Source organism: Nelumbo nucifera, chromosome 4, assembly GCF_055504915.1.
Source record: "Nelumbo nucifera cultivar China Antique chromosome 4, China Antique-T2T, whole genome shotgun sequence".
Classification (NCBI taxonomy): domain Eukaryota; kingdom Viridiplantae; phylum Streptophyta; class Magnoliopsida; order Proteales; family Nelumbonaceae; genus Nelumbo; species Nelumbo nucifera.
The window spans coordinates 59,146,687-59,290,865 of record NC_142652.1 but is presented as its reverse complement, the minus strand read 5'-3'; the positions used below and the strand labels follow the sequence as shown (position 1 = coordinate 59,290,865).

The 144,179-nt window shown below is 40.2% G+C and overlaps 1 protein-coding gene across 11 annotated transcripts; it reads right to left on the bottom strand.

The window, feature by feature from the left end:
* Window positions 1-41,618: 41,618 nt before the first annotated feature.
* On the bottom strand, window positions 41,619-111,597 carry LOC104613375 (uncharacterized). 11 transcript variants are annotated; one of them, XM_010281155.3, is made up of 10 exons: window positions 110,304-111,509; window positions 105,150-105,410; window positions 84,127-84,249; window positions 84,002-84,069; window positions 83,834-83,926; window positions 55,538-55,627; window positions 55,267-55,367; window positions 54,126-54,172; window positions 53,942-54,018; window positions 43,972-44,454 (listed from the first exon to the last, which is right to left on the bottom strand). In XM_010281155.3, the coding sequence occupies exons 1-10, from the start codon at window positions 110,749-110,751 to the stop codon at window positions 44,185-44,187; spliced, it is 1,578 nt and encodes a 525-aa protein (XP_010279457.1). In that variant the 5' UTR covers window positions 110,752-111,509; the 3' UTR covers window positions 43,972-44,184. The 11 variants fall into 11 exon arrangements, with proteins under 11 accessions (XP_088759441.1, XP_010279457.1, XP_010279459.1 ...); XM_010281157.3 differs by having other exon boundaries at window positions 84,002-84,054; window positions 110,304-111,502; XM_088903314.1 differs by having other exon boundaries at window positions 84,002-84,054; window positions 105,150-105,374; window positions 110,304-111,412.
* Between the last annotated feature and the right edge of the window lie 32,582 nt (window positions 111,598-144,179).

Sequence of the window (144,179 nt, the reverse complement as noted above, 5' to 3'; positions counted from 1 at the left end):
ACAAAGGGTAATGATCGGGAATGCACTCTCTCTGATGGAAACCAAACTGCCGGCAGTTGATTTCAATCGTTGGAATTTTGTTTTTGCAAAATTAATATATTTACATATATATGTACGGTTTCAAAATGTTTGCAAATGGTTTTAATTCCCGGGATCCATGTGAGAGGAGAGTGCGGCACTGTTCCTTGCAGCCGAGGGAGAGGTCCTCTCTTGTCGGGCAGTGCTTGATCATTAAGGGCTGAGAGGTTAAGTGTAAGACCATTTAGGACAATACCTGATGGGCTAATCTTGCACCTGCCCACAGTCCCTGGGTTTTTATAAGATGGCTTGGCCCAGGGACCACTTAATGTAAGTGTTGGGCCCATAGGGTTCATACGATGGACTCAAGGGGTTCATTGAGATTTTCAGTGAATTTGGCTGGGCCTTGTATTAAAGGCTGGGCCGAACCCATGTGGCTGGTGTGTAGATCAATGCTTGGGTCCCACGCCATACAAAGAAGCCCAACTGGGCAGCAGATTGGAAACTAATTAAACACTGAATACTTAATGGGCCAAAAGCCCATTTCGAAGTGGGCTGATATGATCACCCATCAATGGGGCGAATTTGAGATTGAAGTTAGCAAAAAGGATTGGGCTCTTAGCCTTATCCACTCTTAGAGACCAAATTCAAATCAGATTTGAATCTGGTAACCTCCTGATAAGATCAGGAGTAAGCTAACTCTATCTGGGAAAGGGATTAAGATTATCCCCTATCCAAATACTGATTTGGATTGGGATAACTCCTAATTAGGAGATTTCTTAATCAAGAAAAAAAGAGAGGAGATTTTCAAATGAACCAAGAGAAGGAAATCGGATTTCGATCCAAGAGGTTCTGGTAAGCAAGAAAGGTTCCTGCGAATTGAGATTAGATCTCATTCTCTCCAGAAAAAGAAAACAGTTCAGCCTTTTCATTTCTGGAAATCTCCTCCTGCCGCCGCCATCTGCATTGTTGCAAGATTTGATCTTTGCAGAAAAGAAAGTCAAGAAACCAGTTCTTGACATCAGTCTTGCAAGAAAGACTGAAAGAATTCAGTGTTTAGTACATCCAGGGGATTCTTGTGAAGGATCCAGTGTGTAGGACGCACCCTGCTGGTTCTGTTCCATCCACAGCTGTGTCATCTTCAGCAGGGACAGATCTTGGAGCATTCTTTGGGCGTGAACACCAACTTTGGGAGATACTGCTTCTCCGGATCAGGTATAATCCTCCCATTTATCTTTTGGTACAGATCTGGTTTGATTAGGTTTCAAGTAGATCCTTGAATATTGTATTCTAAATTCAGGGAATATGATTCCCAGTTGGGAGAAGGTAGGAAATTTTTTGAAATTCGCCCCACCCATTCCGCAACCTTTATGGCGTCCATTAGATGGATCCTACCATTCTTTCAGTGGTATCAGAGCCACAGGTTCGAATCTTGAACCAAAAGAAAATCAGATCTGACCCTGTGCAGATGGATAGAAGGTGTTCTTTCAAGATTGCGCAGGTTGTCTTCTTTTTTTTCAAGAAACTGTTTCTTGTTAAGGGCGATTGATCTGAAATTAATTTCTATTAAATCCAAAATTTATTTGGAATTGTTCTTTATTTATTTTGATTTAATGGACTGTTCAAACCTGGAGATCGCAGTGCAGTTTTAGCGCAGATGGTCTGCGCACCCTTTTTCTTTTCTATTTATTTATTTCATTCAATTCGGTCTGTAAATAATTTTTTTTTATTTTTAGACTGAATGTATAGGATTTGATCAAGAATGTAATTAATAGAAATAGGATTTCTGTTATTTTTCTTGATTAAAGAAGATGGAAGAAGATGGCGGCGCTGGAGATTTGCAGATGGAGAAATCGTTTTCTGCGATTTGCAGTTTATGAAACTGCAACCCTTGTGATTAACCTCTGTTTTGCAGGTGGTGCGAACAGTCCATAATTGTTTTGTGTTTGCTAGAAATCAAAACTATTAATTTCAGATCATTCAATAATTAATTCTTGAATTGAAAATCAGTTTTGGACCATTTCGGACTAGATTGGACCAAAACTGTTTGGACCAAATCTGGGTTTCGAAAGGGGCTGTTCTCAGTCCAATTGTCTCACACTTTTGTTCCAAATCTGATGTTCAATTACAGGGATTAATTCGGCCCACCTGTAAAGCCCAGTTTTAAAGGGTTAAAACTGCAAAAGCCCATTATTGTGAGATAAGCTGTATGGGCCGAACTGCTATCTGCGATTCAGCCCATACACCTAGTGGACATTAATCGTTAATGACTTGGTTTTTAAATGGGCCGTTGAATGGGCTTTACAGCAATTAATTGATTGGATCAATTCCTCCTTTACATGTGATGTTTGGATGTTTGATGTGCTGCGACCATGGGCCATAAGTACTTGGCCCATGATGACTCGTTAGTGGCTCTTGCGCACACCATGGCTGAATGCACATCATTGCCATGGTGTCCCTGAAGGTCATTGGATGACCCCCTCTTTGCCTGGTGGGCCCCACAACCCTGAAAAGGGATGCGTACGGAACCCCTAGCCGATTAAGGCCCACCAGAAATCTGACTTTATGAAAGTCAGTGGGAGCCACTTTGGTTTGACCTAAATTAGAACTAGGCCGTGATTTTGTTCCCTCCAGCAAATATGAATGCAAGTGATAGGGAAATCCATATGATGGACTCTCTAAAGGCCTTCCGTCATTAGCACAATGATGGGTCCATCAGTAATGAGGAAACGCACCATAAAATTGGGCTATCCATTTGCTGTTGGATCTGTTAGAGTGTTTCATAAGATGATAGGGGCGTCATAGACCGATGTGGGAGGGGCTTCACCAGAAAATGGGAACTCTCTCACGGTACCTTGGCGTAACCTGAATATGATGGGTGTGCACTCACTGACAGAAGGGTTTACCTGAAAACGGCTCTGAACCTTGTCTGACAGAGGCCAAAGGGAAACTCATTTGATGAGTGGATATGATCCGTCACAGAAAGGTGGTGGGGTTATGCAGCTGAAACAGTTGGCGATTTGCACAGATAGAAGACGTTTGCACAGATAGAAGATCTACATTCTGCGATTTGTAAAAAATAAATCTACAAGTTGTGACTAACCTCCTTCTTGCAAGTTTGCAGCCACACAAACAGCCCACTGTTATGTTTAATTTCTGATTATTGATTGTCATTTATCGGTCATAATTAATTTCAGATCATCTTCTTGAATTGAATCTTGAATTGGACACCAAAGCCTAGACACATTCGACTCAGATTGAACCAAACCGGTTGGACCAAATCTATGGCTCAATAGGGACTGTTCATAACCCTAAAATTTTATAATGGGCCTAGGGTTTGATGGCTGATTGCAAGATGCAATTCGGCCCAACTTGTAAAACCCAGTATTGTTAAGTTAAAACTACATCAGCCCTGATTCGGCTATATGGGTTGAACTGCTTTTTGCAATTCAGCCAATGTTTCCTAGTTAATGTTATAGGATAATGTTATGGGCTCTAATGAGCTGATACTGATTTAACCTAACAATTTTAGGGTTTTATAGATGATCAAAATTGATTGGATCAATTGTGATTTCATGCATGTGATGAATGATGTGTGATGTGCTACGTACATGGGTCATAAGCACTTGGCCCATGTTAATTCGATAGTGGCTCTTTCGCACACTATGACTGAATGCACATCATTGCCCTGGTGTCCTTAAGATCTTTGGATGATCTCCCTTCTTGATGGGCCCCACTTCAGCTTCCTCCCCAAGAGGAACCATGCAGAACCCTAGCCGTTTAGGGCCCATGTGAATCTAACTTTAAGAAAGTTAGTGGGAGCCACTATGGTTTGACCAAAATAAAACTAGGGAGAATTATTTGTTCCCTCCAACAAAATATAAGTGCATGTGATAGGGAGATTCAAATGATGAACTCTCTAAATGCCTTCTTTCATTAGCATGAAAATGGGTCATTTAGTAATGAGGAGATGCACCATAAAATTGGGTTATCCATTTGCTGTTGGATCTGTTGGATTGTTTCATAAGATGATAGGGGCATCATAGACCGATGTGGGAGGGGCCTATCCTAAAATGGAAGACTCTTTCACGGTACCTTGGCGTTCACGAATATAATGGGTAAGCACTTATTGGATAGAAAGGTTTAACCTAAAATGGCAATGAACCTTGTTTGACAGAGGCCAAAGGGAAAGCTCATAAGATGAGTAGATATGATCCTCCACAAAACGTGGTGGGGTTATGCAGCTGAAACAGTTGGCTCCATGCACTGTATGTGATTTCCCACATTTCTAGAGACATACTTCGTAGTCTCCGTCACTAAGATAGGAGGGAAATCTTAGAGATGAATAAATGAAAATGGAACATACATTAAAAGCCATATCTATGTAATAACATAAATCAATTTAGGTTGTGGACTAATAATCTGTGCCTTTCATAAAAAATGGCAAACAGACAATTCGCTAAGTTATTGGATGACAAAAAACTTAAGGGCCCAAATTATGCTCACTGGTTGCGTAACCTTATGTTGGTGTTAACATCCAAGAAATTGGACAATGTTGCTAAGAACCCTGCTCTGGATTGTCCGGGTGATAGGACTTCTGAGGCACGTAGGAGAGAGTATCAAGAATGAGAAGATAAGAATTCTCTTGCCCGGTGCTACATCATAGCCTCTCTTTGACGAATTCAGGGACTACTTAAAGGAAAATGGGATAATATCACAACTGGCTCCTTTTGCTACACCAGAGTTAAATGGTGTGTCAGAGAGGAGGAATTGGACTTTATTGGATATGGTCCGATCACTTCTCGTCCACTCGGAATTACCTACATCCTTTAGGGGATACACATTAGAGACTGCAATATACGTGCTTAACCAGGTTCCAATCAAATCCATTCCGAAGACTCCCTATGAGCTCTGGACCGGTAAGAAACCAAGTGTGAGACACTTGAAGATTTGGGGTTGTCCAGCACATGTTAAGAGAATAAGTGCTAACAAATTGGAATCTAAGACCAGTCGTTGCCTATGTGTAGACTACCCCAAAAGCCTTATAGGTTATTTATTCTATGATCCAAATGACCAAAATGTGTTTTGCAGTCGATATGCCCATTTCTTGGAAGAAGACTATATCCTGAACAATCATCATCAAGAAGTTGTTTTTGATGTGGAGAGCCTAGGGGTAGTGGGAGATGTCCCACAGGCTCTAGATAATAACCAATCTAGGAGATCTACTCGGGTATCCAGACCTCCAGTTCATTACGGCTATGACCAAAAAGTTACTTGGTGGAAGCCATGATCAGTGAGGAGGATCCTCTGACTTATATAGAAGTTATGTTGGACATAGATTCTTTGAAGTGGGTAAATGCCATGAGAGATGAGATGGACTCAATGGAGGCCAATGAAGTCTGGACTCTAGTAGATCCGCCCCCTAAGGTAAAAGCAATTAGTTGAAAATGGATCTATAAGAGAAAGAAGGGCCTTAATGGTAAGGTTGAGACCTACAAGGCTCATCTTGTGGCGAAATGGTACACTCAGAAAGAGAGAATCGACTATGTGGGAACCTTTTCGCCCGTGGCCATGCTTAAATCTATTAGGATCCTACTAACTGTAGCAGCAAACCATTGAAGGGATGAGAGATCCATCATATGGATAGTTGAACCCTGCAGGAAGGTAGGGCGAAATTTCAAAAATTTTTCTCTCCCATGTGGGAATCATATTCCTTGTTTTAGAAAACTGCATTTCCAAGGATCAGTCTTGAACCCTAAACCGAACCAGATCTGAAACCAAAAGGTAGGAGAGGGATACACCTAATACAGAGTAGTAACTCCCAATGAAGGTGTTCATGCCCAAGGAGAACACCAAATACTGCTCCCACTAAAGATGACGCAGCGTAGGGTGGAGCAGAATCAGCAGGTGGTTCATCCCAAGAACCAAACTCTTCAGCAAGAATTCGATGGAGGGTGAGTGAGCATGACTTCAGATCAGTTTTTCACCAAAAACTGATATCAAGAACACTTCTTGATCACTCCTACTGGTGGAGAATGAACTGGCAATGGCGGCAGCAATAGAGGGAGGCAAGAGCAGAAGAAGGTGTCAGTCTCATTGGAGCTGTCTTCTCTCTTGAATCTGAGATCTTGTTGGGTGAAGTAGGGTTCACCCTCCTCCTCTATTTATAGCCTTAAAGAGAGTAGCTTCTAATCTCATTAGGAGTTTCCTAATCCAAATCTGTATTTGGATCTGGACTCTCTTTAAGAGATAAGGATAAACCCTTATCTTATCTGCGGATTAAGATCAGCCCTCCTAATCTAATTAGGAGTTTCCTAATCCAAATCATTATTTGGATCTGGACTCTCTGAGTGGATAGGGATAACTCTCTATCCTATCTGTTGATCCAAATTCTAGAACCGCCCCTCTTTAATTAATCTAATTAAACCAATTCGATTTGGGATTTAGGCCCATTAAGTCCATGTGCTCATTCAACCTCCAAACTGCTGCCCAGTTGGGTATCCTTGTATGGCGTGGGACCCAAACATTGATCTACACATCAGCCACATGGGTTCAGCCCAACCTCTGTTACAAGGCTTGGCCTAATTCACTATAGAAAACAGCTTGATCCCATTACCATGGGCTCTTAATGGGCCCAACACTTACACTAAGTGGTCCCGAGGCCAAGCCACCTTATAAAAACCCAAGGATTGTGGGCAGATGCAAGATTAGCCCATCAGGTATTACTCTCAATGGTCTTACACTTAACCTCTCAGCACATAATGATCAAACACTGCCCGACAAGAGAGGACCTCTCCCTCGGCTGCAAGGAACAATGTTGCACTCTCTACTCACATGGAGAGTGCATCCCTGATCATTACCGGGGATGTGTGTGTGTGTATATCTCTATATAAATGTATTTTGCAAAACAAATTTCAACAATTGAAATCAACTGCTGGCAATTTTGGTTTCCATCAGAGAGAGTGCATCCCCGATCATTACCTTTCTCTGACAAAAGGGTTAATCCTGTCACTATGATCACCCACTCAGATGAATTCTCGGACTGTCCCAACATACCCAGGTTTTGACCCCCTCTAAAGATCTCACTGATTGGCATATCAAAGGCAGCTCAATCCGATACCTAGTGCAGTATCATAATCGAGTCTATGGGTCAAGTCTAACATTCCAGTTTTGCCCATCAATCTCTAAGATCTAGGGCACTGCTGGAGTTCTGGTCCGTTTCATGGTTTCAAGAAAACCCACACTGCATGTACCTCAGGTCTCACCCTGGCAGCTGAGATAAGCCACCCCAACCAACTTGGTGGCACATCAGTGTTAGCCTTGGCAGGATAAATCTCCCCAGATCTATCCAACGGCAATGAAGATTCTAAACTAACACGAGTCTCATATGTGTCCAGTTTAAGGGTATTACACAGAAACACACCATAATAACATGAATCAAATATGTACTTTATTCATTTACAATAAATGTCATAATGTACATCATTCTGATTGGAGTTAAGGGCATACACTGTCTAACAGCTCCCACTTGCACTTAGGTCCAATCAGGTATAAGCCGGAGTCCCATACTTTCCACGTGTTTCTCAAACACTTTCCGTGTCAATGGCTTAGTTAATGGGTTTGATACATTCTCCGTTGATGCTACCTTCTGAATCAGGACTTCTCCTCTTCCAACTATCTCCCGCAGTACATGGTACTTCTTCTCGATGTGCTTTGGCTTTGTGTGGGCTCGTGGCTCCTTACCCTGAGCGATATCTCCAGTGTTGTCGAACAGCAATGGAATGGGTGATGTGCTGGATGGAACTACTCCCAATTCATGAATGAACTTCTTTATCCATACGGCTTCTTTGGCAGCTTCACTTGCGGCAATGTATTCGGCTTCGGTTGTGGAATCCGCCGTGGACCTCTGTTTGCTGCTTTTCCAGCAAACAACACATGATCCCATCGTGAAAACATACCCAGATGTAGACTTTCTATCATCTGAATCTGACTAGAAGTCGGCATCAGTATACCCCTGGATTGGTAGTGAGCTACTATCGAAACCAGACAAAACTCTTTTGTCCTTCGAAGGTACTTAAGTATGTTTTTCACAGCAGTCCAATGCTCCTACCCTGGGTTGGCCTGGAATCTGCTTACCACACTCATTGCCTGAGCAATGTCAGGATGAGTGCACAACATGGCATACATGATGCTCCCTACGACTGAGGCATAGGGAACGTCTTTCATGCCCTCAATCTCCTCGGGTGTCTTGGGAGACATGGCCTTGGAGAGAGTGACTCCATGCCTGAAAGGAACATTTCCTTTCTTGGAGTTCTCCATGTTGTATCTCTTGACTATCTTGTCAATGTAAGCATATTGGGATAATCCTATTATCCTCTTTGATCTATCTCTATAGAGTCGAAGACCCAGTATATAGAAGGCTTCTCCAAGATCTTTCATGGAGAATTGTTGTGAAAGCCACACTTTCACCGTAGTCAACATTCCTACATCATTCCCAATGAGTAGAATATCGTCTACATACAGAACCAGAAATGTAATCTTATCACCACTGGATTTCCTGTAAACACAGGGCTCATCCGGGTTCTGCTCAAAGTCAAACCTTTTGATAGTAGAGTCAAGCTGGATGTTCCAACTCCTAGAAGCTTGCTTAAGTCCATATATGGATCTATTCAATTTACATACCATGTGTTCCTGACCCGCAGCTATGAAACCTTGCGGTTGCTGCATGTAGATATCTTCACTAAGATCTCCATTCAGGAATGCAGTTTTGACATCCATTTGCCAAATCTTATAATCATGGTATGCTCCTACAACTAGCAGGATCCTAATGGATTTAAGCATGGCTACTGACAAAAATGTTTCCTCATAATCGATGCCCTCTTTCTAAGTATACCCTTTCGCCACCAAACGAGCCTTGTAGGTCTCAACCTTACCATCGGGGCCCTTCTTCCTCTTATAGATCCATTTGCAACCAATTGCTTTTACCCCACGGGGCGGATCTCCTAGAGTCCAGACTCCATTGGTCTCCATTAAGTCCATCTCAGCTTTCATGGCATTTATCCACTTCAAGGAATCTACGTCCAACATAGCTTTCGTATAAGATAAGTCACGGGATCCTCCTCACTAGTTGTAGCTTCCACCAGGTAACTATCCTGGTCATAGCTGAGACGAACCGAAGGCCTAGAAACCTGGGTAGATCTTTTTGGTTGGTCATTACCTGGAACTTGTGGGACACCTCCCACTGACCCTGAGCTCTCCTCATCAAGAACAACTTCCTGACGATGATTGTTCAGGATGTAATCATCCTCCAAGAAATGGGCATTTTGACTAAAGAATACCTTCTGTTCTCCTGGGTCATAGAATAGGTAACCCACAGAGCCCTTGGGGTAGCCTACAAATAGGCAACGGTTGGTTTTGGATTCCAATTTGTCCGCACTCATTCTTTTAACATGTGTCAGACAACCCCTAATCTTCAAATGTCTCACACTTGGTTTCTTTCCGGTCCAAAGCTCATAGGGAGTCTTCAGAACTGATTTGGTTGGAACCCGATTCAGCACGTATATCGCAGTTTCCAATGCGAAGCCCCAAAAGCATGTGGGCAACTCTGAGTGCACGATAAGTGACCGGACCATATCCAATAAGGTTCTATTCCTCCTCTTTGAAACACCGTTTGGCTGTGGTGTAGCAGGAGGAGCTAACTGTGATCCTATCCCGTTGACCTTCAAGTAGTCCCTGAATTCGTTAGAGAGATACTTGCCACCTCGATCCGATCGAAGGGTCTTAATTTCTCTCCCTAACTGTTTCTTGACTTCTTGTCTGAACTCTTTGAACTTTTCAAATGATTCAGACTTGTGTCTCAATTGGTACACGTAACCATACCGAGAATAATCATCGGTGAATGTAATAAAATACACATGCTGGTTACGAGTCCTAACACTCATGAGACCACATACATCAGTATGTATAAGGTCAAGCGTGCCTGTACATCTTTCAGGCTTACCGTTAAATGGTTGTTTCGTCATCTTACCCTGAAGGCAAAGTTCACAGGTGGGAAGATCTTTTACAGTTAGAAAATCCAAAGGACCATCCTTTACCAACCTTGTGATACGATCTATATTGATATGGCTAAGTCGGTAATGCCACAGACACGTGGAAATAACTGTATTACGGATTTTTTTCTTGGGGATATCAACCAACGTAGTTTCGGGTATGTTAGTTTCCAGAGAAGGATGGAGAACATAGAGACCATTCTCAAGTTCTCCGTATGCGATGAATTTGTCATTTCTTTTAACAGTAATCGTATTACCAAAATGAATAGAATATCCATCCGCACACAATTTTGAAACAGAAATCAAATTTCTTCTCAAATTCTGAACATAAAGACAATCTTTTAGTACAATAGATCATTCTCTGAAAAATAACTCTACAGTTCCTATAGTTGTAGCTGCAACACTTGCAAAAGTCCCCAAGTAAAGAGTTACTTCTCTATCACTCAGTCTTCTACTTATCCTGAACCCCTGTAGTGAGTTACACGCATGAGTTGATGCCCCGAAGTCAATATACCAGGAAGCAAAAGTTACCAACAAATTGGTTTCTATGACACAGGATTCGAAATTACCTTGTTTCTTGGATTCCAGGTATTGAGGATAGTTCCTCTTCCATTGGCCAGTCTGCTTGCAGAAGTGATAAGCATCTGATGCTCTGTCCTTCTTCTGCTTCTTGGACTTGGCAGCCTTCCTCTTCTTCTTGCCCGATTTTCCTAGTTCAACAAGCATAGCAATGGGCTCATCCTTCTTAATCAGTTCCTCGGCCCTCTACAACATATTGCTGAGTTCCTGGATGCTGACATTCAGCTTGTTCATATTATAGTTCATGATGAACTGATTGAAGGAAGGAGGCAGAGAATTCAGAATGGCGTCTACCTTCGTGACATGGTCAAGCCCGGATCCAAGAGCCTCAAGTTCATTAATGTAACCCATCATCCGAAGACAATGGTCATGAACCTGCTGGTTCTTGGACATCTGTGCGGTCATGAACTGTTTCAGGACCTTCTAATGAGTAGAATGATTCTGCTCCTCATACATTGTCTTCAGACTATCCAATATGTCATTCGACAATTCGATCTGATCGAATTGCCTCTGTATTGGATTATCCAAGGAGGCTATGATGTAGCAGCGGGCTAGGAAATTCTTTTCTTCCCATTCCTGGTAGTCCATCCTTCGGGCCTCAGAAGCCCTATCACCCGGACGCTCCGGGACAGGATTCTTTGCTACTTTGTCCAATTTTTTAGACGTTAAGACCAGCATAAGATTACGGTACGAGTCAACATAGTTTGGGCCCTTTAGTTTGTTGTTGTTCAACAGTTTAGCGACTTGTCCGTTTGCCATTTTTGATAAAAAACAAACATTAGTCCACAACGTAATTTGATTCATGTTATCCACATAGATATGGCTTCTAATCTATGTTCCATTTCCATTTATTCATCTCCAAGATTTCCCTCCCATCTCGGTGATGGAGAGTGCAATTATGTCTCTGGAAATGTGAGAAATCACATAGGGTGCATGGAGCCAACTGTTTTAGCTGCATAACCCCACCACCTTTCTGTGAAGGATCATATCCTTTCATCATTTGAGCTTTCCCTTTGGCCTCTGTCAGACAAGCTTCATTGCCAATTTAGGTTAAACCTTTCTGTCCAATAAGTGCTCACCCATCATATTCGTGAACGCCAAGGTACCGTGAGAGAGTTTTCCATTTTAGATAGGCCCCTCCCACATCGGTCTATGATGCCCCTATTATCTTATGAAACATTCCAACAGATCTAGCAGCAAATGGATAGCCCAATTTTCTGGTGCGTTTCCTCATTACTGAATGACCCATCTTCATGCTAATGATGGAAGGCCTTTAGGGAGTTCATCATATGAATCTCCCTATCACATGCACCCATATTTCAAGAGGGAACAAAAGTTACGCCCTAGTTTAATTTACGTCAAACCAAAGTGGCTCCCACTGACTTTCATAAAGCCAGATTTCGGTGGGCCTTAAACGGTTAGGGTTCCGCACGGTTCCTCTTTAGGGGAGGTGTGGGGCCCACCATGAAGGGAGGATCATCTAATGATCTTAAGGACACCATGGCAATGATGTGTATTCAGCCATGGTGTGTGCAAGAGCCACTATCGTATCAGCATGGGCCAAGTACTTATGGCCCATGAACGTTACACATCACACATCCATGCATCACATGCAGGGATAGAATTGATCCAATCAATTAATATCTATAAAGCCCATCATCAAAGCCCATAATAATCCATAATATTACTGATTAACATTATCTAGGTATATGGGTTGAATAGCAAAAAGCAGTTTGGCCCATATAGCTTTTATGCAGTAAGTGGGCTTAAGTAGTTTTAACACTTTAAAACTGGGCTTTACAGGTATGGTCCGAATTAGGTCTTGCAATTAAATATCAATCTCTTGACCCAAGAGTGGGAAATTAGGGCTGAGAACAGCCCCCATTGAACCACGGATTCGGTCCAACCAGTTTGGTCCAATCTGGTTCGAATGGGTCTAGGGTTTGATTTTTAATCCAATAATTAATTCAAGAAATTGATCTGAAATTAAATTACTGATTAAAGATAATCAAGAATCAGTACTAGGGCTGTTTGCACATCTGCTACTTGCAAAACAGATGTTAGATTTCAGTTTGCAGTTTCACAAACTATAAATCGCAGATAGTGAATTCTCAATCTGTGAAATCTCCTCCCTCTGCGCAATCAGCTTCGATCTTGAATAAAATAAAATAGAAAAACCCTAATGTTCTATTAATATTACATCAGATCGAATTCCTATACATACAGTAATTAAAAAAATTAATTACAGACCAAAAGTTAAAGAACTACAAAATCGCAGATTTGTTGCGCCAATAAAGACTTCGATCTCCAACGTACGAACAACCCATAAATCAAGAAAAATATAAAAAAATATTCTAAATATATTTCAGATTCATAAAGATTTAATTTCAGATCAACAGCCCTTAATCTGGGAACCAATTTCCTAGAAAATCATTTATCTGCGCAAATCGGGTAGAACTCCTTCTACCCATTTGCGTAGGTTCAGATCTGATCAATTTTTGGTTCAAGACTTGAATCTGGCTCTGATACCACTGAAGGGATGAGAGATTCATCATATGGATAGCTGAACCCAATAGGAAGGTAGGGCGAATTTTCAAAAATTTCTTTCTCCCATGTGGGAATCATATTCCCTGTTTTAGAAAACTGCATTTTCAAGGATCAGTCTTGAACCGTAAACCGAACCAGATCTGAAACCAAAAGGTAGGAGAGGGACATACCTAATACAGAGTAGTAGTAACTCCCAATGAAGGTGTTCACGCCCAAGGAGAACGCCAAAGACTGCTCCCACTGAAGATGACACAGCGTAGGGTGGAGCAGAATCAGTAGGTGGTTCTTTCCAAGAACCAAACTCTTCAACAAGAATTCGATGGAGGGTGAATGAGCACGACTTCAGATTAGTTTTTCACCAAAAACTGATATCAAGAACACTTCTTTATCACTCCTACTGGTCGAGAATGAACTGGCAATGACGGCAACAATAGAGGGAGGCAAGAGTAGAAGAAGGCGTCAGACTCATTGGAGCTGTCTTCTCTCTTGAATATGACATCTTGTTGAGTGAAGTAGGGTTCACCCTCCTCCTCTATTTATAGCCTTAAAGAGAGTAGATCCTAATCTCATTAGGAGTTTCCTAATCCAAATATGTATTTGGATCTGGACTCTCTTTAAGAGAAAAGGATAAACCCTTATCTTATCTGCAGATTAAGATCAGCCCTCCTAATCTAATTAGGAGTTTCCTAATCCAAATCATTATTTGGATCTAGACTCTCTGAGTGGATGGGGATAATTCCCTATCCTATCTACTGATCCAAATCCTAGATCCGCCCCCTTATTTAACTAGTCAAACTAGACCAGTTCGAAATGGGCTTTAGGCCCATGAAGTCTAAGTGCTCAAACTGCTTCCAAACTACTGCCCAGTTGGGTTTCTTTGTATGGCGTGGAACCCAAACATTGATCTACACATCAGCCACATGGGTTCAGCCCAGCCTCTGTTTCAAGGCCTAGCCGAATTCACTAAAAAGACAGTGAACCCCCTAAAGCCCATCACATGAACTCCTAATGGGCCCAACACTTACACTAAGTGGTCCCTGGGCCAAGTCACCTTATAAAAACCCAGGGACTGTGGGCAGATGCAAGATTAGCCCATCAGGTATTACCCTCAATGGTCTTACACTTAACCTCTCAGCCCATAATGATTAAACACTGCCCGACAAGAGAGGACCTCTCTCTCGGCTGCAAGGAACAGTGTTGCACTCTCTACTCACATGGATCTTGGGAATTAAAACCTTTTGCAAACATTTTGAAACTGTAATATATATATATATATATATGTATGTATATCTCTATATAAATATATTTTTCAAAACAAATTTCAACGATTGAAATCAATTGCCGGCAGTTTTAGTTTCCATCAGAGAAAGTGCATCCCTGATCATTACCTTTGTCCGACAAAGGGGCTGATCCTATCACTATGATCACCCACTCAGATGAATTCTCGGACTGTCCCAACATACCCAGGTTTTGACCACCTCTAAGGATCTCACTGATTGGTATATCAAAGGCAGCCCAATCCGACACCTAGTGTAGTATCATAATCGAGTCTAGGGGTCAGGTGCAACATTCCAGTTTTGCCCATCAGTCTCTAAGGTCCAGGGAAATACTGGAATTCTGGTCCGTTTCAGGATTTCAAGAAAACCCACACTGCATGTACCTCAGGTCTCACCCTGGCAGTAGAGGCAAGTCACCCCAATCAACTTGGCGCCACATCAGTGTCAGCCTTGGCAAGATAAATCTCCCTAGATCTATCCAACGGCTGTGAAGATTCTAAACTAATACGAGTTTCATATGTGTCCATAATAACATTAATCAAATATGTACTTTATTCATTTACAATAAATGCCATAATGTACATCATTCTGATTGGAGCTAAGGGCGTACACTGTCTAACAACCATGACTACGAGATTTGACAAATGGATGTCAAAACCGCATTCCTGAATGGAGATCTTACTGAAGATTTCTATATGCAGCAACTGCAAAGTTTCATTACTGTAGGTCAGGAACACATGGTATGTAAACTTAATCGATCTGTATATGGACTTAAGCAAGCTTCTAGGAGCTGGAACATCCAGTTTAATTCTACCGTCAAATAGTTTGAGTTTGAGCAGAATCCGGATGAACCCTGTGTTTATAGGAATACCAGTAGGGATAAGGTTATGTTCCTAGTTCTGTATGTACACAACATTCTACTCCTTGGAAATGATGTAGGAATGTTGACTATGGTGAAAATATGTCTTTCACAGCAATTCTCCATGAAAGATCTTGGTGAAGCCTCTTATATCTTGCAACTTTGACTCTATAGAGATAGATCGAAGAGGATAATAGGATTATCCCAGTCTACTTACATTGACAAAATAGCCAAGAGATACAGTATGGAGAACTTCAAGAAAGGAAATGTTCTTTTCAGGCATGGAGTCACTCTCTCCAAGGGAATGTCTCCTAAGTCACCTAAGGAGATTGAGGCCATGAAGGAAGTTCCCTATGCCTCAGCTATAGGGAGCATCATGTATGCCATGCTGTGCACTCGTCCTGACATTGCTCAGGCAGTGAGTGTGGTAAGTAGACACCAATCTAACCCAGGGCAGGAGCACTGGACCGCTGTGAAAAATATACCGAAATACCTTCGAAGGATAAAAGAGTTTTGTTTGGTATTCGATGGTAGTTCACTACAGATCCAAGGGTATACTGATGCCAATTTCTAGTCAGACCTAGATGATAGAAAGTCCACATCTGGTTATATATTCACAATGGAATTAAGTGCAGTTAACTGGAAAAGCAATAAACAGGGGTCTACTACAGATTCCACAATTGAGGCCGAGTACATTGCTACAAGTGAAGCTACCAAGGAAGCCGTATGGATGAAGAAGTTCATTCAGGAATTAAGAGTAGTTCCATCCAGTACATCACCCATTCCACTATTGTGTGACAACATCGGAGCCATTGCTCAGGCTAAAGAGCCATGAGTCCACTCGAAACCAAAGCACATTGAGAGGAAGTACCATGTACTGTGGGAGATAGTTGGAAAAGGGGACGTCCTAATTCAAAAGGTAGCATCAGTGGAAAATGAAGCAGACCCATTGACTAAGCCACTGACACAAAAAGTGTTTGAGAAACATGTGGAAATTATGAGACTCCAGCTTGTAACCGATTGGTCCTAAGTGCAAGTGGAAGCTGTTAGATAGTGTATGCCCTTAGCTCCAATTAGATTGTTGTACATTATGTCATTTATTGTAAATGAATAAAGTGCATAATTGATTCATGTGATTTGGTGTGTTTCTGTATAATACCCTTAAACTGGACACTTATGAGACTCGTGTTAGTTTAGAATCTTCACAGCCGTTGGATAGATCTAGGGAGATTTATCCTGCCAAGATTGACACCAATGTGCCACCAAGTTGGTTGGGGTGGCTTCTCTCACCTACCAGGGTGAAACCTGAGGCACATGTAGTGTTGGTTTTCTTAAAACCCTGAACCGGACCAAATTCCAGTATTATCCTGGACCTTGGAGATAGATGGGCAAAACTAGAATGTTACACCTGACCCCTAGACTCGATTATGGTACTGCACTAGGTGTCGGATTGAGCTGTCTTTGATATGCCAATCAGTGAGATCCTTAGAAGGGGTCAAAACCTGGGTAAGTTGGGATAGTCCAAGAATTCATTTGAGTGGGTGATCATAGTGACAGGATCAGCCCCTTTGTCGGACAAAGTGAATGATCGGGGAACGCATTCTCTCTGATGGAAACCTAAATTGTCGGTAGTGGATTTCAAATGTGTCTGAAATTTGTTTTGCAAAATATATTTTTATATAGATATACATACATACATACATACATATATATATATATATATATATTATGGTTTCAAATTGTTTGTACAATGTTTTAATTCCCAAGATCCATGTGAGTAGAGAGTGTAGCATTGTACCTTGTAGCCGAGGGAGAGGTCCTCTCTTGTCGGGCAGTGTTGGATCATTATGAGCTGAGAGGTTAAGTGTAAGACCATTAAGGGTTATACCTGATGGGCTGATCTTGCATCTGACCATAGTCCTTGGGTCTTCATAAGATGGCTGGACCCAAGGACCATTTAGTGTAAATGTTGGGCTCATTAAGAGCCCATGGTGATGGACTCAGGGGTTCACTGTGTCCTATAGTGAATTCGGCCAAGCCTTGTAACTATGGCTAAGCTGAACCCATGTGGTTGATGTGTAGATCAATGATAGGCTCCCCACCATACAAAGAGAGCCAAGCTAGCCAACATTAAAAGGAAGTGAGCCTGAAAGCTTAATGGGCCTAAAACCCATTTCGAACTAGGTTAATTGGATTAATTAATTAGGGGCGAATCTGGGTATGGATCAGCAGATGAGGATAAGAGGATAACTCTTATCCACTTAAAGAGTCTAGATCCAAATTGTGATTTGGATTAGGAAACTTCTAATTTGATTAAGAGTAGTTGATCTTAATCTATAGATAAGATAAGGGATTATCCTTATCACTTAAAGAGTTCAGATCCAAATAAAGATTTGGATCAAGAAAACTCATAATTAGATTAGGAGATCATCTCTTTAAGGGTTATACATAAAGAGCAGGGCAAACCTGAAAAGGGTTACAGAGTTTGACTGTTTCTACCTCTAGTTCTTTCTCACTGCTTTTTCCGCCCTATCCTATTTGATCTCCTTCTCTTGGAAGTGATCAAGATTTGATCTTGATATAGTTTCTTGCTAGAAGAAGCAATTCTAAAGCTGTGTTCACTACCCCTTTCGATTCTTGCTGAAGAATTAAAGGTTCTTGACGAATAACCACTTGTTGATCCTGCCTCATCCTAAGCTGTGTCATCTTTAGTGGAGGGAGGATTTGGTATTCTCTTTAGGTGTGAACATCTGCGTTGGGAGGAGCTTTTTGCATGGATTCCGTATCAGGTATACCTCTTCCTAATCTTGGTTTTAGATTTGGTCTAGTTTGGTTACAAGAACGAACATTGAAAATGCAGTTTTTTAAATTGGGAATACGATTCCCGAATGGGAGTGTAAAAAAATTTGAAATTTCACCCAGCCACCCTACATGATTCGGCCATCCATATGATGGATCTCCCATCCCTTCATGAAGTTGTTTATCTATCACAATATATGACTCCCTAGAGTCTTCTGATATTGATGACATGTGGTTCTCTAAGTCTTCTATCTTAACCCTTTTAGAACTAGTATCCATGGTCCTAAAGAAACTCCTCTGATTCAAAAAGGTGCTTGGCAACTTTATGTATTTTTTATTTGTTTTTTGCTCTTTTTAGTGATGAATTAATGTCACATTTGCTTTTTTTGCTCTTTTGTTTTTTATTAAATTATCTGAACAACTGAAGGGAATGAGAAATCAGCTACGAGCTATGGGGTGGGAGGTTTTCTTTAAGGCAACTAAGGTGGGATGATGTAAAATGCAACAATTATATAAAAACCACCTAATGTCAACAAAACGTTGAGAAAAAAAATGGTAAAACTGGTATGCCCCTAGTTTAAAACACACACCAATAGATTAACTACTAGGCGGAGTAAAACTCGGGTAGATAAAAATGTAATGCATGGAGTCGGGAATGGATGGACCACCTATGAAGAGGATAGGATGCTATGAGTGGCTATCTAATAATCAAAGAGTCCTAGGGAAATGATGGAAATGTTCAAGTTAAAGAGTTGAGTGTGATGGATGTTGATTTATTACACTCCCATTGCAGTAAAATGGGAATGAGTTAATTAGGGATGGTAAGCAGAAGCAGTTTAGGAAAGTGGCTCAGGATTGCATTATGGTTAGAAAAGCCGCTAATGCCTCTATAGCCAATTAGGCTAAAGGAATGCAAAATGCAGTACGATGCAAACACAGTGGACCTCTACCATGAAAATATAAATAATTTTAAAACACATCGAAATTGAGGAAAAACTCGATTCATGTTGGAAAAAAAATTGTATCAAACCAATTATTTGGACTTCTATATCACTCCTTTTTATTTTCATATGCATTTGTGCTATTTTTATTGTCCTTATACCCAAACAAAATTTTAAGTTTTCCTGCCATTTTTATTCCAAATTTTCTTTTTTTTTACTCTAACATGCTTTATTTTGATTATTTATCCACACAAAATGCTCAACAAACGTGTCCTATCCTAAATCTAAGGTGGCTTCTTTATTCCATTCTAGACTCAAATTTGAGTTTTATGTGAAAATTCATGGGTTAACACGGTTTGTTTCCAGACACAAGGCTCCAACAAGGTAGCCAACCTTCAAACTTCCACCTGCTAGACAAGTGGGCTTCTTTGGTTGGTGGCTGATTTATGGGTTGTCGGTGCAATCCAAATGGTGTAGCACCTACTGGCCCCCCTCCTAATAGGAATTAGGATGCTAAAATCTAATGCAAATTGTGTGTGCAAATAGTGGGTGAGATCAAGCATGCAAAGAGTAAAGCAAAGAAAATAATAGATGAATAACATCATCATATGCAAATGTAAATAGCATAATTAACAAAACTAAACATCAAGTAAAATAGCACACTCACTAAAATCAAGTTACACAATAGAGATATTCACATACATTGAACTTTCAATCTAGGAGAGTATACTTATTTGGAATATGAAATTATTAAAGTCAAACCCCATTTTTATTTCCCTATCCTAAACATTAACATTTGTTCATTATTTTAACTCGATTTTTCACTTTCTTTCTTTTTTGTTTATTTCTATTATCCATTTTTTGTCCTTTTTTATCTTGAATCTTGGACACATTTGAGCTTAAGACATTCTTTATTCAACTTTCAATAAGGCCTAAATTGTTTACTCTAAGTGAGCTTTCAAGGCTTCTTCTTGCTTTGCAAGATTACTTTTCTTGAATGATTTTAAATCCTCTCCCCATTTTCAGCATTTGATCATATTTATCCTCAAAGAATAATGTTGTAAATTCTCTCAAACATCTCCACAATAAGATGACCAATGATTTAATCAAATTCAAGAGATCCAAACCTACCCAAGAATCTAGAAACACACTCTAATTTCAGCATTCCATGTCAATAAACCTCAATAGAACAGTGCTGAAATCTCTTCTATTGTCTCCATGATAAACAAGCTCAAGAATCATGTGTTTCAAAGAAGGCACTCACCAAAACTGAATTAGTCTATGTATTTCTTTGATTGCTTATTAATAAGGAAAAGAGGAATTAAACTTTTACCCCAAGCTGATTTATTCCACCTCACAATGCATGATGCCCAATTTATCTGCATTTTATTCATGATTACCATAGGAACATCTAATTACACTACTCATACCATCCTAAACTAGAACCCAAAGCTCTCATCCTAACCCCAACTTGCATATTTTATTTGAGTTTAAAGAGTGAAATTTTAGACTTCTCCATTATGTGACATATTTCCCATTAGCCTAAGTATCAACGTGACTCTTTTATTTCAGCCCAACACCCAACCCCTTTAATTGCATGTATTATTCAACACTCTTGAATCAACATGTGTAGTTTATTCGATTATAAAAACCGATCCCCAATAGTTTATTTCCTTCAAGCATTGATTCCAGCATATATATAAGAGTTCACATTTCAGCATAGATAATTTCCCAAGATAAGATTTTCATGAATATTAGCATCTCAACACTAGCATTTAATCAAGGAACCATCATGCTTGTCATAAATATCAACCTTTCAACACTCATCAAAAAACATGTCATTGCAGCATTTAAAATAAGTCCTTAGATCAACACATCCATTACAAAGGATTTCAAAAAAATACATAAAACCTCTTGTTTCAGTATCTAAAATCATGCACCACTCAAATATTAGAGGCAAAGAGAACTAAAACCTAGAAATTTCAACATAGAACATGCTTCTAAATCAAACACTCCTTACTCGTTTGAATCCAAGAGACCCCAAGACCCAAAAAAAAAAATCGGCAATGGGGATGCTTTTAACATCAACATGCTTCACACACTTGGAACAGAAAGAACAAAAAAATCTAGAAATTTCAGCAATGGGTATATCCTTTCAAAACCATCACTTTTCACACTCTTGAAACAACAAGAACCTAAAACCCAGAAATTTCAACAATGAGAATGCTTTCAAAACCTCACTTTTCATACTCTTGAAACAACAAGAACCTAAAACCTAAAAATTTCAACAATGAGAATGCTTTCAAAATCATCATTTTAAAACCCAAAAATTTTAGCAGTGAAAATGCTTTCAAAAACATAATTTTTTTGCATACTTGAAACAACAAGAACCTAAAACCCAGAAATTTCAGCAATGAGAATGCCTTTAAAAATATCATTTTTTGCACACTTGAAACAACAAGAACCTAAAACCCAGAAATTTCAGCCATGAAAATGCTTTCAAAAACATCATTTTTTGCACACTTGAAACAACAAGAACCTAAAACCCAGAAATTTCAGCAATGAGAATGCCTTCAAAAATATCATTTTTTGCACACTTGAAACAACAAGAACCTAAAACCCAGAAATTTCAGCCATGAAAATGCTTTCAAAAACATCATTTTTTGCACACTTGAAATAACAAGAACCTAAAACCCAGAGATTTTAGCAATGTAATGATTTTAAAAACATGCATTCCTTATACATTTGCATCAAAGAAAATCCCAAACCAAGAAATTTCAGCAATGTGCACACTTTTAAAGCAAGCACTCTTCAAACATTTGGACGAAAAAAAACCCAAAGCCCAGAAATTTCAGCAATGTTATGATCTTATAAACATGCATTCCTCACACATTTGCATCAAAGAAAACCCCAAACCCAAAAATTTCAGCAATGTTATGACTTCAAAAACATGCATTCCTCACACACTTGGATCAAAGAAGACCCAAAACCCAAAAATTTCAACAATAAACATGATTCCAAAGACTTGCATTGATCTTGAAACATAACCCATTTCAGCTTGACATTCACATGTGAGCATCCAAGGAACACAAATTTTAAACTTTGATAGTGTGGCACGCTTCCAAAGGCAATGTCACATTCAAGTTCTATCCAAATTCATTCACAAAACAATTCTAAACTAGGATTCAATACTATTGTCAATCCATGAGGTTCAAGAGAGAGAAACAAAATGATCAAGAGAGTGGTGCTTACTTCTTTGGAAGTCCCAAACATTAGCCATGAGCATTAAGAAAAGAAATCCAAGCTTGCCCAAGTAAAAACCATGTTTCTCATGTGAAGTGATTCATTGGGGAACCCATTGAATTTAAGTGTGCATATGCTTTCAAGACTTGCCAAACAATTGCATGTTAATTCATCACATAAATGAATTGTGAGAGAAAATACATATGTAGAATTCAATTTCCATTCCCTTGTTTTAATATTCATCCCCCACAAACTTACCCTCATCTTCACACTCATTTCCTCTCTTCCACACTTGAATTAAATTAGGGGATAGGGATAGGGAACATGCAAATTTTTTAACAGTCCTATACACTTCCTCACATTCAACTTGAATTTTGTCGCTCAACAAAACATGTAATTCCACTACCCAAACATGAATAACACAAGAGCATGCAAGAAACTTATTCCCTAAGGAAAATTTCCTAATTCAAGAGAGTAGCATGAATACACAAAGCAAAATTCTTAATCCAAAGTCATGTAAATCAAAGCTTGAGAAAAAAAGAAGCAATCCATTCAATTGATGCAAGTAGGTTGATTATGCAAGAAAAAAGAAAGAAAGAAATCTATATATCAAAAATGGGACAACAGAGTTACACTTATTATCAACAGAATAACACAAAAAGCAATTGCATTCAATAATCTAAACAAGTGGCAAGAAGAACGGGATTATTTCCAATAAAAGAGGAAAAACCCATTGGGCACCCCATGTAGGCCCCACCTATGGTCCAAGAACTCCCCAACAGTGTTGCCAGTTTGTGAGTGTCAGAAAATGAAAATGTCTCACTTGGGCTGAAATGGAGTCGCCACCCATAAGTTATGGAAATGGAGATGATGGGACCTCCGAGAATGGCATAAACATCATTCTTATCAAATAGTGACTCCAGTAGCCCGAGGCACCAGCTAAACCAATTCGGATAAGACTTGGATGGGAGAGGGAAGGGGTTAGACACACCTCTCCTGGGTCCAATAGGTAGAGCCCACATAGGATACCAACAAGCATACAGATAAAAAACAAACCAACGCGAGGAAGTTAGGTCTATTTTTATTTTTACTCATCATTTTTTTACTATACTTTATTTATTTATTCATTTTTATTGTTGTATTATTATTTTTTGGATTTGATTTTATCACCTATTTATTGTCATTACCTTATGGAACACCATTAATTAATTGTTTTATTGGAATTGCTATTTATTTATCCACTTTTGTTATGTTTATATATATTCCCACTGCCTTCCATCATTGCTATTATTCACTTATTTATTTCCTTTTTTTAGTTTAATATTTTCTATTTGTTTTCCTAATTACTATATCTTATATTTTTATTTTTTTAATTTAATTTAATTTAATTTTTTTATTTTTCTTATTGCTTTTCATTTTTTACCTTTCTCTTACTAGTTATATATCTTTTTTTACTTCATTATTTTACTCTCCCCTTTTATTTCACTTTTTTTTATCATTTAAACATGGTCGGGTCTACTGAACTGGCCATCTCATTTCATCTCTGCTTCCCGACTGGTCTTTGTTATGATTCTCTCTATTGGCTTTCCCTCAATTTTTATTTTTGCTCTTTTCTTTCTATTTTGATTTCTTATATTTGGTTATGAGGACTGAGACTGTCTTCTTCAATTCGGATGACAAAGATAACTAACAAATCACAGTATCAAAAAGCTAACTCAAGTAGGCAATTCAATTTCAATACATTCATTCAACTGAGATCGAAACATCAACAAAATCAAACACTTAGACTAAACACTGAGTTACAAAGCATAGCACATTTCATCTTCAGATTGACCTTCAAATGAAGAAAACACATCAAGCTATTGGAACAAAACAATTGAAAGGGAGAAGGACAATAGCATACATGACTTACCAACTATAATATTCAAACATGATTCAGTTTTCAATGATCAAGAAAATGGTTATTCAATGAATTCAAAGCTACGCTATAAGCAATGTCTTCAAACGAAAGTTCATAGCTAAATGAAACATAGAGAATATCAGTCCTCTGTCTGAGCAAACCAAATAGGTGTTTCCCAGACATGGGTGGTGATGCGGCACAATCCGGGCACTCCTATCTGGCTGCTGACTGGCTCCTTGTTGGCAACGGACGGCACCTGAGAAGATGGAAAGGAAGGATTCCCAGGGATTTTACCTAGTGGGAATACTCCGATGCTTAAGTTAGAATGCAAGAAAGAAGGAAAAGAAGAGTCGGTAGCTAAGAGTGTAGGTTGCGCTTTATCACTATACTTGAGAGATTAGAGGTCTCAAGAAGAAGTTTCTCTTCTGCCCTGAGGGCTTTTATAGGGGCGTTCTTGTCAGATCGGGCATAACCGCCACTAGGCCCCTGCCATAGCCGTTACCTGCCAGGGCTGCGTAGGTGGCCGTTGTGACGTACTCCTCACCCGAGTGAGTGACATGTCTCCAAAGTGACAGGCACGCCTCCGCCTGCTGAGAGACGTGGGTGCAGACTGTCGAAAGGACAAGAACTACGCCGTCAGTAAGGGATGTGGCGCTGTCTGATCGGTATGGCCTGTCAGATAGAAGCTTCCTGAGGAATGCTCGTGCGGCCCATTCGCGAGCTACTTTAAAACGAGCTCGGAATACTTCAAGAGTACCCTTAGTAGAATTGGTCCTCGGGATGACTTGTCTGCTTGGGAGCTCGGGCGAGCTGGTTTTCTTAGCTCGCGAGCTAAAGTTGCCTCGGAATATCCCTTTAGAGGTAGGTCGAGGAACCCGGAGCTCGCATTGTGGCAAACTCTTCCCTGTGCGTGCTACAATGTAGTGAGCTGCCTTATGGGCCCGTTACTTGGTTGCACTGGGCCACAATGCTGAGCTGTCACTTATGTTGTGTCAGTGTCCACGTGTAGCTGTTTCGTACATCGGGCCAAATCATCCTCCATCAATTGTCCCCCACTCCTTGAGCTGAGAGCGTTGCCTTAGCGCGAGGAGTTCATGAAGCGTGATGGACTGATTTGATCGAAATTCAAACTTGATTGGCTACTCACATTAAATGCATTCACGGGAATCAAGAGATTTTCTGACTTTTCTGACTTTTCTGACTTTTCAGATTCTGAAAACGTGCTAAAGTGGCTCTTAACTCCGGACGTCGTGCAGCTGCCATAACCTTAATCATGGAAGACGTGCCGCCAATCACCTTCGGTTTTCAGAAGGCATGCGGTCAGGGCGCCTGCAAGCCGTTGGATCTGCTTTGATCCGGGCCGTCGATTCAGAGATGTGGGAGCTATAAATAGGAGGGCCTTCTGGGCCACGTTTCCCTTCACGCCATCTTGTTGTTTTCGGATCCTGAGGTCGCGCACCTGTCAAGTCTACTCGAATTCCTCAACTTATTTCATCCTATCCCCTTTCGGTGAGTCTTACTTACTGTCAATCATGTCGGGATACCCGTACCATGTTCGTCACCAGGGCAGTGACCAGGATGATGATGCTCCCTCGAGCTTGGGGGGAGCTTGGGAGCAGGTTTCGGGGGCCAGGGAGGTCTCCGGCGAAGGAGCTTCCACTTCACAGGAAAGGGAGCCCGATACTTTCGGCCCTTCCTCCATGACAGAGGGGGGAGACTTAGGTCTCTGATTAGCTATTTCCACCTTCCTAGGGACCTCCTCTACTGCATCCCCGCTAGTAACTTTCCGTGGGAGCACGGTCCCAACGATATAGTCATTTACCAAGAACAGCTCGAGGCTGGCCTGCGTCTTCCCCTGCACCCCTTGATAATGGAGGTGCTAAACCATTTCAATGTCACTATTGACCAACTCCATCCCAATGCCATCCGGAACTTGGTTGGGACGATATCCTTGTGTTGGGAATACTGTCTTCCCTTGAGTCTGGACATCTTTTCCGCTATCCTCTGTATAAAGAATGCCACGCCTAGGGCTCCACCGGAGAGGCGTCTGTACTACTTCTCTCCCCGTTGTGGCTACAAGCTCTTGCATGAGCTCCTGAAGAAAATCCCCGCCTGGAAGCGGGATTATTTTTTGGTCCGCAACCCCGAAGGGTGGCCCTTCCCTACTTCTTGGAGGGGCGCCATCTAGGACTCCGGGGTCGAGCTGGACCCTGAAACTCAGAAAACGATGCTGTCCTGGGCATCAGTAGGCTTCCTCTGTTCGGACTACTTGGCCGAGGAGAAGCTCATGCAGGCCGGCCTGAGCCCGGGTAGGTTGTCCTTTTAGGTCGCGTGGTTTTTGTCATGACATTGTGTTCATATGCATATATATCTCATTCTTACCGAACTAATACTGTGATTTCTTCTTGGTAGCCATCATGTCTGGTATCGACTCGCGCTGCCTTCTTTCAAGCAACCAGAGGCGCAGGGTGAAGAGGTCGCACCCCGACCGGACTCCCACCTCGGGGGGTACTGAGTTCGGATCTGCCGAGCCGACTTTATCCTCCCCTCCGCCTGAATTCCCGCAACCTCCATCCGAGGGAGCTAGTGGGGCTGGTCTCGAAGAGGGCGAGCTCCCACAACAGGGGGTGACTCCCCGTAACCTTCTCTAGCCATCCCCTTACCCTCCGTTCCCAATGGGGAACTGGGAAGGGGTGAACGACTACGTCGTGGCTCGACGGAGGAGCCGGAAGGCGATTTGCAACGATGAGGTTGCCTATTGGGGGAATATGGAGCCCGGGGACCTCGCCGCGTTTGCCTCCTCTCATTGCATGGTGGTAAGTGATTCTTTCCTTTCTACTCTCATTTTGCTTCCTTTTGCTATCCTCTGATCCTCTTTTTGTTGGCAGGTGAATACTGCCATCCATGCTATGGCTCTTCAGACTCGCATCCACCGCGTCGACGCCATCGACCAGCGGGCTACAAATCAGAAGCTCCAGGGCGAGCTCGACTGGATTCGGGGCGAGCTCCATCACCGCAAGGGGAGTGAATCTCAGGAGTTGCTCGTCCGCGACCAGGAGGCTCAAATTGCCCGACTATCTGAAGAGAGCATGCGTTACAGGGAGGAGTCATCGAGGGTGGCAGCGGAGAGGGAACTCCTTTGGCAGTAGGTGCGGGACTTGGAGTCCACTCTTCTAGATCGGACTCAAAATTTTGACCAGATGGTGGAGACCGAACGGGAGAAGGCGGTCTGGGATTTCAAGGACTCCCAAAAATATCACAACCTCCAGGTGGAATATGGCTCGAGTTCATACCGCTCTGGGTTTAAGCTCTACCAGTGGTTGGTTTGGAAGAAGTTCTCCGGGTTCAACCTCGATGGCATCACTATGAAGGGCCTGTCTCTCGAGACGGCGGACCAAGCGGAGGAAGAGGAGCCTAACTCTCCGAAGGACGAGGATGAGAAGGCGGATCCCTGAGGCGGTGTTTTCCCTGGACTTCTGGTGGCTCCCGGGTGCCATAAACTCGGTCTTTCAAAGATCTTTGGTTGGGCAGTTGTGCCCTGTGATTGTCAAACTTTCCCGAGGTGCTTAGCTCGGTTATTGCCTTGTCATTTTTCTCTTTCTTTTTTTTTTTGAAATGGTAATGAAAGTTCTCCCTTTTTCGTCCAAGTATGATGTGCTCTCTTTATCTTTGCTAAGGCGATCTCAACACCCAAGATATTAGAGCTACATACCCAAAGTAGGACCTCTCGATAATCGTTGTCTCGGACTGTCCCTTAAATCATTTAAGGCATCTCTATGGCGCACGGCGAAGTGGTTACCACGTGTGCCCGAACTATACACTCGTCGATTATTCTTTAGTTCAATCATCGTACTAGAATGAGCTATGCTTGGCGGGGTTTAGGCCCGAGCTGCTCATGCTTTTCATACTTTACCCCCATCGTTGAAATGGCTAAGTCTGTCTTGATGTCGAGGTGTGGGTTAGCTCGGTGCCTTAGCCCGTAAGCCGGGGGGTGACTTGTGGTCTGCCCTTGAAGTTCACCCATGTCATGGAGACGACTGGTGAAGGGATGAGAGATCCATCCCATGGACGCCCAAAGATTGCGGAATAAGGGGGCGAATTTCAAAAATTTTTCTCTCCCTTCAACTGGGAATCGCAGTCCCTATTTAGAAAATCATATTTTCAAGGATCATTCTTGAACCATAAACTGAACCAGATCTGAACCAAAAGGAGTAGGAGAGGATTGTACCTGATCCGGAGAAATAGTATCTCCCAACGAAGGTGTTCACACCCAAAGAAGGATCCAAAGACTACTCCCACTGAAGATGGCGCAGTGCAGGATGGAGCAGAATCAGCAGTGTTCATCTCCAAGAACTCTGTCCTTCGCAAGAATCAGCAGGATGGTACGTGAGCACAACTTCCTTTCAATCCTTTCTCAAAGGACTGATGTCAAGATCCAATCTTGACTTCTCCCACAACTGGAGATCGAACTAGCAAACAGGGCGATAAAACAGGGAGGCGGCAAGAGAGTATTCGCAGGGTACAGAATTCTCTCCTCTTGATTTCAACACTGAAGAAAATCTGATGTGTGTCTCTAAAGGCTGCCACCCCCTCCTTCTTTTGTTAACCTAAAAAGATCAGCTTAGGAGCTGCTTATCCAAATCATATTTGGATCAGCCTTCTCTTCAGGTGATAAGGATAAACCCTTATCTTTTCTGCAAATTAGATTAGCTTTCTCCTAATCTCATTAAGAGGTTTCTATATCTGAATCACATTCAGATCTGGACTCTCTGAGTGGATAGGGTCAAGACCCTATCCTACCTGCTAATCCATCTCAGAATTCGCCCCATTATTAACTAAGAAAATAGCCCAGTTTGAAATGGGCTTTAGGCCCATTAAGCTTATGTACTCACTAAACCTTCCTAACTGCTGCCCAGTTGGGCTTCCTTGTATGGCGTGGGACCCAAGCATTGATCTACACATCAGCCACATGGGTTCGGCCCAGCCTTTATTACAAGGCCTGGCCGAATACATTGTTATGGACAGTGCACCCCCTGAAAAACCCATCAAATGGGCTTTATGGGCCCAACACTTACCCTAAGTGGTCCCTGGGCCAAGCCACCTTGTAACACCCAGGGACTGTGGGTAGATGCAAGATTAGCCCATCAGGTATTATCCTCAATGGTCTTACACTTAACGTCTCAGCCTATAATGATCATACACTGCCCAACAAGAGAGGACCTCTCCCTCGGCTGCAAGGAACAGTGTTGCATTCTCTACTTATATGGATCCCGAGAATTAAAACATTTTTGCAAACATTTGAGAAACCATAATATATATACTTTTATATCTCATATAAAATATACTTTGCAAAACAAATCTCAACGGTTGAAATCGGCTACCGGCAGTCTTGGTTTCCATCAGTGAGAGTGCATCCCCGATCATTACCTTTGTCCGACAAAGGGGCTGATCTTGTCACTATGATCACCCACTCAGATGAATTCTCAGACAGTCCCAACATACCCAGGTTTTGACCCCCGCTAAGGACCTCACTGATTGGTACATCAAAGACAGTCCAATCCGACACCTAGTGTAGTATCATAATCGAGTCTAGGGGTCGGGTGTAACTTTCCAGTTTTGCCCATCAATCTCCAAGGTCCAGGGCAATACTGAAAATCTGGTCCAGTTCATAGATTCAATTAATCCTACACTGTATGTGCCTAGGGTCTCACCCTGGCAGCTGAGACAGGCCACCCCAACCGACTTGGTGGCACCACAGTGTCAGCTTTGTCAGGATAGGTCTCCCCAGACCGACCCACTGGCTGTGAACATTCTAAACTAACACGAGTCTCATTAAGTGTCCAGTTTAAGGGTATTGCACAGAAACATACCAAGGGAACATGAATCAAATATGCACTTTTATACATTTACAATAAACTCATAAAGTACATCATTCTGATTGAAGCTAAGGGCATACAAAACTGTCTAACAACTAAGTCTTATTGCACCGAGGTCATGTTAGCTCGACATTTTGGCACTTAGGCTCTGGAAGTGACTTATAGCCCACTCTTGGAGTTCGCCCATGCCATAGAGGCGACTGGGTCCTATTGTGCCACGGTCATGTTAGCTTGGCACTTTGGCCCTTAGGCTCTGGGAGTGACTCATAGCCTACCCAGTTGTCACAGATAATATCACCTTAAGTTGACAATGTTCCATGCCCGAGGTACCTGTTTCCCTTCGAGAGTCTCGAGCTCGTACGTTCCCTCCCTGAGCACTCGTTTCACTCAGTAAGGTCCTTCCCAGTTGGGCCTAAGCTTGCCAGCGCCGGGCTCAGGTACCATAACTTTACGAAGGACCAAGTCACCGACGCAGAGGTTCCGCTTCTTGACCCTAGCGTTATAGTACCGAGCTACTCTCTGCTGGTAAACTGCGGTCCTGATGTACGCGAGGTCCCTTACTTCGTCGAGTAGATCGAGGTTGGTACGCAGCTCATCTTCGTTCGTCTGGTCATTGTATGCTTCCAGTTGCAACGTAGGTACTTCGATCTCTACGGGGATAACTGCTTTGGTGTCGTAGGTGAGGTTGAAGGGAGTTTCTCCCGTGGCGGTCTTTTCCGTGGTTCGGTAAGCCCATAGAACACTGGGTAGCTCGTCTGCCCACAACCCTTTAGCTCGGTCCAACCGTGCCTTCAGTCCGCGGAGGATGGCTCTGTTTGTGACCTCTGGCTGACCGTTTGCTTGAGGGTGTGCAACTGAAGTAAAATTCTGTCGGATTCCCATGTCTTGGCACCAGTTCTGGAATTTGATGTCCTCGAACTGCTTGCTGTTGTCAAAGGTTAGTACCCGAGGTAATCAGAAGCGGCACACATTGTTCTTCCAAAAGAAGTTTTGGATGTTCCGAGCTGTGATCGTTACAAGGGGTTTGGCTTCTACCCACTTGGTGAAGTAATCCACTGCTACCACTAAGAATTTCCTCTGACCTGCTGCTGGCGGGAACGGTCCAAGTATGTCGATGCCCCATTGTGCGAAAGGCCACGGGCTGGTGAGATACTTGAGGTTGGCAGCAGGTTGGTGGTGAATATTGGTGTGCTTCTGGCATTTGTCACATTTTCTAATGAGCTCAATGGCATCTGCCTTCATTGTTGGCCAATAATACTCCTGTCGAAGTGCCTTTTGGGCAAGGGCCCTGCCCCCCAAGTGTCTGCCGCACAGTCCCTCATGAGTTTCGCGGAGTACAAGCTCGGCTTCGGTAGGTCGCAAGCAACACAGGTAGGGGAGCATGTAGGATTTCCGGTATAGCCGTTCATCTATAATGACGTATTTGGCTGCCTGGCGCTGCACCCTTTTGGCTGCATTGCGATCTGCAGGGAGGGTCCCATGTACCAAGAAGCTCGCAAGTGGGTCAATCCAGCTCGGCTCTGCTTGAACGACGGGAGCAACCTCCTTTGCCCCCCCGAGAATGCTAGGCCGAGGCAGGTCCTCTATGTACACGGTTCTCATTGTGATGTCGCTGGTGCTGGCCAATCTAGATAGGGCGTCGGCCTTAGCGTTCTCCGACCTAGGGATTTGCCTGATGAAGTGTGACTAGAAGTCGAGCAGGGCCTCTCTGACTTTGGCTAAGTAGGCGACCATGGTTGGCTCACGAGCTTCGTACTCGCCAGTGACCTGGTTGACCACGAGCTGGGAGTCGGTGCAGATAACGATGTGCTTGGCTTTTACTTCTCTGGCTAAAGCTAGTCCAGCTATCAATGCCTCGTATTCCGCTTCATTGTTAGATGCCGCAAACTCAAAGTGTAGCACGTACTCCAATTTCGTGCCACTTGGGCCGTGCAAAACTATTCCGGCTCCGCTGCCCTGTTGGTTCAAGGAGCGATCTACGTGAAAGATCCAGGGCTCCTCATCCCAGCTCGCACTTGGCCTAACTAGGAGAGATGCCACACTGGCATCTCATGCTCAACCGAACTGAACCGGCCTAGGAGCTTCGGGCTCACCCGAACTGGGGAGCTCGTGCTCAACCGGCCTGGGAACTTCGGAGCTGAATGTGTACTCGGCGAAGAAATTTGCTAAGGCTTGGGCCTTAATGGTAGTCCGCGGCTTGTACTGGAGGTCGTACTCGCTGAGCTCAACGGTCCACTTCGTCAACCGACTAGAGACCTCAGGCTTAAGTAAGACTTGCCTCAGAGGTTTGTCGGTGAGGATGGTGACAGTGTGAGCCTGGAAGTACAGGCGGAGCTTTCAAGCTGCAATTACCAGTGCGTATGCTAGCTTTTCTATCTCCAGGTATCCTGTCTCTGCTCCCTGCAATACTTTATTAACATAATAGATGGGTCGTTGGACCCGATCTACTTTCTTTATTAGTACCAAACTGACCACTTCGTCGCTCACCGAGAGTTACAGTTCTAAAACATCGCCCTCCTCGGGCCGAGTTAAGATCGGCACACTAGCGAGGTATTTCTTGAGCTCGTCAAACGCGAGCTGGCAGTCTTGGGTCCATTCGAACCCTTTGCTCTTAATTGCCTTAAAGAACGTCAGACAGCGGTCTGCCGACTTGGACATGAAGCGGCTCAGGGCGGCTATGCGGCCATTCAACCTCTGAACCTCCTTCAACTTCCGAGGTGGTCTCATATCTAAGATGGCCTTAATCTTATCCGGGTTGGCCTCAATGCCGCGCCGGTTAATGATGTACCCTAGGAATTTACCCGAGGTAACACCGAAGACACACTTGTTTGGATTCAACTTCATATTAAACTTACGCAAAATTTCAAAGACAGAATGCAAATCTTGAATTAATTCATGTGAAAATTGGGTTTTGACGACCGTGTCGTCTACATAACATTCTACTTTTCTGCCAATTAATGGCTCAAACAATTTATTTACAAGCCTCTGAAAGGTCACCCCTACGTTTTTCAACCCGAAGGGCATAACCTTGTAACAGTATAGACCGAACTCTGTGATGAAGGCGGTCTTTTCTTCGTCTGTCGGGTCCATCTTAATTTGGTTATAGCCCAAATAGGCATCTAAGAAACTCAGCAATTCGTGCCCTGAGGTCGCGTCCACCAAGCAGTCAATTCTGGGGAGCGGGAAGCAGTCTTTTGGGCAGGCTTGGTTTAGGTCGGTGTAGTCGACGCACATGCGCCACTTGCCATTAGCCTTCTTCACCAGAATGGGGTTGGCTACCCAGCTCGGGTAATGGACTTCTCTTATGAGGTCAGCTGCGAGGAGCTTCACGACCTCCTCGTCGACCGCTTTTCACCGCTCCGGGGCTAGGTTGTGTTTCTTCTGTCTAACGGGCCTAACTACAGGATCAGTATTGAGCTTGTGAGTTATGAGGTCAAGGTCTATATCAGGGCATTTCTGCCGCGAACCATGCAAAAATATCTAAATTTTGAAGTAAGAAACTTACCAGTTCGGATCGTAGGGGTTCCTAGACGGAAGCGCCAATCTGAAGCATCCGAGCTAGGTCTTCTACTGAAGTCGGAACAGCGACTGTTTCTTCTGTGGGTGTAGCTCGTTCCTCGCCTTGCTCCGTAGGCCGCTCCAGTTCGAGGTCGTCGGCCACCTTGGTCTTTCCCTTTAGGGCGGCGACATAGCACTTGCGGAACTCGAGCTGGTCGCCCCGTGCTACCCCCACACCGAAGTCTATAGGGAACTTCATTGCCAAATGATAAGTGGAGACCACCGCCCGTAGAACATGGGTGATCGGCCGACATATTATGGCATTGTATGGGGAGGGAGTCGCGATCACTAGGAAGTTGTGGTTGAGTCTGACTACGCAGGGCCATGTGCCGACTTCCATAGGTACTGTCACTTTCCCAAGGGGTTTGACTTCTTCTCCGCTGAAGCCCACCAAAGGAGTGTTCGCAGGCCTCAAGTCACTTCCCTACAACTGAAGCTGGTCGAACGCGGCTTTGAAGAGAATATCTGCTAAGCTACCTGAATCAACGAGGATGCGCCTGACCTCGAAGTCGTTGATCCTTAGCTTTATCACCAGCGCATCGTCGTGGGGGTAGTGGACCCCTCGCACATCGTCCTCCGTGAAGAAAATTGGTTCTTTTGTCTTCGGCCGCTTCGGAGGATTTTGCTCTTCCTAGGCAGCTTCACGAACTGACGTCCGAGCAGCTGCTAAAGTACAACCTGCGACGATCGAACCTCCCACTATCATGCGGATGGTGCCCCGAACCGGCCTCTCTTCTGGAGGCTGCCTCTGTGACTATTCGGCCGGCCTGCTGTTGGACTCGGGAGCCTCCTTACCGTGCTCCCCTTGCTGACCTACCTTATTATTATTATTATTATTATTATTATTTTGTACAAAGTTCCTTAAATATCCACGACAGATGAGCTCCTCTATCTCGTCGCGGAGGATTTTACAATTCTCGGAACTATGACCATGATCTCTGTGAAAACTACAATACAGGTTCTTATTTCTCTCATTAGGATTCCCCCTCAGGCGGGGTGGCCACTTCACGTACGGGGCATCCTTGATTTCCATTAAGATTTCGGCCCGCTTTGCATTCAGTGGGATGTAATCAGTTCGGTTTGCTACAGGAGCTCGGAACGGCTAACCGGCTTTGCCCCCCGAGCTACGTCCTTTTTTCGGCTGTCTCCTTGGCTAGAAGGTTCCCCGTCTCTTTTTCTTTTATTGGATGCGCTCTCGCCCTTCTAGTTGATCTCTTCTTCCGTGGCTATGAACCTATCTGCAAGCTTGAGGAATTCAGTTATGGTCGCCGGCTGGTTGACAACCATGTGCCACTTGAATTCTTTGTGCGTCACGCCCTTCTTGCTGCTGCGAGACGCACTACAGGATCTAGGCGCGGTATTTGCATGCATGCATCATTGAACTGCTTGATATAGGCCCAGATGGACTCTCCCTCTCTCTAGACTATGTTGAGAAGGCTTTCCTCAGTTCATGGGCACCGCTTGCTGGTGACGAAATGGGACGTGAAGGCTTGCGCGAATTGCGCCCAACTTCTTATCGACCCGGGTGCCAGGTTTCGGTACCATGTGTGGGCTACTCCTCTGAAAGTGGTGGAGAAGGCCACGCACATGCAAGACTCACTGGCTTTCTCCAGGTGCATCTGTGACTGGAAGGCGTCTATATGGTCATTTGGATCGAACGACCCGTCATACTTATCGAGAGGGGGGAGCTTGAAGTCTTAGGCATTGGAACTGCCAGGAGCTCAGGAGACATGGGGGATGAAACTGAAAGGTGGGGAGCCTTAGCTTCTCCCGAGCTTACCTCTTCTCTACCTCCGAGCTCGGGCAGGTTGTGGGTGGCAGATCGCGAGCTCGGCGACGGCATCTCTGCTTCTTGGCGGGCTCCACACTCATGCTGTTCACCTCCGTGCTGTCAGGAATGGTTTGTGTAGGGAGTAGCTCGGGCCGCTGGTGACGGCTGTGGACAGAGGGATCCTGCTTGGAGTCTGCAGGCAGGATCTCAAACCGGTTCTCCAGGAGCGGGGTTTCGAACTTCAACTGCCGAGGTGATGTAGACCTGGCGAGCTGGGGTCCTCCCGACCTGACCGCCCGCAGTGAGACCAGGGTGGCCAGTCTTTCTTGTCTGCTGCAGGAGGAGGCCTAGCTCTTAGGAGAATTTTGGGAGGCTTCTCCTTGGCGAGAAGGGCGTTCATCCTGGCGGCGAGACCTAGCACGCTGCGAGGCTGGGTGCCGAGGAGGGAGTTGCGGCTGCTGAAGATGAGGTTGAGGCAGCTGAGGGAATTGCTACTGGTAGTGGTACTAGGAGACGTGGTGCAGCACTTGTTGCTGGTAAAGCTGGTGTTGCTGGAGCTGCTACACTTGTGCTTGCATGGCCCACATGCACTGCATCAAATCGTCGAGCTGGTTTTGGCTGGTCGCCAGAGGGATGACAGTCGGTTCAGCGAAGGTCGTTTCAATAGAGGGAGGAAGGGGAACACCCACAGGCGCCATTGCTCGCGGCATGTTCAGGCTGGGGACTCCGTCCACCGAGAGGGGAATGGTGAACTGCCCAATGCAGACTGTGGGAACCTAGGGTTGTTCCCTTGCGTTATCCATCTCCATGCTACATCCGGCATTGCTTGAGGAAGCCATGAGTGCTGAGTTTTCAAAGAAGAAAGAACTGTGAAGGTTTAGAGGAAGGCTTTTAGAAGCGTTTCCCACAGACGGCGCCAAATGATGCAGCACGATCCGGGCACTCCTAGCTGGCTGCTGACTGGCTCCTTGTTGGCAACAGACGACACTTGAGAAGATGGAAAGGAAGGATTCCCGAGGATTTTACCCGGTGGGAATACTCCGATGCTTAAGTTAGAACGCAAGAAAGAAGGAAAAGAAGAGTCGGTAGCTAAGAGTGTAGGTCGCGTTTTATCACTATACTTGAGAGATTAGAGGTCTCAAGAAGAAGTTTCTCTTCTGCCCTGAGGGCTTTTATAGGGGCGTTCTTGTCAGATCGGGCATAACCGCCACTAGGCCCCTACCACAACCGTGAAGGGATGAGAGATCCATCTTATGGACGCCCAAAGATTGCGGAATAAGGGGCGAATTTCAAAAAAATTTATCTCTCCCTTCAACTGGGAATCGTATTCCCTATTTAGAAAATCATATTTTCAATGATCAATCTTGAACCATAAACTGAACCAGATCTGAACCAAAAGGAGTGGGAGAGGATTATACCTGATACGGAGAAATACTATCTCCCAATGGAGGTGTTCACGCCCAAGGAAGGATCCAAAATATGCTCCCACTGAAGATGGCGCAGTGCAGGATGGAGCAGAATCAGCAACGTTCTTCAAAAGAACTTGACCCTTCACAAGAATCAACTGGACGGCTTGTGAGTACAGCTCCAATCAATCTTTTCCCAAAAGATTGAGATCAAGATCAAATCTTGATTGCTCCCAAGAACTGGAGATCGAACTGAAGGAATGGCAATGGCAGGAAGGTGGCGGCATAAGAGAATTCGCAGTACGCAGAAAATCTCTCAATCTCTCTTTCTTTAAAGAGAAGAATGCTATTGATTATGTTGTGTTCTTCAAGGCTGCCGCCCCCTTCCCCTTTTATAATCTTAAAGGGATCAGCTCCTAATCAGATTAGGAGTTGCTAATCCAAATCATATTTGGGTTAGAAGTCCCTTAGTGATAAGGGATAATCCTTATCTTATCTGCAGATCAGATCAGCTATCTCCTGATCTAATTAGGAGGTTTCCAGATCTAAATCTCATTTAGATCTTGGACTCTCTGAGTGGATAGGGTCTAAGCCCAATCCTTTTAGCTGACCCACTTCAGAATTCGCCCCCTTTAAATGACTGATCAAATCAGTCCAGTTCGAAATGGGCTTAAGGCCCATTTAAGGTTATGTACTCAAAAACCTTCCAAATTGCTGCCCAGTTGGGCTTCCTTGTACGGCGTGGGACCCAAGCATTGATCTACACATCAGCCACATGGGTTCAGCCCAGCCTTTGTTACAAGGCCTGGCCAAATGCACTGCTGAAGACAGTGTACCCCCTGAAACCCATCAAATGGGCTCTATGGGCCCAACACTTACACTAAGTGGTCCCTGGGCCAAGCCACCTTGTAACACCCAAGGACTGTGGGCAGATGCAAGATTAGCCCATCAGGTGTTATCCTCAATGGTCTTACACTTAACCTCTCAGCCCATAATGATCATACACTGCCCGACAAGAGAGGACCTCTCCCTCGGCTGCAAGGAACAGTGTTGCACTCTCCACTTATATGGATCCCGGGAATTAAAACCTTTTACAAACATTTTAGAAACCATAATATATATATTTTTATATCCTATATAAAATATATTTGCAAAACAAATCTCAACGGTTGAAATCGGCTGCCGGCAGTCTTCGTTTCCATCAGTGAGAGTGCATCCCTGATCATTACCTTTGTCCGACAAAGGGGCTGATCCTGTCACTATGATCACCCACTCAGATGAATTCTCGGACTGTCCCAACATACCCAGGTTTTGACCCCCGCTAAGGATCTCACTGATTGGTACATCAAAGATAGCCCAATCCGACACCTAGTGCAGTATCATAATCGAGTCTAGGGGTCGGGTGTAACTTTCCAGTTTTGCCCATTAATCTCCAAGGTCCAGGGCAATACTGGAAATCTGGTCCAGTTCATAGATTCAATTAATCCTACACTATATGTGCCTAGGGTCTTACCCTGGCAGCTGAGACAGGCCACCACAACCGACTTGGTGGCACCACAGTGTTAGCTTTGTCAGGATAGGTCTCCCCAGACCAACCCACTGGCTGTGAACATTCTAAACTAACACGAGTCTCATTAAGTGTCCAGTTTAAAGGTATTACACAGAAACATACCAAGGGAACATGAATCAAATATGTATCTTTATTCATTTACAAGAAACTCATAAAGTACATCATTCTGATTGAAGCTAAGGGCATACAAAACTGTCTAACAAACCGTTACCTGCCAGGGCTGCGCAGGTGGCAGTTGTGACGTACTCCTCGCCCGGGTGAGTGACACATCTCCAAAGTGACAGGCATGCCTCCGCCTACTGAGAGACGTGGGTGCAGACTGTCGAAAGGACAGGGACTGCGCCGTCAGTAAGGGACGTGGCGCAGTCTGATCGATACGACTTGTTGGATAGAAGCTTCTTGAGGAATGCTCGTACGGCCCATTTGCGAGCTACTTTGCAGCGAGTTCGGAATACTTCAAGAGTACCCTTAGTAGAATTGGTCCTCGGGATGACTTGTTTGCTTGGGAGCTCGGGTTGTGGCCCAGTGCAACCAAGTAACGGGCCCATAAGGTAGCTCGCTACATCGTAGCACGCAAAAGGAGGAGTTCACCACAACGCGAGCTCCGGGTTCCCCGAGCTACCTCTTAGCTCGCGAGCTAAAGTAGCCTCGGAATATCCCTTTAGAGGTAGCTCGGGAAACCCGAAACTCGCGTTGTGGCGAACTCCTCCTTTTGTGTGCTACGATGTAGCGAGCTACCTTATGGGCCCGTTACTTTGTTGCACTGGGCCACAATGCTGAGCTATCGCTTATACTGAGTCAATGTCCACGTGTCGCCGTTTCGTAAATCGGGCCAAATCGTCCTCCATCAGGTGGGTTTCAGGAGTGAATCGCATTCGAGTCCTGGTTAGATTTTGGCTTGCATTCGATCAATGGAACGGGAGAACTTCAATCGATTTCACTGTTGCGAACTATTGCTGCTATTGCTACTATTGCGAATTCAGTTCGACTGGCGAAATAAAAAGAACATGAGATTGCTATATGATCAAGGGGAAGCCTGAGTACTAAGGGCAACCTTTGTGGGCGACAGTAGTTTGAGTAACTCCACGAGACAGTAGAAAATCATCAACGAAAGAGAGATGATCGAATGCACTTCACCACTAGGAGCTCTCTTCCATGGCCCGGAAAAAAAGAGCAGAGTGCAGTCTAGTAACATCATTGAAGAAGAACACGAGGGGGAGGAGAATGAAGAAGCAACGAAAGAAAGAAAATATGTCGATAATGGATGAGGGGGGTTCAGTTCGGCCGCCTCAAGTGTCAAGAGGAAGAAGAAGATGAAACAGCGTCTCCTCCTAGTTTCAGCGAACGCCTTCTCGTCTCAAATCAAAGTTGGGGACGATGAACAGTAGACTTTCCTTGGGGGAACGATGGGGATGGAGAGAGAGATCAGGGAAGGGACAACTATCGAAATGGACAGAGGTGGAGGGGATTGTCGTCACCGTTGTTCACGTGTTGCAAGGTTGAGAAAGGTGAACAGTGAGGATTTCCAATTCCGCCCCTTAGGTTAAACTGTTAAACGTGTACGTGCTAAGATTTGATTGGCAGTTTCTGAACGGTTATGACTTGTAACTAGGTACTGTGTGTTTAGAAAAGAGGGATAAAAAACGTCCAAGAAAGGGGAATTTGCTCTCCTTATAGTTTAAAGTGAGGCTTGTTTTTATAAAGGAACTGGGGTATTTTGGTAATTTTAGAAAACTTTAGGGGTATTTTTATAATTTTGGGAAAATTGGGTCAAATCGGGTCTGAGGGGGTTAAACTAGGATTTCTGATGGATGGATGGATGAGATTTTGGGTCAAAGTATTAAAGGCCGAGATGGGTCTGGTCGTTGAAAAGGGTTTTGCGCATGTGAACTAATGAGATTGACCGTGATGGAATCTTCTCAAACGGATGGGCAAATGAAGGTATTTTTAACTAAAATTTTACAAGGGAGGGGTTTTTAGTCATTCTGGATTTATTGATGGGATTAGATTAACCCAATTGGACTCAGATTGGGAAATTTTGGATGGGTGTGATTCAATTAAGGCCTGAGGCCCAAGCCCGAGGCCAAGCCCAATTTTTCCAACCCAATCCTAGCCTGCCTTATAATTTGATGCATTCGGGTTAGGCTCGGGCTCTAGCTCGAGTTGGTCAATAAACCCACTCTAAAATTATACATATACAAATGTATTTATGGAAATATGTATATATATATTTATATATGTATGTAAATATGTATGCAAAATATCTATACAAATGTTATATATACAAATATGTATATATGTATATATGTAAATATGTATGTAACATTTACATATATAAGCATACGTATAAATGTATATAATTGGGCTAGGCTCCGGCCAGGTTCAGGCTACCTAAGGGTTAGGGCCGAGCCTGGCCCAAAAAATAAAAATGCCTGACTTTTTGGTTCCGAGCCCAGCCTGAGGACCGAAAATTCAAGCCCAGCCCTTGTAAAATTCTGGGTTGGGCTGGTTTGGGCTCGAGCTGGGCCCACCCAAATTGTACCCCTAATGCCTATGTAACAGCATTGGTTCCAAACAAAAAATAAGCACCGTTTTCTGTACTTACAACTAACTCCACATCCTAGCACAGTTTTGATGAGAAAACAATGCAATGTTCCCAACACCGATGCCAAATACCTTCTAAACCTATCAGGTCCGAGTAAGTGAACCCCATCCATCCATTTATCATAAGATTTTCTTATTATTTCTCTTTTGTTTTCTGCCGAACCAAAAACAGGCTAAAGAGTGAATAGATCTGTAAAGGACTTCTTGATTGGGTTTTATATGAACAGATTAACCGCAATTGGGCGATTAATACTCGACAAGCAACCACCCTTATTTTCTTTCAAGTGCAAGCATTGTACAAGAGAGGAAGGAAATTGGTAGGGATACAGTCTTGATAGTTCTAACAGAGACACGTTGAAGTCCAAACAGTTTTTTTTTTTTCTTTTTTTTTCTGGTGATCCGGCTCCACTTTGATTTACAAGGAAAAACACAGAAGAATAGAATACAGGTCATTTGATTCCATAGGACAGAAAAACAGAAGACAGAGACAAAAAATATAATAAGAACCCGTTTCAACAAAATTCATCTTGGGGTCCCAAAAGCTTTGGCTAATGAAGAAATAAATAAAAAGAATGACTCCAAAAGGTGCAATATCACAGACAACAATTAAAAAAAAAAAAAAAAACAGAGAGTGAAATGGACAAGTCATACTCAAGGTTAAACCAGACCTATGAAGGAATTCGAAGGAACAGGAGAATATCATGAGCAAGCCTAATCGTTTCAAAGAATCTGGAGGAAGGGCTTGTATTGGACGATCAACGCTCAAGGTTGCACCCACGTACAAAGCTACAAAATGGTCACAACATGAGAATTATGGATGATATGGAGTACCAGCTAAAAAACTATTGACAAGAAGAATTATCACAAAAACATCCTCCCAATCAAAATCCCATAATTGGCTAATTCTAATATAAGGTCTAAAAATTAAAAAATAAAAAAAAAAGAGAAGAAATTGAACCCACATGAACCCAATTTAAAACAAGGTTCAAAATATGAAAAAAATAGACAATCTTAATACAAATTGATTGTGTATTAAGAGTTTTGTTCAATTGAAACTCTTATATTTTCTTATTTTTTATTTGATAATTCACACGAGGATGGCAGATTCCTTGGCCAAACAAGGGGTTCATACAATACATCATTTCGGGGCCTCATTGTTTAAAGGATAAACATATGGGTGGCTGTAAGGCTGTCAATTGGATTGGATTTGGTCCAATCCAATGTGAGTACGTTACAAATGGACAAGGTCCAATCCAATCTAATGAATATTTTGGACCAGTCCAATTCAATGTCTGTACCATCCAATCTGTTCAAACCCAGTCCACTGATACCTATATTCTTATCTTTTATCAATGAACCACATATTGGCTTAATCCAACCCAATCCAATATAAATTTATTACAGACAAAACCAAGTCCAATCCAATCTAATAAATATTTTGAATTGGATTGGTCCAATCCAAAATACCTTGTTGGTTCATCCAATCCATCCAAATTGATTTTGGACTGGACAGGGTCCAGTCCATAACTGGTCCATTAATACCCTTAGGTGGCTGGGTATCCAGTCCTTGATCAGACTACAATAGTAATAATTAACTCGATTATTAATAAAAAATCTCTTTCCTCATAAAAAACTTGTTAGGGTATATGATATAACCTTATTATCGTTTAAAACCATTGAAATCATTTATCTGGATAAATCTAATATAGAAAATGGGCGTAATTAAGTCTAGTTGAATCTAGTTTTGGGTGGCTTGAGCTTGACCTCGACTAAAACACTCAGCTTGAAACTCAATTCGAGCTTGGCCGAGTTTTGAGTTTCATATTTGAACTCAACTAGAGTTGATAGTTGCAACCAATGGCAGGGCCAGGATTTTTTTTTTTTTTTTTGCGGGGGCCAAGTTAAACAAGAAAATGAGGTAGGAAATAGAAGAAATAGGGTTAAAAATGGCCTGAGAAGGCTTGGGTCTATTACATATTGCAACCTACTCGAGCTCAACTTGGATCGAGCTAATTATAAAAAAGGTTAATATTGAAAATCATAAATAAATTAATATAAAAAAAATATATATATTTATATATTATAACTAAAATAGTTTATTAGAAGCTCAATTAAGCTTGCAAAATACTCAAGCCGGGTATTTCGAAGCTCAAACTTGACGCTACTAATACTTGACTCGAGTCAAGCTCCACTTCACTCGATAATCTCCAAGTTGATTTTGAATATTTAATTAGCGAGCCTGAGTAGCTCGTTGGCGTTAAACAAGTCACAAAATTTCCGAAAAGATCCCTAACTTTTATCTACCGGAAGGGACATTTTAATTATGTATAGAGATATAGTTTGACTAATTTTCCTTCTCGATGGATAAACAACTTACCCGAGTAGAGTAAAACTTTCCTGGGCAAATCGGGTAAATTTCCAAAAAAATAATAATAAACTTACCAAAGATGGTTTTATTTCCATGGGTCCTACACTTAGTTAAAAAACATGAAAAAAAATTTAATCAATTTTTCCATTATTCGAACGATGATCTAGGAGTGAATTTCAGTTTCTAGTTAATTCAATCAACTCTTGGTCTCGGGTACACTAGCTGACATCGTTAAAATCAACTTAAAAAGCATGGCTCCAGGCCGCACCATTTAGGACCTAAAAAACATTACGGTTTCAAAATCAAAACCAGGATATTCAAACCTGGTGGGATAAGTATAAGCGCTTGAACCAGTTACAGAAAAAATATAGCGGACGAGGTTTGATTCTGTCTCTATACTTCTGCATCAAAACTTACCAATCTCATATAGCATTCAGATGTGTACACCAGTTAATGGGTACCATCAATAGAGAGAACCCACACAAAAATAGAGTATAATCAATTAATTTTACGGTTTCACCTGCTTCGTCTGGATGGTGAAAAGTAAAACACACCATGTATATGCATTCAAGGATAAGATCCACAAATGAGAAAATAAATACAAAATTAGAAGCTCGAATAAAACATTTCAATTGTATTTAAAATTCAACGCCCTCAGATTAAAATTTAAATATTATGCTTCCGTTGAATTGGAAAAGCAACAAGCTCCTCTCTCTCTCTCTCTCTCTCTCTCTATGCACAAGGAATTATCAAAAACCTTAACCAAAATATCTTAACTATGTGAAAATAATCAATCTGTTGGGTGGCGGAAGGAAGAAATCAAGGATTGCGTTCAGGATCAAGATCCAGCAAAGGTGGTGGAGAAAACTGAGATGGCCCACCAGTGTTGCTTTCAAAATCAAATGGCTCTCCAGTTGCGAAAGAAGTAGAATTAGGGGCCACATAACCACCAACCAAAACCGAGGCTCCTTGTTCTGGGCCATGCTGCTCATTTGCTCCCATCACCCTTTTCTCTGCGTTGCCATGGTCTATTAGGACTGGCATATCTCCAGCATATAATGTTCTCTTTCCGTTTTTACCACGAACCACCTTGGAAAAAGAGAGAACTCAATGAGCATGACAACATAGGAGCAATAGCCATGGGAGAGAGCTCTTTTGGGGGGGCGGGGGGGGGGGGGGGTTGAGGATCCACCAAGGAGATTCTTTTCTAACCAACATGACTGAATTGGTGGAGGTCAACTCTCTTATCAAAGTATATTTTGAGATCATCAACCATTGTACTCCAAAATTCACATGATAAATTAAATTAGGCAGACACTTCTAATCTCTCAAATAGACAAAGTATTAACCAACCGAGGGGTGACTCGTTGGTAATGCTAGCTGGTTTGCTCCAGCATTGATGTGGAATCAATTCCCACAACCACCGATTTGGGGAAAGGGGGGGCGGGGGTTATTAGTGGTGTGTGGCACCAAGTACCAAATTAAAAAAAAAAAAAAAAGACGGAGTATTTTGTGATGGCCATCACTCACTCCCATTCCCAAACTTCAGTTCATGATGGCCTCTAATCTCTCCTTCCTTCTATTTTTTCCCACATAACTTGCTTCGACCTCTCTCTATCTCTCTCTCTCTCTGTAAAAGCTTTGTACCTGGATACATTCTGCTGTACAAAAAGTTAAACATCGAAGTTTTTAAAAGCATGCAATACTCAGCCATGGATGATACTTCTAAGATCGAAGACAAATTAAACTAATGTCGAATACAGGTTGAGGAATCCCTAAAGTCAAACGCTTAGAGTTGTGTGGAGATACGAGTCATGTGAGATTCAGATTGACTCTGATGGAAGGCTAGAGCAGAGGATGAAATCTCTCAATGCAAGCTTGATTGGAAGGCTCGTTGGAATGAATATGGAGGAGGTGGTCGCCTGCCTGAGCCTTCCTCAGATAGGGTAAGGACAGAGTTTTGGGTTCCAGAAGGTTGAATGGGGGATTGTTCTTGTTTATGTTCCATGGCAGGAAGGAAGCATAGTGGGTTTTGGAGTCTGAAGCTAAGTTTGAGTTGAGTAGGGGCTGTGACTTATGATTGAGCTGGTGGTTTCCAGTGGCAGGTCTTCTACGAGAAGGCAAAAGGAGGAGGGCGATATGGATTGGTGTTCCTGGAACCCCCCCTGCATGCGTGGAGTGATGCCTGTGGTAAATCCTTGATTGTTGATGAAAGGAACAGAAGCTGGGAGAAGATCAATGTTGTGAGAATTTTGATGGAGGTCAATGAGGTTTCTGCCATCCCAGTGTTTAGTTCTGATTTTCTCTGGTGAGAAATATGACCTAAGAATTTTTGTTGAGGGAGAGGAAATACCTTTTTCAGAGCGTATGCCGAAAGGGAAGAAGGGACTTTGAGAAGTCTGAAACAGGGCTGGAGCTGCAGGATGCTTTCTCTGTTGAAGAGGGGAAGTTGAAGAGTCACTCAAATGAGGAAGATGATGGAAGAGAAGGTACAAGGGGCATAATGGTAATTTCGGGTGGACAGGGAAATTAATAGAGAGGCACGTGGTTGGAGCAGGCAAGGATAATACAAATAGGTGCAGGTTGGAGGGTGGGAGTGAAAGAGCAGATTTTGAGGGGAGATACAAAAGGCCACAGGGCTCGTTTAAGACATAGGATGCTGAGTGGGGACCAGACAACTCCTGAGGTCGAGACTTAAAAGGTTTCAAAGCAGTGTGTAGGCGCAACAAAATAAAGGTAAGGAAAGGCTATGGTGCCAAGGCTCTGTAGCTCATGAGGAAAAAGAGAAAGCGGGATGCACACAGGCTTCGATCAAGAAAGGCGGAGGACTGGGTTTGGATCATTGCGAACTACGACAGCTTGGGAAAAAGAAACTGTAAGCCTGAGAAACAAAGAGAGTTGAACTGATGAGAAAGAGCTTCGTCATCTTCCATGCGGTGAAACTATTTTAGTTCAAGGGAGGAAGATGTTGGGAAATCAGAGGAACAAGCAAAGATCGTCCAGTCTACAGGTAGGTCTATCTGTTTTGGCTCTTTTGTTGTGGAAATTCTTGTTGATTCGCCCCAAAGGGAGTGTTTGGTGTTGCCTGACAAGGATTCTGCTAGGGTTAAGGGAGAAAGGAGGAAAGGAAGCTGGGGAAGAGAAACAAGAGGAAGGAGTAACAGGGGATGAAGCTTCTTAGAAGAGGTGCAGAGGTGGGGATTTGAAGGAGGGGAAGCCAGGAGGTTGGGAACAAGCAGTTAGCCTGAGGAAGAGAACATAAGAGACGACAATGGTAGGCCAGAAGTTCAAGAAGAGCGTTTACTCTTAGATGTCCCAGTTGGGAGACTTGGAATTGACTTAGGCCAAAGAAGGAAATGAGATCAGGGAGATGGATCCTTCTGCATCAGAGTTGTTGAAGAAAGCAAGAGAACCGAGCAAGTTCCAGCTTATCCACATGTCAAAAGTTTTTTAACGTTTGAAAGATGGTCTGGTTGGTGCTGGTTCTACCAACAAGTTCAAAAAAGTTTACAAGAAATAAAAAGATAAGAGATAAAGCTCTGAAGATGAAAGATGACGAGATTAGGGGAACCAAGTGCCAAGATTCTCAAGGGTTTCAATTGCAACAGTCGCTGACTACTGAAGAAGAATTGGAGTCAAGGCCAGAGGTTAAGGATAAGGAGGAAAGGGGTAATCAGGATAGCGAAGAAAAGGGTTCAATTACAACTTCATCGGTCAAGGCAGGTGAGAAGGGGGATGGGGGGGGTGGAGTGGAGATTGATATTTTGGTTGATAGGGATGTTGAAATGGGCAAGAGTTTGGGGCTGTTTTTTTGGGGAGGAAGGAGCTAGCTAGGAAGGCTTTCGAAGCTTTTGAAAAGCAAGAGGGAAGAAAGCTCAAAGAGGACCACAGATGGGCAAGAGTTTAGGGCTGTTTTTTTGGGGAGGAAGGAGCTAGCTAGAAAGGCTTTCGAAGCTTTTGAAACTGCTGTTGTTTGCGGCTGTACTTCTTTCCAGTAAAAGCATCCACAACATTACTCCCCTCCTGGACTAAGAGCTTGTCCTCGAGCTCGAATTCAGGATAGGTGTCCTGAAACACAGTCAAAGGAATCCAGGTAGCTTCAGCCAATGGTAAGCTGGCCCATTCCACCAGAACTTCAACAACACCTCGATTAATTCTGGAACGAACAATAGACTGAGGTTGGGGAATGATTTTGCCCTCCTTCAAAGGTGGTAAGGAGGGAACACTGGTAGGAGGAACACCCTTAAACTGCTTGAGCAAGGAAATGTGGAAAACATCATGAATCCTACTGTGCTCTGGAAGTTCCAACTTATATGCAACCTCACCAATTCGCTGCAAAACCTTGAAAGGCCCATAAAACTTAGGAGCTAATTTATGAACAGCCCTGTGACTCAAAGAGCACTGACGATAAGGCTGAAGTTTCAACCAAACAAACTGCTCAGGTTCAAACGACAATTCCCGATGATGCTGGTCATAGGCTTGCTTCATGCAGAGTTGTGCCTGTTGTAAACGAAGAGAAATTTCAGCCAAAAGAGCATCTCGCTCTTGTAAGGAACGATCAATCTCCTCCAAATGAGTAGAACCAGGTTCATAGGACAACAAACGAGGAGGTTCACGGCCATAGACAACTCGGAAGGGTGTCATTCCTAAAGAAGAATGATAGGCAGTGTTATAACAATACTCGGCCCAAGGAAGCCAATCAACCCACTGTCTTGGTTGATCCCCAACAAAGCAACGGAGATACATCTCAATCGTTCGATTCACCACTTCAGTTTGACCATCTGATTGAGGATGATAAGCGGAAGAAAAGGCTAAGGTGGTACCATTTAACCGAAACAATTCCCTCCAAAAGGTACTAGTAAAACCAGGTCCCTGTCGCTGACAATAGATTCCGGTAACCCGTGTAAACGAAAAATGTGAGTGAAAAATACATGGGCGACAGAAGTAGCGCTGTACGGATGAGAAAGAGGGTTGAAATGAGCGTACTTAGAGAAGCGACCCACCACTACATAAAGAACTGATTTTCCCCCAACCTTGGGCAATCCTTCTATGAAATCCATGGAAATATCAGCCCATATCTGCGTTGGAATCGAAAGGGGCTGAAGAAGACCAGTTGGATGCAGATTTTCCTATTTGTGTTGTTGACAAATAGAGCAGTTTTGTATAAAGTCCCTAATAGAGGCCTTCATACCTTTCCAATGGAAATCAGCTTGGACGCGATACAGTGTTTTCTGAATACCTTCATGGGTGGAGTTATGAATACTGGAGATGATGGAGGGAATCAAAGAGGAATCAGCCGGGAGATATATCCGACCCTTATACATCACAAGCCCATCTGTAAAAGCCCAATTGGAGTCTACAGCTCTAGACTGAATTTTCTGAACAAGAGCCGTCCACTCTGTTGATTGTGGCATCTCTTTCTTGATGTCATCCAATAAGGTGACTCGAGGACGTGAAATCCCACAAAGGAGCATAGTGTCCTCTTCGCGCCTAGACAATGCATCTGCTACACGATTTAAAGATCCCGCCTTGTAATCCACCCGGAAATCAAACCCAAGCAGCTTGCTAACCCAATGTTGTTGGGGAGAAGTAACAAGTCTTAACTCCAACAAGTACTTGAGGCTATAGTGATCAGTTTTGACAACAAATGATCTTCCCCACAAGTATGGTCTCCAATGTTGGACTGCTCTAGCTAACCCAATCAATTCGCGTTCATAGGCTGGCAATTTCAAATGTCGATCAGCTAGTTTACGGTTGAAGAAAGCAATCAGGTGCCCTTGTTGCTGTAAAACGGCGCCAATCCCCATTCCAGATGCATCACATTCAACTGTAAACTCAAGATCAAAGTTCGGTAATTGCAGAACTGGAGTGGTGGAGAGGGCATTCTTTAAATTTTCAAAAGCCATGTCAGCTGCATTGTCCCAATGAAGGGCATTCTTCCTCAGCAGGTTGGTTAATGGGGCAGCCATCACGCCATAATTTTGTACAAATTTGCGGTAATATCTTGTGAAACCGAGGAACCCACGCAGAGCCTTGGCGGATTAGCGTGGGCCATTCCTTGATCGCTTGAATTTTGGAATTGTCCACTGTTACACCCTTGTCGTTAATGACATGACCCAAGTAAAGGACCTGGTGCTCTCCAAAGGAGCACTTGGATTGTTTAAGGAAGAGCTTGTGTTGGCGCAGTAGCTCAGAAACAATCCTCAGATGATGCACATGTTCTATCCATGTTTTACTGTAAACCAAAATGTCGTCAAAGAATATAAAACAAATTTGCGAAGGTGGGACTGAAATACCTTATTAAGGACTGAAATGTGGATGGGGCGTTTGTGAGACCGAACGGCATAACTAAAAACTCAAAGTGACCATGATGAGTTCGGAAGACAGTCTTTTTAACATCTTCGGAAGCCATTCGAACCTGAAATACTGGGCACCATGAAGTTCATCCAACAACTCGTCCACAATGGGAATAGGAAATTTATCCTTGACAGTCCGGTTATTAAGCTCCCTGAGTCAACACAAAATCTCCAAGTACCATCTTGCTTTGCCACCAACAGGACCGGGGAAGAAAAAGGGGAACGGCTAAGGCGGATGATCCCTTGCTCCAACATTTCAGCACATTGCCTTTCTATCTCATCTTTCTGCAGGTGTGGGTAGCGATATGGCCTTACTACTACTGGTTCTGAACCCGTCATCAGAGTGATCCGGTGATCGCAAGCTCGGGAACGAAGAAGTCCCTTGGGTTCTTGGAATACATCTGAAAAATCAGCGAGGAGCCTTTCCATGGTTGCTGCGTGTGTCATTTCATCTTGGAGCACATGAACCTGTGGGTATTTTGCCTTCACCACTTTACCCTGCCAAGTGACTTGCTTTCCGTTCAAGTGGAAGGTCATCGTTAGGGCGTTGAAATCCCATAGGATTGGGCCTAGAGTGCTCAGCCATTTCACCCCAAGAACTACATCAAATCCATCCAAGGATAGCACAAACAAATCAGCAAAGAAGGATTCAGAATTGACCTGTATTTGGACTCCCTTACAAATGCCCAGGCTGTGTACTCTTTCACCGTTTGCTACGGCTACCTGCAGTCTCGGTTTGATTTCCATTGGCAGTTCCAACTAGAGAGCAGCTTGTTCACTTACAAAATTGTGTGTGCTTCCTGAATCAACAAGGATCAATATTAGTTTCCCTGCTACCCGCGCTTGCAATTGCATAGTTTGAGAGGTTTTTATTCCAGTAATTGCGTGGAGAGAAATCTCGGGTTCCAATGAAGAGGGTTCATCCTCATCTTCCTCCTGTTCATCCACCAGGAGGCAGAAAAGTCTCTTGCACTTGTGCCCTACTGAGTAAAGTTCATCACAATTAAAACACTGTCCCCTCGCCCTGTGTTCCGCCATCTCAGCCCTGGACAAGCGCTTAATAGGGGGTGCAACAACGCTGCTTCCCACACTGAATGCCGATCTGGAATTGCTGCCCGTCTGTGGTTTCTGTTCTTGGTTGGCTGCTGAAGATGGAGCCGTTTCGAGTGGTTTCGGGGCTGCCCATGTTGTTTGAGGCCGCCCTATACTGATACTTCCGCGGTTGAGTTGCAATTTTCGTTCAAAAGCTCGAGCCAAATTCATAGCAGTAACCAGATTGGGGAGATTTTGCATCTCCACATCCACCCTCAAAGTTTCCACTAATCCCGCGAAGTTGCTCTTGCAAGGAGGGTCTGAAATTGGCATTGATACTCAGCCACAGTTCCAGTCTGTTTGAGGTTGATTAGTTCGCCTAATGGATTGCTTGTTAATGGGGGCCCAAATCTAAGAAGGCAGTAGGACTTGAATTGGGTCCAACTGAGCCCGGGTTCCTCCTGCTCCAATTTATAAAACCAGAGCTGTGCCTCCTCTGTCATGTGGAATGCGGCTAATCCTACCTTGTCCCTGTCCTCTGTCCGTTGGTTGCTGAAAAGCTGTTCACATCTATACAACCATCCCAAAGGATCTCCAGCTCCATTATAGGAAGGAAATTCCAGCCTACTATATTTGGGAACAATCGCGGTTCCCTGGGCAACGACCTGTTGCTCTCCAGAAGATTCTGCCAGGTCTGGTCAGCGGCCGTCTGTGGTTGCAACCCCTTCTGAACTCTTTTCCCTGCTGGAAAAATGCAACTCCATCAAGCACCTCAATTCTCGGACGTCGTCCTTGATCTTGCGCACCTCCTTGCTGTTTTCCACGAGTTTGTGCTCCAAATCATGAACCCTAGTTTTCAATTGCTCAAAGTCACCCATGACACCTTGCTCTGATACCAAATTGTTAAGGGCCCGTGAATAGGATCTCGTCACAGGTCAGTTAACGGGAAAAACTTCTTGATTTTCCTTGTTTCACCCTTTTCTCGAGGAACCTATCTTTGGAGCCTTAATGGTGATTTGTTAAAGAGATCACCAACTCTCCTCTACTCTTTCTTGACTGAAAATATCGATAATCTTATTGAATATCATCTGCTCCTTTAAATAGGAATTACAAGAAGGTAAGAGTCCTTCTTTAGGAAACTACCTAACAAACATTTATCTTTAAATAGGAAATAATAATGCTACTGCCTAATTAATAGAAAAGTATTTAAAATGGAAATCTTAAAATTTAGCTAAGAGATAAGATAGGAATACTGAATTTAACGCCCATTACTGCTGCTGTTTGCGGCTGTACTTCTTTCCAATAAAAGCATCCACAACAACTTAAAGTAATTTTAGTAATTTTAGTAGGATTAAGAAAGTGCTATTAGAATTGTTTAGGCATTAGATTCCTTATTCAAGTGTCCTTGTTGGGTACTTATGATTCAATTAGGAGTTGTTTTGGGTCAATTTCCTAGACAAAATTGGAGTTCAAAAGCGGATATCTGAATTATTAAGTTCGAGTTTATAAATAGAGTCATTGTAATTGGACATCAAGGAGAGTGATTTGATGAAATGAAGATCAGTTTAGTGAATTCTGGTTCTTGCTAGAAAATTTTCCTTTTTTCCCTCTCATATGTTTTCTTCTAGGTGATCTATTTCGTTGCTGTTTACCCTAACAGCAAGCATTCTACTTGCTTCTCCAATCATATTATTCATCTCTAATCATCCACAGCCCTCATTCATTCCCACAAAGCCCACCACCAGATCCTAATTTGGTGTGGACCCCTACCTGTCCCACATCGGTTTGGTGTCAGAGCCATATCAAGAGGTCTGAACACCGAATCTAGAGGTATTAGAACCATATCTGGAAGTATCAAAGCCAAACCCCAAGATATTCGATCCATATCAAGAAGCATTAGAGACATATCTACATTATGGATGAATCGAAGCTAATATTGAAAAGCAACAGAGCAAATCTTGAAGGTGAGTTGGGAAGATATCCTACTTTGTGCACAACTTTGCAATGACTACTGTTGTGAAATACAAGCTAACTTGTGAGATATAGGAATAGAGTTGCAAAAGGCAACTTACCTTTGTAAATCACCAAAACTCCATAACTATGAAGTTATGACACAAGATAAAGAGAAAGAAGGACAACCAGATGTAGAGCCATCTATGGTTCACATTATAATACCTCATTCCATGCCTGTCAAGGAAATCCCTAAAGATGTGTTCCAAGTGCTTGGTAAACAACTTTAACCAAAACATAATGATGGGCTGACAGCTGGTTTCTTTAAACAACTTTAACCAAAACATTGATATGGTGATTCCCAAAGATGAAAAGATTATCTTTTATGATGTTTGTGTTCATCACCCACACCCTTGTGGCTCCTAGTACCAAGCCTGTAGCACACCATTTGAAGCAACTATTGATCCTCTGCCACTTCAAAACTTGAGGAAGAGTTTCCTTTTTTTTAATTTTTTGGAACCAAGAGAGAATGATGCAGATGCAGAAGCAAGGAAAGAATTAATGGAAAAACAAACCAATTCTCCAATTACTTTTGAGTAATAGGATAATGGTACTCTCTTAGATTTTTTTTCCAAGTTATTGGCGTCTTAATAACTGTTTATGAGAATTTTATTGTTGTTTCGAAATTAGTATTTATAGTAACTCTTTGGGCTTACTATTTTTAGTTCTTGTAATTACTATCTTTAGTAAGCTTGCAGTTTACTATTTTTAGTAATTTCTGATGTCTTTAAATTAAAGTGGTTTTAGTGGGATTAAGAAAGTGCTATTACATTTGTTTAGGAGTTGGAGTCCTTATGGGTTACTTGTGATTCAATTAGGAGTTATTTTGGGTCAATTTCTTAGTACAAATTGGAGTTTGAAAGGGGACATCCGAGTTAGTAAGTTGAGTCTATAAATAGAGTCGTTGTAATTGGAATTCAAGGAGTGAATTGATGAAATAAAGATTGGTTTAGTGAATTCCAGTTGTTGCTAGAAATTTTTCTTTACCCACAGCTCTCATTCATCCCCACAAAGCTCACCACCAGATCCTAATTTTGTAGGATCCCTACCTGTCCTACATCAACCTCATCCTCGCCCTGAATTTGAGTATTCCTGTGTGTGTCTAACAAAATTAAGCTTGTGAACTCGAAAGAGTAACCATACAAGTTTAAAGTCACTTTACTATGACTGCCACTTACATATTTTCCTGAGCTCTCCTCTTTGTAAATTATAAAAAGATCACCAGCTTGGAGTCTATGCATTTTTACAAACTCTCCTGAGGATGAAAAAGAGACAAGGTTAAACCAGTCAAGCACCAAAAACAAGTCTTAAGAAAATCAAGTTAGAAAATGGAACACGAAGTGTGTTTGAATTTCTACATGCCTGTATTCTCCATAACATACATCCTACTTCTGTTGTTTGGCCAAAACCTGGAAAGAAACATAAGAGATATAATTCAAAATTTTTCAAGAAAAAAATGGTATGATTCATAAAAATATAGGAATTTAAATGAAAATAAAGTTCTTCTAAAACTATACCATGTCCTTAGGATTTCAGAATTGACAACAGCTTAGTTCAATGTTATATATCATGGAAGACAAAAACCTTGTATCTAGAATAACTTTGTCCCATTTCCCTGGGTTGGAGATTGTATGCCCCCCCCCAAACCTTTTTGATAAATGTATGGGGTTTTTCCCTCTTGATATTCCCTGACAACTTAAGCTGAGCATAGGGTCACACAATTTTCATATTGCCATATGAGTTTGAAATAGTATTTACATTTGTATGCTCAGAATTACATCAAATTGACATTTCAATGCATACGTATTTAGCTCTCAAATTCTAAAGATGCAAACCACAACAATCCTTGCTTTCCTAACTAAATAAATGGATTATCAAGTATGGTGAGCAAATATATTGCTAGCAAGGTTCTACACTTGTTCCATTACAACGTTTTCCATGCAATAGAACCTTTAACAATAGCCCACTATCTAAGGGTTGCCAGGAAGGGAGTAAAAAGACACAATATGCATTGGGGAACTTCCATTCTAGGACAAAGATTGTACTTGTACCATTCGTTGCTTCCCAATTCCTTATTTTGGTACTTTTTGTCTTCTTTTCTTGTTTTCAATCTCCTTAGTGATCATGGCGCTGTCCTATTTATTCCCATTTATGCAATTTTGATCTAGTTATTGATCAAATAAAAAGAAAATGGTCCCTGTTTTCACAGTGGGCATCAAATCTTAAATTTAAATACACTTCAAAACAAACATTTAGAACATTAAAGATACCCATACTTTATCATCATCATCATCCAAGCTTATCCCAACTATATTGGGTTTGCTACATGAATTCTGTTTCACCGTTCCATTTTGTTTAATGCCACATCCATTGTTGAATTATTAGCGCTTAAATCATTTCTTACCACTTCGGCCCATGTCCGTGTCTACCCCTTCCCCTTCTAGCCCCTTCAACTTTCAAGATACCCATACTTGAAAGCATATATTTATAACCTTTAACATACCTATACTTGAAATGCCATTTGACTGAATAAATCATATCTTCCATTTGAAGAATCAATCCATCCTTCACAGCTAGGGGAGGAAGATTTGCCTCTGCATCCTTCTGCAAAAGGAAATCCAAGAGGAAATTTCATTGAGGAAACACTGGGATTTCTAAAACACATGACAACTCAAGCCTCTCTTCGTTGTTCAGACATGTACTACAAAAACCAAGGTTTCCCCTTTCAAAACAATAAAAGAATAAGATTCCATGTAAATGGATGGGTATCATACTTTTGGAAGAACAATCCTTCCCAAGCTACCAACATCTGTATTCCGCAACTCTTTCTGCACAAGTACTCTCAACCCTCTTCCTTCAATTTCCTGAATGGATCACAATCTTAATTAAAATCAGACTGGTGATCAAATATCAAATAAAGAGGGAAATGAGCTCAATGCATTGCTGGAAAACATACTTCCAATCCAATTTCCACATCATAACCTGTTCTTTGCATAATTGAAAAGTTGAAAGAAAGTAAAAGGAGAAAAAAGGGAGCAGAAAGTCTAGATTTCTAATCTGCAGTAATCATAATTTCTTTAAAGCTGGTACTCAGTTGTCAAGGCACCTAGGCAATTCAAAGTAACATTAGAGTGCCTAGGCATCACCTAGGCAATTAAATTACAAAAGAAAAAACCAAAAACCAAAACAAAAATTTATATTAGTAGTTCCCTAACATTACATACAGATTAGCATACCTTTAAATTTAAAAAATAGCAATACTCTTTACTAATAATATTAATTTGCTTCTTAAAACATACCAAATCATTGTATCCTAAAACACAATAGCATTTTAAATCAATTAATTTCAATTCAAAAACTATACTATATTGTAAGTATTTAGTAGAGCAATTGCATGCTAAAAAATTATTAGCAACAAAAGAACATTATAACTTCATACTAATAAAAACTTAAGAAGAGAGAGAGAGAGAGAGAGAGAGAGAGAGAGAGAGAGAGGCACTGAGCAAAGGGCACCTAGTTGTCTAGGCAATACCTTCACAACTATATCGGAACTAGGTAATTAATCCAAGGCTAGAAGAGCCAATCATCAAATAACCCCTGGATTTTCCATAAAGCATAGTTTGTCTGTTTGGATAAATCATCTTCAAGTATATATGAGCAAGCCTAGGAGTTGGATGGTTTTGGGTTTGTTTGGACTAAAATAATACCAAAATTTCCAGTCTGGGTCAAATCAGATGAAGTTATGGTAACCGTGAACAATGTTCTCTTTGCTTTTATGCTATGAATGATTGAAAAGGATTATAACCAATATATAAAGACCCAAAAACGTACTAGGCCAATTACTTATTGGATAATATCCCTATTCTATTATCATGAGCAACAGAGAAAGAACTAAGCATAAGATATGATATCAATACAGTAAATGGGACAATCATGTCTGTGTTTGTCTCTCTTTTCTTTGTTTTCTTTTTTGAGGGTAGGCCTTGGCATAATGTTTGAGTTGCTCCATTGTGACCTGGGTGACCCAGGTTCAAATCTTGGAAACAGCCTTTCTGTATGCGCAGGGGTAAGGCTGCATACATCTGTCCCTCCCCATACCCCGCATTGGCAGGAGCCTTGTGCACTGGGCTGCCCTTTTAGACTGTTTTTTTTTTGGATAAGAAATGAGTCAATTTATTAAATTTTTATTAAAATAATTATATATATATATATTTGTCTTGGACTTTTGGATCCCAAGAAGGGGAGAGATAATATCCCCATTTCTTCTATCTATTTTCATCCCTGTATCATGGCATCCTAGGCTCAAATATTAAGTGTCAAAGAAGGAAATTTTACAATATTAGGATTTCTAGTCCTTAGAGAATATCAAGTACAATACTTCAACAGATGGTTGGGATCAGTAACCTTTCAGGAATCATGTTCATAATTGATCAATGAATATGACACTGAACAAAGTGGAATGATAGAATAGGATCCATGTATCCAACTAGGGGCAAACATTTATATCCTAGCTCAGCCTAACCTGGCATGTATTATATATTATATATTATATATACATATAAATGTGTTATTTTTTAACTTTTATATTATAATATGAGGCATAAAATATATTATATATAATAGCTTATAATAGTTCATATTATATAAAGTAAAACATGAATTTTTTAGATATATTATATGTTATGTGTTTTATGTATATGTCAAGGTTCAAAATATCGATACTGCCCAAACTGGTCGAGACCCCGAAACACCCCCTGTAGGGGTGAAGGGTGATTGTTTGGGTGTCCCTCTCTTAGCCTGTGATGGGTTTTGAATTTGTGGAGAGGTAGCTCTCATTTTTTTCCCTGGTTGTTTGGTCTGAGATCCAATTGGCCTTGGGTTGTGCCATGTTTTATGGATCTCTCACAAAGCTTCTGATTTGGTGATCTGTGTATTAATGTGTTGGGTGTTCAAGGAGCCTTTCTTTTCACTCAGAACATTATTCAATCAGCCGTGTAGTCTGTGAGATCGACTGTTTGTTTTTTTTTATTTCCTTTTTTGTCCTGATGGTGTTTGAAGTTGTTCTTCATTGCTGTTTCTACTTTTTTGAAAGGGCTTCTTGTGGTCCGTCTGTTAGAAATGTGATATACCTTCAGTGCTGGTGTGGTATTTCTCTTGAAGCTGTCAACAGTGGAACAACACTGCTTTTCTTCTTTCTTGGTTCTGTTATTTGGTATAACTGGGTGATATTTGTGGTGATTGTTTCTTGGCTTGTTTTAGGCTATGGATACTGAAGATTCAGCAGTTTCAGAGGCGTCTGAAAATCAAAACATGATCAGTCCAGGTGCTGAAAGTTGGGGCCTACCTGATTCTATTACTGTCCTTGATGGACTGAATTATATGGAGTGGTCAAAGAGTGTTAAACTGTATGTAGGCTTCAAGAGGAAGGCATGAGTATTTATCTAGTGATGTCACTCAACCATGAGATACTTTTGGCCAACACATTTGATTGATGAAGTAATTGATTAACAACAAGATGATATAGGCCATGTTGAGGATGGAAAAGTGGCTAAAACTACTGAAGTTAATGCTTTAGAAGAAGAAAATTTGGCAGGGGACATTGAGGGTGAAGCTCTAATGATACGACACTCTAGGTTGCATCTCAAGAACCACTACCTAGGGACTGGTTGAGAAGGAATATCTTTATAACATGTAATACAGCTGGTGGGAAGTTGTGTAGCCTGATTATTGACAGCAGTAGTGAGAATCTTGTTTCTCAAGAGATAGTGGATAAACTGCAGTTCAAGACTGCTCAACACCTGTCATATTGCATTTTGTGGTTCAACAAAGGAAATGGGGTTAGAGTTTCTTTTTGTAGAGAAAATGGATGACCAGCTTGTGGTTCCCACTTGTTCATATGTTTTTACTTTCTTATAGTGCAGTTAGAATACTGTTAGAATTATTTTTTCTACTGTTTCTAGTGACAGGGGCATTCCTGTCATTGTACCACTTATTGTTGTAGACCTAATTTTAAATATCACTTGGGGTGGCAGACTAAGCTGACCGAACCCCTCTTTCTCTTCTACTCTCTGGTCCCCACTTGTTCATATGTTTTTACTTTCTTATAGTGCAGTTAGAATACTGTTAGAATTATTTTTTCTACTGTTTCTAGTGACAGGGGCATTCCTGTCATTGTACCACTTATTGTTGTAGACCTAATTTTAAATATCACTTGGGGCGGCAGACTAAGCTGACCGAACCCCTCTTTCTCTTCTATTCTCTCTTCCCCCTCTCCTCTTCTCTTCTCTTCTCTTCTCTTCTCTTCATCTCTGTTTTCCTTTTGTTTACTAAACAGGTCTGAACCTCCTTGGTTTCAGACAACTTGGTATCAGAGCAGGCCTAAACCAGGTTTGGGATCTCATGTAGGTGTTGTCCAGCCGACTACATGAGAGTAGTTCTAGGGCTGGAAGTTTCAGCTTGATTCGCCTGGTTCTTGGAGGTCATTGGAGATTGAAGAAGGTGCCCAAGGTTCAAATTACTTGGCGAGCTGTCCGGTGACCAGGAAGAACCAGATAAAACATGTTGGTTTCTGATTTAGAGCTTAAATCAGAGATTGAGAGTAGTGCCCAGTAATTTCGGGGTTGTTTTTTCATATTTTTTTGGACTGTCAAGTGTCTGAAATTTCTCTGTAATCAATACAGTTGTTCGGCTGTTCTCTTGGACTGTTTTAGCCCAGTAGTTTCTGGGTTGTTTTCATATTTTTTGGACTGTCAAGTGTCTGAAATTTCTCTGGAATCAGTACAACTGTTCGGCTGTTCTCTTGGACTGTTTTAGGGCTTCTTTTCAGACTTTCTTCGGCTGTATTATTTTTGACAGTGTTGGTCTCCTCTACTGCCCACCTTGTGTTCGTAAAAAGGCCTCTTAAGTATTTTTATTTACTTTGGATGCTGTTTGGACAGTACTTGGAATTTCTGTTTGGAAAAAGAGTTTGGACAGTGCTGTACTGTCCATTCAATGATTATTCTTTGTCCGTTTCAGCAAGAAAATGGCCGGAAATGAGAACAAACAAAATGGAGGACTTGTAGGAGCTGGAAATTCTATTGACAACAGTTCATTTCAGATTACTAGTCAAGTTTGATGGAACAAACTATTTGGAATGGGACCAATCAGCCATGATGGCCATTAGAGGGAGGGGAATAGACGATCAAGGCAACAATCAGCCTTGAACCCTAATAGATTTCAGATTAGGAAATGTAGAAGAAAAGTAAGAGGAAGAAAGAAAAGAGAGGAGAAGAACTGGAGAACACAAAGGTTTGAAAGAAATGACAGATTCTGATAGATCTGCCGCCGCCACTCTCTTAATATTTATAGGTTATGTTCAGTACATAGGGGAAAGGACAGATCTGCCCTCAGTACTTACATGACAAATAAAGCAAATAAAAAAAACTGAAATAAATAACAACTGAAATAACAAACTGACCACCAACTGACGCTACCATGACTGAAACAAATAATTACACATTCTGTCCTACGAACACAGTGGGAACCACAGTTGTGGGGCCCGCATCAGTGTTCTCTACACTCCCCCTCAAGTTGGGAATAGATATTTATCATTACCAACTTGGATAGGTTTGCCTCTAACTTCTTCCTTGGTACAGCCTTGGTGAGGATATCTGCGAGCTGCATGTTGGATGTGATATACGGGAGACACACTTCTTGTGAGGAGACCCTCTCTCGCACAAAATGTCGATCAACTTCAATATGCTTAGTTCGGTCATGCTGCACCGAATTGTGGGCTATATTAATAGCCGCCTGATTATCACAATACAGCATCAAGGGCTTCTCATAATCAATACCCAACTCTTCAAGTAGTGATCTCAGCCATAGGATTTCAGCCACTCCGTTAGCCATTGACCTGTATTCAGCTTCAGCACTAGAGCGGGAAACAACACCCTGCTTCTTACTCCTCCAAGAGACAAGATTACCTCCCACAAGGGCACAATATCCAGTGGTAGACCTCCTGTCATCAGCACTCCCAGCCCAATCGGCATCTGTATAGACCTCCACCCTCATGTGAATATTGTTCTTGAACAGTATACCTCTACCCGGGCATCTCTTCAAGTATGCTAATATTCTCTCTGCCGCAAGAAGATGAGTAGTTCTAGGGGAATGCATGTACTGGCTGACAACACTAACTGCATAACTGATATCTGGCTGAGTGAGGCAAAGATATAGGAGCTTCCCCACTAATCGCTGGAACATAACTTTGTCTTCAAGAGGCTCCCCACTCTCTGCATTAATCTTGTGGTTCTGTTCAATGGGTGTATCCACAAGCTTGACACCTAACTTTCCAGTTTCCGCCAACAGATCTAGAACATATTTCCTCTGAGAGACAAAGATCTCCTGTTTAGATCTAGCAACCTCAATACCCAAAAAATACCGTAGTGCACCAAGATCTTTCACCTCAAACTCTTGATGAAGGAGCTGTTTGAGGGACTCAATCTCATGGTTATCATTTCCTATCACCACAATATCATCAACATATAATGCAAATAGTGTCAGAGAGGACTCCACCCTCTTGATGAACAGTGTATGATATGACTAGGCTTGTACATAACCGAACTTCCCAAGGGCTAGTCTGAATCTATCAAACCAAGCTCTAGGTGACTGCTTCAAACCATACAATGCCTTATTGAGCCGGCAAACTTTCTTACCTGTCTTTGTATCATAGAATCCAGGAGGCAACCGCATGTAAACCTCTTCCTGTAGGTCTCCGTTCAAAAAAGCATTTTTAACGTCCATTTGGTACAAAGGCCAAGTGTGGCTTGCTGCAAGAGATAATAGAACTCGGATGGTGGTCATCTTGGCTACTGGGGCAAAGGTCTCCAAGTAGTCTATACCATAAGTCTGGGTGAACCCCTTTGCAACCAGTCGAGCTTCGTACCTTTCAATGGAGCCATCAGCATTATGCTTCACAGTAAATACCCATCTACATCCAACTGGTTTCTTTCCTTTGGGTAGATCAACTAGCGCCAAAGTATTATTTTTCAACAAGGCATTCATTTCAACTTGCATTGCATCTTTCCACTCTGGAACTGATAAGGCTTCTTGCACTGTTCTTGGAATAGGGACATTGGCAATAGAAGTGAGATAGGACCGGTAAGAGGGAGATAGGCGATCATAGGATAAAAACTAGGAAATGCAGTGAGCTGTAGATGTGGTGCAATGTTGTTTCCCTTTACGGACGGCAATAGAGAGATCAAGGTCATCCGTAGGAGGGGAAGTGGCAACAGTGGAAGGTGTCTCAGTGGCATCTGGGACTGTAATACCTGGATCTGGAGCTGGCCTAGACTGCCGATGACTGGGATCAACCTGCCTGCATCGCTTGTGATAGACTCTCAACTCCTGATCCCTCTGACCACCCTCACCATTACAGCCTTCATCACCCAATGGAATAGGCAAAGGAACAGCCCCACTCCCACTGCGCTCCCCCTGAGGAAAGAGACCCAAATCCCCACTCTCACTGCTCTCCCCCTGAGGAGAAACCCTAGGATAATAGGGTATCTCCTCAAAGAAGGTGACATCCATGGAGACAAACTTCTTCCCTGAAACAGGTTCGTAGCAGCAATAACCCTTTTGAGTTTGTGCATAACCGAGGAAAATGCATTTGGAGGCCTTAGATTCAAACTTGGAATGATGGGGCCTGAGAAGCTGAACAAAACAGGTACAACCAAAGGTTTTAAGGGGAACGGTAAACAACTCCTCGTCTGGGTAGAGAAGGGAAAAAGGGGTTCTCATATCAAGAACTTGGGAAGGAACCCGATTAATGAGATCTACGGTCGTGAGGATAGCATCACCCCAGAAGCGAATAGGTACATTGGAGGTAAACATAATGCTTCTAGCCACCTCCAAGATGTGCCTATTCTTCCTTTCGGCAACCCCATTCTGCTGTGGTGTATGAGGGCAAGTGCTCTGGTGAATAACTCCATGATTAAGGAGGTAAGAGGTCAATGGCTTAACAAAGTATTCCTTTGCATTATCAGATCTAAGAACTTTGATTTTGGCCCCAAACTGGGTGAGAATCATCTGATGAAAGTTTTGTGTCAGAGCGGGAACCTCATCTTGAGAACGCATAAGATAGACCCAAGAAAAACGGGTATAGTCATCAATAAACAACAAAAAATATATGTACCCACCCAAAGAAGGGATGTGATATGGCCCCCAAACATCAGTATGCATAATATCAAAAGAATAACTACACCTTTTATTACTCAAAGAATAAGATGTTCTACAATGTTTGGCAAACTCACAACTCTCCCATCTCAACTTGGACAACTCAACAGACTCAAATAAAGCAGGAAACAGACTCTTCAAGGACCGGAAAGATAAATGACCTAATCAATTATGCAAAAGCATAACCGGACTTACAAACTGAGAAACAAATGACTTCTTATCCACTAGCTCTTCCCAACGAGAACTCTCTCCGAGCAGATAAATCCCATTCGTCTCACGGCCAGTCCCAATCACCTTCCTCGTCTCCAAGTCCTGTAAAACACATCGGTCAGGGAAAAAGGTTACTGAACAGTTCATATGTTTGGTAATACGACTGACTGAAAGTAGGTTAGTATCAAGCTTAGGAACATGCAAGACATATGATAAAGAGATAGTATCCGATAACTTGATGTCACCCTTGCCAGAAATGGGAACAAGAGAGCCATCAGCAATGGATACTCTATCTCTACCGGAGGACAAGTGATAAGTAGTGAACAACGATGGCAAACTAGTCATATGGTTGGATGCACCTGAATCTATTACCCAACAGTGTTCAGTATTACCTGGAGTTGAAGCATGGTAGGTTGAGGCTCGAGTGCCTGAATGTGCAAATGCAGATGTGGCAGGGGCTGATGGTGATTGAGATGGCGAGCTAAACTCCCAACTTCCTTTTCCAACTGTATTAGGGCAACCCGAACCGCGGCTAAGGTCTCTAGGGGTGTGCCTTTTGTGCCTGACGAGGATGTTGAATCAGTATTCATAGCCACATGAGCATTACCCTTCTTATTTCTCAGTTTTGCTGGGACCAAATGATGATGCAGCTTCCAACAAGTATCTTTTGTGTGCTTGGGTTTCTTGCAATGTTCACATACAAGGTCCCGTTTATCTTCCTTCTTCCTATCCCTTTCTAGATCACCCCCTGACATAAGTTTAACAGCTACTAGGGCTGAGGAAAGGGGTTGAGGTTGCATCATGACTTTCCTCCTGGTCTCTTCACTATGCACCAAGGAGTATGCTTAAGAGAGGGTCACACTATCTCTGGTCAGTATCTGTTGCCTCACAATGTCATATTCTGAATTCAGGCCAACCAGAAATTCAAACTCCCTATTTGTCTCGACTTGCTTTTTGTGAGTCTATGCATCTTTGGGACTCTCCCACTCAAGAGTCTCTAGATGATCAATCTCATGCCACAGGGATTTCAAGGTAGAGAAGTAGACAGAAACCGGTTTCTCTCCTTGTTTAAGACTATTCACTTCACACTTCAGTTCATAGGCTCTGGCAACATTAAGGGGTTGGGAATAGGTTTCTTTCATAACATCCCATATCTCCTTGGCTGTCTTTGCCCACAAGTAATTCCGGCTGATATGTGGCTGCATAGAATTACACAGCCATGCCATAACCAAGTAGTTCTCTTGTACCCACTTGGTATACATTGGGTCCTCCTTGGAAGGTTCTTTCACATCTCCCCAAGGGTAGCCTAGTTTTCCCCTTCCCCCAATAGCCATCATGGCTGATTGGGCCCATTCCAAGTAGTTTGACCCGTCAAATGTCACAGTTGTAATCTGAAACCCAGTTTCAGATATACTACCATAGTTGTTGTTCCCAAAACTACCTTCTCCCTGATTTTAAAACTCCATCTTTGGTCAAGAATCAGTAGTTACGAACTGTTAGGATCACTTCAACAGAAAACAGCACTTGGACAGTCGATCACAATCAGAAATCAGTATGAAATCAATGCAGGTCTGATCTGAAACCAATCTGTAATCACAGTATATGCATGAAACTAGTGCAGGTCTGATCTGAAACCAATCGGCAATCACAGTACCAAGCAGTCCATACAAGTTTTTCACCCCCTAAAAGTGCTCGAAACCAAAAAATAGGTCTGAAACCAGCTTAGAGAGCAATCTGAGATGCTGGAACAGAATTAGGGTTTCAATCGTAGATCTAAAATAAGTGCTCAGCCGCACTTTCCAAGCAGTCCGTACAGTTAGGTCTTGTCGTAGGGTCAATGTGAAACCCTAAAACTGATCACCTCTGAGAGAAAACCCTAAAACAAGCACTTTCCAAGAAGATAAAAGAGTTCAGCCCAACAGTTAGGTTTGCCGCAAGGTTAATGTCAAACCCTAGAATAGAGAGAAAACCCTAAAACAGTTCGGCCGCTCCTTCTAGATAGGTCCAACCTATCTTGACTGATAGCAATCTCTAAAAACAAATAAGACTTACCCAGAGAATGTTGTTCGCTACCTTCCAAGGTTGCCTGAACCCTAGCCTTCTCTGATTCTTCCTGATTACCAACACTCTGCAAGCCGTGGCAAGTCTTCAACAGCTGCTAAACTCTTCTGGTAACCTCCAAGAATCAGCCAACGAACACTTCTTCATAAACTTCCAGCCCTAGATAGTTCTCATGTGGTCGGTTGGACTAGACTCACATGAGAAACCCTAGATAGGCTCTGATACCAAGTAGATGGTCAAGGCAACAATCAGCCTTGAACCCTAATAGATTTCAGATTAGGAAAAGTAGAAGAAAAGAGGAATAAAGAAAAGAGAGGAGAAGAACTGGAGAACACAAAGGTTTGAAAGAAAGGACAGATTCTGATAGATCTGCTGCCGCCACTCTCTTAGTATTTATAGGTTATGTTTAGTACATAGGGGAAAGGACAGATCTGCCCTCAGTACTTACATGACAAATAAAGCAAATAAAAAAAACTGAAATAACAAACTGACCACAACTGACACTACCATGACTGAAACAAATAATTACACATACTGTCCTACGAACACAGTGGGGACCACAGTTGTGGGGCCCACATCAGTGGTCTCTACAAGGGGAAAGCTAGGGTATGTGATAGAAGACACAAAGAAACCAGCACAGGAGGACCCTTCCCTTGCTAAATGGGTTCAAGAAAATTATTTGGTTATGACTTGGTTATTCAACTCCATGCAGCCTCATATCAGTAGAAACTATCTTTGGGCCAAGACAGTTAAGGAGATTTGGGACAATATGAAAGAAACCTATTCTCAGCCCCTTAATGTTGCTAGAGACTATGAACTGGAAATTGAGGTGAATAATGTTAAACAGGGAGAATCAAAGATAGGAGTTGAGGTGAACTGGAAATCTAGGAAACAAAGTGGAGGTCTGGGACAATCAAATGACGGGTGTGAAAATGTAGGAGTTGCGGATGGGCAGCCAAACCAGCAGGTGTCTTCGGAGGTACTTTAATTTTATAGGATAAAGATGTTAGAGTATCTGATCAGATGGTGGGTTAGTATCTCCATTGTCCTTTGCAGAAATATAATATAAAGGATTTAGTAATAGGGAGGTTCTTCAATGAACCAAATGGGTTATCTATAGTGATGGATTAGCGGAATGGCGGTGGAGGAAATTTTAGGCTGGCGGGGAGGTGGAGAAAAGATCTGAGCATTGAAACGAAGAGATTCATCTTCGAGCAGGGACAAACAAGGGATAAAGAGTACCTAAGACAGGGAAGGTAGCAAGGCTACGATCCTTTTACCAAAGGGAGCCTGTTTCTGGCTGAAAGGCTTCGTAGATGGAACAGTTAACTCAATCAAGGCAGAAGGGTGGAAAAATTCTTTCGGCTACTCTGGAAAAAGATACGAAGCGGTTCTGAAGAGGAACGAGAGAGGCTGGTTTTTCACAGTTTCAGAACACTTTGGCATTAATAAAAAGCAGATGATTTGCGTGCCTGAAGGTCTGAGGAAACAAGGGTGGGCCTCCTTTGCTGGCAGTCTTCAATCTTTCCTCTTGAAAGTTGAGAGTGAGGCAGCAGAAGAATCACCGAAGGGAAGTAACTCCTCCTCCCAGTGGTTACCTAATACCAACCTGGACCAGACCCCTGTCTGTCAAGAAGTAACGGTAGCAAGCTCAACCGTACGTCGGAGATTAACAGTTGAAGAAGGGAGGAAAAATTGGGAGCACAGAATGGTTCTAACGGTTGAAAGGGAAGTAAAGGACTGGACAAAAATCCTAGATGCAGCGCCACAAAAGTTAAAGTTGGAAGGTGATGCTATACTATTGCCTTTCTCTGAGAAGAAAGCTATCCTGAAAGTTGATGTTCAGAAGGGGAGCTTCAACACGATACAGATTGATGGCAGATTGGTACAGATACAAAAATGGGTCCCAATCTGTAATGAAATCGAACCAGAAGAAAGTAGCTTTCGGATTAAGTTGCTAGGACTTCCTTTTCACCTCCGGAACGAAACAACTTTTGAAAAAATAGCAAAAACCTTGGGTGGAGTAGTGTTGGATATAAACCAGAGGAGCTTGCGAGCAGTGGAACTTAGAGTTGCAGGATTGAAACCAGAACAAGTGCCCTGTTCGATTGAGATATGCTCGGATGGTGCCTGGTACAAAGTTTGGATTGCCTCAGAAGCTGAGGCATCGCTTTGGGGAAGACGAACAGCTGAAAAGGGAGATGCTGAGGTGGCCGGTTGGACATGGCTTTCAGGGGCTGAAGAAGAAGACTGGTACAATGAAAACAGAAGGGGAACAGTTGCAAGAGGTTAACCAGTCCCAAAGCACTCCATTTAAAGCAATTAATTCAATTTTTTTTGAACTAAAGACTTTTGCCTATAGTCGACAATCCTACGCTGATGTGGCAAGAAGGGGTTTGGGTTCGGATGGTAATAACCAGGGCGCACACTCTGAGCCGGTTCGAAGATTGGGTGAGCCGGATAGCATAAACACTCTTAGAGGCCCACGTGACACTTTAAGTTGTCACGTGGGTCGAGAAAGAGGGAGATGATAGATGAAAAATCCCATCTACTGGGTGTTGAAACAAAAGGAAAAATGCCAAACTGAAAAATCCCACCTTCCAAAACTGCACTAGCCAAACTGAAACAAAAGGAAAAACGCCGAACAGAGAGAAACTCGATCTCTGTGTTGGGTCCCTCGACTGGGTGTTGAGGAACAGGAAAGTACGGCAGCAGATCGCCCTAATCCGCGCTATCTGAGGGATAAGAAAGAAGAGAGGGATGTATAAGACCAAGGGTGGATAAGCTGTGGTTCAGACAGTGACTTTGAGGAGGAGAGTTCAGACGACATCTCAAGTTTTGGAAGCTTGGAAGATGAAGGATCTCAAGAGGACTATAACAGGGAGTCCCTAAACTTGGACCGCCTATTCCATGGAGTTTTGCTGGGAGAACAAGAAGGGAACGAGGAGACAGAGATGCACAATACAGAGGCCGGAAACAGAGAGACTCACAATCAAAGAGGTGGGGGACAATTATGGTGCCCAGAACTGGAAAAGCCTCTCTCAAGCGCTAGTGCTGTACGGAAAACCGAGGTGTTAGCTTACGTTAACCCAGAACTGAGCAAGAATACATCACAGAATGGTAAACAATTGGGTAAGGGGAGCAGTCATTGTGAAAACAGAACGACGTAGAATATTTCCCTCCAAAACGAGAAGACAGAAAACTCCAATTTTGACACACAGGGCTTGACAACCATCTGTCCGCCTACAATCCCAATTCCCTTTGCCCAGCTGAACCCAGGTAACCCTGCTAACCCTGTTCATTTAGCTTTTTCTACTGATGTGGCTTCTGTTTCTCTTGCTCCAGATTCCATTCCCAGTCCAGTCTCAGAAACCCATGCGGAGGCCACACTGAGCCCTCAAGGAAAGAAGGGGGGAGAGGTGAGGATGGAGGGAACTTTAAAGGAAGAAAGAATATGGGGAATCATTGAGAGCATAATGGGTGAAATCGAGAAAAATGAGCTACAAAGGAGAGTTACAAATGGGTCTGAGCTGGTGTGCAATGAGGAGGTTAGAATGGAGGAGAGGACCAGTTATGGAAAGAACAGAAATGAAAAAGGAAAGGAGACTAGGAAGGATGATTTGATAGATGAATTTGTTGGAAAGCTGGGGTGTAAGCTGAAGAATCTAAATGATCTAAAAGTTTCCCTAATAAAAAGAAAGGAGGAGAGCAAGATTAAGAAAAGAAAATTGAGTGAAGTGGAGAGGTTAAAGAGAGATATCGAGGGGGATAATAAGTTTGGGGTGAGAGGGGATAGAAGGAAAGGATTCAAATAGATATCTGGTGGTTTTTTAGGGTTAAATTTTAAAGTTGAGATGAGAATTCTAAGCTGGAATGTGAGGGGATTGGGTAATGCAAGGAAGAGAGCAACTATCAAAGAAGTAATTAGGAAGTTCAATCCGGATGTGGTGTTAATCTAGGAGTCCAAGAGAATGGACTTTGATAGTAGATAAGCAAGAAGTGTCTGGAGTTCTAAAGGGATAAAGTGGGTGGCTACTCCATCTTGGGGAGCCTCGGGTGGGATCATAACATTGTGGAAGGAAGATGTGGTGGTAGGTTTCGAAGAACTGATAGGGGATCATTCAATTTCTATGAAATTTAGGCAGGTGGAAGATGGTTTTGAATGGGTACTAACAAATGTATATGGCCCCAATGACTATATGAAGAGGAAGAAGTTATGGGAAGAACTGAATGATATTAGGGGCCTATGGGAAGGACCTTGGTGTGGGTGGGTGGGTGGGTGTGTGTGTGGGGGGGGGGGGACTTTAATGTAGTAAGAGTCACGGAGGAAACCAACAATCCTAGACAGAGAGTGACAACCAGCATGAAAAATTTCAATCAATTTCTGGATACTTTTGAGCTTAAGGAATTCCCGATCCAAAGCAATATCTACACTTGGTCCAACCTTCAATCTAACCCAATCTGCTCTAAGTTAGATAGATTCTTGTTCTCAACAGATTGGGAGGAGCACTGGGGGAACCTAAATTCTAGAACACTCCCTAGACTCACTTCAGACCATTGGCCTATAGTGTTGTGTAAGGAGGACTTAAGAGGAGGTGGACCTGCTCCCTTTAGGTTTGAGAATATGTGGTTGATCCATCCGGGATTCATAGAGAAGATCAAAGAATGGTGGGAACAACACAATCCGTCAGTTGAATGGGAGGGGATGAGATTCCACAAAAAGATTCAATTCCTAAAATCTGAAATAAAGGAGTGGAACCGTCTGGAATTTGGAAGAGTGGATGAAAGAAAGAAGATTTTAATGGAGCAAAATGAGGAACTGGACTTGAAGGAGGAAAGGGGTTCTTTTGGAGAAGAAGACAGAGAATTGAGATGGAGGGCTAGAAAGCAGTTGGAAGATCTCTTATTGCAAGAAGAGATAAGTTGGAGACAAAAGTCTAGATGTAAATGGTTAAAGGAGGGAGACAGAAACACTAGATTTTTTTCACCTTGTGGCAAACACTAGAAGAAGGAAGAATATCATTTCTAAGCTAGAAGTTGATGGAGCTATTCTTTCCCAACCAGCAGAAATAGCAGAGGTTTTTGCAACCCATTTTAAATCAATTTTTGGAAGGCCTCAAAATGAGAGGATTTGGGTGGAGGGGCTGGAATGGCCAACTCTTAGTTTAGAAACCAGAGTGAGGTTAGAGAAAAACTTTGATTTAGAGGAGATAATGGAAGCAGTATTTTCAATGGACAGAACGAAAGCTCCAGGCCCAGATGGACTTACAATGGCATTTTATCAGGATTGTTGGGATATTGTGAAGAAGGACCTAGTGTTGGTTTTTGAGGAGTTCCACAGGAGAGGAATCATTAATCCGGGTTTAAACTCCACATTCATTGCATTGGTCCCTAAGAAGAAAGAGGCATCACATCCAAGGGATTTTAGGCCGATTAGTTTGGTAAATAGTTTGTACAAGATAATTGCAAAAGTCTTGTCTTTAAGAATTAAGAAAGTTCTTCCAGCCATTATCACACCCAATCAATGAGCTTTTGTGAAGGGAAGGCAGATCATTGATCAAATTTTGATTGCAAATGAGACCTTAGAGAATTTTAGGAAATCCAAGAAAAAGGGAGTGGTTTGCAAACTAGACTTAGAGAAGGCTTATGACCTAGTTGACTAGTCCTTCTTGGTGGAGGTAATGAAAAGTTTTGGTTTTGGAGACAGATGGTGTAGATGGATCTGGGGTTGTATCAGGAGTTGCCATTACTCGATATTGGTAAATAGAACTGCGGTGGATTTCTTTCCGGCCATGAGAGGAATAAGACAAGGTGATTCACTCTCCCCCTTTCTCTTTACTCTAATTGCAGATGTCCTGGGGAGACTGATACATAGAGTTGATTCTAGAGACTTAATAAAAGGTTGGAGAGTTGGAAGGGAGGAAGTACCACTTACACACTTGCAGTTTGCAGATGACACAATCCTATTTTGTGAGGGTGGGGATAAGAGGGATCAGAAACCTAAAACTGACAATACAACTCTTTGAGCAAATGTCTAATCTTAAAGTGAACTTCGATAAGAGTTGTGTGGTGGGAGTGAATTTGGAGGAAAGGGAAGTAAGTGATTGTGCAGGTGTGTTAGGGTGCGCTATCTCGGAGTGGCCTATCACTTATTTGGGCCTCCCCCTAGGAGATAACCCCAAGATTGAAAGCTTCTGTAACCCGGTAGTAGAGAGATTTGAGAAAATGCTTGCTTCTTGGAGGAAAAATTACCTTTCTCTTGGGGGGAGAATCACCTTGATTAGGTCTACCCTTTCCAACCTTCCTATTTACTTCATATCAGTGTTTAAGATTCCTATAAAGGTCTCCGACAGGAAAGAAAAATTAATGAGGGATTTTTTATGGGAACCAGGAGTGGAGAAGAAAGACCATAGGGTGAGGTGGGAAGTGGTAAATAGGAGCAGGAAGATAGGGGGGCTTGGGATTGGGAATACCAAGAAAAGGAACATGGCATTATTGGAGAAATGGTTGTGGAGATTCCCATTGGAAATGGACAAAATGTGGACGAAGATTGTGGCTAGCATACATGGGTTGGATGAGAATGACTGGGATCCTGGAATTTTGGCAAGGACTACTGCCGCATCCCCGTGGAAAGCCATTCATGATCTGCTTCCAGTTTTCTCCCCTTGGATCAGGTACGATTTGAACTCCGGTAATCAAATAAAATTCTTGGAGCAAATTTGGGTTGGGGACCTACCCTTGAAAGACCAATTTCCATCATTGTTTGCTTTGTCAGATTTGAAAAATGAACCCATTTCCTCATTCTTGGTTCCTTCTTGTTAGTGTAGGGGTATTTCTATCTTTATACTTATGTTGAGGTTGCTGATCTGTAATATTATATTAGAACTAGTGTCCCTCACTTAAATAAGGGCACATGTGTCTTTTCCATTCTGTTAATAATATAAAAACATGTTTGGCCGAATGGGGGAGTGATTTTTTACCCTAATTAAAACCAGACTTTTCTTCTCTCTTTTTCTCCTCTTTTCTCTCTCTCTTTCTTCCCTCTTTCTTCCTCTTTCTTCTTGACTGTTATCAGACTAACAAAACTCAAAGGCAGGCCGAATTCTAACATGGTATCAAAGCAAACTAAGCAACTCGGATCTGCATAGATTTCTGTTCTCTGCGCACTCAATCTAGGGTTTTCCCTTCATCTCTCTGCCATCGATTGGAGATAAGGGAAAGGGCTGAAAAGGAGTGGTCGCCCTCTTCCCTTGGAGGTTTCTATGTCTCCAGTTGTGTCTTGTGTGGTCGGTTGCTGTGGTTTCTAAGAAGCCCTCCCCTAATCGATGAAGAGAAGAGGGCTGATTCGTGTGGTGCAGTAGGTGTCTTGTGTGGACTGATTTTCTTTTCATGTGGTTTGTCTTTCAAGTGATGAGGTAAGAGATTTATGTGCATATTTTCTGTTATGAGTCAAATAGGAATTATGCTTCAGATCGTATGATGGAATTTCATACTGTAGTGTGCTAGGGTTTATGCTGTTTTTTGTGTGATTCGAAGGAGTGGTGCTCATATAGTGGTGAGATTTCAGGTAGTCGTAGGGTAGGGTTTGTGGTGTAAATAATGCAGTCTTCAGCAATAACAAGTGCTGAAAGCAGTGTGATCAGTGTGCTCAAACAGTGTGCAGTGTGCCGAATTCAGTGATAACAGAATTCAGCAATGGGAGATAACAATGATAGAAAATCTAATGTGATGATACCTACTGACTACCTGAATGTTCAAATGACCTCCATTAAGCTGAATGGAGAGAATTATGTACCTTGGGCTAAATCTGTAGAAGTTTTTCTGAAGGCAAAGAAGAAGGTGAAACACACAAGGGAGGAGAAACCCTCCACTGATTCTCATGAGTATGAAGACTGGGAACAAGAGGATGCACAAATTATCACATGGCTATGGAATAGTATGGAACCCAAGATTAGTGTAAATTTCATGTTCCTTGACACTGCCAAAGTTGTGTGGGACCATGCTAAGAAGTTGTATTCTGGTCAAGACAATACACCAGAGTATATCAGTTGTATCAGGAATACTTTAATCTGCAACAGGGCAATCAGAGTCTTGAAGAGTACTATGCTAGTATGAGAAACATCCGTAATGAGTTGAATGTTTATCACCCCCTCACTTCTGATGTCAAAATTCAGCAACAACAGAGAGAACAGCTTGACGTAACTCGATTTTTGGTTGGGCTGAAGTCTGAGTATGAACCGGTACGGGCTCAGATACTAGGAGGGTCAGCTCTCCCTTCTTTAGAAGAGGAGTTTGCTCGACTTCGGAGGACTTCTATTGGATCTACTGAGAACTCAAATGTCTCAGATAGATCAGCCTTTGCAGTGTCAAGGGGTCGTAGTGTTAGAGGTGGAGCTCGGGGAGCTCAGTCTGGCCGTGGTGGTAGCAGTGGTCCGGTATATGGCCGGAGTGGTGGTGGTAGACCTACATATAACCATGGTAGTGGTCGTACTAGAGGTAGAGATTCAGGAGGAGCCCGTGGTAGAGGACGTGGCTCAGGTCCGAGGAGGTGTACTCATTGTGGTATGGATGGACATACCATTAATTATTGCTATGAGTTGCATGGTCCACCCTCAAGCTGGGCCAATCATGCCATGACTAGTGACACCAATTCCAGTTCCAGACAGGAGAATCATTCAGCTGATCAGATGCCTCTTACATCCACAGATGGTTCCGGGAAGGAGATGGTGAGTGTTCCACGTGATGAGTATGAGAGGTTTGTCCAATCCACATCTCAGCAGAACAAGGCTACCTTTGCACACTCAGGTATGGCTTGTTTGGCATCCACACCCAATCCTTGGATTATTGACTCTGGAGGCTCCGATCACATGACTGGAACTCCAGGTGTATATTTTTTTATGAATAAACTCCAGGTGTATTTTCTTCCCTCTCTCATTGCTCAACATCACAATTTGTTACCCTTGCTAATGGTTCCACATCCTCCATTTGTGGTGTTGGTAATGTTGACCTGGACCCTGTATCCCTATCCTCAGTTTTGTATGTCCCTAAATTTCCGTTTAACCTTACGTCTGTTAGTAAGTTGACCAAGTCACTTAATTGTTCCCTTACCTTTTACCCTTCTATGTGTGTTTTTCAGGATCTCAAGGCGGGGATGAAGATTGGTGGAGGGCATGAAGCTGGTGGATTGTATTATCTTGACGGTGGTGGAAGAACATCAACAGCTCTCCAGTCATCTCTCTCTCCTCTCTAGTGGCATTGTCGATTTGGTCATCCTTCACTGAAAGTTTTGAAATCTCTGGTTCCTTCGTTGAGTCAACTTTCTGTTTTAGATTGTAAGTCATGTCAGTTTGGGAAACACCATCGTGTTCACTTTAGTTCTAGAGTTGATAACCGTGTGTTCCTTTTTCTTTGATTCACTCGGATGTTTGGGATCCTTATAAAGTGATGTCATACAATGGATATAGATATTTTGTCATTTTTGTTGATGATTTTTCAAGAATGACGTGGCTCTATTTAATGAAAGAAAGAACTGAATTGTTTACCATCTTCCATAAATTTTATGCTGAAATTCGCAATCAATTTGGTGTTCACATTAAAATTTTTCGTTCTGATAATGGCCGTGAATACTTATCATCATCATTTCAAGAATACTTGGACCAACATGGCATTATACATCAGACCTCATGTACCTACACCCCACAACAAAATGGGGTGGCTGAGAGAAAGAATCGTCATCTCTTGGAAACAGCCCGATCCATCATGCATCACATGAATGTTCCCCAACCCTTTTGGAGTGATGCGGTGTTTACTTCTTGTTTCTTGATTAATCGGATGCCTACGTCTATCCTTGAAGGTCATTCCCCATTTACTACCTTGTTTCCCACCTTGTCTCCGTTTCCTCTTTCTCCCCGGGTATTTGGGTGTGTCTAATTCGTCCATAATCTGGGCCCTGGGAACGACAAGTTAGATGCACGATCCCTTGAGTGCATCTTCCTTGGCTATTCTCGAACCCAGAAAAGTGTTACCATCCTAGTTCTCAACGTTCCTTTGTGTGTGCTGATGTTACCTTCTTTGAGTCTACTCCGTTTTTCTTGGGGTCCGGTGATACTTCTTCCTCCTCATCACCTCCCCCTCTTCCACTTCAAGTTGCTGATTTTGTTCCCATTGTTCCAGCTGTGACCAAGTCCTTGCCTCTAGTGCCACCTCCTGTTGAACGCCCACTTATCCGTCAAGTGTATACACATCGCCCACGTGTACCGGCTGCTACTCCTCTGGCTCCATCACCGTCGAAAGATCCGGCAGTTGTCTCCACACCAGCCCCGAACCCAGTATCTGATCTTGATCTTCCCATTGCCTTGCGGAAAGGTAAACGCACTTGCACCCTTCATTCTATTTCTAATCATGTTTCACTCACTCAACTTTCCGCTTCCCATCGCCAATTTATTTCTTTGTTATCCTTAGTTGTTGTTCCTAAGGATGTCCAGGAAGCCCTTACCTCTCCAGGGTGGTGCCATGCAATGGAAGAAGAGTTCTCAGCTCTACTTCATAATCATACTTGGGAACTCACCGCTCTTCCTCCTGGGAAGCAGGCTGTCGGTTGTAAGTGGGTTTATATTGTTAAGTATTTGCTTGATGGTAGTGTTGAGGCCCAACTGCTGTTTACTTCCCAATAGGTGTATTCTTTGCAAAGCTGATGGGAAAACGGGTTATCGTATTATGGTTACTTGTCCAGTTACCAAGACTGTTTGGGAGTGGGTGTTTTCCCTTTTTGGGTATACTTGGAATCCCCCCGTGAGTGTGCAATGCTTGTTCTCTCCATCTTTCTTTAGTTGGCCTAAGAGAAGGGTGGAGATTATGTGGAGAAGCATTAGGGCTGCAGTGTGCTGGTCAATATGGGAAGAAAGTAATTCACAAATTTTTTCAGATAAGGAAAGAACCACAGAAAACCTAACAGATTTGATACTTTCAAGGGTTATTCATTGGCTGAAATTAATGGAGATATTCTCTGAATTCTCTATGGCAGACATGCTGAGAAAGTGGAAAGAGGTTGCTACTGCTGTTATGTATAGAAGGAACTGTAGCCCCACTTGGACCCCCCCCCTCCTGCCGGATTCATAAAACTGAATTTTGATGGATGTAGCTTAAAGAATCCAGGGCCCTCTGGGATAGGGGGCGTTTTCAGGAATGAGGAGGGATATATTACTGCCTTGTTCTCTGGGCCAATTGGAGAGGGTGACTCTCTTAGATCCAAAATTCTAGCAGTTCTTGAAGGAATCCAAAGAGCAAGAGAATTAAGCATTAGATGCTTAGTGATTGAGGGGGACTCGAAGGTGGTGATTAGGTGGCTGAAAGGAGATATCAGCGGCTTGTGGAGCTACAGCAATGAGAAGAAAAAATTTAATTGGCTGTGTAAGGACTTAGAGGTGCAATACAGCTAGGTGAAGAGAAGTGCTAACTCAATGGCTGATGGGTTAGCTAAGCAAGGGGTGGCTAAGGATTCTTTGTTTTGGGCACATTTTTAGTATTTTGTTGCCATCTTGATGTTGGGGAGTTAAGATAGTTTACCTCCCCATTTTCTGTAATTAATTTTCACAAGTATTATTCATTAATAAAGATTTCTGTTATCGATCAAAAAAAAATGTTAAATAGGGAGAGAAATCTGTGTCAGTCTATTTCTCCACCTTGAAATCATTGTGGTATGAGACTGATCATCTTGAGACTATTGAGTGGGAGAGCCAAAAGGATGCTGCCACATACAGAAAATTAGTTGAGAAAATAGTGTTTGAATTCCTGGTTGGGCTAAACTCTGACTATGACATTGTAAGACAGCAGCAGCCTCTCACTAGAGATAGTGTCTCTTTATCTCAAGCCTACTCTCTGGTACATAGTGAGGAAAGTAGAAGGAAAGTTATGTTACAAATTTCATCTATGGAATCAGCTTTAGCAGCTATAAAACCGAAGACTGGAGGTGATAAGGACAGGGATGTCAAGAATGATGGAAAGAGGGATGTGTTTTGTGACTACTGTAAGAAGCCAAAACATACTAAGAACACTTGTTGGAAGCTTTATCCTCAACTAATTCCAAAAAGACTTAAAAACAATAAGGGAAATGCTAATACAACTATAACCACAGGAGCTTCATCCACAGTTGTAACCACAAGAGCTCCATCCACTCCCAACACTAGATCTAGTCTCTTGATGCATTGGCTGTTGTTAGGGCTACTTTATCTCAGTTGGAGAGTGAAGTTGGCTTCTCTGGACAATCACATTCTACTCCCACTTCTGCTTTTGCTCAATCAGGTACAAGGGCCACTGCCCACCATGCCTCTACCCCAGGTAACACTAGCCATTTTTGGATTATCGATTCAGGTGCATCTGATCATATGACCAGTTTATCTTCATTATTTCACACCTATTGCTTGTCTTCTGGCAGAGACAAAGTGTCTATTGCTGATGGCTCTCTTGTCCCGATTTCAGGCAAGGGAGACATCAATGTCTCTAATGCTATTTCCTTATCCTCAGTTCTGCATGTTCCTAAACTAAGTACTAATCTGCTTTTTGTCAGTAGTATCATTAAACGCTAGAACTGTTCAGTGACCTTTTTCCCTGATCATTGTGTTTTCCAGGATCTAGCTACAAGGAAGGTGATCAGGACTGGCCGTGAGACGAATGGGATCTACTTGCTTGAACATCCACCTGGGAAGAGTAAAAAAGATGGAAAGTCTTTCGTGTCACAGTCTGTAAGTCAGATTATGCTTTGGCATAATCGATTGGGTCATCTATCTTTTGGGTCTTTAAGGAGTCTTTTTCCTAATTTGTTTGAGTCAATCCAAGTGTCCAGTTTGAAGTGTGAGAGTTGTGAGTTGGCAAAGCATTGTAGATCAACTTATTCACAAAGTAATAAAAGAAGTTCTTTTCCTTTTGAAATTGTGCATACTGATGTTTAGGGGCCCTATCATATTCTTGTTATGGGTGGGTACAAATACTTTCTATTGTTTGTTGATGACCACTCTCAGTTTTCATGGGTTTACCTCATGTGCTCTCGAGATGAGGTTCCCACTTTGACCGGCATTTTTCATCAAATGATCTTGACTCGTATTGGGGTTAAAATAAAAAATCTCAATATCTGATAATGCCAAAGAATATTTTGCAAAACTCTTATCTTCTTATCTCCTTAAACATGGAGTGATTCATCAGAGCACTTGTCCTCATACACCTCAGCAGAATGGTGTAGCTGAGAGGAAAAATAGGCACATCCTTGAAGTTGCAAGAAGCATTATGTTGAATACTAATGTTCCTATTCGTTTCTAGGAGGTGCCATTCTTATTGTCGTTTATCTCGTTAACAAGATTCCTTCACGAGTCTTGGACATGAAAGCTCCTTTTAACTTGTTATATCCTGATAAGGAGTAATTTTCTGTTCTTCCCAAAACCTTTGGTTGCACTTGTTTTGTCCAAATCCTTGGGACTGCTCGTTCAAAATTTGATCCTAAGGCAACCAAATGTATTTTCCTAGGGTATGCACAAAATCAAAAGGGGTATTGTTGTTATGACCCTATCTCGAGAACCAGATTTGTATCTACGGATGTCACCTTCTTCGAAGATGTCCCCTATTACCCTAGGGTTTCACCTCAAGGGGAGAGTGGCGAGCAGGTTGTGTTTGCTCAAGATGTTCTTTTGCCTATTCCTGCAAGTGAAGGGGAGTTGTCAAAAGTGTGAAGATTTGAGGGTGTTCCATAAAAGATGGTGGCGGCAAGTTGGTTCTAGTAATGATCAGTCCAGGTCAGTTCCTATCTCTTCTACGGCACCAAATTCAAGTATTGCCTCCTCCTTACCCACTCCTACTATTGATGACATACCCTCTTCCACTACTGTGCCTCAGCCATCCTCATATGACCTTGACCTCTCAATTGCAGTACGTAAGGGAAAGCGTCAGTGTACCTCATCCTTTGCCCATTGTATCTCTCATTTCCTTTCTTATAATCACATTTCATCATCATATAAGTCCTTTTTAGCCTCCATTGCTTCCATTCCCATTCCTAGAACAGTACAAGAGGCCCTTGTTGTCTCTGAGTGGAAGGAAGCAATGAAGGTTGAGATGGATGCCCTTGTAAAGAATGATACTTAGGGACTAGTTGATCAACCAAGAGAGAAGAAGCCTATTGGGTGTAGGTGGATTTTTTTTTTTTTTTTGATCAATAACAACAGGTTTCATTAAATATGAATAAACTTACAAAGAAGAGGAGCTAAGGTATCTTAACTCCCCAAAAGTTGGGTAGGCACCCAAGCTGAAAATAAAAAACAATTACAACTAAGCCAAGAACCCAGAAACCCTATTCACCCCTTGCCTAGCCAATCCATCAGCAAAGGAGTTTGCATTTCTCTTTACCCAAGTACACTGAACTTCCATATCAGCCATTTGAATTTTCTCTTTTCATTATTGTAGCTCCAAAGCTTAGAATTGTCTTCTTTTAGCCAGTTCCCTACAACCACAGAATCTCCCTCTATAATCAGCTTCTTGACATTTAGGTCTTTAGCCCTTTGTACCCCTTCCAAAGCTGCTAACACCTCAACCCTCAAAGAAGAAGCCTATTGGGTGTACGTGGATATTCACAATGAAGTATAATGCTGATGGTACAATTGAAAGGTATAAAGCTAGACTGGTGGCTAAGGGATACACTCAAACTTATGGTATTGAAAGGTCTCTTGCTGCTAACTTCTCTTGGCCTCTGTTTCAGATGGATGTTAAGAATGCATTTCTAAATGGTGACTTGCAGGAGGAGGTGTATATGGAGTTACCTCCTGGTTTTTATAATGCAGAGACTGGTAAGAAAGTTTGTAAGTTGAAGAAAGCTTTGTATGGTCTAAAACAATCTCCAAGGTCATGGTTTGATAGATCCAGACTTGCTTTGGAAAGATTTGGCTATGTTCAAGCCAAATCTTACACTGTTCATTAAGAAGAAAGAATCTACTCTGACTCTCTTAGTTGTGTATGTGGATGACATTGCTATGACAGGAAGTGATATTTATGAGATTAACTCTTTTAAGCAACTACTTAATCAAGAATTTGAAATAAAGGCCATGGTTGAGTTAAGGTATTTCCTTGGGATTGAAGTGGCAAGGTCCAAGCATGGCATTTTTGTTTCCCAGAGGAAGTATGTTCTTGATCTCTTGGAAGAGACAAGAAAATTGGGAGCTAAGCTTGCTGATACTCCCATTGAGAAAAATCATAAGATTAATGAAGAGGATGGAGAGCCTCTAGAAGATAAAGGTATGTATCAACGGCTTGTAGGGAGACTTCTCTACCTATGTCTGACTCGCCCCGACATTTCTTATGCTGTCAGTGTTGTTAGTCAGTACATGCACTCTCCCAAGACCTCACACCTCCTTGTTGTTGAGAGAATTTTAGCCTACTTGAAGAGGTGTCCAGGCCGAGGTATACTTTTTAAAAATAATGGCCATATGAAGACTAAAGTATACACTGATGCAAATTGGGCATGTTGTATTGATGATAGGAGATCTACTTCAGGGTATTGTGCTTTTGTTAGAGGAAATTTAGTTTCATGGAGGAGCAGGAAACAAAATGTTGTTGCTCGGTCTAATGCTGAAGCTGAACGTAGGTCTATGGCTAATAGTGTTGCTGAAATATTATGGCTGAAGTCTCTCCTTACAGAATTGGGAATAGAGTTTGAAAGACCCTTGATGTTGTATTGTGATAACCAGGCGGCCATTAACATTGCTCACAACCCAATACAGCATGATAGAACCAAACACATTGAAGTTGATAGGCATTTCATCCGAGAGAAAGTTGCCTCTCAAGAAGTGTGCCTTCCTTATGTTGCCACTAATATGCAGCTTGTCGATGTCTTCACCAAGGCAGTCAACAAAATCAAGCTTGAGTCAGATTTAAGCAAGTTGGGAATGATCAATATATTTTCCAAACTTGAGGGGGAGTGTAGAGAAAATGGTTGACCAGCTTGTGGTCCCCACTTGTTCATATGTTTTTCCTTTGTTTATAGTGTCGTTAGAATACTATTAGAATTCTTTTTTCTATTGTTTCTAGTGACGGGGGCATTCCTATCATTGTACCACTTATTGTTGTAGACCTAATTTTAAATATCACTTGGGGCGGCAGACTAAGCTAACCGAACCCCTCTTTCTCTTCTATTCTCTTCATCTTTGTTTTCCTTTTGTTTACTAAACAAGTCTGAACCTCCTTGGTTTCAAACAACTCTTTTAAATGCTTAGTTAATTTCTCTATTGGTAATACATTTGAAGAATCGGTGTGGTGTGATGTTGTCCCAATAAATGCATGCCATATTTTTTTGAGACGCCCAAGGCAATATGACTGCAAGACTATTCATTATGGAGACAAGAATAGATACAACTTTGTATAAGACAATAAAAAATAACTCTTAAACCAATGCAACTTAATTCATTCTAGGGGTTTGTGTAAATATTTTAGTTGGCTTCTCCAACAACCTATTAAGTCTTATAAAAGAGAAGGGGATTGTTACTGTAGGGGTCTCTTGGTTCTTTCTCTGTTGTTTGAGTTGTACCTATGCCCCAACAAGGGATTTCAAGTATTGGGAGTATGGGTTTTGAGGAGACGACCCATTTTGGCACTTTTCAATCCCTCTATCACTGCATGTCCACATGAGAGGCCAGCTTGATGCTATTGTTACTGTAGCAGAATTGTTGCAAGAGGAGTTCTACTTCAGGTTTAGGCCTGAAATCCCTAAAAATCCAACTTGTTTTGTTGTTTTCAGCTTGGTATTTTTGTGCTTATTACTATACAATTGAAGTGTTATAACTTGTTTTTCTGTCCACATCACTTCGAGTCATTCTGCCATCGGTAGATTTCTCTCTTACAAATCTGGTAACGTTGAAATTTCCTACCATAGCTAGAATCCATGCAATGCCATCTTCAACATATGTGAGAACAGAAATGAAATAATCCTCCCTGTTCACTTCGATTCTGGAGAAGTGATCTTCATCCCAAATTATTAATAAACATCATGAAGCCCCTGAAGATGCTAACCAAACCCATTTTTTGCTTCTAACTTCCCAAATGGCTCTAATCAGCCTAAATCCACCTTCTCTTTCTTAGTCTCCTGAAGTACAACTATTTGTGGGTTTTCTCTAATTAGAGTTTCTTTCACTAAACTTCTCTTAAGAGAGCCTCCTAGTTCCTCACATTCCAAGATAATATCTTCATTGGGAACTGTTGTTAAAATTCCCCACATTTCACTATGATTGTTCCAAGTATAAACAATGAAAAAGAATTCAATCTGTCTGCCCAGAAAAGTGCTCATACCATATAATCCAATGCAATCTCAGGAGAAATGAAGAATACAAGAGAGGAAGAGAGAAAAAAGAAATAAGTTTGAGAGAACCATAGTGGGCCTGATAGCACCCACTCTAATATAATATATATACGTATTTATGAGTAGAAAGTCAACATATTTATGAGTGGAAAAATAAGAAAGGAAAGTAACATACAAAACACAAGGGTTGAGCCCTTGTTTTGGTCGAGGAAGAAGAAGTCCTATTGACTGTTCTTGTGTGTCAATTGGATAAAATATTCAAGTTATTTTTTACTTACCATTTCAGGTTTTAAAGTCCTAAAGAGTTCAAGACTATGTCACTGACTTGTGTCTTGATTGAACCCAAACAAATAAGAAAATAACAAAAAGAAACTAGTATATAAGAATAACAATATTAATACTATAAACCCACAATATGAATAATTTGGTCTACCAGTATTTATTGTACTACTATTAATAACATAAAATAAAAATGTAAAATATTGTGTGGTGTCTTACATATAAAGGCATTTGGGCGAGGCGACCCTCCAAGAACGCCTTATCGCCAAGGTGCCACCTAGGTGTCGCCTTGACAACTATGGGGATGACTAGTTGTAGTTTATATTGTGACAAGGATTACTAGAGTTGAGTTGAACTGAATAGTAGTTTATATCGGGCTCTTGCTTGCATGCCTATACCTTTATATTTTCATATTTTTATATAGTGCTTGAACTTTTCTTTTTATTTCCTTTTGAGGATTTTGGATGATCTTAGATTTCTTTTTTCTTTTTCTCTCTAAGCATGATGACCTTATACTTAATTTTCTGTTCTTTTATAATCAACAATCCCAAAAAAACAAGGATGGTAAATTATGATTGTGAGATCACTCGTTCATCTTAAACACGTGATAAGTTGGTGATGCAACAGTTGTCAATCATGGGAAAACTCCTTGGGCTGCAAGTATGTTCCATCACCTAATTATTTATTTTTTTTACCACAAAGAAGTAACTATTTACTTTATCTAACTTATTATTTTCCCTCTCAGTGATGAACATTGTAATTCAAACTATACAAAAGAATCTGATAGAGTGGATGGTTATGATAATCTCATTTAAAAATATATGAAAAAGGGAATATCACATAAAAGTCTATATTTAGCCATTTCTACCATTATGACACAATATAGGCCTTATCTCTTCCATTTTCAGGAAAAGGTAAAAGTATGAAGAACTTCTCTCTTCATACCCAAAAACACTTGAAATAAAATAGGAAATGAACAAACCTTGCCATCCTCAGGTTCATGCATAGGCTGAGGATCTGTGCTAGAAGTAGGTGATGCCCCTACAATAGGAGTTCCTTCCAATCCACTATGTACCTGCAAGGCAGGGACTTGATTTCTATATGAAGGTTCCAAATTAGCATTTTTATTTCCTTCTGTATCTTCACTCACAATCAAGCTGTTGGAGCAACTCAGATGAACCACCTTCCGTTTATGAGTAGGCACTGCAGTACCAACAGCTAAATGATTTTTAATAGATGGAGCCTGAGAAGCTTGAAAAATGTTCATTTCCTGACCTTTAACTGGCTCATGCATAACAGGTGCAGCAGACAGGGAGTAATTAAAGGGTGGGCCCCGTACTTCTGTAGCAAAAAGACTTGGGAACATAGCTTGAATAGGCATGAAAGTAGGTTGGAACACTGCAAAATTACATAGTAACATAAGAAAAAGTGTGAGGCATTCAATAAAAAGTAGTGGGTAGAGTAAGTCCTTCAAAACTACATACAGCGACATGGATTCATACAAAGCACTGACATAAGGTATTTTATATGTCAAGTAGTGTTTTACTTCATTATGAGACATTTACAAGTTACAACACCACATGAATACACAACACAAAAAGAAAGTACTTATTCAGAATAAAATGATTCAGATGAAAGACAACGCTTCACTCTGGATATGGAATTTCTGCCCAGTGCTGGTGGACTCCAGATGCAAAAATCGGAATCTGACACATTTCTAGGTGTCTGACTTGGAAAGACTGATACATACAGATCGTGGACATGAAAATTATATTTTAATATATAATAAATTAGATTTATTTATATGTTTTTCTTGTGCATACAAGTGAGATTTTTTCTTATATATTTTAATTAATAGATTACTTTTTTTGATTAATTAATAGATTACTTTATTAACTTCTACTTGTTTGGGCTTGTAGGAATACTTAACATGCTTCTGTTATTATTAGAGGGGCATTTTTCTAGATTTCAAATTTTAAACACACAAGTATAAATAAACATGAATGGGCCGACCCTTTGGGCATCTCACCCTATTTTTATCATCTCTTCTCTTCTTTCTTCTTTCTCTCTTGTTTTCCTCTTCCAACCTTTCAATCTAATAACCCATTGTACAAAATTGTACAATCCTAATATGGTATCAGAGCCATAATAGGATCAAGGGCATGGTTGTTCTTTTCAAGGAGAACAACAGCTTCAAAGAAGGTATCGTTTCCAATAAAGGGTCCACAGAGGTATTGGTTGCTGGTGTAGGGGTTTATACCCCTCAATCAAGGATGACAGATGACTTAGGGCTTTTTTTAATATGACCAGTAGACCAATCTGTGAAGTTTTGTATTTTTCCTATATTTTTTTCTGCTGAAAATAGTAAAAATTCAGATTTGGGTTTTCTAATCGAGGAGATCAGAAGGAAGCTTGTATCAGTTTGGGATCAATAGGTTTGTTCCAAGACATATTTGTTGCTTGTTCAAAACTAGCATCATGATTTTTGGAGCAGTATTGAATTTCTAGTGAATATTTTTCTAATATATATTTTACTGCCAATACTGGTTCTTCTCTGGTTAGGGCTGGTTTCTGTATTTCTGGTCCCAATTGTTATTTGGAGCCATTTCCTTGGTCTACTACTACTACTTCAACTTGAAGGCAATCTCTCTCTTCTCTTGGATAGCACTCCAACCTTCAGATTACTACTACTATATTAGATGGGGCCAATTTTTGAATGGTCTCAACCCAAGTAGGTTTATATTGGAGGTAAAGGCAAACTAGGCAACTTGACTGGAAAAACGAAGAGGCCAACTGATGATGATCCATCATTGGATCTCTGGGAATAGGAGAATATGATAATTATGTCCTGGTTTTGAAACTCAATGACCCCCCAAACTAAGGCCCACTACCTACAAAAACAAGTCATAAACATAACTTCAAGAAAAACAAAGAAACTAAGGCCCATTCAGCCCATTATCTCTACAATATATAAAAGAATTTAGAAGATACAGGAACAAAGCCATCATAGGAAAAGGATACAGTTGAGGAGATAGACAATGAAGGTAGGAAGACTGATATGGAAAGTGATTTTGGATGACACTCATGCAATTGAAGGGACAACTGATGTGGAAAAGGTGGTGACGATTCAAATAGAAAATTCCCAACACTCAAAAATAGGCTTGAGCTGCAAGTATTAACAAGCAAATAAACAAGATAAAATAGAAGACAAAACAAGAATTAATTCTACTATAATTGCTGGCTACAGCAGAAACAGAAATTAAAAAAAAAATTATTTATTTAATTCGATGGAATAGAGTGCCTTTTACAAGATCTGTCAACACCCTTTTATAGAGACAAAGTAACACTTCCAACTCCTATTTGGATTCTAACTTCCAACTCCTACTTAAGACTCCAGGACTCTAATTCGATGGAATAGAGTGCCTTTTACAAGATCTGTCAACACCCTTTTATAGAGACAAAGTAACACTTCCAACTCCTATTTGGATTCTAACTTCCAATTCCTACTTAAGACTCCAGGACTCTAATTCCTATTTGTATTCAAACCTCATACAAAAAGTACAAACTTCCTTTTCAAACTAGGACAAACTATAACTCCCTAATGCCACTAAACAAAAGGAACCCAAAATTACAAAAAATAGCAAGTTATCTTTTACTATAAATAGTAATAGGCGAAAATTATTATTAATGCTAGTCAACTTGTTGCCTAGGACTTTGACTTTGTCTTGCAGAACACAAAATCCAGCCAACTCAAAGTCTTTAGTTTGGGCACTTTCACATGTTGGACTAAGCTGAATTTCTACAGTATCGAAGTACTGTAAATGTACTTTAATGCCACCAAATTTCATCCAAATTAAACAACATTTGGCTGGTGAAAAAGTCACCTATTTTCCAGTTGGTGACACATTCTACAGGTCTACTCTTTGACCCCATCTTCCATTTCTTCCTTTCCTTCCATATTTGCATCAGACATAGAAGTAAAATTTAGTAAATCTTTGGGGTTCCATATTCTAGGAGGGGAGGATTTTGCTAAGAAAATGTGTAAAGATTTGGAAGAAAAATATCCAATGCCTTTGGAAAAAGGAAATTCTAGTTTGGGTTCCAAAGAGAATGTTAACTCAAGGTCAGATTTTGATCCCAAAAGGCTAAGCCCGTTTAAAGGAGATGGAGTTGGTTGTAGAGGAGATGAAGAGATGGTGCCAAATCAATTTTTTGAGAGAAATGTGGTCTTGCAATTGGAAAGAATCAATGAAGATCAAAGGGCACTGACGAATACCAAAAGTTTTTGCAAGGCTAAAAGGGGGTCTGTTTGGAGTTGGGCCTACTACTAAGAGGGTGAAGAAATCGAAGAAAGTCTACAGGAGAAGTAAAGAAGTCCCTAAATAAGTAGTGGAAGATTTTGATCATTTATGTATTTCATTTTAGGATGTTGTCCATGTTTTGTTTAATTAAGTGGGAGTTGGGGATGGTTTTTGGAGGTGAAGTTTGTTTATTTCTTCTCTCATGTGACTGTCAGTCAAATTTCTTTGTAGTCCCTTTTTTCTTTTATTAATCTTTTTTATTATAGAAAAAAACAAACAAGTGCCATCAGTACATTAGTTTACATGCAAGGCCAAATACAAAGTCCCAAAGTCCATGGTTCAACTTGTCGCCTACAGCCCACATGCAAAGTTCACTCATGCAGGCCATTGGTTTCATGGATAATTGCCAACTTGTAGGGAGAGAATATTATATGGAGTATTTCATGGATAATTGCCAACTTGGCTCAACTTGTAGGGAGAGAATATTATATGGAGTATTTCATGGATAATTGCCATTCGTTTTCTTGTCTTACAAGATAAGATTTCCCTTAAAATTCCTTACCACAGTATAAAGTAATATGATCTTTGTTGACCCTATGTGTTTTGATGATAACACACTGATTAAAGTACTAATATTTGTAAAAAACAAGTTTGTAATTGTATCAAGTATTTTCTCAATCGAACCTAAAAGACTTGATGAAAAGCTAATGATTTGAGACAGAGGAACAACTATATGAAACAGTGTTTTAAAATGCGGAGAAGTGACGCAAAGCGTTCCACTACTCAGAAGCGTGAAGCTAGTTCAGAACGTGGGAGGCATAAGCCTCCCAAGCACAGGGAGGCGTAAGCCTCAAGTATGTATTTTTTTTATAATTATAGTGGGTATATTAATAAAAAAAGATATTTTAAGCATAAAAACGTATATAACACTAAAATGACTTAATTTCAATCAATATTTGAGTTCTAAATCTCAAGTTTTCAACTCCAACTAACAATATAACATAGTGAAAATGTGAAATACAATTCTTGATTCAAATATGCAACATAGATCACAAAAAAACAAAACTCTAAGGACTGAAACTCAATCAAAAGACTCTAAATCATCTTCTTCTAGAATAACAAAGGCATCATCATCTGCTTCAAGAGTTGCATCCACATCATATGGTTCATTTCTCCTTATTTCATCATCTTCATCCTCATCAATCAAATTTAGTTCAACACTCTTGCTTTTCCTTGTCCCTACAAACGAAATCCAATTGCCATTATCACCTTACTCAATAATCCACAACTAGAAAATTAATTGGACCACTAGAAGAATAGAATCAATATACACTAATTACTACTTTGAGATTCAGTAGCTTGAGCCTTTTGATTTCTATGATCAAATGTCTTGTTGCCACCATCACTTGAGCCCCTCTTTCTTCCACTTGATCCTTCTTTGTTGGTAGGGACTATTGGCTCTACTAAATTTGTATCTGCATCTTCAACCACCTCAACTGCGGCAATTTCAAGGCCCAAAGAGTCATTAACCACCCAAGAAGGATTAGTTGGAAGAACTGGATCCTCGATTTCAATAATCCATTCATCATCCTCCTCCACATGTTGGTAGGGACTATTGGCTCTACTAAATTTGTATCTGCATCTTCAACCACCTCAACTGCGGCAATTTCAAGGCCCAAAGAGTCATTAACCACCCAAGAAGGATTAGTTGGAAGAACTGGATCCTCGATTTCAATAATCCATTCATCATCCTCCTCCACATGTTGTGTCAAAATGGGATCAATACTTGCACTTGCCCTCCTTTTCATGTTTCTTTCCCTCAACTTCATATTATACATCACAAAAACTAAAGCATTTAACCTTTGTTGCTCCAATTTGTTTCTCTTTTTTGTGTGTATCTAGTACAAAGACAAAATATATATTATTAAAAAACATTGACAAAACACAACTATTACATAAAAACCTAAAAAAGAAAATAAGAAAATAAACAATAACCTGCTCAAAGGTGCTCCAGTTTCTTTCACAACTGGAAGCACTACATGTAAGACTCAAAACTCGAATAGCAAATTTTGTTAACTTTGGTATTTGGGTTCCAAACTGTGTCCACCAATCAGCTACAAAAATATCATTTAACAAGACATTAGTAAATCTTTAAAATATCCAAAATAAAGAATTATTCATAGTTGCATACTAATTATCAAATAAATATACCACTTACCAGGAGATTGCCTCTTCTTCATATCAATTGCCATGTCACAACCAAAACCTCCTAGTGCTTTCTCATACATATCCAACTGGAAATCTGCTAGGGCACGCTCATGCCTATCAGGAATCATCCTTTTCATGCATTCAAATAATCCCTCTCTTACTTCACGATCATTCGAAAAATATGGCTCATAGCTTAACTGTAGGTTTAAATAATAGCCTGCTGCATGAAGAGGGACATGAAGTTGAGGGGTTCATCTTGCATCAATCTTATTCCAAATAGGCATATATTTTCTCTTTATTCCACCACAAGCAAATGCAATTTGCTCCTTTGCAGAATCCATCATTTCATGTATATAAAGCATTGAGGGTCTTACTTCAAAATCAACTTCTCTCAACACTGCAACAATTGGCAAAGTGGTCTTAAAACAAAATGCCACCTGAGGCCAAAATCCGCTATCAAACATTATAGTTTGTATTGCCTTGACACCCTCAGGATGCTTACTCCAATGGCTTTCATTCCACTTTTCAAAAGCAAGCATTGATTGAAGAGGTTGCTTCTATTTATAAATGCTTTGCAATGTCAAGTAAGCAGTGGCAAACCGAGTAATTGCTGGACGTAAAAGCTCCTGGTTTTTTGTAAAACTCCTCATCAAGTTTAAAACCCATCCATGGCAATAATTAAATTTTGTGACCTGCTTTGCCTTCTCAATTGTTTCATTAGAAACTTTCATCTTCCCAATGGACTCTAACATTAAATCTATACAATGTGCAACACAAGGAGTCCAATACAATTTTGTCCTCTTTTCAAGCAAGCACATAACTTGAATGATTATCTGTGATTACTTGAACCACATTATCCTCTCCTACTTCTACAACAGCATCATCAAGATATTTAAAAAGAAGCTCACCATCTTTAATTGAATTGGATGCATCAATAGATTTCAAAAACATTGTCCCACTTGGACTATTAACAAGAAAATTGATAATGGACCTATTTTTTCCATCAATCCATCCATCAGACATAATTGTGCAACCATAGTCCTTCCATGATTTTCTATACTCCTCCATCAATTTATCTATATTCTCCACTTCTTCTTTCAAGATCCTAGTGTGAAGATCATGCATGGATGGAGGCTTATAACCTGGACCGAAATTTGCAATTGCATCACACATACTCTTGAAATAAGGACTATTTGCCAAATTAAAAGACAATGCATTGGCATAAAAGCATCTTCCAATAGCCCTATCAATATCTTTTTTTTTATCTTTTTCCATTGTGAATTTAAAGTTTGTTGGTGTGGCTCAGATGAAACAAATTGATCCATTGGGCCTGCTGGTCGTGGTGAAAATGATTGTAGAGTAACTGGAGTCCCACTTCCACTCTGGTTTCTACTTCCACATCCTACAATAGACTCCTCAAATCTAGGATTAGGATCCATACAACTCCCATGTTGAGAAGTCATAGGTGTACAATTAAACCTCCCAACACTAGCCACAAAATCAGACCATAAAGTGATTTCTTCAATCTACACACCTCACCCTGCATTTCCTTACCATAGAAGGGACATATATACCTCTTCAATGAGATCACCATTCAGGAAAGCAATCTTAACATCAAATTGATACATAGACCAATCATAGCTCACGACTAAGGATAAAAGAACTATTACCGAAGTCATCTTAGCAAATTGATACAGAGGCCAAGTATATTATAAAAATCAATAAACAGAATGAACTATTTACACCCACCCATACATGGTAAATGGTAAGGCGCCCACACATCAGAGTGAACAATATTAAAAGGAATAGTTGATCTTTTATTACTTAAAAGATAAGTGCGCTTACAATGCTTTGAAAACTCACAAGACTCACAATGAAGACTCGATAAACTAATTCCTTTAAATAACTTTGGAAACAACGGGCTCAATGAAGAAAAGGACAAATGACCAAAACGACTATGACATAACATAATATGACTAGTGGACTTTGAAACAAATGCAGTTCTCTTGAGTTGTACTTGGCTCTGTTCAGGCATGTCTATAGATAGATCCCATTCGCCTCATGGCCACTCCCAATCACCTTCTGAGATACCATGTCCTGAAAAACACAATATGAAGGAAAAAAGGTCACACTTTAATTCAAGGGTTTAGTCAAATTACTAACTGAAAGCAAATTGGTATTAAGTTTAGGTACAGGAAGAACAGATGATAAGGTCAGGGCATTAGAGGTCTTAATGTCTCCCTTTCCCGTGAAAGAAGTTGGCAAGAGGTAAATAACTGTGAAACACTGTTCATATGGTCAGAAGCACTAAAATAAATTATCCAAGGGGTTTTATGAGTACCTAAGACAAAAGCATGATGTGCAGTGGCACGAATACCTAAGTGAGCATATGCAAAGGAAGGAACAATCTCTGAAGGAGCTATAGCAGTGGACTCCAAGTGATTGATGATTTGGCCATACTTCTCATATTCAGCCCTGGCGACTGCAAGTTGTTCTCCCACTGACTTCTCTCCACCCTGTCCTTGTTCACCTTGTGAAGAAGTGGCTACATTTGCATTTTTACCTTTTCCAATTTCAACCCTTTTCCCACCATTTTCTTTCTTGAATCTGGTAGGAACGATATCTAGATGCAGCTTCCAACATGTGTCTTTAGTGTGTTTAGGCTTCTTGCAGTATTCACAGATAACATCTTTCTTCCCAATGCTAACATTCGGCTTCATCCCCGCATTAGCATAGTGATCAACTTGCGACTCAATAGACTAAACCTGTCTTCTGCTCTCCTCACTGCTCACCATAGCATATGCTTGAGACAAACTCACCTCATCCTTTGCTAAAACATTCAGCCTCACAATATCATACTCCAAGTTGAGTCCGGTGAAAAACTCAAAGACCCGGTTTCTCTCCACCAACCTCCTATATGTTTTTACATCATTTGTGCAACCCCAAACAACAATCTCCATCAGATCAATCTCTTGACAAAAAGATTTCAGCATAGAGAAGTAGACTACTAAGGGCTTCTCCCCCTCTCTAAAATTATTCACATCATGCTTCAATTTGTAGGCCCAAGCAACATTAAGTTTTTGGGAATAGGTCTCTGTGACACTATCCCACTCTTCTTTTGCAGTTTCCATCCACAGGTAATGCTGACTAATGTGTGATTGCATAGAATTCACTAACCAATGCACTATTGTGTAGTTTTCCTACATCCACCTTTCAAAGGTAGGATCATCCTCCTCTGATTTCTTCTTGCTCCTAGTAATATAACCCCATTTTCCTCTACTACACACATGTATCTTAATAGATTGAGACCAAGCTAAGTCCCATCTAACTTCACAATAGTCACAGCCCCAAAAAGATTCTCCACTGACCCCCATGTCCAAACCCGAAATCTATGGATTATTGGTCTCTCCTCCAATTTGCTCCATTAAGTAAACGGATGCAAACGAAAATCAAATTAGGGTTTCACAGGGTCCTGCGGAATGGGGAGAAAGAGAAACTTTAATTGCTCCTTCTAGAGGTTCCAAAATTCAATCCAACCAAAACCGCCCCTAATAAAAATCAAAAGGCTTACCTTTGATCCCCAAGCACCTGGTTCAAACTGTCTCTACGACATGTAACAAGATTTCTCCAATTATCCATGGTTTCCGGGAAAAATCACCAAGAACCTGCCCTGGGCTTCAACTAAGGATGAAAAACCTCCACAAAACTCTCCAAAAACCTTCCTAATTGAGCTGCATAAGTAGTTGATTGATCAACTAATCAGTTCTCCATACACACAATGTATGGGCAAAGAAAGGAGAAAAAAGTCAAAAGTGAGAACCCACTCTGATACCAAGTTGACAAACACCTACAATAATTCAGATAATGCATGAAAAGAAGAAAAGAGAAAAAGAGAAAGAAGAAGAAAAGAAGTTTCAGCAATAGGTTGTGGAAGAAGAAAAGAAGGGAGGGAAAAGAGAAAAGAAGAATTCAAACCTCTCTCTGTATCCCCCTTTCATCACTTTTATTAATAATTCTAAGTCTTGAGTACAATTACTAGGATGCCCTTAATGGGGCGGCCAGCACTAAAGAAATAATTAAAGAAAATAAAAGAAGGCCTATAAGGCCAATAACTAAGAAACATAACTTTTAAACACTACTTAAAAGAAATAAAGAACACTAGGGCCCATTCGACCCATTCTCACTACAATACCAAGTGAAAAGAGAGAACAACTTAGGGTGAAGAGATTATGAGCTAAAAAGGCTTTATCCTTAAAGAAAAGCTTGAAAAAGCTATTTGTGCTTCACTAATTCTCTCCAAGAACCATCAGTCTCTTCCAATGCATTAGCCCATATTTGTTTGTGATTATTCATGCATTTGAATAGTATGTATTGTATATGCATGTTTGCCTAATAGAGGCATTACTTTGTGCTTTATTGATTTTTTATCTTATTATACTTTTTGTGATTAATCAGCTAATGATTTCTAGCTAATAGTTACTGACTGTTCTAGGATTGAACACTACAAGTTGGGTTAGCAGCACCTATAAGTCTATCCAGTTGAAGGTCTTGTTGGTACCTAGGAAGTCCAACTATTGTTAAGGTCTCTTTCACACCTAAAAACTCCAAGTAGTATGAAGGTTTTGCTGGCACCCAAGAAATCTAGTTGGTTTAGTGGAATTCTCAAGTGATGTGCCTAGGGAGAGGACGTAGGCCTAGTTTGATCGAATATCTATAAACCTTGTGTGTATTTTTCATTCTTTGCAGTTGTTCTTGGTAAAGACTGCTGGAACAGACCACGTCAGCACAACTAATCGTCCACTTGCAACAGCTGTAACAGAAAGAAATCAAAGACTGTAAACAGTATAAGTAGTGAAGCACAAAGAGAAATAGGACAGGAATTCTTTCGGCATTAATCTCTCTCTCTCTCTCTCTCTCTCTCTCTCTCTCTCTCTCTCCTTCCAACGAATTCAGGAGGTTGGCTCCCTCAAAGAGCCCTGAGTTAGGCAGGTTCCTAACAAGTTGATATTAGAGCCAGCATGACCAACACAAGAAACACGTCAATAGACACCCGAGTGGATCAGATGGAGGTAGAGATCCATCGAATGTCTTCAGATCTCAAAGAAATGAAGGAAAGTTTCACCACTCTCCTCAATCGACTGGAGCAGGTGGCAACGAACAACGACAAAGGAAGCCAAGAAGAGCGCAGCAATGAAAACAACCGCAGAACAGGGCCGGCGGCAATGAGAGCAGCCAAAATCGACTTCCCCATCTTCTCAGGCGGCGACCCAACTCCCTGGATTCTCAGAGCCGAACGGTACTTCGATTACCATGAGACACCTGGGCAAGATAGGGTAGCTCTAGCTTCTGCACATCTTGAAGGGGAAGCTATCCTCTGGTTTCAATGGTACCAATGGGGGCACCCTCGTCAAACTTGGGCAGACTTCACTGATGCCATGACTATCCATTTTGGATCGTCTAGGTTCGAAGATCACGATGAGAGTCTGGCAAAGCTACGGCAGGTGGGATCAGTTAAAGATTACCAGATGGAGTTCGAAAAGTTGGCCGTGAGAGTCCAAGGGTGGATGGAGAAGGCGCTGGTGAGAAGATTCGTCGGCGGCCTGAAAGAAGAACTACGACTGGAAGTGAAGGCGATGCAGCCCACTTCGGTCATAAATGCGGCAGCGCTAGCAAGATTGTATGAAGATAAGTTCGCCCAAGCAAGAAAGGTGCAACGGCCATGGGGTCTAGAAACCAGGACGACAACACCAGACAAGGCGGAAGGAATACTGGGTCCAGGCCCATTGGTTCCTTTCAAACGGCTGACCTGGGCAGAGATGCAAGCCCGCAGAGATAAAAGACTCTGCTACAACTATGAAGAGAAATTCGAGCAAGGCCATCGGTGCAAGAAACAATAAGCATTTCTCCTCCAAACAGATGCTGAAGAGGAAAACAACCTCACCGGTTGCGGGGAATCTGACCCAGGGTGGGGAATACAACCCAATGGCACACCTGAAATATCTCTACAAGCCCTTACGGGACTTGTGTCCCCTCAAACAATGAGAGTTGCCACGCTAATCCAGGAACACCAAGTGTCAATCCTCATAGACAATGGCAGTTCCCTTAACTTCATAACTCAAGTCTTGGTGGATAAAATGGGACTCCCAGTTCAACCAACGACGGCTTTTACAGTTCATGTGGCCAACGGTAATAGCCTATCCTGCAATAGCATATGCATGGGCTTACCACTAAAGGTTTAGGGTCACCAGTTTTCGGTGGACCTATATCCTCTTCATCTCAGTGGAGCGGACATGGTGCTAGGCATTCAATGATTAAGACAGCTAGGGCCCGTGATCTGTGACTGGGCCCATCTCACCATGGACTTCACATCAGGGAACTCTACAGTCCATCTACAAGGACAAAAATGCAAGGGTCCAAGGCCCATCAGTCTTGCAACATTAAGAAAGCAAATGGAAGATCCGGATCAGCCCATATTCATGCACATGGACTCAAACTGGACCAGCCCATCTTTAGCTAACAGTAGCCCAAATGGGCCTGGAGACTTCTGTTGAAATAATTTAGTTGTTGGTGTTAGGGTCTGTTTGGCTAGTTAAAGCGTTTTTTATTTCTATTTTTTTACTTTTGTTATGTCTGTTATTGTACTCACTTATAGCAAGGGCACAAGGGTCTTTTCCCTTGTTATTTCTGGCCGGCCACACTGTCAAGATGGTATCAGAGAGGGAATACTGACTAAGAGAACAGATCGAACAAACTTCACTCATCGAACAGATCGAACAAACTTCACTCGTCCAACTTGCTGAATCTGGGCGGAACAGAGATTTGAATCTGGACTGAGGAAAACAGATCTACAACTGGTACAACCCTTCCTTTTTCTCTTCCTTACCCTCATTGGTCGTGTACCAAGTGAAAAAACCAAAAGAATCTGGGCTGCTGAATGCTATCAGATCTTTATACCTCTGTTTTTTTGGGATTGTGTGATCCTGTTCCTGTGTTAAGGCGACTATATGTCAAGGATGACCTGTTATCTCAATTATTTGGCTTGATTATAAGTGTTAAGGATCTCTCCTGCTGATTAATGTTCTTACATTCTGGAAGGCAGGTAGGTTGGGACTGTTAAACCGTACAAGTCTGAAATCTGCCGAATATTGCCTTTTTTTGTCCTGAAATTGGAACTGTTTGTGCTCAGACTGTTTTCAAACCCAAGTGTGTGGGTGTGGATTGAGTGGAGCATTTTTTTGTGGAGTAAGGAGGGGTCCTAAGTCCGGTGTTTGGGACTAATTGTCTGTTTTGACCATGTCGTCTGCGATTCTGCTACTTCAGAGATTTCAGGGAGCCACAATGGAGTGAGTGGGGGAATGGATATGAATTTCCCCATGGCTGTTATTCCCTTTGATGGTCTGAACTACCTTGAGTGGTCTAGGGGAATAAAATTCTACATCACTGCTAGGGGGAAAATAGGATACATCAATGGGAGAGTGAAGGAACCGAAGAACGGAAGTGCTGAATATGATAAGTCGAACCAAGAGAATAGTATGGTGTTGTCATGTCTCTTGGTTTCCATGCTGCCACAGGTAAGGAAAACTTTTATGTGGGCTGAAACTGCTTGTGAGATATGAGAACAAGCAAAGTCCACTTATTCAGAGCAAAGACACTATGCCAATATATACCAATTGCAAGCTGAATCCTCTACTTGCAAGCAGGGGGAGAGGAGTCTCTCGATGTACTATTCTGATTTGACATCGATATGGAAAGAACTTGATCACTACCAGAATGTGAATTGGAAGTGTGATGAAGATGCAAAGGCGTATAAGTCACTTGTATCTCAGCAACGGGTCTTTGCCTTTCTCCTAGGGTTGAATCCTTCATATGAGTCCATCAGGGTGCAAATCTTGGGTAGTAAAGACTTGCCATTAGTTCAAGAGGTGTATGCCTTAGTGCAGTCAGAAGAGAGTAGAAGAAGTGTGATGAATTGTGTAGAGGGGGAGTCAGTTGCCCTAGCTGTCCGGGGAAATTCAGATACAAATGTTGGAGGTGCTTTTAAGAAAGGTGACTCTCAGAAGAGAACAGATGATAAGAGTAAACTTTGGTGCACTCACTGCCAGAAGACAAGACACACTAGAGATACATGTTGGGATCTCCATGGAAAACCTAAATGGGCACAGGATTTGGGTAAGAAGTCAATACCTGATCAGGGCAAGAAACCAAGTCAGCAGAATCAGAAAAGTATAACTCAGCTAATATGGCGTCGCCAGAGACTAGTCCATTGGTAACTCAGGAGAGGCATCCCAGTTCTGACCCTAAGGAAGAAATTATCAACTCCTTTCGTGACCATTTGGAATTGTATGATAGGACTCTCCGCCAGATGGATTCTGGTCCTACTCCCTCTACCTCTTTCGCGTCTACATCAGGTAACGCTGCCACTGCCTTCCATGTGTCATCTCATACCACTGATTCTCCTTGGGTTATTAACTCCAGAGCCTCAAACCACATGACCGGTAAGTCAAATTTATTTCAGACATATAACCTTCTCTCTGTGAGAGATAAGGTGAGACTAGCTGATGGTTCTTTCTCTACAATAGCTGGCCAAGGTACCATACCTCTCCCACTCGGCCTTACCCTTTCTAATGTACTGCATGTTCCGAACTTACCTATAAATTTGTTGTCCATTAGTAGTATAACTCACTCCTTGAACTGTTCAGTCGCTTTTTTTCCGTCTTCATGTGTTTTTCAGGATTTGGCCTCGGGGAAGACGATTGGTAGAGGAAGCCTAGTGGATGGTCTCTACGTGTTGGAGAATAAAGCTGGTCTTGTGGCTACAGAGTCCATGAGTTTGTCAAGTGAGTCAAGCCTATTTATGGCATAGTCGTCTAGGTCATCTTTCTTTTGAGTCATTAAAAGTTATGTTTCCAAAGTTGTTTGAGTCCTTGTCAGTGAGTCAGTTACAGTGTCAAACATGTCAATTGAGTAAACATGGTAGAAGTTCTTTACCTTTGCGAAATAAAAGATCTGAATTTCCATTTCATATTGTTTATTCTGATGTTTGTGGCCCTGTTACTCTACCCACTGAGGCTGGATATAAGTACTTCATTACCTTGATTGATGATTATTCTAGATACACCTGGGTTTACCCTATGCGATCTCGAGATGAAGTGCCAAAAATTGTGAAAGACTTTCAACGCATGGTGTTCACTCAGTTCCAAATGGAAATCCATATCTTCCAGTCGGACAATGCGAAGGAATACTTCCATAGTGATCTCACGGAGATTTTTGCTTCGAGTGGGTCACTTCAGCGAAGCTCTTGTGCCAGGACACCCCAACAAAATGGTGTTGCTGAACGAAAGAACCGTCACCTTCTCGAAGTAGCTTGTGACTTATTACTTCATATGAATGTGCCAAAACGTTTTTGGATGGATGTAGTCTTGTGTGCTACATACATCATCAACCGCATGCCCTCTCGGTTGCAAGAGTATAAGGCCCCACATCAGCTTTTGTTTCCTACAGCTCCGTTGTCCACCATTCCAATGCGTGTCTTTGGGTGTCGTTGCTTTGTCCATAACCTGTCCCCTACTCAAGGTAAGTTTGATCCTCAGGCTATTCCCTGTGTTTTTCTTGGTTACCCTTTATCTCAAAAGGGGTATCGCTGCTATGATCCTACCTCTCGCAAGTACTATGTCTCCATTGATGTATCCTTCTTTGAGACTAAACCTTTTTTCTCGGTTTTTCCTCAAGGGGAGAGTAGGGTTGAGGAGAAACAGGCGACTCAAACTCAACTACCTCCTTTACCCGATCCTCCTCCATTCCGGGTTTTTCATCGTCGCCATAAAAGCCAGCAGAGCTCAAGAGCTGTGGAACCTGACACTATGCAACCAACATCATCGGATTCACCAGAGGCAGATCCGTCTCATCAGCCAAGTACACTTGCTCCTATTCGTATGTTTGTTCCTTTAAATGTGGATTTACCTATCATCAATGATCTTGATATTCCTATTGCTAAGAGGGTGTTAGCTCTTGTATCACTAATCATCCTATCTCTAATTTTGTGTCTTATGATCATGTTTCACCTTCATTACGTGCATTCCTCTCTTCTGTGGACAGTGTCCCCGTTCCTAAGAATGTGGCAGAAGCTTTGTCTAAACCTGAATGGACATATGCAATGCGGGAAGAAATTGATGCTTTACACAAAAATGGCACTTGGGAGTTGGTGGACCTTCCTGAAGGGAAGGAACCAGTGGATTGCAAGTGGGTGTTCACAGTGAAACACAAGGCTGATGGAACTGTTGAAAGGTACAAGGCTAAACTGGTAGCAAGAGGCTTTACACAAGTATATAGAGTGGACTATGCAGAGACTTTTGCTCCAATAGCCAAGATGAAGTCTATCAGGATCCTTCTTTCATTGGCAGCAAATCTTGACTGGGAACTTCACCAATTGGACATCAAAAATGCTTTCTTGAATGGTGACTTGGAAGAGGAAGTGTACATGACCCAACCTCCAGGATTCTGTGCCAAAGGCAGTGAACAAAAGGTGTGCAGGTTAAAAAAATATTTATATGGGTTGAAACAATCACCTCGGGCTTGGTTTAGTAAGTTCCACTTAGCAGTTCAACAGATGGGGTTCAAACAATGCCAGTCAGATCACACTCTATTTGTGAAAAGAGGTGAAGGGAAAATTGCAACTCTTATTGTGTATGTGGATGACATAGTGATCACAGGAGATTGGGAGGCTGAAATACGGAGGCTAAAAAAATTCTTAGCCACTCAATTTGAGGTGAAAGATCTAGGCTCTTTATGTGATTTCCTTGGAATTGAAGTTGCCCGCTCTCATAAGGGCATCTTTATTTCCCAACGGAAATATGTACTAGATCTACTAGAAGATACAGGCAAGTTGGGGGTAAAACCAATTGACTCACCAATTGAATCTAATCATCATCTGGGAGACAGTCAGTGAGAGTTTTTGAAAGATGTGAAGAAGTTCCAGAGACTCGTAGGGAGACTTTTGTATTTGTCTATGACCAGGCCTGATATTGCTTATGCAGTGGGTGTCCTTAGTCAGTTCATGCACAATCCTAGGACAGCTCACTTTGAAGCTGCAGAGAAGATCCTGAGATACCTCAAGAAGTTTCCCGGAGTTGGTTTATTGTTCCAGAAACGTGGTCACTTAAAGGTGGAAATATATACTGATGCAGATTGGGTAGGAGCAGTCAATGACCGAAAGTCTACCAGTGGGTATTGTGCCTTTGTAGGAGGAAACCTGGTCACATGGAGAAGTAAAAAACAAAGTGTGGTGGCTAGATCTAGTGTTGAAGCAGAGTTTAGAGTGATGTCTCATGGGGTTACTGAAATCATGTGGATAAGAAATTTGTTAGGTGAACTGGGTTTTGCAGTGAGCAATCCTATGTCACTCTACTGTGACAATAAAGTTGCCATCAATATTGCTACTAATCCAATCCTGCATGATAGGATGAAACACATTGAAATGGACAAGCATTTTATTAGAGAGAAACTTGTAAATGGAGAAGTGTGTACTCCATATGTCAGCTCAGAAGAACTTGCAGATATCTTCACCAAAGGTCTTCATCATGTACGGCACAAAGATTTGTGTGACAAGTTGGGCATGATTGACATCTATGCTCCAACTTGAAGGGGAGTGTTGAAATAATTTAGTTGTTGGTGTTAGGGTCTGTTTGGCTAGTTAAAGCGTTTTTTATTTCTATTTTTTTACTTCTGTTATGTCTGTTATTGTACTCACTTATAGCAGGGGCACAAGGGTCTTTTCCCTTGTTATTTCTGGCCGGCCACACTGTCAAGAACTTCCAAAGCCGCCTACAACAACTCCTTCAGCAATATGGCAGCGTGCTCGAAGAACCCCAAGAACTTCCACCACGACGGAAGCATGACCACCGCATCCCCCTCATGCCGGGAGCCGCCCCAATACCCTTACTTTCAAAATTTAGAAATCGAGAAGCAAGTTCAAGATATGCTTAAGCAAGGGATAATATAGCCCAGTCACAGCCCATTCTCTTCACCGATATTATTAGTCAAAAAGAAGGATGGGACGTGGCGATTTTGTATTGATTACAGAGCCCTTAACAATATCACCATTAAAGACCGATTTCCAATACCGGTCATTGATGAGCTGCTTGATGAACTCAGTCAAGCCACCATATTCTCAAAATTAGATTTACGAGCTGGGTATCATCAAATAAGGGTACATAGGGAGGATATTCACAAAACGGCTTTCAGGACACATGATGGCCACTATGAATTCCTGGTCATGCCATTTGGGCTGACCAATGCTCCAGCCACATTTCAAGCATTAATGAACGACATATTCCGGCCATATTTACGTAAGTTCAACCTTATTTTCTTCGATGACATATTGGTCTATAGCCCCAATTAAGAGGAACATCTAAATCATCTACAAGTCACCCTTGCAACACTTAAGGCCCACCAGCTATTCGCTAAAGAGTCCAAGTGCTCCTTTGGACAAAACCAAGTTCACTACTTGGGACATGTTGTAGAGAACGGAAGTGTAGCAGCCAACCCAAATAATATCTCCAGTATAATGGGCTGGCCGCAACCCAAAAGTATGAAAGAGTTGAGGGCCTTCTTGGGCCTAATTGGGTACTACCGCCGCTTCATCAAAAACTATGGCCTAATAGCTACCCCGTTGACCCAATTGCTGAAACTAGATGCTTTTAACTGGTCAACCCAGGCCCAACAAGCTTTTGAGTAGTTGAGATAGGCAGTTGCGAGCCCTCCAACATTAGCACTGCCCGATTTCACAAAAGACTTCATCATTGAGTGTGATGCCTCCGGTCAAGGTGTTGGGGCTGTTCTCATGCAAGAGGGGCGACCACTAGCCTTTTTCAGCAAGGCCTTAACATCACAAAAGTGGGCCAAATCAGTTTATGAACGAGAATTAATAGCAGTGGTCTTACCAGTTCAACGTTGGTGATCCTACTTGCTTGGTAGACGGTTCATAATTCAGACCGACCATCAAAGTTTGAAGTTCTTATTGGATCAATCAGTCCTATCCCCGGAACAACAACGATGGATATCCAAGCTACTGGGGTATGACTACATAATTGAGTACAAAGCAGGGGCTGCTAACCAGGTGGCTGACGCCCTCTCACGGCACCCACAATCATTTCAGTTACTAGTATCTTCCCTAACATCTCCACTCCTGGATCTACTTCGAAAAGAAGCCCAATCCCATAGGGAGTTACAACAGTTGAAGGCCCAAGTATTGGCAAATCCCTCACTGCACCCCGGGTATACCATCAAGAATGAATTACTCTTCTTCAAAGGACGCCTGGAAATTCCGGCAGATTCTGCTCATCTCAGGAAGCTCCTGGAATTATTCCATGCCTCACCCACAGGTGGCCACTCCAGCATCATACGAACACAAAAACGCATTGCCACACAATTTCATTGGAAAGGCATGCGTACATCTATCCAGAACTTCATAGTCGAATGTGCAGTATGCCAACAAAATAAGTCAGCCACTACAACACCAGCAGGCCTCTTGCAACCACTCCCAATACCAACCTAAGTCTGGGATGATATATCAATGGATTTCATCACGGTATTGCCCGTTTCTGCCGGCAAAACAGTTATCCTTGTGGTGGTGGATAGATTGACGAAATACAGTCATTTCCTACCTCTATCACACCCATTTACAGCAATCACAGTTGCTGAATTGTTCCTCCAGAAAATTGTGCGCCTACACGGGCTCCCCAGCTCAATTGTATCAGACAGGGACCCTATTTTTATGAGCCGTTTCTGGGCTGAGCTTTTTTGCCTACACGGGGTTAAACTCTTCAAGTCAACTAGCTACCACCCCCAATCTGATGGACAGACAAAGGCAGTTAACAAGAGTCTCGAAACATATCTGAGATGCTTCGCGGGAGATCGGCCAAGACAATGGGTGAAGTGGATCCACTGGGCTGAATGGTGGTACAACACCACTTTCCATAGCGCCGCTGGGATGACACCCTTCAGAGCTCTATATGGTCGGGACCCTCCCCCTCTACTTCCTTATGAAAAAGGGACCACCACAGTAGCGGCCTTAGAAGAACAGCTGACGCAACGGGATGAAGTGTTCAAGGAATTGAGACATCATCTCTTACAGGCACGGCAATGGATGAAGCACACCTATGATAAACATCACAAGAATGTCCAATATGAAGTCGGTGATTGGGTGTTTCTCAAATTACAACCTTTCAGACAGATTTCAGTTGCAAGCCGACAGTGGAACAAACTCAGCCCACGCTATTTTGGGCCATTTAAAATCCTTGAGAGAATAGGGTCAGTGGCCTACAAGCTGGACCTTCCAGCAACATCAAAACTGCCCCCTGTATTCCATATCTCCTTACTGAAGAAAGGGCCGAAGCCAGGAGTCATTACAAGTCCGACCCTTCCCACGTTTTCAGATGAAGGACAAGTGCAGACTGAGCCAGCCCGCATCATTGATTTCAGATGGGTGCGTCGTAGTGGAAGAGTCATACCAGAAGCATTAGCTGTTTGGTCTAAACTCCCAGCAGAGGATGCAACATGGGAATCCTACTTAGATCTGCAATCAAATTTTCCCACATTAGACCTTGAGGACAAGGTCGCTCTAAAGGAGGGGGGGACTGTAAAGACTGCTGGAACAGACCAACAGAAAGCAGCTAATCAGTTTTACAAGAGGATGCCACATCAGCACAACTAATCGTCCACTTGCAATAGCTATAACAGAAAGAAATCAAAGATTGTAAACAGTATAAGTAGTGAAGCACAAAGAGAAATAGGACAGGAATTCTTTCGGCATTAATCTCTCTCTCTCTCTCTCTCTCTCTCTCTCCTTCCAACGAATTCAGGAGGTTGGCTCCCTCAAAGAGCCCTGAGTTAGGCAGGTTCCTAACATTCTTTAAATTTGGTTATACTCACTCTACACACTACTATCTTTATCACACAAGCACTTTGTATCATTGCACTCAGTTATCTTTGCATAGCACTCAAGTTTGAAAAGGCATTATTTGGGGAGTAAACCTTGTAGAACTCAATCCCCCCCCCCTCTTGGGTAGGCTACTTGGGCAACAATTTCTCCTTCCAAATTAACTTTGAGCTTAATGGTGGTGAAGTCACAATCCCCTTTTGGTTTGTTATGACTAAAGCAAGGTTGGAAATGGTAGTCGGACTCTAACCAATTTCTACCCTTTCATCTTCTCTTTGATGGTGGATAGGAAGAGGGATCTATAATCTTAACCAATAAGAGGTGGTCAGCTTTCTCATTTTTCCTCTCCCCACTCTAGGAGAAAGGACTACTGCTAATAAAAACTAAATAAGTACATCAATAAATTAATATTAAGAGATGCTCTTAACATTATGTTAAACATGGCATCTTTCTAGATGATAATTGTAATATAATCATTTCAGACTTTGGAGAGTCATCTTAGTAGGATACATTGATTGGATGATCCAGATCTCCAAGCATGCAACCATATATGTGAACATGTAGCATTATAGAAAATGTAGCAATACAATATCGTTCTACCATCTATGTTTTAAGAGGACAGGTAGCAAACCAATATATTAGGAATTCCTACATATGACATGGTATGGTATCCTGCTGCACATGGTTGCTTTCCTACATCCCACATGGCAGCAAATCACATCATGTATAGGAAACACTACTATCCTATATGGTTATCATTCATGAAATATGGTCAAGGGACCTTTTCAATTGATTAAATCATTATGTTCCTTAATAAATTATCCAATGACTAAATTTTATTTGATAAATGGTACCTGCGTCTTGATAAAAACTACTTGCAATATGGCCAAGAAAGCTTTCCATATGAGAGGGATTTTGAGAGCTCCCAGAAACCTCAACCTTCTGCTTAAAATTTGGTGCTCCAGCACTTGAAATGCACATATTGCTATATGGAAAGAACTGAAACTGATATGGACTTCCTACAGATTGTGGACTCCATGAATTATTTATTCCAGGAAATACAGTGGTAAGCTCAGACCCTGCATGATTGAAATAAGTCCCAAGATGAACAAAACCTAAAAGAAAGAAAATTTGATTACACTAATATATTCATATTCCAAAAAAGGAAAAAAATACTTATATGATGAGACATTAGATGAAGTTTCATAATCAGAGTCAAGGGCATTACCATGCTAATAATTCATGTTTTAATATACAACAGTAAAGTGGGTAGTCTGAAAAGCATCAGCTGGTTATACAAGATACAAATGTCACCAAAGATAAAAGGACATGAAGGAGAATATATTCAAGTAGAGAAGAATTAGATGGTTGACTAGGAGTTAGAAGTGACCCTTCTAAGCTTCTGTTAGTCACAATATTACATGGTAATCCACGGGAAGAACAAGCATCAAATTCATCAATTTTTTACTTTGTTGACAGGTAAGTGATCAATGGTTACTTCTTTGTTGCTAAATTGCTGAAAGAATTTGATCCCAAGTCAGATGTCCTACAGAGAGAGATTTTACCAACCAATTTGCCTATTTTTCCTGCTTCATTCTGCAAATCTAGATTTCTAACAGTAGAAAGGTGCTGAAATAAAATCTGTAAAAGAAAAGAATATTTCTTGAAGAAAAAGAGAATAAAGGAGAGAAGGAAGAGAAGAGATTTGAGAGAGAAAAGAGAGCAATAATGCTGGCCACCCTCTTCACTATTATTTATGTCTGCAAAGCTACAGTTCTGGTGGAAGGCTTGGAGATAATCGAATGGCTGAAGGATTTTTTGCAAGAAGCAGCAACAAAAGGAAAACAGACATGCTGGAAGGAAAATAACACAAAGTTTGGCAGGATGTGGTGAAAAGTATACAAAATGCAAAAGGTTTATTCATATCTCTTTCAGAGTTCTTTGACAAAGGAAGCAAATGGTCTGCTTCCCTGCCAGAAAAAACAGTAAAGGATGGCGAGGAGTGACTGAGATCTTGACTGGCTTTATAGATCGAAGGAACCCAGAGATGAAGGAGATGGTGGAAGCTGCAGAAGTAGTTGAGGGATTATTTGTTGGAAACTCACCATCGATGGAGGGAGTGACTCTTAACCAGGATTTTCTAGCCATGGCAAACAGCAACAGAAATCCATTACTGAACGTAAATTTCAGCAAAAATCACTGGAACAATATGTTAGTGGTTGAAGCTAAAAAACAGATTAAGGGTTGGAGGAAGATTGCAGACATGTAGATTAGTAAGTTGGGACTGAGGAAGACATTTATTTTAACCCCTTTTGACAGTATGAAGGCAGTGCTTGATTCTCTTCAAAACATGATGGAAGTTGAGGCTCTAAGCATTCAAGAGGACAAGGAGATCTTTACTTTGTATAGATGGTCCTCTTCATCCAATTCGAAATATTTTGCCATTGAAGATGGAGTGATAGTCAGGGTGATTGGGTTGCCGTTCCACCTGTGGAAACATGATGTAGCAGTCTCCATTGCCTTATTATGTGGAGCTTGTCTGGTGGGGGAGTTCTGGGGAGATTTGAGATATGCTGCTTTTCTGTTAAATGGAGTCAAACCAGAGGAGATACCTAGGAAGATTACTCTTCAGGTTGAAGGACTGTCTTTACAGGTTTGGTTAGCTTCCTCCATTGAAGTTTCTCTGTGGTTAGAGGCCAGACAGGAAGATGTACGGGTGGAAGAATAGGCCCTGCACGGCTGCCTAGGATTGGAGAATCAGAAGAAGATGGAAAGTTTCATTAAAATAGGCAAGCAAACCTTCGACTATCCAAAATATATGGGCAGTGAGGAAGGTCAAATACGTGGGTTACAAGGGACTGACAGCAAAAAGATCCTTTGCTCAGGTGTTAGTTTCTGGCGCCAAAAATTCGAACAAGCTTGACCATTCATTTCCAAAAGGAAAAACCAGTCTGGCCAAGGATTTTGAACCGGTTATTGAGAGGGTTGAGCCATCGGGTCAAGCCGAAGGGGGCGGCTCTTTAAAAACTCACGTGACTGGCCCATGTCTTGAGTTATCACATGAGTCTTTAAAACCCTGGCTGAGGAAGGATTGATGCTAGACAAGTTTAATCGTCTAGCATCATCCCCATCGAGCTCTTCTAAGGCTTCGAAGAAGTCAAACCAGAGAACAGGTTTGCTACAATGGGTTCCTTCGGAAAATCTGTCGCAACTTTCCAAAGATCATCGCAATCCAAGGTCAATTCGACAGCGCGACCTTGAAAACCTTGAAGCAGAGCTGTCAACTGAAGCTGAGAGAGTGATTCTGACTCAGACACAGACAACACGATCAGTATAGAAGGTGTAAATCTGCAAGATTCAGTTAAATCTGCAACACGATCAGTATATGTGTTTCGGAAGGATGTGGAAAAGGGGAGGAGCAGAATAAGGTGGAAGACAAGGCTGAAAAGTTAAAGATTTCAACAGCTGATGCGCCACACAAGGATGAGGGGAACTTAGCAGCAGTTTTAAAGGATGACCAGGGTACATCTATTCTTGCAAACAAATTCATAAGAAAATAGGCAGGTAAAGAGTTTCGGTTTGGAGGGGCAGGATTCTTCTCTGAAGGTTTACAAGAAAACACCCAAAAAGGAAAACGCACCAAAGCCTTCTTCAGCTGTAGGGATTGAAAAGGTTTTGATTGAACCAAGTTTACCCCAACAACCAAATTAGACAGAGGGAAGGAGCTTTGGTCAGAATTCTATTACTGATATCCCAACATAACTTGTTGACCATCCTCTCCTATCAGGCCAGATATGTTTGTCCATTCGGGTTTTGTTACGAATCAGGGTATTGTGCCTGAAACAAGTACCTTGGCATCACAGTTGGAGAGAACAGCCGGAGGTGGAGGAGTAGAAGTTGAAAGGGTGATGTTAGAAATAGAGGAAAAAGTTTCTTTGTTAGAAAAAAGACAGGTGGAGGAAGTGGTTATGTTTTGTTGGAAGAATATAAACAGACAGAGGGGTTCTTGGAGGTAACACCAAAAAAACCAGAACCCCTAGGGAGCAATTGTTGTGACAAGAAAGGAAGAGGTAAATATGTGATGTCAGGAAAAGAAACAACTAACAAAAGCAAAAGGAAAAAGAAAAAGAAAAGGTCCGAGGTAGAAAGACTAATTTCAGACATAGAAGGAGACTTAGAATTTAGTGGAAGACGGGAGAGGAGGAAGGCTCTAAAGTGAAGGAAAAAGGATGGTTTGGAGGGTCTCATTCTACAACCGAGTTGATGAAGATCATTAGCTGGAATGTGAGGGGTCTAGGAAGTGCGAGAAAAAGGAGGGTGATAAAAGATCTGTTGAAGAAGGAAAGGCCCGACATTGTATTGATACAGGAAACCAAACTAGCAGATCTAGATAAAAGATGGGTTAGAAGCGTGTGGAAAGCAAGATGAATGAGTTGGTGCTCAACTCCCTCTTGGGGAGCCTCTAGGGGGATAATTACTATTTAGAGAGAGGATGTGGTAGAAGCATTAGAGGAGCTGATAGGTAATTTTTCTGTATCCTTAAAGTCCAGGATGGTGGAGGATGGCTTCACACGGGTGTTAACCAATGTGTATGGGCCAAATAATTACAGAGAGTGGAATGAACTATGGGAAGAGCTCTATGGAATTCAAGGAGTATGGTAAGGCCCTTGGTGCTTGGGTGGAGATTTCAAATGTAATAAGGTTTCTAAATGAGTCAAACAATCCCCAACAATCTATCACAAATAGCATGAGGAGGTTCAATGAATTTATCAACGTTTGTAATCTAAAGGAGTTCCCTATGCTACAGGCCAACTTCACTTGGTCCAATTTCCAGGAGAATCCATCTTATTCAAAACTAGACAGATTCCTTTTCAATGAAAGTTGGGAAGCACACTGGAGGGGTTTGGTGGCTAAAGCTCTACCTAGAGTTACCTCATATCACTGTCCCATAGAGCTAGGCCAAGAGACCTTTGGGCTTGGACCTAAACCCTTTAGGTTCGAGAACATGTGGTTGACACACCCGAACTTTGTGCATAAAGTTGAGGAGTGGTGGAAAGAAGAGATTAGGGGAGTGAAATGGAAATGGGTTAGATTCCACGAGAAATTAAAAAGTCTGAGATCCAAAATAAAAGATTGGAACAGAGAGGAATTTGACAGGTTGGAAGAGCTAAAAGCCAGATTGTCAGCCCAAATTGAGGACTTAGATTCAAAGGAACATCAAAGGACCATGAATGCACAAGAAAAAGAATTGAGATGGAAGTTAAAGAAAGATTTGGAAGAGGTCCTGTTGAAGGAAGAGATATCTTGGAGGCAAAAATCTAGGCATAAATGGATCAAAGAAGGGGATGGGAATACCAAGATTCTTTCTAGGTTGAAAGAATCTCTCCCTCCTCTTAATGAAATTCACAATCTACTACAAAATGAAAAAAGAACTAGAACTTGCAAGCTGCTATTCAACAGAAATTGTGACTCTTGATGGAGACGGATGATAAAAAAGATTCAAGTGGACAATCCAAAATATTTGCATAAGGATTTCTTGAATTAAGTCAAATTCATAAGATAATGCAAACTAGGAATCTCAGATGTGGCAGCTTAGGCGATGGTCCAAAAATGCTCTCTATCTCAGCCCCAGTACCCTGTCCACATATGGAAAGACCATTTCAGGCAAAAGCCTTCTTTCTAGGAATTCATCGTAGAACTATAGCCAAGGATCTCAACATGTAAACGATTTGAGAATACGTTGTCCACTAAGACAAAGCCATAAGAGGTCAAAATTGATAGGTTTTGCCAGTATCAAGATCAGCTAGAATTTGAAGTAGAAATAATTATTCAAACTGCTTGGTCGTGACAACACTTGTTCAAACCTAAAGATAAAAGAATAGTGTGTTTTTTTTTTCTTCTTCCACGAATCGAGCACCAAATAAATTACTACAAGAGTAAGTTTAAGATAACAATGGTAGCATACATCTTTAGTTCAAACTTAAACAGAAAAGTAAAATGTCACTCACTTGGTTGAGATTGTAGCACAGGAACAGTAGCCACCGCCGGAGCCATGGGACCCTGATGTAGTTTCAGAAACCGTTCAAGTCTGGCGTCCTCTTCAGCCCCTCCTCCAACACCATAGCAATGAGCAAAGTTCATGGAACAAGCCTCCGCCGTCTCCGCAGTAACAGAAATTAAGCTAGGTACCGGAATTGTCGATGTGAAGAGCTTTCCTCTCTCCATCCCTTCATCAATCATCCGTTTTCCAACTCCATTGATCTTCGGTTTCTCTTCAGCATGAACACCATCATAAGTAAAACCCGGACCGGATGGAATCGCAGAACTAACACCCGAAGTAACATAACCAGCAGAAGAAGGAGAAGCAGCGGCTGAAGGAGTTTGGTTTGCAGGATGAGAGGACGAAGCGGCAGAACTTTTAACCCTAACTTCATTCTCTGCAGCACCACTCTGCATCGAAAAAAAGACCCTGGAAACCTGACCAACTCAACTAACCTAAGCTAAGAACCCAGAGAAAGAGAGAAGAATGGAGAGCCTGGGAGGGAGAACGAAATTAAAGAATTGTGCTAAATTTAGAAGGGGGATTGGGATTTTGCTAATTTATTATAGGATAATGATTACAAGCTAAATTTAGGGAGGGATTTGGAGGGAAGATAGAATCCGATAAATCTTCTGAGAAGAAGACGCGAGCGAAGAAGAAAAGGAGGAAGACATTGACATGGGTGTCGTAGTCGGTTCAGAGATTGACGAAATATAACGCATCGACCGTTTTCTCGTCAGCGCCATTAATTTACCTCTCTCTCTCTCTGTGGTTCTCTCTAGTTGTCTTTGTTTCGTTTTAACTCTGCAATTGAATGAAGAGAGAAGGAAAAGAGACGAAGAAACGAAACGGTTTCGGGTTTTTGTGATGTTTTGTTTCTTTGTTTGTTAATGAACTTGTGTTAACGGGTGTTTCGTATTGAGCGGACGTAGGCGTTGGAGGACGATGGATCTCAGTTCTGAGCAAGGTGGTGAGAGAGAGAGAAGTGGACGAGTTGGGCCGGCCGGACTGTAAGGTTATGACAGTGCCACTGCCGAATGCACGTGGAAGACATGCATGGAGTCTGAATCTTTTTAGCTGCCATGCGATGTGTTATAGACTTATTGGGTCAAGTTATTTAGTGCCGAATCGAAGTATTAGCCGTTGGATTTTGGTGATCAGTTGCTCGGCTGCTCCAGGTGTTGGACGGTCTGGATAGACCACCAGGTTCCTCAGCAAAATCGGTCTAATTAAAAACTTGGGTCCATTGATACTAGAAGTTGAGGAATTATGTCCAAGTGTCCAACTCTATACGACATCACATCTCCGCCTCACAGCACATTTCCGCCGTGTATTGGGAATATCTCCCGATGATAGCAGGGTGGAGATGTGAACTCATTCTAGACTAGACCTGATTGGTTGATAATATAATAGAGTATAAAATAAGAGAGATACCGGAAAGAAAGTAATATTTAAGAGTTTTCTTGCTATGTCAAGCCAAATAAACATAGAATTATAAAGTGCAGTATGTATGAAGATAGGCTTGAGTTGAATGTTAAACGGCATAAATTTATTGAAATATATATTTCTAACCCAACCCACATAACACACCTATTTAGTTAGGGCTTGTTTGGGAGGGCTAATGTTTTGATTGAGTTGTTTTCACAAAGTTGTTCTATAGAAGCTAGTAAAATAAGGTTCGTGGAAAGTCATGTTTTTGGCTTTTAGAGTCTTTTTTGGGTTATCGGGGATTTTCATCAAACATGGATTAGAGGTTGTTTACGTGGGAGCCCACTTCACAAAACTGGGAGCCCACTATGTGAAAGCCCTCCCAAACATTCAGCTAAGCTAGTTCAAATCGATTTGAAGTGCTCCCATAAGCTACTCAAAAAGATTGAAGGTGACAGCCCTTCATTTTCATATGTGTATTCCACATTTTTCACCAAATATACCTTATAGGACTGTCTACATGGGACCCACCTCATAAAACCAGAAGCCCTTGTTTGAAAGTCCTCCCAAATAGGCACTTAACAAAAGGGTTTAGCTGAGCATTCATTCAACCAAGCTGGTTCAATTGATTTGAAGCACTCCAAACAAGCTATTCAAAGAGATCGAAGAAGACAGCTCTTCACTCGGGCTGTCCATGCTTTTTTGCCAAACATAGCGTATAGGGTTGTCCGTGTGGACCCACCTCAGAAAAAAGATAGAAGCCATTACACTTCAGCTTCCCAAATGAGCACTTGGTGGGTTGTATGGAGCATTTGTTTTTGTTTTCAAAAAACAAAATCATATTGATTTTTTCAATGCCCAGGAGTTAGGGTGCAATCGGGTCAAGCCAAATTAAATTGCAACATATCTTGGCTCGATTTGACTAAAATACAACTCTACCTTTGAGTTTGAGTTCAATTAGAACCCTATTTCCCTATTTGTGTTAGGTTTGACCAAACATTCAATAATTTCAAGTTCAAAAAACTGATATACTTTTATATTTTAAAACATATACATAATATTTTTATAATATATAGTACAAATATTATATATAATCGAACCAGGCTTGTGAATTCGATCTCAAAAAATTAATCAAATTTAGCCTAAGATTTGAATTGAACTGAAACCGAGCCTAATTAAATTCAAGCCTGGACTATTCAATTAAAGTTTGATTCAAGTGTATCAATACCTAAGAGGCAAAAATTTTATTCATTATACTTGGTATAAAAGTCCCTTTGAATGATATGACAAACGAAACCTAAAATCTAGAGAGGCCATGTTGTGATAAACCTTTTCTTATAACATAAACTTAGAACACAGATATGTAAAACCATGTTAGAGCAACATGGAACAAAGGAACTAATCAATTCGTGAAAGGCACACATTATACTCTTTTGTTCAACAGTGACAAGATAAAGATGCCAAAGGAGTTTGAGCTCCTAGGCAGGAGCCAATAGGAGATCACCTATAGAGTTTGCATCACCTTCAATAATAATTGAAGAGAAACCAAGTTCCTTTCCTAGTCTTTGACCTTCCTCAAAACCTAGAGCTTTAGCTTTTTTTTTTCAAGGATAAACCAATCACTCCAAGAGCTCATCCAATAAGAACTCATTTAGGAGGGATAAAGCATATCAGCTTCTAGCTTTCCAAGGTGGGTCTCACAATTGGTTGTCAGTCAATCATTCAATAGAAGGGTTCCCACCCAAATGGCTACCAAATTTTTGTCATTCATCATCAATAACAAGTACCCACTCCAATATTTTGTCTAGTGTACAATCCATCATCACTAACATTCAAGAATAATGGATTTAGTTATTGGAAGGGTTAGAAATCAAATTAAACATGGCTGAACCAGGTTTAGTAGCTAGTCAATTTTTTTAAAATTTTTCTAACCCCACCTGGGAACCAATTTCCCAGTAATTTTGAAATCTAAAATTTAATGATTGAACTTACATTGAACTAGACTAGATTTGAAAACCAAATTAAAATTGATTAAATATGATACATAAACCACAATGTGTAGCTCCCAGAGTGGTAGTTCATGTCCAACATCAGTTCCAAAATCGGCCTCCAACTAAAAATTGTGCAGTGTGTAGATGAAGCCAATTCAGCAACCCAATCCCCAACTTGCTTGGATCAATGTGGGTGTGTGAACCTAATATCTATGTTTTTTTTCTTGCAAAAACATAGTGGATAACCGATGAAAATCCACCCCTATCATAGCTGGGTCAAAGTAGAGCTTCTAAGAGGCAAGGGAGAAGAGAAGATAGCAAGAGAGTGAAGAAAATTAGTGAATTCACCCCTCTTCTCTTAGTCCCTTATATAGAGCATTCTCCTAATCTGATTAAGAGTTGATCCAAATCAAAATTGGATCAGGACTTTATATTTAATTGATAATCATTTTCTTCTTACGAGAATAGGTACTCCATGCCTAGATCCATACCCATTTTCAACATAAATCACATGACAAAGTTGTCATGTGATCTCTTAACTAATCATATTAGAAATGGGCCTTAAGACCATTTTCTTTAATGGTTCACATCCCAAGATGTTGCATGGCCACTTTGGGTCTGAATATTGTATGGCATGGAACCCACAAAGGTCTCACACAAGTTCATAAGGGTTTGGCCCCACCTCTGAAAGAGGTTAGGTTGAATTCACCGCTCAAGGGTAGTGAATTCTTGACCCAATCAACTTGGGTTCAGTTTGGGCCCAACGTTTACACATAAATGATTCTTGGGTTCAACCACCTTATGAAAGATAAAACCCATCACATAATTAGCGCTATAATGGTCTCTTACACCTAACCCCTCGACCCATAATTATCAAAACACTACCCGCAATGAATGAATGACCTCTTCCCTGACTGCGAAATGTAGTGTCACACTCTCTACTCAAATGGATCCTGGGATTAAAACCTTTGCAAACCTCCTTCATAAAATAGTAATATAACATATATATACATTTTGCAAATTAGATTTCAAATATAGTTGAAATCCACTACCAGTAATTTAGGTTTCCATTAATGAGTGTAAACCCTAATATTCACTTTGTCTATCAATCCTATCATTCCACCTACTCAGGTAATTTCCCAAATTATCCCAAAATGCCCAAGTATTTAACCCTTAATGGATCTTATAGGTTGGAATATCAAAGACAACTCAGTCCAAAACCTAGTGTAGTATCAAAATCTAATGTAGCGTTAAATGTAACTTTCCAGTTTTGGCCATCTATCTCCAAGGTCCAAGGCATAACTAGAAATTGGTCTGGCTTTAACGTTTCTTCTAAAACCCATTGGTTGTCCTTATTGTCTAACCCTAACAACTGAGACAAACTGCTCCACCAGTTCGGTAGCACACCAGTGTCAACCTTGTCAGGATAAACTCCTCAAGCCTATCCAATGGCTAAGATCATTCTAAACTAAATAGTCTCATAAGTGTTTACTTTAAGGAGTAATTCACAAAAACACACCAATAAAAACATGAAACAATAATGTACTTTATTCATTTATTAATAAATGTTTATATACACCAATCTGGTTAGAGCTAAGGGCATACACTATCTAACATTAGCTTGACCCAATTGGTAGGACAAGACACTCTAAAACTAATAGGTCAAGACAATAATGGATCTCTACCAAATGGTTTAGCCATTAATTCAAATATTTGATCTTCAACATTTGACATCACTAGGCATGGAAAAAAAGATTAATCCTCAAGAACAAAATGGAAGGCATACATTTAAGTCTAGAAGGAGATAAGTCTCCTCTTTAGCTTTATCCTATCACTCATTTGAGTTTCAAGTTACACCTTGGTCATTGTTTCTTCCTTTGTTGTGTTGTTGTTTTGTACTTTTTTGGGATAATGCTTGCTCTGTGCTTTTGGTGTACTCATGTTTTTGTGGAGTCGTGCCCATTAGGTAAGTCTTACCCTTTCTAGGGTTTCCTCCCTATTTCTAGGTTTTTCTCTCTTGTATGGAGTCATTTTCTATCTTTTAGTCCTTAAGTTTCTTTGTTTTTATTTAACTGTGAAGATGAGCGACAATCAGCAAAATGTAAACGATCTAGAAAAGGAAGTTTACCCAAATGATGTAAGAAAATGATGATCAAGCTATAGACTTGTTTGACTTTGGCAATGTCATTACTAAGGAGGTTAGAAGTATTTGGCGTCTATGTTTAATTGGGAGCATGTTTCCCAAAACCTCTATATTGATCTTATGTGTTTTGATGATAACAAACTCATTGAGTGTACTACTAATGTGACTAAGTATGCAACTATCTTATGGAAAACTTTGTTGAGCCTAAATTGAATTAAAGTTAGAATGCTAACAAAGATGAAGAAGTAGAAGCTTTGCTAAGTCTGCTGCCTAATCATAATGATTTTATCACCATTACCAAATCTCTCTAATCGAGGAAGCTCTAACAAATTAAGGATGATAAAGGCTACTGAAGAAATCAAAGATTTGGAGATACTCTAATTGATCGTCTACTACAACAACTCATCAATGAGAAGACTACACCAAATTATGCTTCAATTATGTCAACTTAGGAACGTTATGAAATCAATTGTTTAGATGCACTCTCTTTTGATGCTCAACAAGAATGAACTTGGGTTAGGCTAGGGGTGTGAATGGACTGATTTCGTGTTGGACTCCATCCATTTGGAAGTATTATTGACAGTCCTAAAATTGATATGGACTCGGACCGGTCCGAACATGAATTATCCATTCATAGAATGGATCAAAAGTGAACAAGGCCAAAAGTTCAAATGAGCCTGCTGGTCCATTCATTTTCGTTCAAAGGCTAGGGTTCAACACCTCCATCGCTCCATCTCAAAGTCTCGCCGACGGTATTTCGTTTAAAGCTTCGAATGATGTCCGGCGGTATTTCCCTCTCTCTGGCGATCTTCCTCTTGCCCTCTCACTTTCTTCAACGATGGTCTCTCAGTGCCTCTCATTTTCTCTAGCAGGCAGTACAACACTCTCTTCTCTCAACACCTTCTCACTTTCTTCAATGGCGACAACACTCCCTCTTCTCTCAAAGTCTCAGGAAATCATTTTTTCTCTTGTATCTCTCTCTCAAGTGATAGGCTCCTTTGAACTCTGTGACAGGTATTTCATATATCCTCTATCATTAGAACCTAACATAGAAATCACCATTCTCTCTTTCTTTGCTTGGATTTCAAGATGTTTCCCAAAGAAACATTATGTAGTTTTGGCGATCTTCCTCCATCTCTTAGTTTGTGATTTTCTTCAATGTTTCTTGATATTGATATATCATTAAGTATGAATTCGTGGGATAACCATTTTCATTTGCAATGCCTTTTCCCTCCCTCTTCTTATGGATTTTACTTATTTATCATGCATTGTTGGATTTGGTTGTGTTCCAACCTTTTGAATTTGCTTTTGACCGTTTATTTCTTAGGAAATCCCTATTGTCTAATGTGCACTTGGTAATTGTGTTTTCTTTTAAGGCCACTTTCACTTGTTATTTTATGCTTTAGAAATATAGATTGAAATGTTTAAGTTTGAAATCATACTAACATTTTGTTTTTCAAAGTAAAAGTATAGAGGGAATGTTTTTTAAATTCTATTTATCACCTCTGTAAACTTCACTATTTATCACATTTGTAAATTCTGCTTTCTCTAACCCACTTATGGTTTGATTTAAAATCAGAAAAAAAGAAAACAAAATAATAATAACTAGGCCCACTTCCACTAGAAGGAAAAGAAGTAGAGGAATCCCCAGCTTCTCTGACCTTTCTATGTCTACAGCATTATTGGACTTCTTAGTGAGAGTGTGAGTGGGCCAGAGATGGTTTAATTGATAACCACCATTTTGTGGGATGGCATTAAGTTAATTGGGAAGTTTGGCTAGCACTAAACAGCTGCAATGGTCTGGAGAGAAATGATCACTCATAAAAGAACTTTCAATAGCACAGTATTCATCCATTTGATGAGAAGTGCTCCATTGTCTCCCTTCAATTTGGATCCTTTATAACATTGTCAACTGAGTATTAATTGTTAAGTTTATTATAATACCCAGATAGGTATGAAATGATTCCAACTATGTTTGAATACCATACATTAAAAGGTGCTCCACTATAATGGGTCCCTTCATTGAATTTGAATTAAAAAATATGGTACAAATTGCATAAGTTTTAGTTTTCAAATGTAGTTAATTGGATCAAACTCTTAACTAGCTCCATTAATATTGGCTCAATGATTATTGTGCATCCTCTTACCATTCATTTAACTCCATTGCCATTGAAAACTAAAGCACTACAATTAAATTCAAGACATGGTTTCAAATAAATAAATACACTATTGCATTGGATATCTGTTTTCTAAACTTTTTGACTCATGGTAGTGTTCATGTTTCATTTGATTTAGGAACACAATCAGTGTATAGAAATTCCATGGGTTTTGTTTTATCACATCACAAACTGTTCTGATCTCAGTATCTTGGCACCCTCCATATTGAGCAAGTTCTTCCCACCATCCTTTGGCTTTTAGGTTGTTGATGACTGCACCTGGTGTTGAGATTAAGGCACAACTAGATGGTGCATAATAGCTCCTAAGTTTGAGACCTTTAGGTAGTGAATCTCTTTATGCTACAATGACATCATGAGCATGCTTTGGTGTTATCCATTAAAAGGTGCTCCACTATAATGGGTCCCTTCATTGAACTTGCACTCAAAAATATGGTACAAAATTGCATAAGTTTCAATTTTCAAATGTAGTTAATTGGATCAAACTCTCAACTAGCTCCGTTAATATTGGTTCAATGATTATTGTACATCCTCTTACCATTCATTTAACTCCATTGCCATTGAAAACTAAAACACTACAATTAAATTCAAGACATGGTTTCAAATAAATAAATACACTATTGCATTGGATATCCGTTTTCTAAACTTTTTGACTCGTGGTAGTGTTCATGTTTCATTTGATTTAGGAACACAATCAATGCATAGATATTCCATGGCTTTTGCTTTATCACATCACAAACTGTTCTGATCTCAGTATCTTGATACCCTCCATATTTAGCAAGTTCTTCCCACCATCCTTTGGCTTTTAGGTTGTTGATGACTGCATCTGGTGTTGAGATTAAGGCACAACCAGATGGTGCATAATAGCTCCTAAGTTTGAGACCTTTAGGTAGTGAATCTCTTTCTGCTACAATGAAATCATGAACACGCTTTGGTGTTATCCAGTGAAGACAATTTCCATGCATTAGGTTCTTGGACATGTATCCTGCTATCTGTTCTAGATGGCAAGCCCTTAGTATGTTGCTGGCTTGTCATTCATACTCTGAGGCCTGTCCTGATCGATAAGTAGATCCATGAGTCCTATAGCTGTGTTCCATGATGAAGAGCAGAATGTCAGCTGCACGGTTGGCATCTCTATGTGGTTACTGATATCTTGGAAGTCATCTGTAAAGAGTTGCTCTGCATCTTCTAGATCTTCTGGCATTGGAACTTGCCTGGTGGCTGGTTGGTAACCAAACCACCCTAGCTTAAAGGCCTCCATCCTGAGAAGAGCATACTTAACTGCCTCAGGATTATTTATTACCCATTTGCTTCTTTGCAAGTGCATAGACACCATGATCCACAGTAAGAGTAGTAGTGTCAGTCGTATCCACTCCTTTGCCTACGTTCTTGGGGTCTACAACTGTATAGGCAAAGTTGGCTGGTATTAATAACCACCTATCTCTAGGATTTTCACCGACATTGATTGCTTCATATGAAAAATTACCATACTCTTTAAAAAAGTTATAAACTTCGATTAGATCATCATCAACACAGTCGTCTGCTATATTACCATTTCGATCTAGCACAATATCAACATTAGCTAGATTACTACTATCAAGTCTGTTTGAGAGCTTCCGCTTTGTACCTGAAGACTGTCCATTTTCTGTTTGTGAAGTCTATTGGTTATCTGTCTCACAGGGTGGGGTAGCATTCTCTTGAGCTCTTGTCTCTTGATTGGTCCTCCATTACTTGTGTTGCCCTGGTCCTCGTTCCTGGGTATGTCACCACAACCATTGTTCACTTCACTAGACATGATTTCAGGCTCTTCGAGAATAAGAAAAGTGACAGCAAAAGAAATACTATCTTTTGGCCAAATGTCCCTCACCAATGGGAAGTTTGTATGGCTTGGATTCAGGTCAAGACCTGGATTTCATATTGCATTCATATTGGTTTCATCTGACACTCATGCTTTTAATGGAGTTAAATTTGTGTATAGATATTCCATGATAGCTGACATTTGCATTTTATTTATTCAGCAATGAATCTAGATGAGAAGATTCATTTTGGAGAAGATTCAAAGGACAAATGTAGAGATGTTGTCTAGTGCCACAAAAGCTGCTTTTGCTCAAGTTCTTTTCTGAATACCAACTCTCATACAGTGTTTTCTTACAGTGACCATAGATACATTGGATAATGCAAAATATTGGTCAACTCAAAAGCTTGGTTGCTGTTTTGTGTATAGTTGGCTCGAATTTCTCACACCAGTATTCCATTTTAAGGTTCCTTGTAACATGGATGGTACATGAATCTATTCATCCGTTATTAGATCATACAATTTCCATTGAATATATGGTTGTTGTTTTGACAGTATATATTTCATTTGATTCAGGATAGCGAGTTGCCACCAATTAGAGAGCATTTCTGCCCTTGTAATTTGAATGATGGCCATGGAATGAGTAATTTGAATCTGCATCCTATCCTACAAGTATTGCAATAGTGTATCCATCTCCAATCAGGAGTACAGTGGCAAACGATCCTTGTTGAGAAGCTCTTTTAACTATTGTTTTAATGTGTATTAGGAAAAAAGGATCAATGCTTAAACCTGCTCTCACCTTTCTGAAATGGTGTGGTTGGACATGAATCACCTTTGTGATTGTGTTTAGCCTACCCTGATTTAAGCTAATGTCTGCATAATTTTGGAGGTCATGAGTTGGTATAAGCTAATTGGGTTATCTCAACAAATCCACACAAATTTAGGTGTAGGAGGGCAAAACAAATAAGTGGCTTTTGAGTCATCAAAGAGTTGAACCCACCATCCCATGCACACTGGTATTTTTGCTTGGAAGGGGTAGCTTTTCAAAAGCTAAATGAGGCTCTAGAGTCATAGAACCCAAGAGATTGCATTGATTTCCACTCCATGAATTCCACTGTATAGCCTAGTCACCAAGATTGCTTTGGCCAGAAATGGTAGTGTTGATGAGTACTCCTTGGATCAATCTCTTTATGCTCAATAAAACAGACTTTCATCTGTATTTGTTTCTCCTGTAATAATACATAGTGTTGAGCATGTGATAGACTGACAGAGTGCAGCACAATTCTTCTGTACTTGTTTCTATTTTAGATTATTGATGAGTTATTGATGCCAATAACAAACTTCTTTATACTTGGACTATTGTAGAATGATTAAGATGGTCAAACTGTCTACAACATCCTTTTACAGAATGCAGAAATAATTGGCCTAATATCTAGTCTACTGACTAGATATTAAGTTAGTGAAGTCCACCAAGTGTTGCACCGGGATGTGGTCCTCTTGATATGAACAATTTCTTTAGGAAATGATTATTTTTTTGGTGTTTGATTGTAGATGGAGATGGAAATCATTTTGTTTATTTTATGAGAAATTAGAGAAATAATTTATTCCTTATTGAGTATTATTTTTTGAGGAAAACATTTTGTTTCCCTTCATTATTTTAGTTGCAACCAAAATATTTTCTAGGGAAAACATTTTCTGAGAAAAATATTTAATTTGGACTGGATTGGGTCTAATCCGATCCATTTGCATTTCAATTGGATTGGACTAAATATGGTTTGTATGGGGTTTGAACCGGGTTTGGTCTAGTCCATTTGAAAATGGACCAATGTTGGACTGGACCAGATTGGACCAAATCCAGTCCAATTGACAGCCCTAGGTTAGGCAACTTTAGAGACCAATGGCTAGAATAGGTATGGTTCTTGTTAAACTGTGTTAGCTCTAATCCAATTGATGTACACTAACTTTTATGTATTAATACTATCAGTACATTATTATTTTATGTTCAACTTGGTGTGTTTTTGTGAATTGCTCCTTAAATTGGACACTCATGAGACTATTTTAGTTTAGAATATTCTCAACCATTGGATAAACTTTGTGAGTTTATATCTTGACAAGGCTGAACCGTGGTCTTACTTTTTAGTACTACCGGTTGTTGGAAAACCAGTAACCAAAGTCAAACCAAAGTTGATCGGTTAACCATCAGTTCGGTCCGTAGGTTTTTCGGTTTTTTTTTTACATTTACAATATATATTATCAATAAAAATATAAATATAATAAAAACTAAAAATTCATATAAAATATTATATTATAAATAATAAAGAATATTATATATTATAAATATTTTCTATATAATACATATATATTAATTTATAATGTATAGACAATATGAACATATATATATATGAAAAATATATAATATACGTAAATATACATATAATAAATAAATATATTTCTACCGGTCAATTTGGTTAACCACCAATTTTTATAATGGTTAATCGAAATCGAACCGATCGGTTTAGTTAACTAGAATTTTTGGTTTGGTCTTCTCGATTCAATTCAGTTTTTCGTTTTCTGCTTTTTGATGATCACCCCTAGTTGCACTTAATACCAGACTTGATTATGATACTACACTAGGTCTTGGACTGAGCTATTTTTGATATGCTAACTAGTGAGATCCATCTAGGGTCAAATACCTAGGTATGTTGGTGTAGTTTAGGATATTACATGAGTGGGTTATCATAATGATAGGATCATTCTCTTTGTCAAACAAAGTGAATATCAAGGTTTACACTTTCTTTAATGGAAACCTAAAATTACCAATACTAGTTTTCAATTGTATTTGAAATCAGATTTGCAAAGCGTTTTTATACTTATATTATGTTATTTTCAAAAAAAGTTTTGCAAAAGGTTTTAATCCCAGGATCCATCCAAGCAAAGGGTGTGAAACTATAATTTGCAGTCAGGGAAGAGGTCCTTCCCTATTAGCCATGTTTAGATCATTTATGTTGAGAGGTTAAGGGCAAGGGACCATTATAGGGCTTATAACCTAATGAGCTTTATCTCATATCAGCCCATTAGGTTAGGGGTTCACTGCCCAAATATATATATATATATATATAATCGGACAGTTCATGTCAACATGTCTCTCCTTTGAGAGAAGCTATTTATCTATTTCCTTCATTTTTGTATTTTTCCTATTTTCTTTTGTTTTAAAAATATAAAAAAGTAATCACTGCTTATCTTGATTAGATTAATAAAGTTGCACACTATTAGAGAGACCTTTGGGTTTTCTAGGCCTCTTATTTTAATGCATGTTATTATTACATTTAGAAAAAGACATTTAAGAGAGAGAGAGGGAGAGAGAGAGAGAGAGAGAGAGAGAGTGAGAGTGAGAGAAAGGGAGTTACTTTTTGAAAATATGTACTAATTGTCAATAATCTTCAAGAAGAAAATGTAATTAGTTCATAGTGTATTTAAAATACATTTGTTTTTTCGTATGAACTATATAATTTAAACATTATATCCTTGCCTATGATAATATTAGTTCATAGTGTTACAATAAAAATAGAAAAAATGTGTTTACTATTATGTATTTCCATTATTTCACTTTCACTCAACAAAGCACATGCATTGCACTGGTCCCGCTAGTGTAGACTTATGTGAGACCTTTTGTGGGTCCCATGCCATACAATAATCAGACCTAAAGAGCCTTGCAATCCGTATGCATGTGAATCACTAAAGTAAATGGTCCTAAGCCCATTACTAGTATAGATTAGTTAATGATGTCACATGACAACTTGATATGGATTGAATATGGGTATGGAACTTTATTCTATTAGAAGGATTAAATCATAATCCAAATTTTATTTGGAGCAAGACCTAACCTAATCAGGAGAGAGCTCAATATATAGAGTGAAGAGGTAGAGATAGAAGAATGCATTCTCTACACTCTCTCTTTTCCCTTGCTCCCAAAAACCCTAGCTCAAACTAGCTTTGGAGAGGACTGATTCTTCACCATCTTTCTATTGAGTTTTGAAGAAAAAACATCAAAGAATAAGTGGTTCACACAGCTGCATTGAATTCCATTGGTTGGAGTGCAAATCGGTTGAAGCAGTGTTGCAGGATTGACTTTCAACTATGCCACATTTAGTAGGGAGGCTGATCTAGGTTTAATTTTTGGACGTGAATTACCACTCTAGGAGCTTCAACGTTTGGACATCGTATCAGGTATGCTCAGATTTAATTTGCTTTTCAAATCTGGGCTAGACATGACTTTGATCAGTCCAATTTCGAACTCACTTATGACTCAGATGTAGAAGAAATAACACCTGATCTCCTACAAGAAATTAAGCAAATTAAGATTTTCCTAAGATGGACTAACTCAAATATTGCCATTAACTCAGGCGTCAAGGTAAAAACTCTTGGATCTCCAACAAGGTATACCTCACAACCCTCCTAACCCATCATGGGTGACCCCTAAGTCCATCCTTGATCAAGGACCAATTTTGAGGCCTAAAAACTCATTACAACTGCCTAAGCAAGGTTGTTTGCCTCTTAACCCATCCCTGGGTAATTTTTCACTAGAACTGATGCACCATGGGCAGTCTTAAGCCTACATCTGACATTGGCTTGAGCCAAGGGCCTCATAACTTCTCACAATCACTTGACTCACCCAATCCACCATGGGTTAGTCTTGAGTCCCACATTTGACTTTAACCCTAGTTTAGGGCCTCATAAATTTTTACACTTACTTGATTCATTGGATGCACCATGGGCTAAACTTAAGCCCACATTTGACTTGGGCCCGATCATAAGGCCTCATTATCTTCCACAACTATTTGACCCACCTTGGGCTAAACCTCATCCCATCTCCGACTTAGGCCCAAATCTAAGGCCATATAGCTTTCAAACAACACTAGTTAGGGCCTTATAATTTTTCACAATTACTTAATTCACTGGATGCACCATGGGCTAGACTTAAGCCCACATTTGGCTTGGGCCCGATCATAAGGCCTCATAATCATTCAGGACTATTTGACCCACCTTGGGCTAATCCTCATCCCATCTCCGATTTAGGCTCAAATCTAGGGCCATATAGCTTTCTGCTACATTAGAAGTTCAAACAATATTCTCTTTGTTCGAGTGTGAAGTGGTCCAACCAAGGACCCATTAAATTTGAAGCTTTCACACTTATTGTAGGATGAAGACACTTTCAACAAAAAAAGAGGTCATAACTAAATCCAATTGACTTCCTAAAATACAAATCCTTCATCACTCTCAATTAAGTGCAATGCAAAATCATGCATGATCCCTTTTTCTGGTGGCTACTTCTCATCTTTACCTTCATCCCCTTATATGGCCTAGTTAGTATTTTTCCTTCCTACAACATTCTTTTATTTCTTCATGGTTTTCATTTATCCCCTTGCTATCATGTCAGCATGAACCCTGTGTTGTGTATTATGAAACAATGACTCCTCTAAGTGAATTGGTCTTCAATCCTAGAGACTCATTTCTTGATACAAAGTGTCTAAATTTTCTTAAGCATTCCCCAATGAGATTCTTCCTCCTAGTGTTTGATCTATGTGGTTACCATCTTTCAAAAGGGGATGATTTTTCTTAGCATTAGTTTGTTTTTCAAAAAGAAAAGAAAAAATCAAATATTTTGTTTAAAACAAAAAGTTTCATAATACAAAAAAAATTAAAAATCAAAAAATCAAAAACTTCAAAAATTCCCCCCCCCCAAAAAAAAGAGTTTTCATTCATGCATCTATTAAAAAAAGGTTGGGATTTCATTGTCTCTAGAAGTAAGATTTGAGCAAAGGATTTCATTGGCACTAAAGCACATCAAGAAGAATTTGACTTATTGACATGTGAAGCTATACTGCATACTCAAGATTAAAAGGATCCTAGGAATACTAAAAGTCTATAACTCTCTACCTAGAAAGCTGACCAAGTGTTGGAATCATGACAAGAACAAAAGTGCATCATCATTTGTCAAGAATTCATTGATCATCATGAAATCAACATTCAACATAACAAGTCATTAATCATTAGCACACTCATCATCTGATCACCAACCATTAGTCTAGCCCACATCATGGCAAGTCATTAGATCACTTCCTAGCATGAAAAAGTACCTTGACTCACATTATAACAAGACATCTAATCAGCATGACAGATCATCATTCCGATCATAGCATTACAATTATTCTCAACATGACAAGTCATCCTATCGACTCTTGACGCAACTCCCTATCATGACATCTCAATAAAGGCATATGCAGCAAGTGTTAAGTGTGTCATCAATTAGCATAAAAAAATGTGTCATAAATTCAAGTATGAATGGACTTCCTAACCTAAGTTCAAGATCCCTAGAAAAACAAAATACTAAAAAATTGAAACAAAGAAAGAATAAAAGAGAAAAAAGGTAAAAATGGAAGATGTCCTTTCCATCCCTTTCCATATCTTCCGAGACTATAGACAAGTAATTGATTAAGGTTCACCAAAAGAGAAACCCTTTTCGGTCAGTTGCTACCTCACCGACAAGCCCATGTCCACACATTCACCCCTTGCAACCCATGAATGGACCTTAGCTCTTCTTTTATGAATCATGAAATTTGACCCTAAACCCTTTCCTAAAGTGAATAGTTCATCTTCTCAATCTCTTTAGGCAACATGAAAAAATGAAAGAAAAAAATTCAATCGAGACAAGGATTCTAAGAGTTAACCACCTATGTCTTAGGTAAGGGGTAACAAAAGCCCTGAGTGGTCCACAAAAGGGGAGGCCATCTTTGGCCCAACATTTACTTTCATCCACCCATTATCATATTTTAATCCCTTGCAATCCACTTTGAACCTAGCCTTTCCCTTTCTTCCTAAAACCTCAAAAATTTTTCATAAAAAGAAAAACCCAAAAAAATCCAAAAATATTTTCCTTTTTACACCATTTCACCTTCCTTATGGCCCTTTTGAAGAATATTCACCAACTTTCATCCAAACTAAGGGGAGCATGGTAATGAAGAAAAATTCAAAGTCTTAACAAAAGTTTTTAGAAAAGATAAAAAAAGAAAAAAGAGCAAAACAATTCAAAGAAGGAAAAGAAATTTTCAAGTAGAAGTCATGTCAAAATTGTAATCCATCACGACCCCAACTATCACCTCACTCAAGTGAGGTAACCCCTCAATAGGCCCCTATGTGCCACTTTCAATTTGAGTTTTGTTTATCCATTTCTTTCTTTACCCAAGCCCTATGCCACATTTCGTCATAAGGAAAAGTCCTCTTAGACCTGTTAGATAGTGTATGCCCTTAACTCCAATCATATTGATGTACAGATACATTTATTGTAAATGAATAAAGTACATTATTGTTTCATGTTGATATTGATATGTTTCTGTGAAATTACCCTTTAATCTTAACACTTATGAGACTCGCTTTAGTTTAGAATGTTTTCAACCATTGGATAGACTAGTGGAGTTTATCCTGCCAAGGTTGACCCTGATGTGCTACCAAAGAAGTTGGGGTACCTTGTCTTAACTGCTAAGGTTAGACCCAAAGCACATGTAGTGTGTGTTTAGATGAAATACTAAACCCGGACCATTTTCTAGTTATGCCTTGGACTTTGGAGATTGATGGGCAAAACTAGAAAGTTACACATAACCCTTAGACTTGATTATGGTACTGCACTAGGAGTTGGATTAAATTGTCTTTGATATGCCAATCAGTGAGATCCATCAAGGATGATCATAGTGATAGGATTGGCCCCCTTGTTGGACAAAGTGAATGATAGGGCTTACACTCTCTCTAATGGAAACCTAAACTGTCGGTAGTGGGTTTCAACTGTGCTTGAGATTTGGTTTTGCAAAAATATATTTATATGATATATATATATATTATGTTTTATGAAAAATTTTTGCAAAATGTTTTAATTCTTGGGATCCATCCGAGCAGAGAGTGTGACATTTGTACCTTGTAGCTAAGGAGGAGGTCCTTCCTTGTCGGGCAATTTTGTGATCATTATGGGCCGAGAGGTTAAGTGTAAGAGACCATTATAGGGCTGATTACTTGATGGGATTTCTTTTACTTAAGTCCATTATCCTTGGATTTTCATAGGGTGATTTCATTCAAGGATCATTTAAATGTAAATGTTGGGCCCATATTGAGCCCTTAGTGATGTGCTCAGGGGTTCACTGCATTTTAATAGTGAATTTGGCCAAACCTTTTCATAGAGGCTGGGCCGAATCCATGTCTATGTGAGGTCAATATGGGGTCCCATGCCATACAAATCAGACCTAAGGGCCTCGAACATCTTGAGTCGTGAGCATTTGAAGGAAATGGGCCAAAGGCTCTTAATTAATAAGATTAAGTAAGCTGTCATATGACAACTTAAGTTGTCATGTGCTATGGGCCAAATTTGGATTTGGAAATGGGTATGGGTCCATACCCATTTCCAATGATCATTTAAGTGTAAATGTTAGGCCCATATTGAGCCCTTAGTGATGTGCTTAGGGGTTCACTACGTTTAATAGTGAATTCAGCCAAGCCTTTTCATAGAGGCTGGGTCGTGAAACTTTCAATTATTTAAGTGTAATTGTTGGGCCCATATTGAGCCCTTAGTGATGCGCTCAAGGGTTCACTGCGTTTAATAGTGAATTCGGCCAAGCCTCATAGAGGCTAGGCCGAACCCATGTAAACTTATATGAGGTCATTGTGGGGTCCCATGCCATACAAATCAGACCTAAGTTGGCCATGCAACATCTTGGGTCGTGAGGCTTTGAAGGAAATGGGCCTAAGGCCCATAATTAATAAGATTAAGTAAGTTGTCATATGACAACTTAAGTTGTCATGTGCTCTAGGTTGAATCTGGGTTTGAAAATGGATATGGAGCACCCATCCTCTTAAGATGATAAGGCTTATCTCTTAATAGAGTCCATATTCAAATTAGATTTGGATAATCTCCTAATTTGATTAGGAGAAGTGGTCCAAAAGGAGATAAAAAAAGAAGAGGGTGAACCATACTAGAACACTACTTTCTCTTGTTCTCTCTTCTTCTCTTTTGTCTTTTAAGAAACCCTATCACGACCTAAGATTTCAAGGACTAATAGAGATCAGTTTTTTTTCTGATTTTTGCAAGAAAAATTCAAAGGAATTTTAGGCTCACCTTCCCTAGTTTGATTAAACTAGTTGGGTTGTAATTTTTTTAAAAATGTATTATTGAATCAGCTTCACCTACACACTGCACCATCTTCAGTAGAGGTTGGTTTTGGAACTGATTTTGGCGTGAACTTCCACCTTGGGATCTGCATTTGTGGTATCCGTATCAGTTATAAATCTCCCTCTTTGTTTGGTTTCAAATCTGGTATGGTTTATGGCAAGACCGATCCTAAAAAATGCAGTTTTTCAAAACCTAGGGAATTCGATTCCTAGAAGGATTAGGAAATTTTTGAAGTTTTACCCATCCATCTAGCATGGTTCAGCCATCCATATGATGGAACCTAACCCTTCCAACAAGACCCCCAAGCAACGAAGGCCTCATGTTAAAGAAGATAGGTGGTACTACTTTAAGAATCTCTCCTTTGTTAAGAAAATATAGCCCTACAATTCTTAGCAAGAAGGTGACCCCTAAACACTTACACCCCATTATCCTTTTCATAAACCCACAATCCATCAAAGAAACCTTATATCCTCTTTTTCTAAGCCTTTTTATCCCTCCCTTTCCTAACCTAAATGCCAAATCACATTTTGTCCCAAACAAAGTCCCCTCTGAATATCATCAAGCTACCATTGGGACTATGCTGGCTTGATCCCACATCCGGTATGTGGATAGTCTAGACCCTTGTTCTTGATGCAGCCATTCCAAAGGAAAGACATCTCCCTAACCCGCTAAGTTGAAAATCCAAAAGGGTGACTCAAGCAAAATATATAGAATAAAAAAAAAGAGACAAAAAAGAGAGAAACAAGTTTACTAGATGAAAACCTAAAAACGCATCCAAGCAAAAGTTATGGCATAAAAAGTAAATAGCATGAGCAATGAAAAAAGAAAGTCCTAATAATCTTACAAAGGAGAAATGATACAAGCTACACATAGTTGAGGTTGAAAGAAATTCAAGCCAAAGGTATGACTTATGTTGATCTCTGCTACATAATCCAAAATTGGGGAAATCATGAATGACTAATCTTGCAACGAGGTGCAAATAGAGGAAAATTTGGGTGTGACTTTTAATCTTGAGCAAGTGTCTAAGCTCCTAAGTTAGTAGTTCAAATCAATTCTTTGTGTGCAACGTGTTGATAACATTTCAATAACTTAAGTAGTGCTCCTAAGGCAAGAGAGTTCTAATAACAAAAAAAAAAAGTGTTTTCAATAAGTCAATATCTCGTATAGTCCATTACCTCCAAGTACTGCATCATACATCTCCAAGTCATATCAGCTAAAATCAACAACATCAACACCAACCATTGAGCTTCAACATAGGTAAGCACTAGGTACACAATTATCAACTATCTCATTTCTTACCTTGCAAATCATTCATCTTTTCGTTACAATTGCACTATCTCATCTTCACATCAGCATTGCTCTGAGTCCTATATGCCCCTAATCCTCATATTAAGTGTTTGACCCAATTCACAACATCAAAGCATATTTTGGACTTTAAAGCCAAATGCCCAAAGAGCCATGTATATTAATTTGCCCATATCAGACATGCATGGTTCAGGTGTAGAAACCTACTGGATGTCTTTCAATTGTGATTAACAAGGAAAAACGTTGGAATGACTTTTCCACACTCAATAGTTTTCTGCAAAAGTAAAATAAAGATTTTCTCATTGACAAAAGGCATCTTTCCTTTTTCATCATCTATTTATCAAATCAATGCATCTCAAAAAATTTCAACGAATTGACCATTGAGAGATTCCACAATTCCTTTGTCGCAAGGATGACCATAGTCCTATACATCTATACAAATGTTGTGGATGAGAGATTTCATTTCAAACACCCTTTCGGGAAGATCCAAGGATTGGCTTGCATATGACAATTCTTCTAGCAATAACGGAATAAGTGCTAAACAACTATGGAAGCGTACCATAGGGGGAGATTCCAGGGAATCATTTTCAATAAAAAATAGTCAAATTCTTTTCAAATAGGATTCTTTTGAAGCATATCAATCATTCAATCACATTTCTATGCAAAAATGGGTTGTCTCCTCAAACTTTGTTATTCGGATTACCATCCTCCAACAAAGAGGGCCAATTTGTAGACAACCCATTTTTGTGCCATTCAGTCTTTTTGTAGAACTTCAAGTTTCAAACATGCTTCATCTAACCTCTCAATTGACCTAGGGGCATTTTTAGAATTTTTCAAAAACTTGAAATTTAGGATCCAACACATTAAATACGTAGAGCCCAAAATTCCAAATCCAATGACATAAAAATTACCCAAATCCGACATTGCTTACCCCTTTATCTTAAGATCCGAAGCTGGAATAGATTTTGATCGTCCAATCATGGTCCTTTTGATCTTAAACATCATCTCACATTAAATTATAAATCAAAACCATAGGTACATAGAGTCCAAAATTCCAAATCTAACTATACTAAGATTACCCAAATCCAACACCGCTTACCCCTTCATCTTAAGATTTGAAGTTGGAACTGATTTCGATCTTCCAATTGGGGTCATTTTGATTTTGAACCTCATCTCACATTAAGTTATAAAGCTAACACCATAGGTACATAGATACTAAAATTCCAATTCTAAAAATACTAAGATCACCCAAATCTGACACCGCTTACCCCTTCATCTAAAGACCCAAAAATGGAAACCAATTCCAATTGTCTAATCAGGGTCATTTTTATCATGAACCTCATCTCATATCACATCATAAATTGAATACCATAAATATGTAGAGCCCAAAATTCTAAATTTGACGACACCAAAATCACCCAAATTCAATACTTTTTACCCCTTCATCTAAAGACCCAAAGCCAACGCCGATTTTGATTATCTAATAGGGATCATTTTTTATTTTAAACCATATCTCATAAGAAATAAAAATCCAACCCAATAGATGCATACAACTCAAAATTATGAGTCCAAGGACTAGATCTTTTTCACTACAACTTTGAACATAGAAATCCACACGACTAGATCTTTTTCTCAGCCTCTAGAACCATCTTAAAATATAACCAGATAAGGAGCCTTCAATCAATCAAGCCAATCACGTAAACTTGGAATGTTTAATCATTCCACTTATTGTCTTGATTGATTGAGAGAATCTCTTCCAAAGTTGTCATAACTTCCCCTTCTCTCATTCAATCTCCCTCCAACGGCATTGTAAATCTCAACCATTTATCTCCTCAACCTTCCATTCCTTTCTAGAATCACCCCCAAAACTCTATAAATTCCCATCCCTTCTCACACCAAAACACACATTCTAACCTAGGGGAAACCCATGAAAACACACTCACACCCATCCCTTCTCACACCAAAACACACATTCTAACCTAGGGGAAACTGATGAAAACACACTCACACAGCCATTAGCCACGTCCAAAACCCTCCACATTCACTCTCCAATGTCCCTAGAGTCCCCCATACATGTTGGAAACCAAGAAATCCCCTTGAAGTCATGCTTACATCCATTGTGTGAAGTCTAAAGATTTCATAAAGCAATGATAGTGCAAAAGAAAAAGTACAGTCATATAGTAGCCATCTTACACCATTTGGGCTACACAACAAACATCTTTGACCTCCCAAATAACTAGGAATTCATCCTATAACCAGAGATCCATTTTTGGTGCATAGGGTGTTCAACCGTATGCATTCGGGGCAGTAGCCTAAGCTAACGTTGATTCAAAATTTGCAAGTTGCTGCATGTCAACACCCGATTTTTGTTCGGTCCATCGCTTGCACCCCAATTTACCCTTAACACCCAATCAAACACCCCAACCTCTCCGAAACACCCAAATACCAAAAAATCCGAACTTTCAATCCCAAAGCCCTCAGATACACCATTAAATCTACCCAATACCAATCTAATGGCCTCAATCAATCCCCATTTATACCTCAATCCTTAGATCAGACACCATCATTAAACCCAAGACCTCCCAAAATACCTACCTGACAAATCTCATATCAAAATTTCTTCATTTACCCACTCATCAAATGAAGATTCCATTTTAACCCCTCTCGTTAGATTGAAAAATGTACAACCTAGATCTACTCGATCTTAACACATCCGAACCGATCAGACCACACGATTAAACTTCGAATACACCAAAATGCTTGCCCATAAAGTTTCAACCCCAGATGCTTGCCCATTCTACTCTAACTGGCTTCACATCCGAACCGATCGGACCACACCATTTGACTCATTTCTATTCCTTTTGTTGAAGATTGAAGTCGGTTAGAGTAGAATGGCCTTGTGAATCTTAAGTATGCATTCCATTGTTGTTTCGTTGTTTTATTAGTCATGCCTGTACTGTTTAAGGATTGTGTTAGTGTCGTTTATGCTCTACTTTGGTTTTGAATGGTTATTTCTGTTCTTAAAAGTGGACCAAACAATCTATGGCTCTCCGAATTGAAACTTAGAGTACTAAATTTACCTACATATGACTGACAATGAAACATAGTTGGGGCTGATGGCCGATGTAGGTTTTTTTTAATCACCGGAACTCATTAATTATCAATTGGATATGTGTAAATAAAATTAAGACAATAAAACCATAAAAGAGATGGTTGGGAAGGATAGGTATAAAGAAGATACGAAGGGGTTGGGGTGATTCCTCTGTTTGTGGGTTAAAAAAAAGAAGAGCACTTGACAGAGAAAGTAATAATAAAAAGATACAAAATTAAAAATAATAAATAAACAATAAACAAATTGGGCAAGGTAAAGTGGGGAAGCTAGTTCAAAAAGCCCGGATGAACTTAGGTGGTTGGAGAGAACTACTGAACGAGGAATGTTAACAGAATATAAAAATATATAAAAATAATAGGATAAAAAATGTACAAAAAATAATAAAAATTAAATGGGGTTTCATAGGAAATGACACAAATATTTGATTAAGTAAATTAAAAAAAAAACAAAAGAAAGCATACAAATCAAATAATAGAAAAGAAACAAAAATAAAATAAATTAATGAAAAATAAAAAAACAAAAATGATATAAGAAATAAAGTAAATAAAAAGAATTAGGGAAATTCTCTTGTTATGTTTTGTTTTATTATACTCTTATTCCATTGAATAATTGTTTATTTGCATTCGTGCTTGAGACACCATGTGGGCCCCACCTTTTGGACGTGGGAGAGGGGTGCTTAACCCCTGCCCTCTCCCATCCGTCTTGCCCTGACTTTCTTAGTCACTACCTCAGGCTGTTGGAGTCACTATTAAAACAAAATGGTTTTAAAAATCATTATCGGAGGTCACGTCACCTCCATTTCCTTAGTTGATGGGTGGCGACTCCAATTCAGCCTAAGTGTGTCATTTCCCGACGCTCACAGACTAGCGACTCCACTAGAGAGTTCTTGGACCATAGGTGGGGCCTAGAAGGGGGCCGTTTGGCTTGATTGCCTTTTCTTGTATATATGCATGCTTCTTTGTTAGAATAATATTTGCTTATTTTCTAATGATCATTAGATAATTCTTTCTTGTTTTTTTTTCTCTGTTATTTCTCTATTTGCTCACTCAACACGTCATCCTGCGTTAGACTTAGTATCCTATTATCCTATAGAAGAAGGTCATACGCTTAAGCTTCGGGACCAAAGTACTCATATGCTGCATTGAAATCCCTCAACCAGTCACCAACCTGAGAAGCCCATTTGTCTAATGAGTGGAGGTTTGAATGCTAGCAACCTTGTTAGAGCCTTGAGTCTAGGTGTCACAAACCCTCCCCTCATGCATCACACTCCACGTCTCAGCCTAGTCAGTTAGTATATCAACCACCTTAGCTTTGTTTGCTTACATGCGTTCTGTGGGGCTCACATAAAATGATGGCATACAAAAGAAAAAAGATCAAGAGTCCAATAAAACAAGTAAAAAACAATATAACATAAAAAATAATTAAAATAAAGTAAATCAAAAAATTTGAAAAAGAAAAAATTAAAAAGAGAGAGGAAAAATGATTAAAATAAAAAGGGGTAGGAAAGTTTAGTCAAACACAAATACACACAAAAGAAAATAAAAAAAATAAAAAAATAGGGAAGAGAAAAATAATAAAAAAAGGGAAATAGAAAAAGAAGAAAAAAGTAAAGAATCTAAAATAATCAAAATTCCCAAAAAATTAATAAAAAATATAAATATAATTCAAATAAAAAGATAAAAATATAAATAATAAATCCAAAAAATTAATGTAGATAAAAATTGAATAGGAAAATAAAAAAAAGAAAATATAGAAAAAAACAAAAGAAAGAGAAAAATTAAAATGTAGAATCAAAATATATATATAAAATAACCAAAATTCCAAAAATTAATTAAAAAATCAAATAGAAAGTCAAAAAAATATAACAATAAATCCAAAAAATAAAAGAATGAGAAAATAGTAAAACATTAAAGGGGAAGTTTTTAAAGATGAAAAAGAAAAAAAAGAAGAAGAAAAAAGGAAAAGAAAAGAGTAAAATGAAGAATTTAGAAAAAAAGTACTATATATATATAGTAACCAAATTCTGAATATCCAAAAAATAAAATAATGCGTCAAAAAATAGAAAAAATAGAATAATTCCAAAAATAATAAATAAATTCCAAATATATGAAAAATAAAAACATAAAAATGATAAAAATAAAAAAGTAAAAAAATCAATGAAATAAATAGGAATGAAAAAAATAGAGAACAAGGGAAAGAAAAAAAGAAAGGAAAGGAAAGTAAAAGATAAAAAAATAATAAAAGAAAAGAAAAAAGAAAAAACAAAGAAAAAGAAGATAAAAGAAACAAAATCTTTTAAGAAAATTTCTACATAATTCTTTTGAATAATTAAGAAAAATTAATCATAGCACAAAATATAAAAAAACAAAAAAAAACATATCATCAAAATTAAAAAAAATGTAATAAACCTCTATTAAAAATTCATAACAAATAAAAAAATTAAAAGGATCAGATCCAACATGAACAGTGTCACATCGGATTCGGATATACCCTAATTCAAATTTGATCCGTTCCGTTTGCATCCCTAGGCAGAATTTGTTTAATCTCTTTCCTCTTTAGACTATGATCAACACATAAAATGTATTAGGAAGTCTTTTTTCATCATTTATATTGCATAAACATTTGGGCATATTTGATTATTAGGAGCTGATATTATTATTTTTCAAAAAACTAAATTTAAAAAATAAAAAACCTCTTGGTTGTTCACCATCTTATAACATATGCACTATTTCTCACTCATCTTCCTTTAGATCTAGCCCTCATGATCATAATTCATTCCTTGCCATCTTGAATTCAGGAATTTAGTAGTGCATTATACTTAAGTAAACACACTATTTCTTCACATCATTAGTTCATGCATTCTTCGACCATCCATTGCTAGTTAGATAGTCATTGATTCACTTTATCTTTGTTTGTTTTTCATATACCTTTAAGCATTTAATTTTGTTTGACTAGTTAGAATTGTTGCAAATTCTTCCTTTTAATTGTCTTATTTGGGGTGATAGTTGTTTTATTCTTTTTAGCCAAAAAATTATTAAATATTCCTTGGGATTGGTGAAGTAGAGGTTGGTTTAATAATTTATGGGCCCAAAAATTATTAAATATTTGAGTAGCCACAAAAATTGGATCACCTCATGTGATGATAGAAGTGTCATAGACTAGTGAAAGGGGGCCAATCCTAAAATGGAAGATTCTCTCATTGTACCTTGGGGCTCCTAGTATGATGAGTTAACACTTACTATTAAAGAGGTTTATCCTAAAATGACTGTAAACATTATTTGTTGGAGCCAAAGAGGAAACTCATAATATATGAGAAGATTCATAATCTTTCGCAAAAAGTGATGGGATTATGCAGCTGAAATAGTTAGCCCCATACACCTATGTGATTCCTCATGCTCTTAAAGATAAAAATGTCTCCATCATTGAGTTATAAGGGAATATCAAAGATGAACAACTAAGAATGGAACATAGATAAAACCCTTTCTATAGTTATTAAATGCAATGATAATAGGTTATGGACTAATTATAAATTTTGTGCATTTTTAGAAATGGCACACAGACCATTTTCAAGACTTTTAGATAACAACAAACTTATAACCTGAACATATTTTTCATATCTAAAATACTGGATAAAATTGCCACCCAAAAGGCACTAAAAGCTCTTGGTGAAAGAGCTTCTAAGGCAATAAATAATGAGTGTCAAAATGGGCAGAGAAGAATTCTCTTGCCTATTGCTATATACGTTCATCATTGGATAATATTATCTAGAGACAATTCGACAAAGTCATACCATGCAAAGTAATTCTAGATAGTTTTAAGACTATTTATGAAGAGCATAATTGTTTTGCCTGCTAAAAGGTCCTTAAATTGTTGATGACCACTAAGATGACTGAGAGTCATCTAGTACATGACCATTTAATAAAAATGATAGAATTTATTAATGGACTAAAGGTTCTTGGTAGAAAATTATATGAGAAAACAAAAATTGATGCCATTCTTAATTCTCTTCCTACCCCCTTCAATCAATTCATCCTAAACTACAACATGAACAAGCTAAAATCTATCTTGCAGGAGCTCAACAATTTGTTGCAATGAAAAACTGACTATGAAGGAAAAGCTGATAGCCATGCTTGTTGAATGTAGCAAATTTAATAAAAAGAAAGGAAATGGCAAAATGAAGTCTTAGAAGAAGACAAGCAAGTAAAAAAAGTAGATAAACATATCTTTAGATGATTTACTTTTTTGTTCACCCTCTCCCCCTTTTTTTAGAAGAAGGGACAAGGATTTGGGTAAAGGATTTAGAGTAAGCATTTGGATAGGGGTTTGAGATGAGGGATTTGGATGAGAGATTCAAATGATGGATTTGGATTATGGATTTAAAACAAGAATTTAGATAAGGGATTTGTCCTCTTTTTTGCATCATGGATCTAAGTCATGGCTTGTTTATCCTTGGCCTAGGTTATGGTTCCTAGTTGACATGGGTTTGGGCTTTAAGTGGGTCTCAAGGTTTGATTAGGCTTGGGTTTAAACCTATTTGGCCTTGGTTTGTTTTTGGTTTGATATTAGAATGGGCTTGGGCTTAAGCCTACTTGGCCTCAGTTTGTGTTTGGTTTGAGGTTAGGCTTATTTGGCATTGGTTGGTGTTTGGTTCAATGTTTAGGTTGGCCTACATAGCATAGGTCAAATTGGGCTTGAGATTGAGCTAGTGCTTGGGTTTGAAATTGGGATTAGGTTGGCCTATATGGCGTAGGCTGAATTGAGCTTGAGTTTGGGCCTAGGTTTAATTGGACTTGCTTTTTGGCTTAAGATTGGGCTTTTTTTTCCTCATTTCTTATATTTCTTTTTTTTTTTCTTTTTTCTTTTTTTTTTGTAAATCCTTAATGCAACCATACAAGCAAGCAAGGGTCTTAAGTGGTTTTACTCCTAATGAGTAGGTTGACTAGCATTATGCAATTCATGGGGTTGGGTTGACACCTAAACTCCAATTTCGACCAAGGTTGTCAGTGTTCAAACTTCCACCCATTGGACAAATGAGCTTCTTAGGTTGGTGATTGGTTGAAAGCTTTTCACAAGAGCCATTAGGTGTCAAGTCCCAATGGCCTTCATATGCTCATCCCCACCTGTAGGACAATAGGTTCCTAAACATAATAGGATGCTATACAAGGTGCAAATGAAACATACATTTGGAGCAAGAATCAACATATAGAACAACAATGAAGAAAATTAAAAGCTAACTACACAAATATAAAAAAAATCAACTAAACTAACAAGTATTGCTTTATCAAGGCTACTTGTGTTTTATTGGGAATTTTCATTCATCTTTTGCTTTTTTTATACTTTTTTTTCTTTTTTTTTGTGTTTACCATTTACTAAACTTATCATTTTAGTTTGCATTTCATCACTCTATCTCCCTAAATAAAGCCTCAAATTCTTAATCACATTAAACTTCAAAGGTCTCCTACATTTACCCCAATGAATGGCTTATTAGAATTCCCAAGTGTCCCCTTCATTTTAGCAATTTTGATCACCCAATTTCAAGAGTAAATGGGATGAAATCTTCCTAACGATTCTTCAAAATCAAATCCCCCATTTTCAAAATTGAACTCTCTTCCAATCTCAACACTTCGAATCACAAAACTTCAAAGAAAGAGGTGCTAAAATCCTTTCAATAACTTCTTAGTTCAAGAGAATTAAATCATTAGTTCAATCTTGGGGGGGGGGGGTTAACTATCTTAGGTAAAGTGGAAAAGAAATTTTTTACCCCCAATCTGAAATGTTTTTTTTCTCTCTTGTTCTCATCCTTGTTTTTCTTTTGCTTCTTTCTTTCTTTCTCTCCCTCTTTTTTTAGGAGACCAAACAACTATCTCATTCTCAATATTGTGCTACCCCCAAATCATCCAACTTCATCCAGAATCAAGTCATGAATTTGGCGATTCCTATTCCTAATTATCAACCCAATCATTGACAACCTACCCTTCCCCTTCTATTTTGTCTCTTATGATTTATGCCCTTGTTTCTTTGTTTTTTATAACTTATTATTCTTTCAATGATCTTGTCCTTATTTTAGCCCTATGTGCCCAAGCTAGGTTGTTTTATGATGAAAAAAAATCAAGATTTAAGAAAGCACAAATCATTATTCAATATTACATTTCAGGCCTATTAGCATACCATGTTTCTAGCAAGGTCAACATGTCATATTTTATCATGCATATCTATCCCAAAAAAATCCGAATCCCTTTACATATTGGACCCGAAACTCACACAAAAGTCAAAGTTCAGCATGTAAGTTGAATCTAGTACACCACATTTCTCTCTTGAAACATGCATATCAACATTTTAGCCTAGAAAACATCATTCTCAATTTATAATTAAATTTCAAACATCATTCTCAATACTTGAAGGTAATCATATCATGATAAAAGTCTATACATTGAAAAATGGGATATGTAAGGGAAGGATATTTACCTATTTGGAGAGCCCTAAGATGCTTGCACTAAATAGCGAAAGGCGAAACTCATGATTGCCCATTTAAGATTCATAAAATGCAAGATACACCCAACTATTGGAAGCATAAATGCAGGGCTAAATTTGCTAAGTTTATAGGGACCATTCTTGTGATGTGTTGATAGCCCAAAGTATGTTGACATTGTATACCCAGGAAGAGATGTGAGAGACATAAAGTAATATCATCATAACACAAATGTGATATGCAAGAAGCAAGAGAAGGGAAAGGGGAAACATTCACTTCAGCCCTTAAAGAGTCCCTATCCATAACTTCCTCCATTCTTTCAAACAAAAATGAATTGAGATGTCATTTACTACTACATTCAAGAAAGCAAAAGAGGGGAGGAAAGAGTAGCTAATTTAACCAACAACAATCCATACCGATGGCAAGCATACTTTTATCATTTTTTACTAAGACAATCTTCAAAACTTACAAACAACCACAATCTAAATTCAAGAAATTGTGAAGCATGGGAATATCTAATCTAGCTACTTGTGGACAACACATGTATTTCAATATTTCTTACCTCTAAAGCACTAAGAATCAACACGATACATCTAAGCTAAGCTTCAGTTCAAAAGTGGAAAAAGATATACAAGATAATTCAATTCAGCTATGTGTTGACATCATGCATTCTCATAACATATTCCATATTTAATCCTAAAATGAACAACTAATCAAGCAAACAAATCATCCTCCAATCAAAGAGAAGAAAGGAGATAGAGGAATGCTTAGTTTGCCACTTGTTACATCTCATAATATGTAATCTCTCTTTCATTTGCAAAAAAATCCACCACTTTGAGATAAATTTCACATGGAAAAATTGGAGAAATGTGAGGAAAAAGGGGTGTATGAATTGGCCATGAATTGACAGTCCATGACACCCTCTCAAATGCATGTAAATGTCAACTACATGCTCAAGAATGGTGAAGCACAAGAATGCAAGAAAGGTGGAGAAAATTAACAAAGAGATAGCCAAAGCAATGAGAAAATTAACATGATAAATTTGGTCATGGGATTTTTCAAATAGAATTAGTTCTAAAAAACATTCAAGAGAGAAACAACAAGCCCATTTTTCAAAAAGGATCAAAAGAGAGTGACAAAACCCTTATTCACTCAAAGAGGAAAAATGAATGGCTTTCACATACCACATTCCCCAATGGAGTCACCATGTTGTGGACATCCCATTGAATTGGGAGCCACTACACGACTAAGAGAGGATCCGCCACCTATCAACAACTTGAACAAAGGAGTTATGGGCTTCCCAAGTTTGAGAAGAGGGAAGATGTTAGGCACCCTTCTTACCTTTCTTATAAATGCCAACTTTAATTCTAATGACAAAAAAAATAATATGCTTAAGTTATTGGCTAAAAGGCTTTTTCCAATTTGATAAGGGCGCTATCATAGAGAGGATGTTCTCTCATATGGCCCAATTTCCTCTTCCCCTCTTTTCAAGGGCTCCCACACTCCTACTTGAGAGAGGGAGAGATTAAGCCATAAGGATCACAAATCCTATAATCTTCCCTCTAAATCAAATTCACAAGCCCAAATGGTGAAACGCAAGTGCAATACATGCATTGGTATGAGATGTAAACAATCAATACATATGCTATTAAATAAAGGAATGATAATGGTTCTATTCTTTAAATTAAAACTAAGGATAGTTAGCTATAATAAACCTAACAAAGCATATCCAATTTTGAACATATTAGAATAAATCATCCTCATATACAATCTAAAGTTAGACTTATAAAACAATATGGGAAGGATAGAGCAGAATATGCTAACCTATTGAAAAATACCCAAGCAATTATGCATTCAGGGAACCAAATTAGGATCAACCATTCTCATTCATTCTCAAGCCAAATAAAGAACATGTGCAATAAGATAGAACAACATAATCCATAAAAAATTAGATTAAGACATTTTTTATGAAAAAACATAAAAAAGAAAGAATAAAAAAAAGGAAAAACAAGTTTCTATGAACTTTATTAGGAGGTTAGAGTCGAATACCTTGCCTGTGGATTTTCTTCCTAAGTTCACAATGAAACGAATGGGTGTTGATAGTATAAAGTGATGGAGGACATTGGGGAATGTCTATGACCCTTTGACAACAATAAGAAGAAAGCGAAGCTCGAGGGTGATACTTTGAGCTTGAAATCGGATCATGATTTCTTCATTTTCCTTATATTTCTTTTCTTCTACCTTTCCTTCTCACCATCAAACTTCCAACAGCTGGTTGAACCCCATTTTTTCTCTAGTTTGTTCTCCCTTATCATGGATCCAAAATGATGGTGAAAGAGAAAGGAGGACGGTAAGGGTGTTGGTAGGGAGAATGAAGAGAATTGGGAGCTTAGAGAAAAGGAGATATGGGAATGGTGGAATTTGTTTTCATTGGGAAGGTTTTCTTAGTAGAGGGGAGTGCTATTTTTGAATGGGAGAAGAGGGGAGAGCTGAATGGTTTGGTAGGTTTGAAATTTCCTTTTAGAAGGTAAAAAGGTCTCATTTCCTTTCTTATGTTAGGTGAAAAAAATGAAAGAGAATAAGCTCTTTTGTAGAAAGGGGAGGGAGTGGACTGAAATTTCCAAAAATGGGAGAGGACGCCTAGGGTTTCTAAAGAGGGAGGGCTTTAATCAAATGGCCGAAAATTGAATGGAAAGAGGTTGGGGAAACCCAAGGACTAGAAATGTGACAAGTGGTAGAGGTTCTTTTATAATTTCTAGGAGTTTGGCAACTTATGGGGAGAGACTCAAAGTGTAATTGCATGGACTTTAAAATTGTAGGAGCCTTTTGGATATCCAAGGTTGGGTTGAAGCTTCTTATGGAAATCCATCTGCTAGGGGAGTGCTATGTGTTAAGAGCCTTTTTGTGAAATTCAAAGTTATAAAGGATTTAGTGGAAAGGGACTAAAAATTACTTTTTTTTTAAATACATAGGGGATTAAAAGGAATGAATGAACAAGATTTAATGAACCCCTTTAATGGAGACCCAAGGGTGGTAAATTAAGCCTACATGGCTAAAAGTTTTCTAGGATTTAGGAGAAAATGAATAGGATTCAAGGGAACAAAATTTTGAATTTTGACATGGGTAGGAAGGTATTTAGTATGAAGATTTTATGGAAGGATGCTTAGGCGTAGTCAGATCATTTGGAAGGGGTCGAAGGTGTTAAAAATGTTAGGATCAAAGAGAAAGTGAACCTTAAGCATTTCATCCAATAAGATTGTTGGGAAGTGTACTGTGATGAAGATCTTGAAATAGGAGAGTGACAACCAGTAAAGATGGTCGATTTGGAATCTTTCTATATGAGGGGAAAAATGGATATTTTGGGGTTTGAAATTTGGTGGATGGTTGATCGGGAGGTTGTTGATGGTTTTCGTAAGGTTTTGAGATCTTATATGGTGTGTTGCGATAAAGATCTTAAAATAGGAGAGTGACAACCAATAAGGATGGTCGATTTTGACTCTTTTTTATGAGGGATAAAATGGGAATTTTGAGGTCTAAATTTTGGTGAATGGTTGATCGGGACGTTAGTTATGGTATTGGTAGGGTTTGGAGATCTTGGATGGTGTGTTGCGAGAAGATTTTGAAATATGAGAGTGATAGCTAATAAAAGTGATTTATATATTAAGAATCTTTTTATATAAAGAGTAAAATTGCCATTTTAAGGCTTGAAATTTGGTGGTCGGTCAATTGGAGGTTGGTGAAGGTTTTGGTAGGGTTTGTAGGTTTTGATGGTGTGCCACGATGAAGATCTTGAAAAAGGGGAGTGTCAACCAATAAGGATGGTCTTTTTGGAATCTTTTTATATGATGGGTAAAATGGGTATTTTGAGATCTAATATCTAGTGCATGATCGATCTAGAGGTTGATGAAGGCTTTGGAGGTCTTGGATGGTGTGTCACAATAATGATCTTAAAATAGAAGAGTGACAGCCAATAAGAATGGTCTATTTGGAATCTTTTTATATAAAGGGTAAAATAGGTATCTTGATTTCTAAAACCTGGTGTATGGTCAATCAAAAGATTGATGAAGGTTTTGTTAAGTTTTGGGGCCTTGAAAGAAGTGTCACGATGGAGATCTATGATTTTGAGTGGTCGATTAGGAATCTTTTTTGCATAAAGGGTAAAATGGGTATTTTTGGGTTTAAAATTTGATGGGTAGCCAATTAAAAGGTTTATGAA

Coding starts and splice junctions, on each gene's coding strand:
- LOC104613375 (XM_088903310.1), bottom strand. CDS start 110,751: ATGCAGAGTGGTGCTGCAGAGAATGAAGTTAGGGTTAAAAGTTCTGCC. Junction 105,411..110,303: donor TGTGCTACAATCTCAACCAA/GTGAGTGACATT, acceptor TCTTTCTTTTAG/GTTTTGTTCATCTTGGGACT. Junction 84,250..105,149: donor TAGTTTTTATCAAGACGCAG/GTACCATTTATC, acceptor GTAATTTTGCAG/TGTTCCAACCTACTTTCATG.